The sequence below is a fragment of the Ceratotherium simum genome, chromosome 9 (assembly GCF_057802395.1).
Source record: "Ceratotherium simum simum isolate JZ-2026a chromosome 9, ASM5780239v1, whole genome shotgun sequence".
Taxonomy (NCBI): Eukaryota; Metazoa; Chordata; class Mammalia; order Perissodactyla; family Rhinocerotidae; genus Ceratotherium; species Ceratotherium simum.
In genome coordinates, this window is record NC_141908.1 from 46,677,761 (window position 1) to 46,821,939 (window position 144,179).

Below are 144,179 nucleotides of genomic sequence, written 5' to 3' on the forward strand. Positions count from 1 at the left end.
GCAGAGAGAGACAGAGAGAGAGAGAGAGAGAGAGAGAGAGAGAGAAATTCCTTGTTTCTGTACAACAATTTAATTCATCTTAAACCTCCTCCCTCTCCGCTTAGGTCATGTATTACTTAGACAGTTATTGTACAGAGTGGTTAAATATTAAGGCTCTGAAACAGACCTGGTTTGGAGTACTGGCCTTGTCAATTACAAGTTCTGTGCCATATAAAAGTTCTTGCAACACTTCTAAGCTTGACATTTTTCATCTATAAAAGAATTATCATTGCTTCATGAGTTGTTGTGAACGCTGTGTTCATGCATGATAAATAGTCAGCACAAAGCTGAGCATAACAGTCTGCTCAATGAACGGTAGCTATTTCCAATATCTGTAAAAACCATTTTAAAATGCATTATATTTATTAAAGAAGCAGAAAGAAAATTTTTAAAGAAAGCAGAGATTGACAAATGGTAGTATACCAATAAGTTTAATTTCAGTATTTATCTTTCATAAAGCAAATTTATAATAATACTGAGATATAGCTAGTAAACAAAGTTAAACTGAGACATATCTAGTTAAACTTTGATAAGAAGAGTGCTTTTTACATTTTGTCAATGTATAAGAGGTCTTTGGTAAGCTTACTAACACTTATTTTACAAAATTAAGTGAATCCAAAGGAAGCACAAGAGTTTCCAGTTTTGAATTTTGAGCCTGAACTAATAAGCTTTAATGTAAGTCTCGTTTAAAAAAGTTCTTATTATACAAAGTTGCCAATGTGAGTTATCAAAGAAAAAATAACCAAAGTTTAGTGTGGTTAACAAGTTGTTTTTACTGTTTTCTATAGTACCTAAAAAGTAGAATATATTTTAAAGACTTTGTTAAAAATAATTGTTTACACAGTTTTTGGAAAGTTAGCGGCAAACACGGTTTACAAGTAAAAGAAAATTTTCAAGCTAAAATCAGTTTGTGGTTTTTGTGGAACTTAAGACAAGCAAGTTAAGATTTAGTTTAAATCTCTGAAGCAGTTTCCACATTAAAGCATCTCCAAGAAATAGAAAACTGAGAAACAGATAAAGCACCAGCTGTCACCATGTCACCAAGTCAACACTGAGTCCTCACGTGTCCCCATCAATTGATGGAGAACAGGAGGAGAAAGGGAAGGAACACTTATAGAAAGAAACAGAACCCTGAAATTACGTTTGCTTAGGGGATCCCCCAAAGGCATCTTGGTCAGGTTAATACATTTCCGAGGAGCAGAAATAGATTATAATAGTTAAGGCTAAAGATCATGCATTCAAACAAAATACAATTACTGATATTTAAGTGATATTGAATGCTATATAACTTATTTAAAGCTTGTCATTTAAGTCAACAGTATACATATTTTCCTTTTGAATCCTTTAGGACTTTGTAGGCATATTGAAATCAACCTTCATACAAATGGAATAAATATCAGAATCTCAAACTACATGGATGTAAGTGACTGCATTTTTATGAATATGTCAAAAAACAACTATTTGTGCCTATCTTTTTTTTTTTTTTTTTTTAGATTTTTTTTTTTTTATTTATTTTATCTTTTTGCCCCCAAAGCCCCAGTAGATAGTTGCATGTCATAGCTGCACACCCTTCTAGTTGCTGTATGTGGGACTCGGCCTCAGGATGGACAGAGAAGTGGTGCCTTGATGCGCACCCGGGATCCGAACCCGGGCCGCCAGCATCGCAGCGCGCGCACTTAACCACCAAGCCACAGGGCCGGCCCATGTGCCTATCTTTTAAAAATAATTTCAATAGTGAAAATTAATGTTTAGGATTTTAAAGTTTTTCAAACATAAAACAATTTCCAGAGTAATTATGTATGTGATGAAATAAAAACAACAAAAATACTTGGAAAGGTAAATAAGAAAGTGAAAACTAACTTGCATACACTAATGTTGTAAAACATCACCAACAATAAACTTACACTTTGATCTCCTAATTCAGAGTCCTCACAGTTTCAGTGATCATCTTCTTTCTCTAAGTTATGAAGAGTCATAAAGTACACTGAAAAGTACTTCAAAGTGGCCAGTTTCCCAACCAGGGATCAAGACACTGTGAAAATCCCTAGACATAATGGTAGCCCTTGACTCTTCTGATTCATATTTATGACATGCATTTGCTAGATCTTACGTACTCAATGTTACATTATGGATAAATGGTAAAAATACATCAGTTTTATGATAACGTCAGACTTGAGTCTATTAACACATACTCTATCACATCATTTTAGTAAATGTATGCATTTAAAAAAAATGTAAATGAGGAAAATGTAGGCTATACTGTATTTCCCTTTATGCCTCTTGTTCTGCAAACGAATTCTGTTGAAGAGCTGGAGATTAGGTGGAACTAGCCAGAGAGATGAGAAACCAGGGATCCAAGAACAATGAAACAACATTAGTTCCTAATACCAAAAATAAAAGAAAACAAAAACAAAAACAGGGCTCCAATCTTTTTCAAACGTGGTTTGAATCAGCTCAAGAGTCTCTGTGACGGGTCTCAAAGGCATTTTCTGAGAACCGCTCTTCCACTTCCTCTAACTGGCATCTGTTAGGCAAGTTTATGATTTAATGGCTTGTAGCATTCTGCTATTTTTTTCTAACACCATCCCGCATTAAGTACTTGTTTATTTGTAACTAAGCCCTATTAGTGGTGACTTGCATCCCATCAAGCTAAAGTAAATATAAACTACACAAGGAAGCCCCTTTGGCTACTAATCTCTACCACCACCTTCCCCATCTTCATTTTGCTACTAATCTCTACGACAACCTTCTGCATCTTCCAGAGGAAGCACACACCATATAAGCCATATGGAGAAAACAAGCATTGGATTATGAAATGGCAATTTCAACCCACGTTAACTCTGCAATAATATTAAGAGGTTGTCTTGTTTAGACTGAATGTAAAAGAGTAAAAAGAGAATTTGACATGGAGTATTGTGAACACAAGCTTATCTTCCATGGGTTGTAAACAATCAATTATTAAGTGAGATTTTTACTTTCTCCGATCTTTGCTTTTATTTCTGATTTAAAGTTTTAATAATTTGGGGATATGTGAAGAAGGTGAACGGTGGTAAGTGGGATTAGATCTGGCTTTGAATAGTCGACTTTCCCTCAGCTTTGTCAAAATAGGCTCCTTCTTTGGTAGATTGAATTTCCCTGTCACCATCTATCATATGAATATCTGATGTATTTTGGTCATTTTGCCTCAAACGGTAACTTTTATAAGCACGCTGAATGATGGTTGCTGAGACTGCCTCTTGTTTTCGTTTCAGAGTAGTTGTAATTGGCTCATATGTGATCTTAAAAGGGTTGGCTAACAGAAACCCTGATTCCATCTCTGAAAGAAATTTCTCCATCCTCTCATCTTTACCCATAACTCGCTTTGTTAAAGCAAGTAAGATGTCAAGGCAATGAATTCTGTCCCCAACAGCCATGGGAAGATCCATGGCAACGAGCTGGCCCTTGTTTGGTTTTGCCATGAAAAGAGGAGGATCAAGAGCGGCTGCCAAATCTGAAAGCTTGCTAGAGTCTATGTACTGGGTCATGTCGGGATCAAACCTCTTCCATACCTGAAAGAACTTCCTAAAATCATCTTCACTCAACGTCTTGGCTTTTTTTTTAGAAGCAATATTTAAAAACTCCATGACAGCAACAATGTACATGTTTACAATGATCAGCCACGATATGAGGATATAACTGACAAAGTAAATAATTCCAACTAAGGGGTTACCACAATCTCCTCTAACCTGGGTCCCGGGGTTAATTTTATCAGGATCACAGTCAGACCATTTACTGTTGAAAATTGCATTGAGCATCCCATCCCAACCAGCAAATATTGTAACTTGGAAAAGACAGAGCATACTGCTGCCAAAGCTTTCAAAGTTAGACACATCATTAATTCCAGCTTCCTTTTTAACATAGGCAAAATTGTACATTCCAAAGATGGCATAGACAAACATGACCAGGAAGATGAGAAGACTAATGTTCAACAATGCTGGCAGAGACAGCATCAAAGGAAGCAGCAGATCATTGAACACCTTTGGTCCTTTCCCAGGACGCAGGATGTGGATGATCCGTGAGAGAAGTATCAGTTGCACAAGGGAAGGAGGCACAAGGTAGTGTCCTACCATCAGAGGCAGAAATAGTCCTTGGTGTAGGAAAAGATAAAGCAGGTAATAAAATTATTCAAATACGGTTGTACTTAGAGGAATATAAATTATTTACAGTTCATTTTTTTCTATAGATTAAGATCATTTATTAATCCTTCCCATATAACAGTTAGCACATTGAAAATTGGGGTTAACCAAATACTAATCATGGAAATGCTCAAAGTATCCAGTAAAATTTGGAAGAGAATTCTTTGTATCATTATCTTAAGAGTATTATAGATCAAGTACTTCTGGAATCACAGATGGCACGAATCCATAATATAAAACAGTAGTCATATTTTTTTCTGATTGCAGTTGGATCAAGGAATTTAGTTCAATCCAACCTTTATTGGATACCTAATAAAGGTGTCATGCAAATATGCAAAGAGGAAGGACATGACTTCTGTCCTCAAAGATGTTATAATCTAGAGAGTAGAGGTAGACATTTAAACTACTTATAATGCTAGGCAGAAAGACCTAGTTGATAAATATAATTACAAAAATGTCTGGCATTCAGTGATTCACAGATTATAATTTAACTAATTTATTTCATAAATAGTATTTGGGCCCTTAGAAGCTTTAAATGTGAATTGAATAAATGAGTCTTTGCCTAGAACTTTTTTCTGGCAGTGGTGGGTGGATGAAGGAACTATGGGAATGAGAGATATAATTATAAAACAAGATGAAATTATAATTACCATCAAAAGCATAAAGCATGTTCTCTGGAAGTACTGGAGAGAGTGTGGTTCATCTTGAGTGGAGAAGGTGGGAGGGGAGAATCTCACGAACCTTCTAAATGAAATAGTATGTTTGCTGAATCTGGAAGGATCATGTCTCGCCTTTCCAGTAAACTTGGTCACTGTCAATGATGGCATTCTCCCTCACATTCTCTCTTGTCTATATCCTCATCTCCACAGTGATTTAGTGAACCTTCTACTCTTACGCAAATTTTTATTTCTCTTCAATCTTCCAAACTCTTCCATTATGCAGGAGGTATCCCCATTTAATGGTAAACAATGTTACATATCCTCATTACTAAATTTTCTTCACCTCTTTTCTTATCTAAAATCTAACTCTATCTTGAGGACATTATTTCCCTTGCAACACTCTCAAGTGCAGAGAGCTCATTCTTCCCCACTCCATGTTTCTCAGGGTAAAAGGATGGAATAAACAAGCATCTTTCTTTCTTTCCAGTGTGATTTCAGACACTCTTCCTTCCCAACAGTTTCATGAAGAAAAAAATGAAATTTCTGACACAGTGGATCATGCCATTCAACTATAGCATCTCCTACCATTCCTTGGCCGTATGATTTATTTATTCCCCCTCATTCATATTCATTGGGGACTTTAGTACTTGGCTCACTGCCACCCCTTCCACTCCAGCACCTACCATCAACAACCTATTCAAAGACCAGTCTATTAGTCTTTCATCATTTTACTTTAGTCATAGACTTCTATGGCTGTATTCCAAACCTTCTGAGTTCTCAAATTCAAACAGCTTTCTCTTTGACTGCAGTTTCCTCTCCTTCCAGATCTCTGATTCAGCAACTCTCACTTCAATCTCATAGGGCTCTTTAATTCCATATTCCTCTGTTTTCTTCCTATGAGCCCCTTCTGTCTTTCAGTCAAGCCTCTTGTACTTGTCTATCAATAGTTGTACTGCTTCTACTACCAAGTGAATGAGTGAATTTTCTGGAAGCACAACTGGGCAGTTTATCTACATTTTTCACTACTGACTACATAGAATAGTACTTGACAATAAACACTTAAATATTGTCCCTACTCTCATGGAGCTTATATTCTAGTTTGTGTCTTATGGGAGGCAGACAATAAACAAACTCTTCTCTGCCTAAAATACTTTTATCATAGATTCCTTCTTGGCTACCTCCTATCTAATAGTTCTGTTTAGATTTTTGCTTCTTGCATGAAGTTTTCTCTGACCTGTACTTACTGATCAGGTGCTGCTCACTTTGCTGTGCTGCTATAGCACCACGTGCTTCTTCTCTATCACAACCTTAATAGCACAACACTAAAATGTACTGCTTAATTATCTGTATCCCTTAACAGATTATATACTATGTGCGTACAGGAATTATGCCTACCTTGTTTACTACTGCATTCTTTGCATATAGCATATCTATTCACAGAGGATAATTAAATATATTTGTTAAATAAAAGACTGAGATCTCCACAGTATGAGAAAACTAGAGACAAATTCATTAAAGCCTAAAACTCTAGTGTTGCGAAAGTTGTAAACAGTTTTAGAGATTAGAGGAAAAGGAACAATAGTGAGCTTGAAAGGTTGTATCATCCTAAGACATAAAGATCCTGCTAGTGTCATCCTAGAAAAATAATGTATGTGATATACTGAAGGGGTAGTTAAGCATTTACCTGGTGGTCTGTGAAATTAACTCTATGTATTAATTCAAGAAGTGTTTTTTAATAGCTTATATCTGTTAGTCATGTATACATGTATTAATGAAAAATGTAAGGCATTCCTGCTGGAAATAAAAAGGGTGTCTACCTGTTTTGCTTATTAAGAGACTATATCTCAGAAGAAATTTACTATAAGAGCTTGTCTGAGTTAATACTACTACAAACGAAAATCTGACTAAACAAAATCTTACCTGTAATAGAGAAAATGACCACCATAAAATCAAAAATGTTCCATCCTATGGTGAAATAGTTAAAGGGGAAAGAGATGAGCTTCAGTACACATTCTCCAGTGTACAGCATAACAAAAACTGAATTAATCCAGTAGAGAGCAGTGTCCATTTTTGGATTCTGTTCGTCACTTTGTATCATAATGGTTATCGCTTGGAAACAGATAAGAACCATAATGACGATATTAAAAACTTGATTTGTTACCAAGTCAAAGATGAATCCTTGGAACTTATTCTATGGGTAAAGAAAGAAGGTATAATAGTCTTATTAATAATATACACACACACATATAGTCTTTAGATTTACAATTTCCCTCCCAGCATAAACAGGAGAATAAGTGAGGGCCTAAGTTTATACCAAACTATAATTATAGCATATAGTCAAAAACAAACAAAAAGACAATCAAAAGCTTTGTCAATTTTTAAAATTTTGTCAAAAGCATTTGTTAAGAGTTTTAAAAACACATTTTCATTTAAAAAACAGAATACATAAAGGAAACTATTTTAGAAGCTTCAAAAAAAATCCAGATGTTTTCTTACTCCTGGGCGAGGTACTGGTTTTTGAGAGTCCTCATACATCAGCTTCCTTAGTGCACGGTATTGTTTCTTCTGTTTTACAGTTATAAAGATATTTGAGCCTCCCTGGTAAAGAAGAAGATATTAAAATCACATTTAATTCAAATTTTACCTAATATTAACATGCATTTTGGAAAGCTTGGCAATTATTGATTTAATCCTTTAAAAAAGGCTTAACTGCAATGAACTAAATCATGTTTAAACATGTCTGACTTTCTGCACAAAAATCCATATAAAACACATATAGAACACATCCTGGTGATGACTGATATTCAATTATCCTTTGGTGCACTTTCCTGTGGGTAGACAACTCTATTTTAACTTTCCGTCTATTGAGGCCTAACTTTTATTAGACAGAGACAAAGGAGAAACAGCAAGGGATAACTGGAAAGGTTTACTAAGAAAGGCTGAACTCGAAAGCTAAAGGTAAAGTTGGTTAGTACCTTTTAATAAGCAGGAAAAAAAATTGGTCATATATGTGTTTTTATATGTTCATGTATTACTTAATTTTCTAAATACTATCAGAAGATATTTTTTACTATTATGCCAAAAGCACCTTGTGCTTACTTCTTCATAGAACCCTCTAGAGCTTATTCGTCTTTGTGCTTCTAGTGCTAATTTCAGCATCTTATACGAAATACATAAAGCGAATAAGAGGTGAACATTTAATGATGTGTTAATCCAGAAATTAGGAATTATTACTGCCCTAAGTCACGACCTCGTCATTTAAAGTTTAAATTTAAACTTTAAATTCCAGTTTAAAGTTTTTTTAAATTCCGTCATTTAAATTCCAGTTTCACCAACTGGAAACCAAGAAGCAGATCCTGGATGTTATCCCATTGGGTTGAAGTCCTCAGGAAACTGAAGCATCCAATCAAATGCACATTTGATCACTGATCTCTCCAATCTCATCTGATTAGTGGAGACTCAGAGTGGTTTGTTTACCAGAATCTGCACATGGCTGAACTTTGATGACATGACTAAGGATGGAATTTCCAAATTAAACTATTCTTTTCTTTGATTTTTTAGAAGGCTTTCCTACTCCTAATAGAAAGTAGGATTTATATGATTAAAATAAGTGGATTTATATGACTTTGGAGGTATCCTCATTTGTAGAAGCCCTGAAGTGAGTCTTTCTGTGGAGATGGCACCAAACAGAGGTTGTTCAATTCTGCTTCTGAATCCTGTCTTATTCCTTTCAAGCACTGCTATTGAGGCCATCCAATTAGGGTTTATGGCTCTCTCTACCTCTAGCAGAAGAAGCTGCTCCAACTGACAAAGATGTCTATGCTGTTTATGACTCTGAAGGCTTTGAATCATCAGAGAGTAAAAATGTGTGGTTTAGTTTTCTTGAACTTCTTCACATATTTGTGCAGATGCACAACATTATTTGTTTTTCAGCCTGTCGTTATTTACCAACATATATTCAGAAACACTTGTAATTTTTAACCTTTAAACTTGGCTGTGTCTATTTGAATATAGAAAACAATGTAAAGATGAACATTTTAGCAATATTCATCAATATGCGGGAACATCAATCATTTTTTAGATAAGTTCCAAATAAAAATGACATTAAGCTGGGGGCCGGCCCGTAGCTGTTAGGTTCGCATGCTCTGCTTCGGTGGCCTGGGGTTCACAGGTTCAGTTCCAGGGCTGGGACTGATACACTGCTTGTCAAGCCATGCTGTGGCAGCGTCCCATATAAAGTAGAGGAAGATGGGCATGGATGTTAGCTCAGGGCCAATCTTCCTCAGCAAAAAGAGAAGGATTGGCAACGGATGTTAGCTCAGGGCTAATCTTTCTCACCAAAAAAAAATGACATTAAGATAAACCCAAAACCAATTATTTGAAGCAGGACATTTTTATAAATGTATTTGATTTTCTTAGGCATCAATGAACAAAGAATATTTATACTTATCTTTATTTTATGCTTGTTGAAATTAGCAATAATAACACCAATCAGCATACTCAGAGGAAGAAATAATCCAATGATAATAAAGTTGATAAAGTAGCAATACATGAAGATGTTGCCTTCAAAATTAGGCTGCATATTTACCTAAGAGTTAAGTTAAAAAATAAGCAAAATAAGGCAGACAATTGAGGATTTTTAGGGCAGTGAAAATACTCTGTATGATATTATAATGATGGATATACATCATTATACATTTGTCCAAATCCATAGAATGTACAACACTGAGTGAACCCTAAGGTAAACTATGGACTTGGGGTGATTATGATGTGTCAATGTAGGTTCATCTCTGGTAAAAAATGTACCATTTTGCTGAGTGATGTTAATAATGGTGAGGCTATGCATGTGTGGGGGCAGGGAGGACATGGGAAATCTCTGTATTTCCCTCTCAATTTTGTAGTAAACTTAAAACTGCTCTAAAAAAATAGAGTCTTTGAAAATAAAAATAAATTAAAAAGTGAAAAAATAAGCAAAATATTGATACTGACTTTTTAAAATATAAGATTTAGAAAATCATTTACAACAAGAAAATCCATCAATGCTACTTGAGGTAATGTTTCCTATTTGCTTTTTGGTGAAGAGATATCATTGCTTTATTTGGATTTTAAAGTTTATTGCATTGGTTTAACTATTGTTATGAAGTCTGATAATCCTTCATATGGGCCTATTGGACCTCAACCATTATATATAACCCTGGAAAGTTTTCATTGTCCGTGAAATACTCAAACTGAAATGTATTTAATTTCTGTCTAGCATGAGCATTTGTTTTTACCAAGTTAAATTATTCAGTTATTGCTGGTGCCCTGTTCCTGAATTGCAAAAATGACTTTGCTTGAACCTTAACAGTGGCTTTAAGATTATATTGTACTTACACCAATAGAATCAACTGCTGAATTCATAATAGTGATCCATCCATTAAATGTTGCCTGTAAAAATGGTATGTATTTAATTCTTATGGAAATCTTATGCTTCCTAGCAAATAAAAATTAAAACTCAGTCTGTTATTAATACAGCAAAACATTTGATTAGTAAAGCCGACCATACTTCAATATATTGTGTAATTGAGATCTTTATCATTTTCATTAATTACATTTATGTTGTCTGTTAACAACTATTTAAATCTACTTAGCTTAATTGTAGTTAATAACCTAAAATATTTTAAGGTAGTATAAATAGAAAGAGAGAGAAAGGTAGGTAGATAGATAAACGGCAAATACGTACTGCCCGAGTGTCATAGTTACATGGCTACTGCTATCTATGTGCATTTCTAGGGGAGGTAAGACAGAGATGATTCACCTCCTCACATCTGCTACATGTTGGGTGACTGAGTAGCCACTCCCCAAAGCAGTAAGTAGAAACAAAACAGTAGTAACCTGAGTTGGACCAAAAATTGTGCCCCTATTACCTGATTAGTGATGGTAGAAATAGGTTTGGCCACTGCCATTTCCTCTGTCAGTACTACCTTCATCTCCACTTCCTTCCCTCAACAGAGCAGGGGCTGTATTTCACTTTTGTCTTTCCAAATGAGCCTAGTATAGTATGTCCCATAATATGTATCTACTAATTAATCATTGCTAAAATAATTTATAACCAACTCTATTAATTGTCCACATTTTGTCCTTTATGTTGACCTACAATGTGGATGAACATATAATTGATAAAAAAAAATCAAAAGTGTACTTACTACTTGAAGCAGTGAAAGGAAACCGTTTCCAACATTATCAAAGTTTAGTTTTGCATTCTCCCATGGCATGGATTCATTAAACACAAGGCTTTCACATTGGCTCTTATTCATGACTTCAGATACAGGAAACCTTTCTCCACTTGTTGGGTCAATGCATTCATAGAATGTGCCAGCAAATAAGTGTACTCCTACGATGCTAAAAGCCAGCCAGATCATAAGGCAGACCAGAAACACATTCAAAGCAGGTAACGTTGTTTTTATCAAAGCTCTCACAACCACCTGGCATAAAAAATAAATACGTAAACTTCAGGTAAGAAATGTGAAACTATTTTAATTAAATTGGAAATACTAATTAATGTAATGTCATATTGAAATAACTAAAAATGGCCATCTCTAAGGAGCCAGTATTTGAATAACCTAAATAACAAATTTCAATTAAAAAATACACATTAAAAATCCAGATATTCTCAAAATTTTTGAACGAAAAAATCATTAAAAGGCAACAGAGCTAATTAGTGTAAATACTAGAATAAATAATTATCTCACTAACTTAACACATGTTTGTCAGCTTCCTATATTGTGCTGGAAATGGGCAAGACAGCTGAACCTAGGTGTATGTATGTGATTATCCAGAAAGCATATAAAATGAGAGCAAAATATGCCTAGACCTAGGTCTTGGGGATTCTAACTTTAGGGAGGATTAGCCTACAAAGGAGACAGTGGAGAAAGAAGAGGAAGACCAAGAGATTGTAGATCAATGAAGTCAAGGCAAGAAACTTTCAAGAAACACTGAATGGGCAGCTGTACCTCACAAAATCACAGACCTCCTCACTCAACACTGCTGTGTCACTGGTGAGCCACTCCAGAGTGGGAAGTTTGGGAAATGAATCCACCACCTAAACTTGAAGAACAGCGATAGTCTATAATCACCGTCTCAATTTCCTCAACTCCCTTCACACTTTAATATTATAATCAGAATTTTATTCTCATTACCCCTGTAAAGCTGTTATGGTAAATGTAAACTAGTTGCTTTATGCAGTAGGATATTTTCAATCTCTGCTATTTCATTATCTTTCCTTTAGCATTTACACTTTTGACTCCCTTCCCTCAACCTCGCTGCCGCTTCTTTTTTCCTGAGGCACCATTGATTCTCTTGTCTACCATTCTAACCTTTCCTTCCCTCAGCCGTTACTGGATACATATCCTTTTACCTGTGCTTTTTTGCTTATATTCCTTACTTTTCTGTCCTTAAATTAATATTTTGACTTGTAATTGTGCTTTCAATAACACTTGATTTTATTTCTAAGACTAAGTCACAGATCCCGTATTGACATTTTAGATATTTTGAGAGGTGCACTAAATGCCTCTGATGAAAAAAATGCTCTGCCTACTAGAAAATACACATACATAAGAAGAAAAGCAGTGGATGTGGTTGACACAAATATTTCAGTAGTAAGAGCACCCAAGGCCTGAAGCTTATTAAATACACAAAACATTAATTTTCTAATCGTGTAGCTTCCTTATATACTCAATGATATATTTCCAGAGATCATTCAACTATAGAACTTTCAGAGGTTGAGATGAAGCTTAAGATCTGGATCTGACCTTGATCTAACCATGGCTACTATTTACCAGTCCTTGAATTGTCCATGGCTACTATCTCATTGCCATTCAAATGAATGAATGTACGGCATCAAATGATACAGTGCTTAATTTCTGACAAACAGGGGCAGTTTCTCTAGCAAATATCTTCCTACTTTTCTCTAAATTGGGGGCAGGCGATTTACTAATTTGGGCAGCACTCTCCTCCCCTCCTCCCCCACCTATATAAATTTATTAAGAAAAATAACCCTGATATTATCCCATAATGTTTTCTACAATAAAGAAGAATTTATTTTAGTTACATTCATTATCTAGTTTGTATGTATGTATGTCTCCCAGCTTTTTTAAGGTGTAATTGACAAAAATTGTATATATTTAAGGTGTACAATGTGATGATTTGATATATGTATACATTGTGAAATGAATACCAGACTCAAGCTAATTAACACATCTATCACCTCACGTAGTTACCTTTTTTTTTTTTTTTGGTGGTGAAAACACTTAAGATCTACTCTCTTAGGAAATTTCAAGAACATAATACTGTACCATTAGCTATAGTCACTATGCTGTACATTAGATCCCTAGAACTTATTCATCTTATAAATGAAAGTTTGTACCCTTTGACCAACATCTCCCAATCCCCCCGCACCAGCCCCTGTGTTTTGAGTTAATAAGCCATGTGTAGTTTATAGCCCTAGAATATTCTATGAAATTTTCCTATCACTGAAATGTATTTGTTTTGGAAATTGGGCTGTCTCATCATTTTAACTTCAATCTTACAGACCTCTTCAACCACTTTCTCCTTTTCAGCTTATTTTACTCCTTATTCTGGTTTAAAAGTGAACCAGTGGGGATATCACCCCTAACCTTGGGGACCTCCATGATGCTGTTAATAAAATGTTTCATAGAGATTGGGAGTCAAGATGGCGGCGTAGGCAGACTCTGAACTCACCTCCTCCCGTGGACACAGCCAATTTACAACTACTCGTGGAAAAATTACCCCTGAGACAGAACTGAAAACTGGATAAGAGGAACTCCTGCAACAACGGACAATCCTAACTGGGGTAGAAGAGGCAGAGACTCCCTTCTGGAGAGAAAAACGCCGCCTTCACAAGCCGCCAGCTTCACGGCCGCCTGGAGCAGCTCACAGGTACGCAGCCTCCCTGGAGGCGCGGGGCCCTGAGCCGGGGAGCGCCCCCGCTGTGGGCATTTTGTGGACCCAGGACAATTGAGACCAGCAGCATAATATCTGACTGTGCCTGCTACTAAAGCATTGGGTAGCACCCCCAGAAAACCCGGTTCACAAAGAAACTAAAACTGGCTCTTAAAGGGCCCGCGCACAAACTCACCCGTTCCAGAAAGCATCCTAAAATCACCAGAAAGAAAGGTGCACAGTGCTTCGGTGACAAGAGACTCACCTAATAGGCCCTGAGTGCATCTCGGTGAGGGGTGAGACCTCTCCAGGGACTGGGACATTGGCGGCAGCCATTGTTGTGGCCTGGTGTGAGCGTGCTGACACAGACGCCATTGGAGTTCTCCCAGAGACCTGCTAGCCCAGGGTCTGCTCCACCCGCTAGAGCACCGATTTAATCCAGCTCAGCCAGGGCAGGCAGCCCACCCTAGAGACTAGCCCCACCCAACAACAAGCCCTCAGGCAACATGTGGGCCTGCATAGATTGGTGACTGGATTCTCTGCAGCCTGGCAACTGAGCTGACTTGAGCGGGGCAGGGTGTGCACAAGGAGCGGGTGGAGAGTGTGGGGCGGTGGCAGAGTGTGTGGGGCTCCCACCGTGGAGAGACTGGGTCCACTTGGGGAGGTCGGGGCGCTCACACGGGGCAGGACTGTGTTGACTGTGTGTGTGGACTTGTGGGCGGCAGGGCTTCTCAGCCACAGAAGACTTGTACTTCTCAAAGACCCACATAGGAGGTTTGCTCCACCTTCCAAAACCTGAAACAATTGGGTGCTCCTGTGCCTGAGGCCAGCCCCACCCAGCTGCAATCCTCAGAGAGCTGACAAGAGACCTAATAGGCTAGAGGCTTACAGCAATTGTAAGGCCCTGAGCCTAACAACCTGCCAGGGTGGGGGCCTACTCACTTAAAAGAAATACTGCAACACAAATGTGGTATTAGAACTTGCAGCCAACTGTGCTGGGGCTTCCCACACCTGATAAAGAGACTGAAGGGCCCACAACAACTACAAGCAGCTGAGTATTACAACAGCTGGCCAGGAGCATAACTCAGCCTCCCTGGGCGCCTATAGGGAGAGCTAACAGGCCACAATAGAGGGACACACGTAGCCCACATAGGGGCCACCCCTGGAACATTGAGAACTGAGGGAAGCACACTGGAAGCCTCCTAAGCCATCACTTACATAAGGTCACCTATCCAAGAGCAGGAGACGTAGCTGACCTACCTAATAGGTAGACACAAGCACAGGGAAAGAGGCAAAATGAAGAGGCAAAAGAATACATTCCAAGTAAGGGAACAGGACAAAACCCCAGAAAAGGAACTTACTGAAACAGAAATGAGCAACCTACCCGACAGAGAGTTCAAACTAAGAGTGTTAAGGATGCTCACTGATCTGGGGAGAAGAATAGATGGACTCAGTGAGAATGTCAACAAAGAAATGGAAGATATAAAAAAGAACCAATCAGAAATGAAGAATACAATACTGGAAATGAAAAACTCATTAGAGGGACTCAAAAGCAGAGTAGAGGATACAGAAGAACGGATCTGTGAGCTGGAAGAAAGACTAGAAGAAATTACCCAAGGTGAACAGGTAAAAGAGAAAAGAATTAAAAAGAGTGAGGACAGTCTAAGGGACCTCTGGGACAACATCAAGCGCACTAACATCCGTGTTATAGGTGTCCCGGAAGGAGAAGAGCGAGACAAGGGGCAGAGAATCTATTTCAAGAAATAATAGATGAAAACTTCCCTAACCTAAGGAAGGAAACAGACATCCAAGTACAGGAGGCACAGAGAGCCCCAAACAAGATAAACCCAAAGAGGCCCACACCAAGACATATCATAATCAAAATGTCCAGAATTAAAGATAAAGAGAGAATCCTAAAAGCCGCAAGAGAATGTCAAGTTACATACAAAGGAAACCCCATAAGGCTATCAGCTGACTTCTCAGCAGAAACCTTACAGGCTAGAAGAGAATGGCATGATATATTTAAAGTGCTAAAAGGAAAAAACTTACAGCCAAGAATACTCTACCCAGCAAGGTTATCGTTCAAAATGGAAGGAGAGATCAAAATTTTCCCAGATAAGCAAAAATTAAAGGAGTTTGTCACCAAGAAACCAGTGTTACAAGAAATGTTAAAGGGACTGATTTAAGGGGAAAAGAGAAGACCACAAATAGGAAAAATTATCTATTTCCACGATTAGAAAGTAATGGATACAAATGCACAAAAAAGAGGTTGGATATGATATCAAAAACATAAAAGGAGGGAGGAGGGTAGTTAAAGAGTACAGCTTTCAGACAGAGGTCAAACTAAAGTGACCATCAATTCTGTATAGAAGAAGTAAGGAACAGAGAAGGACTACTAAAACACTGAGGAAAAAAAAAGTTAATAAATGGCAGTAAGTACATACTTATCAATAGCTACTTTAAACGTCAATGGACTAAATGCTCCAATTAAAAGGCATAGGGTGGCTGACTGGATAAAAAAACAAGACCCATATATATGCTGCATACAAGAGACACACTTCAGACCTAAAGACACTCACAAACTGAAAGTGAAGGGATGGAAAAAGATACTCCACGCAAATGGCAATGAAAAGAAAGCTGGGGTAGCAGTACTCATATCACACAAAATAGACTTTAAAACAAAAACTGTAAAACGAGACAAAGAAGGGCATTACATAATGATCAAGGGAACAATCCAACAAGAGGATATAACACTTGTAAATATCTACGCACCCAATGTAGGTGCACCTAAATATATAAAGCAATTATTAACAGACATAAAAACAGAAATAGTAACACAATAATAGTAGGGGACTTTAACACTCCACTTACACCAACGGATAGATCATCCAAACCGAAGATCAATAAGGAAACATTGGCCTTAAACGACACACTAGAACAGATGGACCTAGTAGATATATACAGAGCATTCCATCCAAAAACCGAAGAATACACGTTCTTTTCAAATGCACATGGAACGTTCTCCAGGATTGATCACATATTAGGCCACAAAACAAGTCTCCATAAATTTAAGAAGATTGAAATAATACCAAGCATATTTTCTGACCACAAAGGTATGAAACTAGAAATCAACTATAGGAAGAAAATCAGAAAAGCCACAAATACATGGAGATTAAACAAAATGCTACTGAACAACGACTGGGTTAACGAAGAAATCAAAGAAGAAATCAAAAAATACCTGGAGACAAACGAAAATGAAAATACGACATGCCAGAATTTATGGGATACAGCAAAAGCGGTTCTAAGAGGGAAGTTTATAGCGATACAGGCCTATCTCAACAAACAAGAAAAATCTCAAATAAACAATCTAACAATGCACCTAAAGGAACTGGAAAAAGAAGAACAAACAAAGCCCAAAATCAGTAGAAGAAGGGAAATAATAAAAATCAGAGCAGAAATAAATGAAATAGAGACCAAAAAAACAATAGAAAAAATTAATAAAACCAAGAGCTGGTACTTTGAAAAGATCAACAAAATAGACAAACCTTTAGCTAGACTCACCAAGAAAAAAAGAGAGAAGGCACAAATAAGTAAAATCAGAAATGAAAGAGGAGAGGTTACAACAGACACCTCAGAAATACAAAAGATTATAAGAGAATACTATGAAAAACTATATGCCAACCAATTCGACAATCTGGAAGAAATGGATAAATTCTTAGAATCATACAACTTCCAAAACTGGATCAAGAAGAAGTAGAGAATTTGAATAGACCAATCACCAGTAAGGAGATCGAAACAGTAATCAAAAACCTCCCCAAAAATAAAAGTCCAGGACCAGACGGCTTCCCTGGTGAATTCTACCAAACATTCAAAGAAGACTTAATACCTATCCTTCTCAAACTCTTCCAAAAAATTGAGGAGGGGGGGAAGCTCCCTAACTCATTCTACGAAGCTGACATTACCCTGATACCAAAACCAGACAAGGACAACACAAAAACAGAAAATTACAGGCCAATATCACTGATGAACATCGATGCGAAAATCCTCAACAAAATACTAGCAATCGCATACAACAATACGTTAAAAAGATTATACACCACGATCAAGTGGGATTTATTCCAGGGATGCAGGGATGGTTTAACATTCGCAAATCAATCAACGTAATACACCACATTAATAAAATGAAGAACAAAAATCACATGATCATCTCAATAGATGCAGAGAAAGCATTTGACAAGATCCAGCATCCATTTATGATAAAAACTCTGAATAAAATGGGTATAGAAGGAAAGTACCTCAACATAATAAAGACCATATATGAGAAACCCACAGCTAATATCATCCTCAATGGTGAAAAACTGAAAGCTATCCCTCTAAGAACAGGAACCAGACAAGGATGCCCACTGTCACCACTCCTATTTAACATAGTATTGGAAGTCCTAGCCAGAGCAATCAGGCAAGAGAAAGAAATAAAAAGGATCCAAATTGGAAAGGAAGAAGTGAAACTGTCACTATTTGCAGATGACATGATTTTATATATAGAAAACCCTAAAGAATCCACCAGAAAACTTTTAGAAGTAATAAACGAATATGGTAAAGTTGCAGGATACAAAATCAACATGCAAAAATCAGTTGCATTTCTGTACACTAACAACCAAGTAGCAGAAAGAGAAATTAAGAATACCATCCCATTTACAATTGCAACAAAAAGAATAAAATACCTAGGAATAAACTTAACCAAAGAGGTGAAAGATCTGTACACTGAAAACTATAAAACATTTCTGAAAAAAATTGAAGAAGACACAAAGAAATGGAAAGATATTCCGTGCTCTTGGATTGGAAGAATTAACATAGTTAAGATGTCCATACTTCCTAAAGCCATCTATAGATTCAATGCAATCCCTATCAAAGTTCCAACAACATTTTTCACAGAAATAGAACAAAGAATCCTAAAATTTATATGGAACAACAAAAGACCCCGAATAGCTAAAGGAATCCTGAGAAAAAGAACAAAGCTGGAGGTATCACACTCCTGATTTCAAAATATACTACAAAGCTATAGTAACCAAAACAGCATGGTACTGGCACAAAAACAGACACACAGATCAATGGAATAGAACCGAAAGCCCAGAAATAAACCCACACATCTATGGACAGCTAATCTTTGACAAAGGAGCCAAGAACATACAATGGGGAAAAGAAAGTCTCTTCAACAAATGGTGTTGGGAAAACTGGATAGCCATATGCAAAAAAATGAAAGTAGACTCTTACCTTACACCATACACAAAAATTAACTCCAAATGGATTAAAGACTTGAATGTAAGACCTGAAACTGTGAAAGTTCTAGAAGAAAACATAGGCAGTACGCTCTTCGACATCAGTCTTAGCAACATCTTTTCAAACACCACATCTGACCGGGCAAGAGAAACAATAGAAAAAATAAACAAATGGGACTACATCAAACTAAAAGCTTCTGCACAGCAAAGGAAACCATCAACAAAACGAAAAGACAACCTAACAATTGTGAGAAGATATTTGCAAACCATACATCTGTTAAGGGCTTAAGCTCCAAAATATATAAAGAACTCATGCATCTCAACAACAAAGAAACTACCAACCCAATTAAAAAATGGGCAAAAGACCTGAACAGACATTTCTCCAAAGAAGATATACAGATGGCCAACAGACACATGAAAAGATGTTCAAAATCACTAACTATCAGGGAAATGCAAATCAAAACTACAATGAGATATCACCTCACGCCCGTCAGAATGGCTATAATTAACAAGACAGGAAACAACATGTGTTGGAGAGGTTGTGGAGAGAAGGGAACTCTCATACACTGCTGGTGGGAGTGCAAACTGGTGCAGCCACTATGGAAAACAGTATGGAGATTCCTCAAAAATCAACGATAGAACTACCATATGATCTAGCTATTCCACTGTTGGGTATTTATCCAAAGAACTTGAAAACACCAAATTGCAAAGGTACATGCGCCCCTGTGTTCATTGCAAGCTTATTCACCATAGGCAAGACTTGAAGCAACCTAAGTGCCCATCAAGGGACGAATGGATAAAGAAGCTGTGGTATATATACACAATGGAATACTACTCAGCCATAAGAAACGATGAAATCCAGCCATTTGTGACAACATGGATGGACATTGAGGGCATGATGCAAAGTGAAATAAGTCAGAGGGAGAAGGTCAAATACCGTATGATTTCCTTCATTAAGTAGTAGATAATAACAACAATAAACAAACACATAGGGACAGAGATTGGATTGGTGGTTACCAGAGGGGAAGGGGGGAGGGAGGAGGGTGAAAGGGATAATTGGGTACATATGTGTGGTGATGGGTTGTAATTAGTATTTTGGTGGTGAACATGATGTAATCTATGCAGAAATAGAAGTACAATGATGTACACCTGAAATTTTTACAATGTTATAAACCAATGTTACTGCAATAAACAAAAAATTAAAAAAAAAAAAATGTTTCATTAATTATAATATAAATTACAAGTAATATTTTAGACCTTTGTCTTCTAGGTGTATGATGACTGGAATTTTGCTGTTTTTGCTACATAACCAAAATACTTCTTCCCCAACACCAGCAAATCAAATGCATCTGGGGAATAGATTGATCAGGCCTGAATCCTGTTATAATGAGTCAACCACAGATTCATATGAATTACAAAAGTATTATTATCAATCACGTACTTGCATATATAGTAAAATATAATTAATGTACTTAATACATGGACTTATGTATGTATATATGTATACATACATATGATATAAAGGTGATACTATTAAAATTTCTGAAATATGTTTTTTGGTAAGATACATGTTTTAAATTACTTATATTTCTGTTTGGATTTATAATAATCACTCAAATTTTGAGATAAAAACAAGTATCCAGGGCCAGCCCCATGGCTTAGCGGTTAAGTGTGCACACTCCGCTACTGGCGGCCTGGGGTTCGGATCCGGGCGCACACCAACGCACCACTTCTCCGGCCATGCTGAGGCCGTGTCCCACATACAGCAACTAGAAGGATGTGCAACTATGACATACAACTATCTACTGGGGCTTTGGGGAGAAAAAAGGAGTAGGATTGGCAATAGATGTTAACTCAGAGCTGGTCTTCCTCAGCAAAAAGAGGAGGATTAGCATGGATGTTAGCTCAGGGCTGATCTTCCTCACACACCCAAAAAAAAAACAAGTATCCATTTTTTAACCCAGTGGAAAGAATTTAAGTGTTATGGTTTCTTAATGAATGGCCATTTAAATGTAACATACCATGTATAAATTGTAAAAATAATACAGTTTAAACAAACAAATTTCTTATTGGATTCTACCTACATTGAATATGTTATATTCCATAATATTAATCGAATAGGCAGGTTAATGTTAAATAACCTGTGTAAATGAAAAATGTAAGAAAACATAAGTGGATAATTATGAAGTAAAAGAGAAAATTAGACTATTTCTGCAGATAATTGATCGCTGCATATCCACATAATTATAATATTTGTGGTGGTCATAGACTCTGCTTTTTGTTAGATTGAGTCGTATGGGATTTCTGTTATAGGCCCCAAAAATTGAACATGGTTACTTTGTGTGGATCAACCTATTAGTTTCCCTCACATTGTTCAGAAGAGGCTTTAACATGAGACTGAGTGTAAGAATTCATAATTTGTGATGTATGACTTTAAAAAAAAAGTAAATTTATTTTAAAATTCAAACTTTTACTTCATTCAGTAAACGACTACTTAATGTGTACAATGTTCTTATAATTTTAAAAGTTAGCTAACTGATCAGTTTCATTTTCTGTCAGTTATATTTTAACACTGAGATAATTTCATTAATACTCATACATATCCATGTGGGTTAAAATGGTATTACTTCTTGAAACTATATTACCTCTCTCAACTATTAGGTTATTTTTGCTTATCTTTATTGATTTTCATATCTTATAAGCAACAAAGACCTAAAATGTCATTAAGATAGCTAATATATCTTTCTTCTATATTTTTATGTAGTAGAATACAGGATTTTGTATTAATTTTGTTAAAGGTACAAATAAGAAGACTACAAAGCTTTTAATTTGTGGAAATTTAGTAATCCTAAATAAAAACACATAGATTCATTTAGAAACTTTTCTCTTACCTTCATTCGTTCAAACTGAGATAGAACTCTGAGTGCCCGAAGGAATTTAATGGAAATAAGTGGTTTTAGTTCTTCCCGAGATTTGCCTATTAAGCTAAGACAAAACACCTAGACATATTAAAAAAAAGAGTGGATAGGATTTAATTTTATTCAGAACAGTTTGTAAAATGAACTTTGCATTTATTACAAAAAAGATGCACAATCAAAGCCTACCAAGAATTACGCAAAAGATTTAATATATATTTCAATATATCTTAACAATGACTTACAGAAAGGTATAAGAAAATCATTTTGTGTTCAAATCACTTAAAAAAACATAAAACAAAAATATTTTCTGGTAATAGGAATATATGTTATTGAAATAAGCAAACATTTGTATATTTAACAGTCTTTATGATGGAGGATTAATATTTATATCCATTTTTAATTCCAAATTAGATTAAGAATCAGTTTCATGATTATTTGCAATATAGTAATAGTATACAATGTATTCATTAAAACAAAATTTTGAATATATTATATATGCATCTATATATAAATATAGTTAAGACAATATACATAGTGGGATTTCAGAGGAGAGGCATCAAGGAGAATATTAATATTGTTAAGTCCAAGTACAAATTATGAAAATGTATGGGAAGCTACTAAGATTCTTTTTTAAAGTAAACATATATGCATAAAAATGATTCAAGGTTAATAAAGGTTAATGCAGATTGAGCATGGTGGTAGAGTTATGATTAACTTTTATTGTATCTTCATATTTTCTATATTTTCAAGGCAACATAAATAAAAAATTTATTCTCTTTATTCTATACTAAAGAGATGGTCTTGAAGTGGGCTGTGAGGGAAGGGTATCAATTATGTAAGCATGGAGGGATGTGGACACATACGAGCAATGGCCAGGAAACAGGAAAGTGGGCTGCAGGTATAGCGTGGTTTAGTCAGAGTAGAAGATTAATTTGCAAGAATTAATTTAGAAGACAGAGGTCAAATATTGTATGTCATTATTTATAGACTGAGAAACTTCAATCATTGCTTATTGAATAGGGAGCCATTTGTTCATTCAACAAAAATTATTGAGGCCCTACCATGTGACAGAGATTGTTCTAGGCACAGGGCATAAGAAGGGAAACAAACCAAGAAAAAATTCTGCCCTAATGGAGCTTATCTTTTAAGACAGACAATAGGCAAAATCAATCAACAAATTATGTAACATTAATAGGGGCAATGGAGATGAGGAAAGCAGAGAAAGGCAAGGGGAGTACTGGAGTGGTTGCAGTTTTGAATAGGGTAGTGCGGAAAGACCTAACTTCCACGGTTTCATTTAAGCAGACATAAATGAGGTGAGCCAGGCAAAGTTCCAGGTGGAAGGAAGAATAAGTGCAAAGGCACTAAGATGGAAGTAATCTTGGTATGTTTGAGGAGTTTCAAGAAGCCATTGCTTGTGTATAGGCAAAGTTCCAGGTGGAAGGAAGAATAAGTGCAAAGGCACTAAGATGGAAGTAATCTTGGTATGTTTGAGGAGTTTCAAGAAGCCATTGCTTGTGTATAGACCAGGATGGGGGAAAGGGAGAGCAGTAGGGGATAAGACTGGATCATGTAGAGAACTGGTAGGCCTTTGATTGCAAAGACTAGCTTTTACTCTGAGTGAGATGGGGTGTTTACCAGGGAGTTTCAAGAAGAGAGGTGACTTGAGCTGATTTCTATTTTACAACAGTAACTCTGGTTGCTATGTGGAGAAGAGAGTGAAGATGTGCAGTGGTGGAGGCAGGGACCTCAGTTTGGAATCTAGTGCAGTGATCCAAATGAGACTTTTTGGTAGCTTGGCTCAGTGTGGTGCTGGTGAAGGTTATGATAAGTGGTCTAATTTTAAATATACGATTTAAAAGTCAAGCCAACAGAATCTAAATATTTTAGGATGCTGATATTTTCAACTTATTGTGCAATAAGCCTATTCTGTTAGCAGTTGGATCATAGGTGACATAGAATAATCCAGAATGAAGCGTTGAACTTTTAAAATTTTAGAATGAGAAAGCAAGGATAAATATTGAACATTACAAATGAAGAAATATGGGATGTTGGTGAATAAAAATGCATAGAGAGAGGAAAAAGGAAGATATAAGTAAATGGAAGAGTGAGAGTAAAGAAGGAAGGGCAAACCAAATAACCTTTTAAATTTTTCTTTAAAATACGTACAATAACAACCATGAAGTCTAGCTTGTACCAGCCACTACTGAAATAGGCTTTAAAACCATACGCCATCCACTTTAGAAGCATTTCCAGAATGAAGATGTAGGTGAAGATCATGTCAGCATATTCTAATAAGATTTTAATAGTCTTTCTCTGATCGATATATATATCTTCAAAAGCCTGTGGGTGAAAAGTTTAAGGATTAGTGTACACATAATTTCTAAAAAATCTTTTGGGATAGAGGGGAATGAAATGCCATTTCTAGTAAGCAGATGATGAGCAAAGTTATAGATTGTAGTCTCAAGGGCTGGGTTACTTTGCTTGGATTTAGTCACATAATCCATAACTACATTTTTCTGATGCCATGCCTGTAGCAGACATCATTAATTAATCCCAGAACTTCTTCTTATAAAGACTGAACTTGGCCTCATAACTGTTCTAAATAGTGATCCAAAAGCCTCTCTCAAATCAGTTAACCAAACTTAATGTAAGAGACCGAACCTTTAGTCAATCTGACATGGTTCTTATCTCTAATTCTATGCAGCCAACTCACAGACACATGCCAAGTGCTAATAAAGGAGCAAAGATTAAAAAAAAATGTCTTCAGAAATCCATAGTTCTGTTACAAGTAAAAGTCACAAAGCTTGTTCCACTGTGGAAATAATCAGGCAAACCAGTGGAAATACAAGAATACAAAATAAACTATAATCATTTCTCCAAAGCTTTTCAGTTTTAATAGGCCAACTTTAATCTTACTGTGGAAGCTACAAAATCTGATAATGTCATTCAAAGGAATTTCATGGTGCTTTTATTTTAGCACTGAAAGAAGTACAAATAACCTCTGGCAGACTTGTCTCAAAGTACATTCAAGGTCAAAAAGCAAACAAGGATTAAAATAATCTTATGTAAAGAATGGTGTGATTCTTGTAAACCTACTGTTAAATAAAAGTAGATCAATATAAAATAACAATACAGTTACTGACTTTTTTTTTTTTTGCCTCCCCAAAGCCCCAGTACATAGTTCTATATTCTAAGTCCTTCTAGTTCTTCTATGAGATCTGCCGCCACAGCGTGGCTACTGACAGACAAGTGGTGTGGTTCCACGCCTGGGAACTGAACCTGGGCCGCTGAAGCAGAGCGTGCTGAACTTTAACCACTAGGCCATCAGGGCTGGCCCGAGTTACTGACTTTTATTTGAGCCAATTATGGACTAAAATTATATATAAGCAAATTATAAATATCATCTGAAGTTATTTTAAAGGACTGTATTATATGTATTTATTTATTGAATAGGTACATAATGAAAAATAAAGAGACAGACAAAAGTCTCCACTTCAATTTAAAAAAATTTAAAAACAGGCAAAACTAATCTATGGCAGTTGAAGTCCACTTACTGTTTACCCACGTGGAGTGGGGAAGTAACTGTGAGGGGTCAGAGTATGGTTCTGGAGTCCTGGTAATGTTCTATTTCTCAAGCCAAGTGACAGTTACACTGGTGCATTCACTTTGTGAAGATCTTTTACGCGATATACTTATCATTTGTACAGTTTTCAGTATGTGTGCTAAATGTCAATATAAAGTTTACTTAAAAAAATATATGCAGTGCAAAGTCTGGTTCCCAACCATGGTTCCATCTTCTCTGTTCTGTGCATCTCACAATTAACTATTTCTTATGTATCCTTCTTTGACCTTCTTCAATTAAAAACAAGCAAACAATATGCAATCTGTTCTTCTTTCTTTCCTACATAAAATGTAGCATGCCATATATTTTATTCTAGATCTTCCTTTTTTCACTTATTACCATATCCTGCAATATCAGCATGCATACAGCTTCTGTAATTTTTAAATAGCTGCACAGTATCCCATTGGATGATTGTACCATCATGTATTTAAACAGTTACCTATTATGGATTATTTTTGCTTTTCAATCTTTTGCTATTACACAAAATTCTTCAGTGAACAGCCTTCTAAATTCATTTAATAAACGTTCAGATATTTGTAGGATAATTTCCCAGAATTAAGATTGTTGGGTCAATGGGTAAATATATTTATGGTTCAAAGGTCCTTAAAAGTATATGCAACACTTCTCTTTCCTTATTGAATAGGTACCAAAGTACTAGCACAATACAACAGTTTTGTATGTGCATACTATTAAACTTTGTTTCACATATAAGAAGAAGAGGTATCTATTAGCATTCTTTTTTCCCATTAGTCATTCATATATTTTGAAATTGTATTATTTATTTAATAGTGAACGAGGCATACAGACTTAAGAAACTGTAATGTATATCTTCCAAAAGTAGAATCACAGAATATGAACTTTGGTGTTTTAATAAGTATTCTGGAGAAAACTAATTTGGCATGGTGACTTTATGAATTAACACACTTCAGATACATTTTTTCCTGTAAAAATTTCACATACTCTCTCTTACCAGAGCACCTGTGCTGAGCAGAGTGACAAAGCCAATGAAACATTTAAAAAAACTGTTTTCTACTATCTTGCAGCAGGTTTTCCTTATGTTCTGCCAAATTTTTCCTTTCTTAGATTCTCTACTGATTTGACCAGGTGAAGATCTTCGTCCATAACCTGTCAAGAATGAAACCATTAAGAACAAAAATCTTGAAAACTCATGAAAATGTAAACGTCTCAAACTTTCTCTCATATGCTTTTGTAATTATTTATTTATAGAATCTAATATAGGTGGTCTCTCACTTATAAACATTTGATTTTTATCCTTGCTGTAGTGACTGCTGCCATAGTTTGTGAGTTTGGTAAGAGTAGGAGGAAAGAAACTGTGAAAGGCAGAGGTGACTTAGAACATCCACTAACCCTGCAGGACAGACTCTAAAAATAGAATTTATCCTCTACTCCTACAAAAAAAATACACACACATATAACATCTTCTGAATATTACAGTTTGGTAAAATGCCTGAAAATTCATTCTCTGAAGATTCACATGGCATAATGTGTTCCCATTTACATACATAAATATTTATGAAATGTTAAGAGGTATAATATCAGGTAAATCAACTAAATTGATTTCAGTTCTTAGGTGGCAGGAGAATGAAAATTTTGATTGAGACTAGCTAAGAAGCTAACCTGGATTATGGAGTACTTTGTGGGTACGGTACACGTGCATGGGGTTGAACCCTACCTTCTGGTCAAGAGTGTTAACATAAGGAAAACCAGAGGCTTGAAAAAAGAGTGATTAACGGGTGAGAAAATGAATAAACGGAGGTGGGTGGAATTTAAAGTCACATTTCATTTTAGAATTTTACCTCGTGTCAATTTATACGTCTATAGGAAATATTTCCGCTCTTGTCTTAGATGATACAAGTCCTAAAACTCAAGCTACTGAGAGCAGATTCTCATTTTGAATACAAGAATTTGAGTATTTAACAATTACCATTTTGATGATTTCCAGCGGTTTCAAATGTTTAGAACCTGTAGTCATTTGTTAATCTTGCTTAGAAACTAATCTGAATTGAATGTCATCAAGAGGTATATGTTACGTATCTAATGAGTCAGCCAATCGACTGAAGCCTTATACATTTCTTAATATTCATGTGGAATATAAAAATATATGACCATTACATAATTTGTTTTCCTATGAAAGTTATAGGATGTTTTCATGTGAGTGTTTTAAATATTGACTCTATTCTATGAGGCCTAAAAACACACACACACGCACACGTGCACACAGACATATACACTAATTTACCTTTTTACCAATCCCATGAGGTAAATTTTTTTACATATTAAGAAATGAGTCAGAAAGAGGGTAAGTAAAAGCTAGTAAATTATGGACTTGGATTTGAACTCAGGCTGTGGGATTCCAGAGCCAATGTCCTTAACTACCGCATTCAACTCACTGGGAAATAAGCCCTTTTCCTCTTTTCCAAATCTTGACTTTTTTCTTGATATTTGTTGTAAGTTTCTATCGGGATTCACACAGGCACGTGTGCACGTGTGTGTTCACACACATTTGTGTGTGTGTATTCCTTAGCCAAATTAATAAACTCTCTAAAATTAAAAGTATATCCAATAGTATTATTTAGGTTAAGAGAAATTTAGTCTAATTTCAATATAATGATCAAAGGACCTTCTTATTTTCTTACCGTTTTTAAGATGCTTTGGTTTTTCACATTCATAGACCATTTCTTCTTCTTCAGAGAGAGCAATATCTACTGTACTGCATTCAGATGAGCTAGATTGCTTCACCTTCTGAAAAGTAAAGTCCCACCAAAAATGTGGTGATTAAAGTTTCATTTACTCACTGAAGTTAAAGTTTATTTCATTTTTAGAAATAAGAAAAATTGTCTACAGACAGACTACTATCCGGTTTAAAAGACTTTAGGTCAATTTCATGACTGATATTAAGATGCATACATATCTTTGAGTTGGTTTTTAAGAAATTGTTTTTAAAAAAATAATTTAAGCTAATATAATTTTTAGATTAAAAGTAACATTTAGTTAATTACACTGTTCTCATAAAAGATGTATAGGCTAGCTCCATTTTCCAAAAGGATTTGAGTTTCAACACTTTCTTGAAGTTATTTCCAAGGTTCCCATATATGTTATTTCACTTAGATGAGTAGCACCAGAATAGATCACCCCTTGATGCTAAAGATGGGCAGACAAGATTGCACTTAGTTTTTATCTTAAAATCCAGTCCAAACATCCTTGTGTATGTCGTCATAGGACAGGATTGGTGTGAGGTTATCCCGAAGGGAAACGAAGGAATGGCACAAGGAATAGGGTCAAGAATAGAATTGGGAAAGTGACACCTGCCCTATGGAAAGAGGCTAGTTGCAGGGATTGACATTCTTTCCCACTCTGCTCTTGATTGATGTTCAAGACTGGCTAGGATAAGGTAGTCATGACATTGTACATGTGGTAATACTGCAAGTGACATGCATGGCTGTTTTTTGAAATGATTTTCTCGTAATGCTTTATTTTGCCTTATTTAAAAATGAATATGCAACATGTTAGCCTTTAAAGTGAACAAGATCCTAAAGTTAATAGCATATAAAATTATTTTCTAATTTAAAAAATTAAGACAAGTGTGCTAAACATTTGGAAAAAAATCAGTCTTATTTCTTAAAAATTAAGGAAAGATCTAGAGAAAGTAGAGTATATAAAAAAGGAAATTATAAATATTTTGTCATACCTCTTGGTCTTATGCACAACAAGTGTCAAGGAAATATAATTAGGAAGCTCTGTTTGCTTTAGACCTTACATGGTCAATTGTCAGTAAGACACTATGGTGCTCAATTAAAAAAATATATATCCAGCAGGGTATTACTTTTAAATAAACAAATCATTTTTATTATTGAAATTCCACTTATATTTTCTTTATTTCTGATGAAATAAGGGCTATAGTTACTGGAGAGAGCAGCTGCCAAGAAGAAAGAGATCTGGGAGACAAGATGGTGCCAGAGACTTTGGGGACTTAGAAAGAGACATTCTCTGCCCCTCCCCAGTGCCTGTGAGTGATCTGAGATGATTCCCTAGTGAGGGCCAATGCAAGAAGCCCACGGTGCAGATGTGATCTCTGTAGATGCAGCCTTCTATTAAATTACGCCTTCTAATAAGACATTATGCTGCTTGCAAATGAAGACAAGAAGACTGTATCCAGTAGGGTATACATTTTAGAAGCTAAGTGAACAGCAATATCTACCCTTCTTTGAATGTGTCCCTTTTTTTTCTGTCCAGGAATTTATAAAGCTACAAACTATTCACAATTCAAACTAGTGGTTTGTCTTTATTCTTTTAGTCCAACTTAATTATATATGCTATAATATATGTTTCAGAAACTGAACTGACAAGAATCTTAGAATTTTAGCAAGTAAGTATGTATCTTAGCACTATTACAGTCCAATCTCACATTTTAACGATGATAAAGCCCAGAAGAGTTTAGTGATTTCTCCCATAATATACATTGCTTTTGAAATCTTAGGTTTCTTCAGTATGCTTTTCATCACCCCACACTGCCTGCTTATTAATTTATAAAATCCTATAATTATATTATCTAATGTTTACTAAGTGTTCATACTGGGGATTTTTCAACACACTATTAAACTTTTTTTTTTTAATACTTCTATCCTCCTTAAGAAGTAGATACAATTTTATTTACAGATGAGGAAATTGAAGCTTAGAAAGTTTAAGTCACTTGATCAGGAGCATAAAATCAGGAGCAAGGAGTGCTATAGTTGGGACTGAATGAGTAAGTAATCTAACCTGGAACTTCAGCGCTGATTCACTTTCTTATCAACAATACCATACAACCACAATAAGCAATCAGGATATTGAAACATCTTACCTCTTTGCTGCTTCCATCACCTGACTTGCTCTGAACCTCCTTATTATCCAGATTTTCTATATCAGATTCTCCTGAAGCAATTGGTACAGTTTCTGAGGCACTGGGACTGGGGATAAGTGATTGATTCTCATTTTCGGTCATTGTGTTTTTCTCTGTGCCACTGCTTTTTTCCTTCTCCTTGAGGAAATCTTGGGTGTTGCTCAATTCAGAAAGAGTATGGTCAGAAATATTCTCTTTAACATATATATCATTTACATTGTCCATTGTCTCCTTTAGAACATTTTGTTTTTGGCATAATATTCTAGAAAGCACATAGTTTATTCCTTTCTTAATCCTTGCCACTGCATGCTGGAGATTTTTTGCTTCATCGTTCTCTTCAGTTGTTGCAGTCTTGTATGAACTAAATGAGCTCACCAATGCCAGAAAGAGGTAAAGTATCTAAATGAGGATGTAAATGAGGTTAAATGTATTTCATTTTTTTGTTTCCTTTTAAACAATAAAAAATCCTTTAAAAATGCTGCCCCGAGATTTGAAAACAGCATATGAACTACAATGCTATTTAGGCTATTCAGTTCTTACTCATCTACAATGGGTCAGGTGCTGTGCTAGGGTTTGTATAGCCAGAACTCATGTTAAGGTCACAACATTATATGAAATATTATTTGTTTCTCTTTTACAGATGAAAAAGGCAAGGCTTACAGATGCCAAATATTAAAGGTCACACAGGTTGAACTCAAGTCTTTCTTGTTCCAAAGCTTGTTTTCTTTCACTGAGCCAGGCCATCTACCCCAAGGTGAGAAAATGAATTGTTACTCCAGGTGGCTGACTTCACTACAGCCCTATCCCAGGAATCATCCCATGTAATGATTGACATCTTCATGGGTTCTGCAAACACATGAGGAATCTCATGGGGAGACAGCTATCCCTGGTTCTGAAGCTTACATCTAATTTTCTTTGTGACATGTAAATACAGAGTTTGGGCAAGTTAATTGACACTCTGTGATAATAAATTTGGTCACCTAAGAAAGAGATGAGTGATGGAAGAATCAGTCCTAATATCTGCAAGTTATTTTTAACTCAAAGATAGTGTATATTTTGACCTTTACTGTCACTGAGAAATATGATCAAGGCATGTTCAGTTTCAGAGAATCAGATTTTTATCTTGTTTGTAGTTATAGGGTAAAGATTATAACTTTGGATTCTAGTGTAGGAGATTCATATTGATTACTCTCTTAGACTTAAAATAGTAATTTGAGCATTTTGCCTATTCTGGCAGTTTTTTCCCCTCTCTTCAGATATTTGAGATTTTGAAGATTTAATTTACTTTATGCTTTACATATCATTTTTAAAAGGAAAAGTTCAAATGGCATACATTGTGTTTAAGAATATATATGTATATAACTTACGTAACTAACAGTTTCCTGCCTATGTTTCTGATTTCTTCACATATTAAGATCTACTCTTAAAAATAATTATACTGACAATTTATGTGTACATAAAATAAAATAATTAAGTATGTGAAGATCTCCAAACATTTGTTAAAATTTGTCAGAATTTCAGGTCTATGTGAAGAAATGAAGTTCTCAAACTCTCTGATAGTTACTGTCTTTCTCATGCACATGCACACATAAAACAATATGAAGTGCCCACTAAATAATGTTCAGTTCTAATGGATTATTTTTACTTCTTTATACCTAGATCTTTATATCTCTTAGGAATAGAGAAAGCTCAAACAAGACTCACTCATATGGAAAAATATTGTTGCAGATAATGAAGTCATCAAATAGATAATCTTAATCATAACCGTATTTTGGGTGTAGTAATAAAATGCAGTGTTCAAGATGGCTCAACACTGGAAATTTCTTAGAAATGAGATCATCTGAACAACTGACATATATTTTCTATAACCTACAATGATAATCTCAAAGGATAAAAAATAAAAACTGAAAAGACAATGATCAGATGCCAATACCCCCAGAGATTAGTTTGATTGTTCTCCCACTAGTGTCTCATTTTGACAATAAGGTTTACTTATAGATAATCTGGGTGGGGGATCCTTGGCCCTTGTAGGAACTATGCTATTAGCACCTCTACCATTCTTAAAGAACAATGAGTTTAGGATGCAAAAGGGCAAGACCAAATATAATTTAAGGTAGTTGGTTATTTCTTTTCCCTCCTTTGTTTGGTTAAGTATGAGGCACAGTGAGAAATTAGAAAGGGTGTTAGGTAAGAATTTCATGATTGTAAGCTTCATATGAATAGGAACCACGTTTTCTCTTACCTAGACAACTAGCACAGCGCTAGGCACAAAGTAGGTGATAAATAAATATTATTGAAAAAATTAATTAATTGTAGAATGAAGGAAAGAATAGATTTTGTGCGAGGATTTGGACAACGAAAGATTATGATACAACAACTGTATTGTTAAGAGCTTACAATCTAAGATTTCTTATATCTTACATATATGTACACACACACACTCACACACATATACATGCATACATACACATAGAGGAAGAATATATAGTATGAACGTTATATGGTATTAGTAAGAATGTTAGAAGGCTGAAATGAAGTTCAAAATTCTCTGGAACTGTGACATAAAGAATTCTGTAATACTGTAAAATGCTACTGCTTTGTTCAAGTGTGCTCTGAATAGCCTAGTCTCCTAAAGGATTAGAAAGGGAAAACAGGACGCGAAAATGACCAAAGCTATAGAGGATTGATTACCTCTTCTAATTTGAGCATTAATGAAGAAGAAAGGGGAAACACAAAGATTATATTGTATAAACTTAGAGCAACTTTCTTGCAGTCACAGTGTTGTAATGAGATTCAAAACACATATTTATTGCTTTTGTGTTAAGAGATAAAAAGTCATATAACGTATATAAAAGAAAACATTTAAATGTCTCCCCTGAAATTTGCTCTCCCTTACCTCAAAGATGTCTACCTATTGGGTGAGAACTGAGCTACTCGTCAAAATAAAGTAGTATGGAAGAGAAAGAAAATTCAAGATTTACCTAAGTAATTATTTTTCTCATTAGTAATCAAGGAATTTAACATATATTAAAGTTCTTCTATTTTAGGATTGTTCTAATTATATCTTAACATACATTTAATTTGGGAATATATAAGTATATATGGAATAACATACATATTTATGATAAAATTTTTAATTTTTAAAAAGCAAGTAGATTTTATATTAAGTTTTCTTTTCACGTTTCTATCCCTCATTGTTTGGTTTATGTAACCATAACCAGATACCACAGTTCACCTGGTGGTAACCACTTAAACTTCAGATAAAACACCTGGAGGTTTTGCCTAACTGAAACTTCTTAATAATGTTACATAATTAACAAAATTCTGTAGATGTGGGAGTTATAATTTTACGGAGTTTAAAAGAAGTAAAACAAACATTTATGAATATTTATGGAGTGCTACTTAATTTTATTTAAATTACAATAACCCTATAAGGCACGTATTATGTTCATTCTCCTCTTAGATATTGTCAGGTTTAAAGATGCTGTGTAATATGCACAAAGTCACTTAATTAGTAAATAATAGAACTGGAATTTGCACCTATGTTTGCTTGAATCTGAGCTCTATGTTTCTTACAACTCAGCAAGGCATAGAACTTTTTAAAAGCCACTTCAGATACTTGCTTTTGTACATGATGATTTTTTTAAGGTTTCCACTTAAGGCTGTTAATTGCAATTTTATTGGATGAATAAGATAAAATTAAATTAAAAAATGTAGAATACCTTCCTTTTACACCAATGCTATAGTTTTGATGTGAAATTACAATGCTGTAATGTAATGAGTTGGAAGTATGAGGGAGAAAAGATCTACAACCTTACAAATTCTCTCCTTGCATTTTTTCTCTTGTACTTACTCTAGTGTTATTATCATGATGCCCCACGGCTGGATCACTGTTGAGGCGACTTAAGCTTAAAAGATTTAGTGAGCCAAGCAATATGACGGCCAATCAATTGGAAATGGAGGTTCATGTAACTCCACTTTATCCTGAAATCTCTTTGCTAACTGACTTGAAGTTTCTGATCATTAGGAATAAGAAAAATGAGAAACAGAGTGGAGTTCAAAAACAAAGACAAAGAAATGCTATTATATAATTGCCTCAGCATGTCTCTTTCTTTGCTTTTGAACTATGTGTATGTGTGTGTGTCTGTGTGTGTGTTTGTTTGTGTGTGTTGTTTACCTCAACAGCCATCAGCTATGGCGCTTCCTTTTGGGAATAGAAACTCACATTTCATTTGGGAAATTGCCCTTATCCCATTATTAGTCATATGATACAGGTTTGGATTGATGCCATCTCCAGCTCCAGAGGAGGGCTCTGAGTGGCTTAGCATAATAATATATGTTAACATATTCCACACCCTGGGCAATAAGTAATAAATGTAATTCCACACCCTGGGCAATAGAGATTGCTTCAGAAATGGACACATGACTCAGAGCCAATGCAATAATAGGAGAAATTTGCTGTGGCCTCTAAGAAAGAAATAGGAATTATCTCTTCTGTTCAATTTGATATGATATGAAAACGTGAAGCTTTAGACTGCAGCAGCCATCTTGGTAAAACAGAGGCTACCTGCCAGCAAGGGGCACACAGATCTGAGACATATAAAGACTTGTCTCTAATGATCCTGCTTGAATATCTTTGTCACACCACACTGAAGTGAGACCTCTGATATTTTGAGTTATGTATGCTGACACATATGCTCTTTTTTGTGTCAGCCAGTTAGAACAGTGTTTTATGTCACTGGGAGCTGAAAGCATGCTAACAGCCACAAAGGCAGAGGATATTGAAGTATTTTTACACGTTGGGCACTGTTCTAGGCTTTGATGATATAGAGAAGAGGCATGATCCTTTCCTTCATGGAGCTTACAGTTTAACAGGAAGATAGACAAGTACATCAACAATTAAACACAATACCAATGTGATAAGTGTAGGAGAGGGGTATGCCCCCGGCAAATAGAAGCAATGAGGAAGGGCACTGATACAATGGAGCCTAACCTGTGATTTTTTTTTTTTCAGTCTTTTGGGAAATGTGCTTGATGCCTATGACTTACGAGTAAAAAGCAACTATTGAGTCTCTTTTTTTCCTGTAAGAACAGTTTTCTTTTATAAGCAATTCTTTTTTCTTAGAAGAAGTGAAAGCTTTTTACTCATTGTAAAAGCTTTTTACTCATGTAACGCCGCTTCGATTATTGGAAATTTAAGAGTGAAAGCTTTCCCTCTTAGTTAATGCATAATAGTTTTATAGACCAGTGGTTTTCAAACTTTGCTGCACAGTTTAATCAAATGAAGATTTTTAAAATATCCTGATGACCAGACTATGTCCATATACCAATAAAATCAGAATTTCTGGGAATAGATCCAAGACATTAATATATTTTTATTAATCCCCCAGGCAATTCCAATGTGCAGCCAAGTTTGACAACCAGTATTATATTTAAGTGCTTCTTAAAATTTAATGTGCATACAAATCACCTGGGGATATTGTTAAAATGTAGATTCTGCTTCCATAGGTCTGGGATGGAGTCTGAGAGTCTGTGTTGATAACTATCTCCCATATGATGCCAACGCTAGCCTGAGTAGCAAGGTTATAAACCAGTGCTATCCAAAGAAATATGATGCATGTCACATATGCAATTTTCCAGTAGCCACATTAAAAGCATAAACAAAAACAGGTGAAGTTAATTTTACTAATATATTTTATTTAACTAAATGTATCAAAAATACTATCACTTTAAAATGCGTTCAATATAAAATTATTAATGAAATAATTTACATTCTTTCTTTGGGTAAGACTTCAAATCCAGCGGGTATTTTACACTTATAGCACATCTCAAATTGGATCCCTCATATTTCAACTGATCAATAGCCACATGTGGCTAGAGGCCACCATATTGGACAGCACAGTTAGAGACTACTGAATCCCATAAATCCACATCGGGAAAATACCAGACTATATTACACCAATTTTTGAAAGAAAATTTAAAAGCACGGATTACTTACCAATAAGTTTCCAATTAAAATGACCATCATGTAAAAAGGAATACAACTGAATTGGCCTGCTACCTTAAAACAATCCCATAAAGTCTCTATCCACTCTCCACAGAGAATCCGGAACACATTCAGGTAGGAGTGGAAGAAGTCATGCATATGCCAGTGTGGGAGTTGACAGTCTTTGTCTATGTTGCAGACACATTCTTTGTAACTCAAACCAAACAGCTTCAGGCCGACCACAGCGGAAAAGAACATGAATGTGACCAACAGCAGGACCAAGTCTTTCAGGGCCACCAATGAGTTACCAAGAGTCAGCATCAGCATGTTAAATGTTGTCCAGAATTTCCCCAACTTGAAAATTCGCAACTCATAGAGCAATGTAAAAAACAAGAATAAGAAAAAACAACAAAAAACCTGGTCACTATTCATTATGATGTACATTTAAAATTTTTATCAGCATTATACACATACACATATATAGTCTCTAATGTAATATTCAGTTTTGAGCATTATTATACTAACAACTGAAAATTCATTATATGTACAAAAAATTCTTAGTACATCATACATATTCTGTAGTTTTTTACACTAAATCCATACATATCCTCTTCTATTGATCTGTCAATTCCCATTCAATAGTATGCTATTATAATTACTCTAGTTTTATGTTTTAATATCTGGTAGGGCAACTATCCATTCTTTGTTTTGCTTTTCAAAATACATTGGATACTTTCCCACATTCTGACACATAGATGATATTGAAAATGTCTGTCAGTTTCCACTGAATTCCGTGGAAGGGTCATTGTGTATTTCCCTTTTAAAGTAACTTATAAAAGACCAAACACCACATTCTAGATTTAGTCTGAATGCTCCTCTTCTTTTCACTGGATTTGTTATTTCTATTGATATAGCACAAGATTACCTTAACATTTTTGGCCACCATATCTCAGTGAACTTAGTCATCTAAAACCCACATATCATTTTTATATGTGCTATACCTTTCTCAACTTTTTCTAATATATTAAAAAACAAGCTTTCTGAACTCAAGAATAGGACTTTACATTTATCCATGTAAAACTTAATCATCTTAGATTCAGATCATTACTAGCCTTTCAGATATTTTATCTTTTATACTATCTTTTATCACACTTTCCATATTTCCCAGTCTTGTTTCATCCATAAATTTGATAACTACATCTTGTATATATTTCTCTTATTCATTAAAAAAGTTTATGGATGAAGATTTAAGGCAGGGTTCTGAAGGATTATTTACATAAGATCAAATCTATTGAACTGTTCTTGATTCCTGCTACATTCCTTCAACTTGTTACCAGAATGTGACAATATATTATTTATCAAATATTTAATGTTTCCATAAATACCACTCTAATAACATTATTTCTTTGCCTAGTTTTCTGATGTTTATCACCACCCTACATTGCAGACATGTACTGATTCTGACTTAATAATATTCATAATAATATTCTGATGGCCTGACTGTCCCTTTATAAAGTTTTCTACTCTACATTTAGAAATACTCACCTGATTCCAGTTCCTCAGTCACACATTGGCATTCAGAGGCAGGGTCTCTTCATTATCCTGCCTCTCAAAACTGACCCAGTAACCATGGCCATGCTTCCTAGAACTATATCTCAAATTTGCTGCATATGCGGCTATTTCCTTCAATGCATGGTCAAAGAACAGCACTGATGACTGCCTACTCTTTCCTGGGGGCACTTTCTCAGCTCTCTCTATATGAATTAATTCATTTAATACTCCCAATATCCCAAAGGGATAGGTATTACTATTCCTCCCATTTTATGTCTGAGGAAACTGAGATAAATTTTCATCAAATAAGATTTAGGTCTTCGATTCTACTTACCACCCTGAGTGATCGAAAAAGAGCCATTCCATGAATATTCATTAGATAAAGTTCTGCTAAACCATGAAACACAATTAGGCTATCATAAATGTTCCATCCTACTTGGAAATACCCATATGGATGCATGGCAATAATTTTAAAAATCATTTCTGCTGTGAAAATTCCAATAAAAACCTAAATAAAAAAAACACATGGATGAGAATATGATTCCAAAAGCTCTCTCAGAACCCTCATACACAGAGAGTGCCACATTCTTCACAGTTCCTCCGACAAGGTCTGATTAGTTCTGGAGTCTGTAGTACAAGGACAGACTCTTACATGTTATATAACAATCTAATGTCAAACTCTATATACAGAATCCTCAATTATTTTAATAAAAGCTATGCTGGAAGAAAATAAAAGAATATTTGAGGGTGAAATCTCTTCATTTTGAAGTCCTTTTTGGGATCTGGATTACATATTTAATATATTAATATTAGTAATTAATATTTAATTTTTTAAACTATAAAAAAACTTTTTTTTTAAAGTACATATATGATCCAGAGAAAAAAGCAAAGTAAACCTATGAAAATTGTCTTTTGAAAACTACAAAACTAGCAGAAATAACTAAATTACTGTTTTGGTATCAAGTAAATGCGTAATTCAAAACTGGTAGCAGTTTGGCTCCTTATATTAGTACCAAGCAACTAAACAACAACAGCAATAAAAGCAAATCAAGTTAAACAATATACATTTGCTTGAACATAACTTGTTTATAAACTCACAGAAATCTGTTTTTTCTTTTGCATTGTATGTGAAAAAAGGATAGGTGAATCTCAGAAATACCTTGCCAAAATGATAAGCTCCAATGTAAGGCAAAGACAGGTGGTTAGAGAGACAGGGTGAGGGGCAGTTGTAGTCGGGATTCAGAATTCAGGTATCAGTGAAGAACTTATGTCTGTTATTTCACCTCTGCCCTACTCTGATCTAGGGGCTATGGTACTCAGAGAGGGTATATTTGGGAAGGGAGAGGAAATAAATAATTTCCACTTAACCGGACTGCCAAGAAGCTGGCTAGGAATCCCAAATTTAAATAGCAGAATTTTATACTCTAGCTATAAACCTATTCAGTGGTAAGAACATTTACAAAGCAGGGCCTGGGGCAGTGGGGCAGAGACACAGGGACACAATACTTCATTCAATACTCATATAATGCATTTGAAACATATTGGAGTTATAAAATAAAATAATGGAGATAGTGATGACTAAAGAAAAGTTGAAATTGCAAATAAAAATAACGTACAATGATAGCCTTACCAAATTTCCAATGCTGAGAATACTGATGGTTTCTTCACTCATTGGATAATGTTCCAAGGCCAAAAAATACATGTTTAGAATTATGCATATGGTAAGAATAAGATCAGTAAATGGGTTCATTATAATCATATGGACAAACTCTTTCAATTTTAACCAACAGGGAGAACAATTCCAGATCAAAAAAGCTTTAGCAAATTTATACCAACACAATAAGCATCTCTTCCTGGATTTTTTAAGTTCTGAAAGAACAGAAAAGTTAAACATTACAAAATTGGTTTTTTAAGTTCTAACTAATAGAAAATTTTGAGCTTTGCATGCAAAGAGAGGTTTGAAACCAGACTTCTGATTTGGAACTAGCAAATAGAAATATTTCATACTAATAAAAAACAGAGCAAAGTAAATTTCCTCTATTTTTTTCATGCTTGCTGAGTTAGACAAATGAAAACTAGACAAACTGTGTATTAGAAGCAAAATATAGGAGTATCCCTCAAGAAAATAAATATGGAATAGTTGAGAGTATTATGATTTATAATTTCTAGATCTACAAGCTTTATAAGATAATGCCTTTCAACATTGCCCATATAATGAGTTACTGGTTAGATGTAAAAAAGCAGAGACAAATAGAGAATTAATATGTTAATGTTATATGTATGCCAACCTCTATTTTTAGTCATGTTAACACTTCTACATCATTTTCAACATTAAAGAAAATTCCTTGGCACTCTTTGATGACCCTTTCCAATGTTCAAAACACTATGCTTATGGAATTTTTATGCATTGTTCATCTTAATATTCTCATGTTATTCCTTAAATTTTAGTTAATATCATCTAAAATTCTGAAGAAATTGTACAATTTCTTTAAAAGTGAATCTTATGAATAGTACCTTCCACAGTGCCTAAATATTTTTTACTGTACCTTCTTTATGTCTGATAGTAGCATCATCCAACATATCCAAAGAAGTGATCATAGAAGGTGGTGATCTTTTCTTCATTTCTATTTGTATGGTCTTGGTCTAGAAATAAATTTGATGAGTCTAATACTGGCTTCTTCCCTTTGTAGATCCAAGACTGTAACTATAAGAACGTTTATAACCTTCTTAAAAATGCTGATTCTTACCTCCAGGAGCCTTTCTGGGTTCCATCATTTGCTACTCTTTACACTATAGGCAGTATTAAACTAATTTGGGATTGTTTGGAAAATGAATGTGTATAACTTGCAACTCAGCAAAATAATTTTATACTATGAGGTCAACTGTAAAGGAGCAAAGGCTGAGAATATTAGTGGAATGACCCATATTTGACAAAGAATTCAATGTATAGTTTAGGATTATTGTAAAATATCCAGTTGGCAAACATGCTACCGAATAATAACAGTATTTCTCTAACACCTTAAATTTTTTCCTTGAGGATATCTTAATTTTATAACTTTGTAAACTATTTTGTAAATTATTTTGATTTTCATAAAATCAAAATAATTTAGTTTTGTGATGATGAAATAAGTTTTGAAGAATATCTACTAACAGAATGGATTTAAAAGGGTTGCTTTGGTTAGAACATATATGATAATTCCATAAAAGAATCACTTCACTCCGTCTCTCATGTCTCTTGAGTAATGGTTTTAAGACACCCTCTATCTTGCTGATGTGGTTACACAGAGTTAAAAGGAATCCTCACATTGGAAAGACCCTCAAAACTCCTAGGCATTGATGTAGATGTTAAAAGTTATATACATTCATAATTATCACAAGTATAGCCCCAGATGTTTCTAGTGACCATGTGTAAAATACGTATTTAAATTTACAGTCTAAGAAACTGACAATGGGTTGATGATATTACAACATAGATTTTCTAACAGTTTTTACATTTGGCAACACACAAAGAATCATAATATTTGTGTATTTGTTAACTTGGTAAGTAGGTGAGGCTAAATAGGTGAAATTATAGTAAGTAAATTTCAATAGGTGAGGCTGCTCTTGAGTAGAGTTAACTGGCAGGGGGCTGCTCCTGCCCTAACACTGAGAGAATTGGTGGTTGAGGCTCACTGATAACCCCTACCCAGCACACTCTGGGTGGTAAGTTCTGCTGCAGTCTATCTGAAATGGCACAATTGATATTAAGGGAATCATATTCATCTCATTCAGTATCAGTCAAATCCCCACTAATTTCACAAATACAGAGGCTAGAGGAGGTGAAAACCAACTATACTACACACTGAGTTCCATTAGGAAAATGACAGATTCTGCAGGTCTACAGACCTCCATTCCCTCACTTTTTTTCAATTGAAAAAGGAAGCTAAAAACTCAGGATGTGAGGTTAATTTATTTATTTAAACCATGTTTATTACAGAAAGTATTTTTTAGCTGATCTGTAAGGTTACATAAAGTATGTTATAATTTACACAATTCCAAATTTCCATGAGTTAAAAACCAACAGAAATACAATTTTTCTGTTATTAAGATCTGACAGGGATTTCCTAGGTGTATCTTTATAAAGATGATACTTTGTGATATAGTGAATAGTATCCTCCACTATATTCTTAATATAGGAGAATTACTTCTTATAGTGCTGTTTCTGATAATGACAATGTTTGATGAAATCACACCGAAGAGCAATACAGTAAAGATAATTGTCTGTGTGTGGGATGTGAGGGGGGTGGAGAGGTAAAGAAATAATGTTATTGTTGATATAGTCAATGCTCAATTCTCTGCTAATATGGCTTGAATTACGGATATATTTTAGAATATAAATTAAATGAACCACATATCAGTGTAGTAATGTATTTATCTTGATTGAGCTTCTCAAAAATATTGAATGCATTCCCACAAGTTGTCCAACTACTAAGAATATAGCTATTTTACAATGCAAATTGAGTGGATCATAACTCAATAACTTTCCTTTTTGGAAGTTTAAGAGCTAATAAGGGCATATGCCTGAACTTTAGACAATCCAATTGTAAAATTAGACTGGAAAAAGGGGCGGGGATTCTTTTTCTCAGGACAGGTTTAAATTTTCCTTGGAGAAGAGGTATGAATAAGGAAGAACCCAGTCATATTTCTAGCATTTAGCAATGAATATCGGAAGTATTCATCTTGGACTCAGACTTGCTGTCTCTACTGCAGCCACACTGCCCTTTTTAATCCTCTGACTCACTCTGTTCCTTCTCCCTATATAGCATGGACTCATTCTTCAGATATCAGCTCAAATGTCATTTCCTCATAAAAACCTTTCCTGACTCAGAGAAATCCTTTATTACAGGCTCTCAGAGCAGCAGGTTTCTCTCTTTTACAGCATTTGCCACAGTTTCATTTAATTTTTTTTTAGTAGAGAATAATACAACCACCAGGTACCCAATATCTAGCTTCAACAATTACTAACATTATACTCTTCGTTTCACATGCATTACTCACCCTACTTTTTTTCCTGAAATATATTAAATCAAATTTCAGACGTCATATAAGTATCACAATAAGCTTTTAAAAAAACAATCACAACACCATGATCACAATCAGCAAAATTAGTAATTACTTCATATTATTCAATATCCAGACCATGTCAATTTTCTTTCACTGATTAAAAACATCCTATTACAGTTGACTTGTTCTGATCAAAATATAAAAAAATCCACGTTGTATTTAGTTCTCAAATCTATTGATCATCTAGTAATTTTGAATTTCTTTTTCCTATGTGATTTATTTGTTGAAGATATTGGGTCTCTTATACTGTAGAATTTTCTACATTCTTGATATGGCATATTGTGTATTTTTAGTTTAATTTAATGTGTTGTCTCTCTCCTATACATTAGTCTCTGAAAAAAGATGGCTAGAGCTAGAGTATTATTAGACTTAGCTTAGATTTTGGCAAGAATATATTGTACGTGGTCTTTTGTGTTTCCTATTTCATAACATCAGGAAATACATAATGCTTGGTGATCATAGAGTTATAATTTTGTGTTTATGAAAATTTTATAGTCTACCTCTCCATTAGACCATTAGCTTCATGAAGATAGATACTATATTTGTATTTATTAAATCTTTTTTAATCTCCAATGCTTAGTACAAGGCATATCATATAGTAGATTGTTAATTATGTTTTATTTAATTAGATAAACCATAAGGATGTAAGTTTAGATGGACAAATATTTTTGAAAATATTTGTATTCCTACAGCTGTATATATCTGATTCTCTTCCTAAGCTTTTGCCAGTAACTGACAATTCATAGGAAATTTTCACCCACAAACTGTGTAACTGATGGAATAATATTGTTTCAGCATTGAGCCTCCAGAACAATAAAGTGGTGAAAAATGGGTTCTCTGGCTGTTGAGAAATCAGATAACCAATAAATATAGATCAAAATCTGCAACTGGAACTCCTCAATTAGGATTAAATTTGAGAATTCATGAAGATGCTTATCATATGTCTGGCACATAGTTGACACTCAATAAATATTATATACTATTATTATTATTATCATTGTCATTATTATTTTAATTATCCCTGAAAGGGGATATAGTCACAGACTTAAGAATGTTATGTTGATGGAGTATCCTGTGCCTTCTTGTATTTGTCTTTCTGTATTCCCTATAATTAGCTATTAACATTTTTCTAGTTGGTTAGTATATTCTAAGCACTGCCAAGTGCTTTATAAGCATTTATTTCATTTGAATCTCACAACAACCTATGAGACAGATACTACAATTATATACAGATGAAGAAGCTGAAGTTTAGAGAGGTTAAAGACTTGGCAAATATCACACATCTATTAAGTGGCTAAAATGAATTGAAATCTGTATTTATCTGACTGCAAAACTGTGCTTTTAGTCAATACGATCTATTGCTTTTCTATAATGTGAGAATATGAAATATCTAAGCAATCTCCCAGTAATTCCAAAACACTGGAATTAGAATCTGACTAGTCTTAAATCATATCAATCACCTAAAGGGTCCTCAGTACGTCCCATTTTAAATTCTTCTCTCTCCGGTGTTTTCTTATGTATCAATGAAAAAGGAAAAGAAAATAAATCTCGTGAAAATGACCCTCACTTTCACTTCCCAGAAAACTTTTGCATGACAAAATGTTCTAGTACTCTTCCAGAAAAAGAAATCCTTTATAATTTAGAGATTTTGATTAAAATCAGAAAGGCTTTATGTGATCCAGAGCTGTCAAATGAATGGCGATATTGGGAAATTGGGAAATAATGTAAATTCTTCATAAGGAGAGTTAATAAGGCATCTCATCTTAGGATAAGAGAAGTATTGTGCTCTTGGGTACATTTGTGTGTAGCCCTTTAAACCTGAAATGCCACTTCAAAACAAATTACACATTCAACATGTCATTCAAACTCTAATTATTCAATCTGAAGGATTCCAAACTTCTTTCTTGGGATAAAAAGCTTTTGTAAGTTGTTTTTCTGTGACTTCCTCATGGGTGACATAATGGCTATACTCAATAGCCTCTTTTTATACACGTTTTCTTCATATGGTCTATAATTGCTTCTTGTTTCAATGGTATCTATGTTACGGACCTCGGACACAAGTATCTATCAATAACTTGTCATTTGGTATGATCCCACATCATGTCATTCAGGCCCCACTTTTTGGTAGAATGACTTTTCTAGAGCTTCTTCATTGATGATGACTTAATGAAAGAGCTATATATGTAGAGGAGTTAACATTTTCCCCTTTTTGACCTAGAAGGTACCTTTAGTATTAATGAACCTCTTAGCCAACCTTACTACATATTCTGCTTAGTGCCAGAATGTATCTTGGCCCTTTACTTTTCCCCATCTCTTTTTATCCTCCTTATATGAGAGAGTCCTGGGTATAGCTCCTTTCTATTCTTTGTTTGCTCCCTCAGTCTGTCCTTGTTCATCTGCTAGAAAATGTAGTTTGAGTTTTTTTTTCCCAGTGTAGACAATCTTTATTAGCGGGTGTTAAGAGTGCAAAATAGTAACAAATCCAGAGGGATGGAAAAAGAGGCAGGCCACGGCTCCCCTCCCTCAAGTGAGGGCCCTGTAAACAGGCCAGTGGGGCAGGAACACTTGACTTGACTATGGCCACTTTGGGCCCATCACTCTCCAAAGAACAAGCTCCCAGGCAGGAGGGCTCCTCACAACATGGGGAAGGCGGGGCAGGGAAGGGAGCAATGCCCAGGAAGAGTCATGGACAACGTCCCACCCCAAGCCACTTGGCTCCTGCCCACTGCACACCTTGACAGCTCTGGGTAGTGGTGTTAGGATACTGGGCTAAACCTATCCCTCTCCAAACTGAGGAAGAGACGTGAGATTGCCAAGTCCTGTGGAATATAAGAAAGTGACTTCTGGTTGCTTCCTGGTCCTGTTCTTCCTTTTAGCACACTTAACAGCACAATTTAGATTTTTAATGATAATTTTCTACAATTTCTTTAATGCTACTTCTGTCAACACTTTTAGATTCATAGAGCAAATCTCTTGTTATGAGGCTAAAAATCTGAAAATAAATTCAAACACAACGCTTAAGTAATTGAAAATTAGTTAAAACCTTATTAAGTTTTACTAATCATGGATTTAAGTATTCGATGGATAAAATAATTTCCTATATCATGATGCACAGTGCATTTCCTCTTGAAGGAGCTAGAAAGCCAATGAAGTGAATTTTTTTCTCTTTTTACAACTTCAGTACTGTACTTTTATCCATGCTTTTAGTACTTCATGATTTCTAAACTATCACCTTTGAGTTGAATGCTAAAATTTTCCAAAGTTAATTCTGATGTGGTGTCTGAAGCAAGTTTGAATTAAGAAACTATACCTGCATTAAGAAAAGTCAAATTTGAAAAAGATATAATATATCCATAGTTTATAGCAGTAGTAACACACCTTTAGGAACAAAAAAATTGTATATACTAAAGAAATCTTTAAAGATGTTGGTCACTCTTACCACAGTTCACTCAGGAAAGAATGTTATGTAGCAAAAGTGCTCTTATTAAAATCACTTTTCATCTTATCATGTACCACACACAGATATGGAGCATCTAGTAGAAGGCAATATACTCCAAGACCTTGAGAAGATAACTCAAACTCTGTGATTCTAAGAAATATTTAAAAAAAAATTATACCTCAGCTGCTTCATTTTCTTCTTGAAATTCTTTTAAAGTCTGCTGAAATGGTTCAAACTTCTTAGCCTTTTCAGCTTCTTCGTAGGACATAGCGAGTGCGCCCAAGAACAAACTTGTCATATAAAAGGCAAACCAAAAACTTATCACAACAAAAAATATCATGTAGACCTTCCCAGAAGCATAAAGGATCTACGAAGAGTTGGAAAATAAGACAAAAGAGGAAAACGTTATTTGTCTTCCTGTAATCTCCTATTTTAAAATGAAAAATGAAATTTTGTTATGACAATAATTTAATTATAAGTGGAATGTAATCACAAGACAGTTTAAGTTCTGTCTCTACTTGGAAAAATAAGCAAAAAACTCTTCAACTTTAGATACACATGTAAGATATAAAATATATGGTACAAAACCAAAGGAAGAATTTAGTAATTTAATTGATTTAGAGTATTTGACTTTTATATCTTCGTTAATATAAAAAACATATTGAAAAGAAAAAATTTTGATCTCTCAATAAAGAAAGCTAGGCAGTCTGAATATGGAAGATTATGTCCTTAGCAGTAGACTCTTTAAATATGTGAAGTTTAATGAAGTCAGAGAATGAATGTTTGGAGATCACTTTCTTCTGATCATTACTTTATGGAAAGATCACAACAAGGTACAGTCAGGTCTATTCAAAGGAGTGGGGAACAGGAATATTCCTATCTGTCAGAATACCTGCTTTGGTGAAGAACTTTTAGGCAAATTACATGCAAAAGTCATATAGTTCACTTGTATGAAGTCACTTAACGAATAGAAAAATACAAAATTTTAGATTTCCAATCTGAGCATTGAGTTGATTTTATTTCATTTTTAATTTTTGTTTATTTATTTATTTATATTTATTTACTTTTATTACCTAAGATAGGTCAAAAAATTTAAAAATTTAGAAAATTATGAGTAGACATTATCAATCCAAAATACAGTCCACTGATTTATTCTCATTGATTAAAAGTAAATGAATGAAATTCAAGAAAAAAAATGGGAATAGTTTTAATTTTTAAGCATCCATTTGAATTAATAGATTACTATTATTTACAGAAAATATTGTGTTGATATAACAGTTAAGAATGTTTACAGATTAACAGGAATTTCTAATATTCAACCAGAAATAATTTCTTATTATTCTATAGTATATTTGTCTTTATTTATTTATTTATTTTTTGGTGAGGAAGATTGGTCCTGACCTAACACCTGTTGCCAATCCTCCTCTTTTTTTGCTGAGGAAGATTTCCCCTGAGCTAACATCTGTTGCCAATCTTCCTCTTTTTCTTGAGGAAGATTGTCCCTGAGCTAACATCTGCCTATCTTCCCCTTTTTGCTTGAGGAAGATTGTCCCTGAGCTAACATCTGTGCCAATCTTCTTCTATTTTGTATGTGCGTTGCCACCACAGCATGGCTTTTGATGAGTGGTGCAGGTCTGCTCCCAGGATCCGAACTTGCAAACCCCAGGCCACCAAAGTGGAGCTCGCTGAACTTAACCACTATGCCACCGGGCTGGCCCCAGTATATTTGTCTTTAAAAGTATTTTTAATAAACCCCATTAGTCCAGTGAGTCAGCTATTTAGGATTTGGTTAAATATTTTTCCCACTGAACTAGCTGTCATGTACAGTAGTACATTCAGGAGTCAGTAACAGATATTATGTAGTATACTGCAGGCCATCTACATTAATAAATACCTTATGAGGGCTGGCCCGGTGGAGTAGAGGTTAAGTTCACACGCTTTGCTTCAGCGGCCTGGGGTTCGCAGGTTCGGATCCCAGGCGCAGACCGATGCACCACTTCTTAAGCCGTGCTGTGGCTGCATCCCATATAAAGTAGAGGAAGATGAGCATGAATGTTAGCCCAGGGCCAGTCTTCCTCAGCGAAAAGAGGAGGATTGGCAACGGATGTTATCTCAGGGCTAATCTTCCTCAGTAAATAAATAAATACTTTATGTTTATTGTCTCATTAATTTTGTGCAACACCTTTATGTGATATTTACTATACTATTATTTCCAATATGCAGAAGAGAAATGAAAATTAGATAGGCAAAATGATTTCCTAAAGATTTCACTGCTATGGGAGAATGCCTGAATCCACAACTTTTGTTCTTTCCACCATATGAAGCTGGTGGAGGATAAAAGTATACACTCTTATTAGGATGGAAAAGTGCACAAATTCTATTATATTTTAGTATAAAATTGGGGCCAATTATAGCCCCCATATGATAGGTTTGTTATGAAAATCAAATGAAATAATGCATGCAAAGATCTTCGCCCATGGCAAATAGGCAATACACATTAACTATTGTTAAGCATAACTCCATTCCATGAAGATTGACACTTGGTTTTCTTCATTTTTGTACACATAGTGCATCAAACAGTACTTGGATCAAATAAATATTTGTTGAATGAATGAAGAATTATATTCTCCAAAACATGAGCTGTATTCTTTAGGAATAATTGCTGAACTTCCCTAGCCATAGTCAGTTTAGTTTAGGGCAATGCTCACAGTATAAATTCAGTCCAAATCAAAGCAAACGTTATCCACCCTAGTTACTAAAAACTTAGAGTTCAATAATGATGAAGGTCCTGTATGGACTCCAACACCAGGCACTCCCAAACTGATTGCTCACTTCACTGGTAGTGGGAAAGGATTTCCTCTAAGCCAATGCTACCAAGAAAATTAGCTAACATACTTTGAGGGCTGTAAATAAAGGCAAGACATTTACTATTATATAAAGTGACATAATCCATAAATATTCACTTAGATTTTTTGTTTATTAAAATTTCATTAAGCATTTCTATGTGCTAGATGCTAAGAACACAAAAATTAGAATAAGACAAATACTTCTTCTTAGGTAGTAGATCTCCTAGTGGGAGGAAGAGCTGAACAAACAAGTAAAATAACCACTGTCAGAGGCAAGTATAGGGTACTGTGGAGTTCCGGTAGAGGATATGCCTAACTTTGAAAAGAGGGCTTGAGGAAAAGCTCAAAGAAGAAATTTGGCTTATGAATTTGAGGTGTGAGACTGAAGACAGAAAGAAATTTGAATTTAGGTGGAAGGTACAACATATACTGAAACAAGAAATTATGGGAAAAGCTCATTTAGGAAACAGCAAGTCTTTTTTAGGCTCAAATAAAGCAGAGAGTATATATTGGGATATTGTTAGGAAATAAATCTGGAGAGTATCTCCCAGTTCTTACGGAAATTTCATCCCATAGGAATTTGGAAACCACTGAAGGATTTTTAGAAGGAGGATTACAAGATAAGATTATTTTAGAAATAAGAAGTTCCTAGTGTTGTGGAGGAGGAAAAAGTTTGGGAAATAATATGAATATTAATCTTACAAAATTAGAAAAATATAGTTTGCATAAAGAAAAAATGTCACTTCTAATATTTTCATGTACTTCTTTTACTAGAAATATAACTGTACTACATGTATGTTTAGTTCACTTGATTTCCATTTAATAATATATCATGTACATTTGTGCCAAAAATATATTATATAATCTTATCATTATTAATGGCCTGTACACACACACACCATAATTTATCTATCCAATTATAAAAAGTATGATGTATGTGTTCAAAAAAGTATGCTCTCCTTCAACTATAAATACTTCTGGAGTTTAAAGTAATTTATTTATTTCATCTAATATCTTTTGATATTAACTATGCTGCTAAAATAACATTGCATATTCTGTGGTAAAACTCTTAAAAGAAAAACTGAATCTCCATTTTAATGAGTATTACATCTTTCTGAGAAACTATGGCCCACAAATCATCAGTTATGAAGAGAGACTCTCAGAATTTGGATTTCAAATCTCATAAAAGCAAGTCTTCTGTTATTATAACTGGACCATGATTGAATTTTAAAGGGGAATGAGAAGAAATAGAAGAATTGAAAAGAAATAGTACATTGTAGGCATTCCATAAATAATTGCTTAATACATGGTAATCTCATAGGTTCAAATTTTTTGACTAAATAATTAGTACCTAGAAATGCTCTCTACTTAGTTAATATCACTTGTATGATATCACAGAGCAGGACAGTGATCTCGGGCAGATACATGTGTTGTAACTTTGGGGAGGTTACCCAACTGCTCTGACCTTAGTGTCTTCATATAAAAAGCAGATATATATATATATGTATGTATTGACCTTGTAGGATTGTTTCAAAGACTAAATGAGCTATCATACATAAGAGCACAGACTTGGGCACAGTGTTAGCATTTGGTTTGACATTCAACAACTCTGGTTCTCTTTTCTTCTGTCCTCAAATTCTTCTTCAGGTAAAAATTTAATAAACTACATTACATTTGACCATCATTTTAGAAGGGAAGAGCATGGCACCACTCTTAACGTGCAGTGCGGATTCTCTCTGTTCTCACCTGGTGATAAAGTGCTTCAGGGTAATCCTGTGTCATTAACCGAAACAGAGCAAAGAAGGCCCAGCCAAAACTGTCAAAATTTGTGTATCCAGAATCAGGATTTATGCCAGCTTTTACACACACATACCCTTCAGGACACTGACTAAAGAAGACAAAGAAAGGAAAAACCGCTCACTCTTAGATGACGGTAAGATTATGTCCAAATCATAAATATAGAACACCTGCCCCTGAATAATAACAGTCTCCCTTTTCCACAGGGAGTAACTGGTCTCCTCCCAAACAATTCCCAGTAAAAAAGCTGCAAATAACTTAGATTTTATATTGATATAAGCGAAGAGTTGTTAATTAAGCTAACAGAAAAAATGGCCTCACAAATGGCTTTTGCCAAGCCTTTGTTCAAGATTTCTTTACTACCCAATATCAAAGTGAAAGAACAACTGATGGAAAATAACACTGATAAAAATAGAACCGCAGTAGTTGAGGGTTTAATTTTCAAATGATCTCACCTCAAACCCTGAGATCCCATTATTTAAGAGTGAGAAAACATTTATCACATCAATAATTTACAAGCAGTACTTGCATTTTGGTAGAAAGATCTGATTAAATATTTATTTCATCTCCTTTCATGGAGTCTTCATACTTTTATCTATTGGGGGCTCGGGTGTTGTGGTTGATTATTACAGTAGCAGTAAATTACGCTTCCCTCTATCCACACCCTTGTGTAGCTCCCTCCGACATTATTCTGGCTTTGGCCATGAGACTTGTTTCAGACATTTGTTAGTGGTTAACAAATGTGATACAAACAGAGGTTTAAAAAGTACTTGTGCATTGAGGTTGCTAAATTGCTGACCCACAGAATCTGAGCGAATGAATTTTTGTCCTTGTCTTAAGGCACTAACTTTTGGGATATTTTACCATGCAGCAAAGTATGATGGCTACAGGTGCAACATTACGTGACTTTCTCTTCTGCCTTGAAATATATCAATCTGATTCTGATTATCCCCATGACCAGATAATTTCCAAGCATTTGAGGTCATATTTGAGTTTGGGATGTCCACAAAAAGGGTGAGCTAGAGTGGGATGGCGTAGACACAATGAGATGGATTCACAATTTGGACGTGAAAATAGAACGGAATCTCAGCAGTAGCTGGGCAAACAGTTGAGCAAGTGACAAAATGGCCAAATCACCTGAATACAACTAAACTACATTACTCATGCTCCTCTCTCACCATGTGCCTTTTGTCAGTCTGGGCCCCAGAGCCTATGAAAGAGCTGAGCCTACAGATGGGTGTCAAGTCATCCCAGCTGAGGAAAGTAACATAAGGAATTACGTGAGTCATAGTACTGCTGAGAAGCACTCTATTTCTATTTTCTGATATCTTCATCTGAAATTATAAGACAATAATACTTAAGAGTTTCATCATCTCACTGAAGAATTATTTATAAGTACCATTTTTGAGAACAATAAGCTTTTTGTTAACGTAAATTATAACCATAAAAGATATACAAGCCATAGATAAGTGAAATAGCATATCTTTACTAGTTCTTTTCTTCAAAGGCTTCTGGCCAAAGAAAAGACTATATTGTTTTGCTTTATAATCCTCACCAGCTCTGGGGCACACTGAATACAGACAATAAGATCCTTGTTCAAGTCCCAGCTCTGCCATTACTAACTTCTTGATCTTGAATAAATCATTTAGCTAGTGTGTCTATCACTTTTTACTGTGAAACTGGATTAACAGTATTCTATATTGTACACTTCTCACCATAGTTTTGATGATAAAATGAGATAATGCAATCAAATGGGAATCATCATAAGGCAATAATCATTCAATAAATACTATTGATTGGTGATACTGACTTGATAGAACATTAACACCACTTACCCAGCATCTGTTCTGTTGCCACAAAGGAGAGCATACCTTTCTCCTTCTAAATAATAAAAGTTTTCTGTTTCTGAAAAATAAGAAAGAAATGATATTCTTTACCTAATCTTGAGTAAACAGCATATCTGAAATTATTTAAATCTGTACAGATGAGCAATCCCTCTCTACAGTGAGAAGGAAGGAGCAGATAGCCCAGCCTTTTTTATCTAGGAGGCTATCCAACGTCTGATGCACAGGCCAAAAGAACTCTGGCAATTCACCTAGTTCACTGCCCCAAAGGCAACAAAGCTCAGCATAGAAAGAGGAGAATCCCTTTCAAAATTAGAATTCAGGAAAATGAATATAATCAGCCAGGTGTGACCAGACTTCAAAGGAGAAATTCCCAAGACTAATCTGTTTGAAAGCTGAAATCCTCTTCTTCCAGGGTTTTTCCCTAATGATCTTCCTGAGCAGAAGACCAGATTTTTCTGTCTCTGGGTTTAATTTCCATTCTCTTTCCACTTTGAAGCTTATTTTTCTCCGTGGAGCATCCAGTGCCAATTACTTGCCCTGATATCATCTAATTTCCATCACAACCCAAGCTAATCAGAGTCATAGCCCATAGAATTTATCCAGGCATCCTTACCTGTTGTCAATCAAAATGCAGATTGTGTATTTATAGCTATCAGTCACCAGAGTTGGCAACATACATGCAAAAACATTGGTTTTTTAAGTTTTGAATTCAAATCACAGAGATCAAACCCATGAGATCAGTCCTGAGGGTGTGTGTGTGTATATATATACACATATACAAAGCATACATATATATACACATACAAATACATATATGCAAAATATATATATAGCTACAAAATTGAATGCTCCAATCTCAAATAATGTCACTTTAATTTGTCACCTAAAATAATTTTAGGAGAATTTTTAAGTCATATATAGGAACCACTGATCAAACCTTTTGAATGGCAGTCAAAAACCAAATGAAATTTGACATTAGTAGAACTGGGCAGTCCCAAGTCCTTTCTAAATACAAGGACTATGACATAGAAATTGGGTCAAATAATGTTTTACAAATATGATATTTTCAGCAATTTCTAGCATGTTATTTGAGGACATGGAATGGCTAGAATTGGTAATCTTTAAAAAGTGATTTCTTTAGAATATAGTATTGTAATTTAACAAAGATGAAAAGAACCTGACTCTGTTTTCTTAGCAATAACCAGTGAAGTAGCAAAATTTGTTTGTTTTTAAAATAACTAGCATATTTTGTTACAACATCAAAGAAACCAAAGGGAGGTATTTCAGTTGGAATCTAAGATCTAACATCCCCCTCCTGGTGTCCTCACCACAGAATTAGGACCATGAAATAGACACATATAATAAGGAAACATTTCACATACTCATATAGTAACAATTTTGTATTACTTGCATCATAATCATATTATGAGTAAACCAATGAGTAAAATTTAAGATATGTTTTAGAACTTATTAAATACAAAGTATAAATAAAATTAATGTAGAAGGACTACATAAGATTCAGCAACACTTCATTTTTATTAGTTGAAAAATATGCTTTTATGCTCAACATCACTAGTCATTAGGGAAATGCAAATTAAAACCAAGATGAGATATCGCCTCATGCCTGTTAGAATGGCCATCATCAAAAAGACAAGTGATAACAAATGCTGGTGTGGATGTGGAGAAAAGAGAACCCTTATGCACTACTGATGGGATTGTAAATTGGTACAACCACTATGTAAAACAGTATGGAGGATCCTCAAAAAATTAAAAACAGAACTACCACATGATCTGGCAATTCCACTTCTGGGAATATATCCAAATGTAACAAAAACACTATCAAAAAATATCTGTACTCCCATGTTTATAGCAGCATTATTTACAATAGCCAAGACATGGTAACACCTGACTGTCCATTGATGGATGAATGAGTAAAGAAATTGTGGCACATGTATATAACGGAATATTATTCAGCCACAAGAAATGAGGATGTCCTACCATTTGTGACAACATGGATGGACCTTGAAGGCATCATGCTAAGTGAAATGAGTCAGACAGAGAAAGATAAATACTGTATGATTTCACTTATATGTGGAATCTAAAAAACAAAAAAACCCAAACTCATAGAAAAAGAGATTAGACTTGTGGTTACCTGAGGTGAGGGTAAGGGGGTGGGGGAATTGGAGGAAGGTGGTCAAAAGGTACAAACTTCCAGTTACAAGATAAATGAGACTAGGGAGGTAATGTACAAAATGATGACTACAGCTAACACTGCTGTATGATATATAGGAAAGCGAAGAGAGTAAATCTTAAAAGTTCTCATCACAAGGAGAATATTTGTTTTCCTTTATTCTTCTTTCTTTTCCTTTTATTGTATCTATATGGGAAGAAGAATGTTAGTTGAACCTACTGTGATAATCATTTCACAATATATGTAAATCAAACCATCATGCTGTACAGCTTAAAAATATATATATGCTTTTATTTTTTTCGAAATACTGTCAGAAAGGATCTGATAATTTTAGTATGAGATAAAAATCCAACAAAAGAGTATGGCCTGGTGAAAAAGGAATGGGTTTTAAAGCCAGATTGAGCTTGGTTAGAATGCTAGTTTTACCACTGAGTAGTTCCAGTATGCTGGGACATTCACTGACTTTCTCTGAACTTCCGTTTCTTCGTTTGTCACAGGGGTTGTTTATGTCTCCTCTGCAGGATTATAGTGAAGATATGGGATCAGGCATGCGAGTTACTTGTGCACAACAGGTAAGCAGTACTTACTTGGCATTATTTCTATTAGCCTAAATATTTTCATTATTTACCAAAGTATAACTCAAAGCATTTAAAATGATCAGCAGTAACTGAAATCCAACAACAGTAAGAATTTCTATGACAGGGCTGGCCCCGTGGCTTAGCGGTTAAGTGCGTGCGCTCCACTGCTGGTGGCCCGGGTTCGGATCCCGGGCGCCCACCGACGCACCGCTTCTCCGGCCATGCTGAGGCCGCGTCCCACATACAGCAACTAGAAGGATGTGCAGCTATGACATACAACTATCTACTGGGGCTTTGGGGGGAAAATAAATAAATAAAATCTTTAAAAAAAAAAAAAGAATTTCTATGATGTAGGCCATTTTTTGATTTATAGGGTCACCCCAAAATTTCTAATGAGTAAACTTAAATTCATATTTTAAATAACTTTATGGAAGAAAGGTAGTTTCATGAGGATTCTACTCTGATGAAACTGCAAATAAGACTTTGGTCATATTTATTTATTTTTTAAAGGATAAAATTTGCAAAATTCAGCAATTCCAAACTTAAGTTTTGCTAATTTAACTGTCTGAAGATTGGAACTTTGCGATCCTGATAAATGAAACTGATCCAAATGAGTACTCGAGCATAGTTACAGCACTTACACGAAGTTTGTTCTGACGTGGAATTTGTTCTGCAGTTGCATGGTCAACATTTCAGTGAAGACTGCTCTACTGTTAAGAAAAATTCTAATCTTTTGACACGTTAATCTTACCTCGAATATAATATGGGTTACCAGTTCTGTTGTGCAGGGGTTCAGTTTCATTTTCTCGGGGCCATCGCAAACATTTATGCTTCAGGTTACCCATGAAGAGCCCCATCCCAATTAGAGAAAACACGCTCAGAAAAAACAGAGTTAGGATAATGACTCCAGTAAGTTTCTTCAAGCAATGGATGAGGATCCCTACAAAAGACTTCAGACCTGAAAAGAGATTTGTTTTGGTAAAATAAAATATCTTAGTAAAGCAGCATTAGCAAACTTCTCCCATGGCAAACGTATACTCCGTTGAAATCAATAGCTTTGTGTTTTATAATCAAATTCATCATTATCTAGGTCTAATAAATAAAATGAATAAAAATCCAAACTTTGAGGTTTCTGTATTATTTCTAATTTATTACACCTGAAAAAATAATTTAGACACAATATTTTAAAATTAGCTGTTTGTCTGTTCCTCTTTACTACACAAAGAACAGGCTTTCTCTCTTAGTTACTGCTTTTCATACCAATCACCATTGTTTATAAGAATAAGTAGGGCCGGTCCATGGCTTAGAGGTTAAGTGTGTGCGCTCTGCTACTGGCGGCGGGTTCTGATCCTCAGCACACACTGTTGCACCGCTTCTCCGGCCATGCTGAGGCCGCATCCCACATACAGAAACTAGAAGGATGTGCAACTATGACATACAACTATCTACTGGGACTTTGGGGGAGGAAAAAAAAAAGAAAAAGGAGGGGGATTGGCAATAGATGTTAGCTCAGAGCCGGTCTTCCTCAGCAAAAAGAGGAGGATTAGCATGGATGTTAGCTCAGGGCTGATCTTCCTCACAAATAAATAAATAAATAAAACTGTTAAAAAAAAAAAAGCATGAGTAAAGCAATAGCATTGTAGATCAAAATGGGTTGAAATGTTGAAACAAGAATTAGTTTGAAATAGCAGTATTCTACACAATCTTTCATTAACTTTTTAAGAATTAATTTTTGGAGCTGATAAAGTAAAACATGAAACAGTTTTAATGATTAGGAATGAGACTAACACACAACTGTGATATATGTAGGCTGTATTTATATCAGAATACTTATTAATCGAGAATTCAACCTTAAAGCTGCCTTTATTTTAGAACATTCATTTTTCTAATTATTAAATAATACATGCTCAATTCTGAAAACATAGAAAACAGGAAGAAACATAAATAACATAATTATACTTCATAGATGAAAATACTATTATTTCCCTTCCTCCCTTCCTCCTTTCCTTCCTTTCTTCCTTCTTCTCTTTTTCCCTTGCTCTCTTGTTATTTGTTGGTCTGTCTACCTTTAGGATTCTAATAACTGCTCAGCTCAACAATGGAAGAGAATATATTAGCTCTGTGATGCCGAGCAAGTTATCAACATTTCTATGCCTCCATTTTATTATCTTTAAAATGAGGATAACAATGCCTATTTCATATACTATTGTGAGAAGTGAAAATCCATTTTTTTTAAATGACCTCCACAGATGATTGGATTTCTTGAGTGCATTAGAATAGAATTGAAATAAAGTCATTCTTGTGGTTAAAGAAATGTGATATCTAGATTAAGTATATGATTTTAATTGCTAACATACTGGAATACACATTTATAGCCTACTTTTGCCACTTGGAATTAGACTATTTGTTTTTGCTATATGCAGTCTTTTTTAAGTGCTACATTAGAAATGGAATTTCTGTATTAAAATATATGACCATATTTAAGTATTGACATATATGTTCAAATTGTTTTCAAGAGATGTTGAACCAATGTATAAACCAAAGGCTATAAATAAATAGTCAAGCCTTCACTAAAACTGGGACATCTGAAAAAAATATTGCCAATTTATTAGAGGAAATATGGGATCACTTTACTTTGATGTAATTTCTGTGATTATCATAATGAACTTTTAAAATATGTATATTTGCACTATGTACTTTTTATTTGGTAACTGTCATGAGTCCTCTGTATATTTTTGTACTGAAAAAATGTTTTTCATATTGTTTTGTTAGAATTATTTTTAAGAGTAATAATTCTTAAATAAGAATATGTGTGTGTGTGTGTGTGTGTGTGTGTGTGTGTGTAGTTTCTTGTGGAGCTTCACTTCATTGGTGACAATTTGTTTGAAAGTAAAACAAGTCACCATCAAATTTTACAGAATAAAATTTATTAATAATTTTTACTGTTATCTGCAATTTGCAATTTTGCTTTACTGGTATAACTTTCTCCTTCTTTTTACTTTTAAACTTTCATTTTGTTTCAGCTTAGGTATATCTCTTGTGGAGTTTAATTTACTTCTCATTTAATATTAAAGTCTCTACATCTTGACAGAAAAATTTAACTGAATTGTATTTATTTTCATAAATTGGCTTTCTAGTTGGATTGGCCTTTACCATTTTGTTTTTTGATTTTTATATTCCCTAAATGATTTACTATCCTATCCTTCCTAAGTAAACTAATTTCTTTCTTTTTTCCTCTAGCATTTTAGATAAAATATATCTATTTTGAGAACCTGTATCAAACTTCAGTTCTTATGTTGAACAAACATGTATTCTCTACATCAAAAATAAAACTGCATCTACTATAGTCTCACCATATAAGATAAGGAAATAACCATATTTACTTTCTTATATTTCTCTTTTCCCACTTCTCAGTTTTTGTTAATATGTTAGGACTTTTGATCTAGTTATAATTGTTGAATTTTACATATTTTGCATTGTATATTATCTTTCATGATTTATAGGAAAGGTGAGATTCAAATCCTTACAAAGACTTGTGAGGAAACAGAAATTCATGCAAGTAGGGAGTGGAGGGGACTCAGATGACTATGCCTGACTTAAAGGGGCCGCTGCTCCTCAGCTACAGCTGGTAGGCGCCCTCCAGGAATGCGGGGGGATCGATGCTGACAATTCACCCAAGTTAATTTAGAATTTAATGTTAAAATCACCAGATTTTTATAATGTTGGTGTCTATTTCAAAGTTTTCTAAAACACAAACAAAACATGTCTCTAGCTCAAGAATGATCCACAGATGTCCATGTTATAAATTCTGATTTATAATATTTGCATTCTGTTTTGCAACCCACTAACGACAGTAATTTGGAATTCATTCTCTGTTGAAATGATTTCAGAGTTCACTGTAATTACTGTTGGTACTAAATCTTCCCATTGTTGAATATTTTGTTTTCATACTTTCGTTTTTCAGCAGATATTCAGGAAAGATATACCTGTGAAATTTCAGAACTCTTGCATGGCTGGAGATATCTCTCTGTTGACTTCACATATGAATGACAGACAGGTGTAGAATTCTGGTGTCACAACCTTGCTGCCTACACTTCCCCCACGCAACTCATGTTTAATATTACCAAGAGGCCTAAGGATCTTAATATTATGTTTATTATTACCAAGAGGGCTAAGGATAACCTTTCCAAAAGCTCTTTTTCTTTGCATTTTTGCTTACTGGGTTTTTATAATATTTTTATCCTTTAATACTTTAAATTTACAAAATTTTATAATATGTGTAAGTGTATCTTTTAGTTTTTTATCTAGTATAAGCTGAGCCTTTTCCACTTGTGACTATGGTCTTTCTCAAGTTAAGGGATTTCAAAAAAATTTTTTAGTGTATTTTTTAATAATTTGTCTTTTACATTTATTCTGGTCTCTTTTTTAGGATCACCAATTATCCCTAAGATGGAACTTAGGTTTCTCTCTTTCGTGAATCCATCCCATTTTTGGTTCTACTGTAGTAATATAGAACTCTAGTTATTTTTTACACAAGTGGTTTCATTTTACTATGACATAATACTATACAGATAATACTATATTTTACTGCTTCTATTACCATTGAATATTCAGCAAGGGTATTATAATTTTTATCACTTTTTTGTCCTAAAGGTATTTTTGTCTATTTTATTACCTCATTTTCATCTTCCGCTTGAGAGAGTCTAGGTTCTTCTATTGGGACTACAAAACAGATGATTTTTTATGCTTGCGTCTATTCTTTAGAACATTATTTTTAAAGGAAAAAAAACAGGATTATTTTCATTTTCCTAAATAATATGTTTCTCTTTCTGGACTGCAAACTATTGTCATACACTCTATATTGCTAGTATGTGTCTTGATTCTTTTCCCCCTTGAAAAAAAGAGCAGTTCCTACCAGCCTGTGTGCTCCCAACTCCAGTGAGTATATTTTTCTTGTATTAACTTGGATTTACCTGATTTCTTCTATAATCTTACCTCTGATCCTAAGATCAAGATACAGGTGATGCAAGTTTATGTTCTAGTAATTTCAGGAGAGTAGTAAGGGAGTTAGGACTCCGGAAATTCTTACCAGGGTTACTCTCACTGCTGGTTTCTTCACTGGGTTTGGTGATGCTGCCATGCTATAGACCATTTTTACTAAACAGTTTTACTGAGATATAATTCATAAACTATACAGTTCACCTGTTTAATGTGTACAGGTCAACGTTTTAGTATATCCACAGGTATATGCATCCGTCACCGCACTCCCCAGTCTTCTTGCTGTTTTGCCCAGCCTGGACTCCAAGGACACATTGTGCATGTGTCTCGCCTTCTTCATGGCGTTCCAGTGGAAAAAATTTGCCTGCAGATATTATTTTTGGTATTATCATACCTCCCCCTGGGTTTATTGATCTGACTATTCCATGATACTTCTGACTCATAGCAGCCAAAAAAACTCTGAGTAGAGTTGTTCCGATCTGATTATTTTTATATATTCTGAACAACAAATTAGAAGGTATTTGTGGGATTCTCTAGGCCATATCCAGGAATGGGAGCTGTAAATCAGTCCTCAGCATCTTCTATCAATGTGGTCACAGCTATACCTTATTTAGCAGAACCTCCTTGAACTTTGTGGCATGTGGAATGCACCCTATCCAAGTGCACAGAGCAAAAGAGAATTTCTCTTATTTTATATTATTTTGTTCATTTCAACTGGTTTTTCAATGCAACGAGGAAAAGAAGGCAGATTAGATTTCTGTCTAGACTGGTGTTTCACTCAGAAGTCTAAGGACAATTTTATAAGTTCATATTTAAGTAAGAATAAATAAATAAGAAAAAATAGAAAAATAATTTATTTTGCTTGATCTCTACACTTTGTGATCTCTACACCCATCTCAAATAATTAACAGTCAAATGTGATATTTGTTTCTGGCCTTTCCTGGAGTGAAATAAATTTAAAGATCAGATAATTCATTGATTTCAAAGCTGAAACATTGTTCAATTTAATATTTCTCCAAGGAATAACAGGGGAGTTCAAATGAATATACGGGAGTATACAAAGCACAATGAAGAAAAGGAATTCAATGCCATTTCTTACCTTGGTTTAAAGGAATAATTTTCAAAATTCTCAAATTTCTTGTAATTCTAAATAGTAGAATGAAGTTTAGAGGTGAGTATCTTGTTATATGTCTGTGGAATTAAATTACAATTATTTAGAAGTCATATTGAGTCTATGCTACTTATCTTTAGCTTTTTACACTCTTTGAAACTTATTTTTTAAACCATATATCCAAACGTTTCCCTTTCTTTCGATATTCCATTTTGCAAACAGTTTAATTATTGATCGGAAGATAAAGATTGCTTTACAAAGTGCAAGGTAGCCAGGTGAATATTAATCCACAAAAAAATTATGAGAGTTTATAGAATTTTGACACTGTGAGTACTCTTAATTCCATATCAAAAACTTTATATTGTGTTCATAAATATTTTGTTATCTAATTAATGAAAAGATAGTTAAAAATAAGAAAATTCATAGTTTTTTAAAGGAATGAGCTTCATTTTAAGTATTTAAACATCTGATGATGATGATGGTAATCATGATGATGAGGAAAATGAGGATGATGGGGATGATGATGATAATGGTGATGGTAAGGATGATGATGATGATGATGATGATAATGGTGATGGTGATAATAGAAGAAGGAGGGGTGTATAGTGGTTAAGGGCACAGACTCAGTAGCCATGTTGCCTGTGTAGAAATCCAGGCTCCACTATTTTCTAGCTGTGTGACATGGAAAAATTGCTTAATCTTTCTTGCCTCAGTTTCCTCAAAAGTAAAATGGGAATAATAATACTTTGCAATTCTGAGGCTTTTTGTGGGGATTGAATAAGTTAATATATGTAAAGTGCATAGAAGAACACGTGTCACACACTAAGTGCTATCTAAGTATTAGCTAAGTGTTTGCTAATAGCAACAGCAACAGCAGAAATAATGTTAATAATAGTAGAAGTAGTAATGATAATAATTTCAATGATATTAGCTACTATTTTTTGATTGCCTACAACATGACAGACACTGATTATGATCTTTATAAAGGTTATATCTTTTTCAAAAAATTGACCCAAAATCTATAATAGAATATCGTTTTAAATTATTATTAGTAGTAGTATTTTTGGTGAGGAAGATTGTCCCTGAACTAACATCTGTTGCCAATCTTCCTCTTTTTGCTTGAGGAAGATTGTCACTGAGCTAACATCTTTGCAATCTTCCTCTATTTTGTATGTGGGGTGCTGCCATAGCATGGCTTGATGAGCAGTGTGTAGGTTCATGCCCAGGATCCAAACCAGTGAACGTTGGGCTGCTGAAGCGGACTGCATGAACCACTATGCCACTGGGCTGGCCCTATTTTAAATTATTTTAACAGGAGTTTGATGCCGGTGATCATTTCCTTAGCCATAAAACAGAGTACACTAAATAGAAGCATTGGAAAAATAAACACACATGTAAATCATTAGAAGTTAATATAACACTCTAGAAAATGTTTGTGCGTTTGTTTACAATATCTTATTCTGGGGGCCGGCCCTGTGGCGTAGCGGTTAAGTGCGCGCGCTCCGCTGCTGGAGGCCTGGGGTTCAGATCCTGGGCGCGCACCAATGCACCACTTGTCAGGCCATGCTGTGGTGGTGTCCCATATTAAGTCGAGAAAGATAGGCACAGATGTTAGCCCAGGGCCCGTCTTCCCCAGCAAAAAGAGGATTGGCGTGGATGTTAGCTTATGGCTGATCTTCCTCACAAATAAAAAAATTAAAAAAAATTAAAAAAATCTTATTCTGATATCTAGTATATTTACCAGTCTTAAGCGATGCAGGTAAATAAAATGTAGATTGGAGACAGAATCGAATATGCTTGGATCCTCTCCTAAGTCTCCAGCAGATTTTCTGTTCACTGAAACAATCACTTGAAATGTAAAAACTCAACCTCTATCGTTTTTGCTTCAGATAGTAAACAGAGGTAATATCCCATTCCCTTCATCCTTTCATTTTTATTGCATGTTCTGAGGACAGTTGGAGCTGCCTGAGAGAACTCACTGTGATTATGATTTATGAAATACTCTTTATTCACAGAATTTTTGTAGGCAGAAAACTCTGTCAACCTCAATGTTTCTTTATGAAAAGCATTTGCTTAGCAAGGTATTAAGATGTTTGCAACTTAAAGAATACTCACTCAAATAAAGTTACACTGAAATCAAGCCAGTTCCAGGGATCACCAAAGAAATAAAAAGGTCCTGCCCAGATGCCTCTTCCAATGAGTTTTACAAGTATTTCAAATGTGTAAATGCCAAGCAAAGTATTCCTGCAGAAAAATTTTCATATATACATTACAAGTGAGAATAATACATTGTTAGCTCTGAAATACTATGTCTATGATAACTATCTTACAACCAATCAACCAAGCAGAGAATAATCAAAAAAGCATGTGCCCCTTGAACCATAGGATAGGGCTTTAGATAAGGCTTCTAGAATGTGCTATGTCTTATGGCATTAACCATGAAATATGACTATCAATTTTTTCAACAAGTCCTAGCTCAGGGTTATAGTCTTCATATATATCTTTAGGTAAATGATGAAAATATCAAATATTAAATTTATTCCACATTGGAAATCACACAATAGCTAACTGAATTGTAAAGGAGTACGAAAGAACTAATTTTATTATATGCATATACAAGGATTTTTATGGTGAATCAGTATTATATTTATCTTCCAAAGTCAACTAGTTTTAAGAGTAAAATCAAAGACTGAGAGGTAGCATCAAGAAAGCCTTCTTCCCTAGAAAATCTAATGAGTCTGTCCATCATTGTAGTCGAATGCAAGTCAAATACATCTTTCAGGAAAGAGAGGAGAAGTAGAACAGAAAGTTAGAAAAAGAAATGACTTTCTTAAAGAATGGAAAGGAATGAGTTATTTGAGTTTGAAGCAAATCAGGTAGGGATTGCAATAGTAAAGAAAATCTGAGGCACTGAAATATTATATTAATTATTAGTAATTAACTTTAAAATAAAACCTCATTTGTATGATAACGTAGACAGAAACATACAGCTAAAGACTCAAATGTTTATATCATGTTAACCTAACATGTTGGGAAATAGAGACATTTAAAATCCAATTAAGAATAATGAAAGGTAGAAAAACGTTAAAATTGATTAATTGACATATATGTATATTTGTTTTTATGTGGAAAACTCATTAATTGTGGTATGTGTATAAATATTATATTATGTGCAATGAACATTATATATAAAATATAAGTATTAAATTGTACACTGTTATAATATGTAGTATATAATGTGCTGTAATACAATGTGTTAAATATAAAATAATATATGAGATTATGTATAATAAAGTTATGTAACTTACTGTAATGCTGGCCACCATTTTGGCAAATCAGTCATGGTCATAAATATGCAGTCAATCAGGACACTGATTAAAATTAAAAGTCGGAAAAAGGTAGGTTACAGTCAAGGAATAATGGATAATAAATAATACTGGAAATTATGTTTCTATAATCTGTTTATATGTATATACACATATGAGATAAAATAGTTTCTTAAGTGTCAAAAAATATACACTATTCATATTGAAAATCAATGAGGATTAAGATTTGTTAATATTTACTACTGCTGTGTGTACTAGAAAATGTATTTTAAACGTATTTTCAAATATGGAATACATTGCAAATATAATCTAGATTTCAATATGACCTAAAATGAAATATCAATTCAAAAGAGAAAAAGACTGCAGCAATGTTTGAGTAGAATAGTTGCATTTCATATTAGTGCAGCCTACAGCCAATAGCAAAGGATATGGATGTACCAAAATCTTAATAGTTGTTCCTCTAATTGTACTGAAAGGAGACAATGTGCACCAGGTAGCACTGAATCTGAAGATTGTTCTCTTTTTATTTAATACCATGAAAGTCTGGAAGAGAAAAAAAGAACATCAAGTGAAATTAGAACTAAGAACTATAATCTCATCAATTATGCAACATATTGCCAATGATCATTTCAGTCATGAATTTAACACTTCTACCTTTCTTATATTTTGATATTCTTTTACAGACTAAATCAAATGGAAAGGTTTTTTTAAAAACTCTTTTCATTGATATTTAGGCTTACCTACTACTTTTTTTTTTTTGCCTATGTTCTACCTAAAAATGCCATTTGCCACACACCATTCCTCAAGTCTTCTTGCAGAGCTAATGTAGTAGGAAGAAAATCATATCCTGATGGCTCATGGGATGCATTTAAATGCACTAGAATTCAATGAATGTAAAAAAGGTTAAATTTATTTCAAAGCAAATAAAGTATGTGATTACAATAGTAAAAATGACCCAGTGCACTGAAATATTACATTAATCATTAGTAATTATCTATGATATAAAACCCCACCAGTATGTTATTATTGACGTAAACATATCTAAAACAAAAACGAATATGTTGGGGTATAGAAGCATTAAAACCAAAAATAATGGAAAATCAGATATATCCTAAAAATGAGTCATATGTATGTATATGTGTATATATGTATATGTGTGTATCTATAATATATATAAATACACGCAGTCAAAGTGCATATGTGTGTGTGTGTATATAACACACACACACATATACACCTTTACTGTATACACATTTTCATTTAGAAAGTTCATTTATTGTGGTGTGTGCATAAATATATTATAAATAGTGAATATTATATAATTATAATATAACAGTATATGATATATAATATATAATGCAATGTGATACAACATATTATACTAAAATATGTATTAAATACAACCTATTATATACTGTAGTATTATATAATATATAATTATACAGAGGTTTATATGGTTACTATACATTGGTATTTATATTTATGTACATGTACAATATATTAATGAATGCAAATACATATTCATCAATATTTTATGAATACATGTTCTAAATGGAAAACAGATGGTGCTATAATTCTTCTCAATAAAACATTTTTCCAATATACAATTTGTGGACATTTTGGCCTTTATTGTAGTTATTTTCCCTCTTTCCATTTTAAATGCAAAGAGAAAATAAAAAGGGCCAAAGAAAATAAATCTGATTATTTAAAATATACTTTCCGTGTATTTTCCAGAACAATCTCAAACTTCACACGAGATGTATGTGCAACCAACCAGCTTATACGTCATTGTGAAGAAATGAGTAATTCCAGATATAATAATTTTCCAGTTAATGCTTACATACTGAAATTGTTTATTTAATTTTAGAATTGTTTATTTGTATGCCGTCTTTAACAGAATAAACTGAATATGATTCAAAATGTTAATAACCTTGTGTCATCATTAATAACTACTTTTATACTAAGCTATTCTTGCAGTTTGGGGTTTGTTTTATTTTTTAAAATTCTTGGTTTTGTCTTCAGCAACAAATCTAGATTTGCCTACCACGTCTGTATACACTGCAAAGAACTCAGAACTCTGCTATATTAGAGTTACCTCTAAAGTTACTGTGTTACATCAATTAGCATGACTTAAGCATAGCAAAAACCGAAAGCAGAGATAACTGAGAAGAGGACGTATGTTTTCACTAAAATGTCCTCAAGATTTTACAGAGGTTTTATAGCTAATGTTATGTAAGGCCCGTGGAGGCTACCAGAGATACTGGAGTCTTTTTGTTAATATATACATTTACACTGTAAAATGCCAATACACCTCCAGGATACAAAGCATTCAAGAGAGTTGTGGTTATACAAAATGATCACTTCGCCTTCCGTCCAGAGACCGTGGTTCAATTCCATTTCACCCATTTGTTAATATTACTGAATGCTCTAGAAGAATATCAAATTACACTTGTCCACAACAAAGCTAATTCTCATCTCCCCCAAACTTGATCTTTTTTTTAATAGTTATTTCATTTTTGTCAGTAGTACCACCATTCCTCCAGGCTGGAAACCTCGGCATTATTAGTCAGGCTTCACATCCTGCTATTTCTTCTTGGTTTGTTTGTTACCTCTCTCTCTCCTCTGAGACATTACTATAACAGAGGCCTCTTGACTTCAGGCCTGGATTACTCTCTCTTATTTCATTTTCTGACCCTATCTCTTCCATGCGATAGTAATTTAGAAATCTCCAGATTAACCTTCTTAAACATTGCATTCATCGCATCAGTCTTTTGGCCACCACGTTAAATCCACGTTTACACCTCCATTATCTCATCTTATTTTTCCCAACTTGCAACGCAGTTACAAGGGTTCTAGTTCTATCATCGCCCTGTCTCTTCCCTATTCCAGAGTTAATCTCTGCTCTCCCCTGTTCATAGAAGATCTTCCCTTTGCCTTGTTAAAATTTGAAGTGTTCTCCAAGCTATAACTCAAATTCTATTTCCTTAATGAAGATTCTTCAAGCTTTGTCAGTCCACACAGACTTCTGCCTTTTCTAAAAATAATTATTCTTATTTTTATCATTTTGCACTTGTTCATGGATTGTTCAAATATTTATTAGGTTCCTCAAGTCATTCTGGGGTTAAGACAGGATGTATGAATGAATAAAAACGACAAATAAAATATAGTTTGGCTTTATTTTCCTAACTACTGAGTAAGCTCATCAAGTTAAACATTGGAAATTGTTGTATATATTATAGAAATTTTATATTATAGTTACTTTTAAATTGATAACCTTAAGTAGCCAATCATCATACTCCCATAAAACAAATCATTTACATTAAGGCATAGCAGTACAGCCTACTACAAAGTAAAGTAACCCCAAACAAACTAACCAACCAGGCAAGCAATGAGTTTTGATAAAAATCTCTAATATACGTGAAGTTTCTTATGTAGTTTAGTATAACTTAAAATTACCTCCTAATTTACTCTTCATTCACTTTTTTCATCCTATCTCAATTACATTTTTTACATGTCCAGAAAATAACATAATAAAAATGTAGTCACAGTAAATTCAATTAATCCTTACATTTTTATTCTTGTAGTATGGGTCCACATCTTCCAATGGCTCTGACACCATTCCGCGAGGAAGATTTCCATAAACAGATGGAAGCTCTTTTCCAACTTCCAAGTCAGTGTTTGGCTTTAAATCTTCTTTGTGTTTCTCACTGTGCTTTTTAGCAATATGCTGTTTCATAAGTTCGAGAGACTCTCTGGTGAAGGGAACGAGGCCCTTAGGTTCTGGGGAAGCCATTTCCAATTTTGCACCCGAAAGAAATGTATTTGCTTCAGTTCTACATAAAATTTGAGTATATAAAGAAAAATTTTAAATTACAAAAGACTAGGCTATGAATAAAAGAGAACAGCAAGCTAAATACATGCATTCAAAGAATATTCCTGAGCTTTGCAGAAATCTGAGTTGTTCAACTTTTGCTATAATATTAGACTTAATTTGCAATTTCATGAGTAACTCATTCTGCTTCATTTACTCATCCATTGAATCCTCTTCCTTTTCCTGAGATCTGCCTTTCAGTTTCTCCCTTGTAATGAAAGAATTCTAAAGTCATCAGAGATTTTTGGGGGCCAAATCCAATTATTTCACTCTCAGCTGTGTTTAGCCATTGAGTGGACTTTTCTCCCCTAAACTTAGTCTTCAATGGTTCTGTGTCCCACTCTTCTGTATCTCTTCTTACAGCTGTGATTACTTCCCTTGACTTAGCTCTTCCTCTCAAATTTAACTTGGATATCCCTTAAAGTTCTGCCTTCCCGCTCTGTTATATCCAACTTTTTGGTGAATGTATAGGCAAACACAGTGTTTTAATTACTGTATATGGATATTTCCCAAGTACATTTCCCAAAATACTCTCTTCCCTCAGTCATCTGTATGGCAATCACACGATTGACAGCAATTTAACAAGTCAAAACAAAATTCATTGTTTTTCACCATGACTATAATCACTCTTAACCTTCTAGCCATTGTAAAAACAAAAACACAAGTACTAACTCATCACTTTGAAAACTGCTCTTGAATCTTTCTCTTTGTCATCAATTCCTCTGAACAAAATGATTTTCTTACAATTAATTTCCATTATGCGCTAAAATATTACCCATTGTTCATGTATCTACATCAAAGTAAGTCACCTTTGAAATTCTATATCTGGATTTCTGTAGTAGCCTTTACAGGATTCTCTTGATTCTAGTCTTTGCCTATTTCAAGTTATCCCACAGGCCACACGAATTTGTCAAAATTAAATATAATTTCATGCATCAATTCTTCATTCATGAACCTTGTTCCTTCCTCTCATATAAAAATAGATTCTTTTGCTGATTTTCTCCAGCTCAATTCCTGTCGAAACCGACTCTTCAAGTGATTTGACTCAGTGACAACTGACTGATAATTGTTTATTCATTTCCCTTAACCCTCTTTATAATTTTATTATTGCGATTAAAGATAAGAAATTTTGTACTTGATATTGCGGCATTTTGTACGTGTATATTTTGTCTATTATGGTGCTGGCCTTAGCTGAATTCCTTGTCTAACATTTTCCTAAGACAGAAATCACACACATACACACACACACACATATATTTTACTCCAGAGTTTTCTACTGTTGAGTGAAATTGAGTTGTTTAATAGTTTAATCAATTACTTGTCTATTAATGAAAAGTAAGAAAAGATAAGTTAATTAATCTTAATGGAGTACCAATCATTGCAAGAATCACGCTCCAACCGCTAGGTTGAATAAATGGTGGGTAGGAGATATTTTAAATATACAAATGGCAATCTCATAGACATTCAAGAGAGGATACATAGTTTATTTCTGTGTCCTGGGTAATAAATTTGGAAAATCAAATACTGGAAGGACTCCTTATGCCTTTCATAGGATCATAGTTTTTCTGGCTTTTCATTTCTACTGCATTCCATCTAAAGAATGACTTCCTTTGCTTACTTCTAAGACTGCACATAAACCAAAACGCCATCCCAGCCTCAACTTTATTTGATCTTTCAGTTTAAATTCCCACCATATGTCTATAACCTCTATCTCAAAAAAATGTAAATAAAAAGATTCTCTAATTGTTCTAGCCCAGCCTATGGATTCATTTCCCCTTGGCTCAGTCATTTGTGACCGGAGAGAGGGACACTTTCACAATAGCAATGGCTGCTTATGCCCAAATCCCTCCAAAGATTTTGCAGAGATGGGGTGTGAAGCAATCTTAAATAGAGAAATATGGAATAAGAAGATTATTATATATCTACTTGAAGCTCTCTTTCCAGACTAATGGTACAAAAACTAACAATTGGTCATCTTAAAATGTACTTACTTTCCAAATATCTTGCCCACTGTCATGTGCAAAACCAACCCTTATTAAAAGTTTGTTAAGAATTATTTATATAGGGGCCGGCCTGGTGGTGCAAGCGGTTGGGTGTGCACACTCCGCTGCAGCGGCCCAGGGTTAGCCAGTTCGGATCCCGGGTGCACACTGATGCACTGCTTGTCAAGCCATGCTGTGGTGGCATCCCATGTAAAGTGGAGGAAGATGGGCATGGATGTTAGCCCAGGGCCAGTCTTCCTCGGCAAAAAAAAAAAAAAAAAAAAAGGAGGATTGGCAGATGTTAGCTCAGTGCCAATCTTCCTCACAAGAAAAAAGAAAAAGAATTAGTTATATATACCATATGCACATACAAACACATATACATTAATACCTCACATATCAAACTTTATTGAGGGGAGTCAAAATGCTTTCAATATGTGTAATTTATAAATACAAGCTACAGATAACTGAAGTTTACACTTACATATGAAATCTTCTTCTTTTAAAATATTTAATGAGCTTTCAAAATTGTATTCCTTACACAGAGTTCCTTGAATATATATTAAATAGTTTCTTAATGACTCATGGTTATAGGGTAGTATAAACAAATAAAATCACGAACTTTGGAATTAGATAGACCCACATTCAAATCCTAAATGCTGTTAACTAATGTTCTGAGAGGTCTCAGTCAAATTACCTAATATTCTTAAACCTGTCATTCATAAAACTGGGATTCCTCTTCAGGTTAAAAAAGGATAAAATAAAATAATATGGATAAAAATGCCTGGCACATAGTAGGTAGGATTGGCACATAATAGGTAGGAAGTAAATATGAAGTTTTAATTGTGATAATATTTTTAAATCTTAGAATGATGGGTCAAATCTAATAAAATCTAATAAAATAATATATAGTAGGAGTTCATGTAAGGTTTTGAAATTTGAGCCAAAACAATCCATCTGCACAAGTGCAGAAAAAAAGAGATATGTTTTTGCAGCAGAGAAAACTGCCAAGGAGTTTTACTTAACAGTAATTGCAATATGTCAATACTGATTTCTGACTGCCAAGAAAGCTAATATAATCTGTGTTTGTATTGAAAGAAGATGGAGGAGGCAGTCTTTCTCTATTCTGCTATAATCCATAACCGTACCCAAAAGACATGTATGTAAACTGGAGGGTCTTCAAATAGGATCAGAATGTTGATTAGACTCAAATCACACCATCTACAGACCAGTTAAAAGAATCAAGGATGTATTTGTTGGAGTAGAAAAGACTGAAGTAGAACATTATCGTTTCCAAGTATATGAATTATTCTCATGTGGAAGAGAAGTTAGACTTATATATTATTAAAAAAAAAAAAAAGATGAACTAGGATCAGGGAGCTGAAACCAGAATAGAATGGCTGAAGATAATACAGCACTTTCTAAACAGCTGTCAAAAGACAGAATAAGTTGATATGGACATTAATCCTTTCCTGTAACTAGCAACGTGGAAGCATGGACATGTTGACAGCTGGGTAGAATGATTTAAATGGGTCCAAATATTGATTGGTTGCAACCTTGTAATTTCAGAACTTTCCAATCTTAAAATTTTTGGATTGAATTTTCACAGAGTATCGCACGACCTAAAAGTCTAGGCTAAATATTAGCTAAACTAAACCAATGCAGCATTGAATTAAGAAAATCAAAAGCATTTTTACATCTATCTTTTCAGATTACAATAAAAGTATTTCTTATATCTTACATTTTTAGGGATCAATTCTAATTACTAACAAACATCATTAAGCTTACGTATGTAAAAATATTATCTTTAAAAGTAGTTACTAAAGGACATCGCAAACTCATTACAAAAGTGCTGCCGTTAATGAAAATATTCTTGGATACCTTCCATTGAAACTTTAAAATTCAATTTTCCAGCAAGTTTTCTTAGTGCATAACCCCAAAATAATCTTGCTGTTTTTTTTAATCACCTCATAGCACAATAATCTTTGATTCTTCATTTTGCCACCTACTAGCTATGAGACCACAATAACACAGCCTGAGTCATACTTTCCTCATATATAAACTTTGGAATCCCTCAAGATTAAAACAGATCATATACAGAAAGCCTAGACCATAGTACTGACTTTGTTAGCACAAATTCTTTCTCCCAATCCAGTCAGTTATCCCAGAAGACTTCTTTAGTGATGAATTTGATGTTGAAGGAAACTACTCTAGGTTGTTGACTAGGTGGATGAATGGATAGTGGGCATTGTCTTCTATGGTATGACAAAGAAATGCAAGCACTTATCAAATGGAACTAGCTTGCCTCTGATTTCTAGATGGCTGAGTGCAGATTATAAATTATTAATCATTAAATCATAATTCAATAAAAGCATTTCTGTGGGGAATTTATATAATATGGTTCAGGCACTATGCTTTCCGGTGAGTGATCTTAATACAGTGCTAAAGACTGAAAAATATAGAAAGATTAATAGTTAATTTGTCCATTAGAATGCCTTTCTAAAAAACTGAATAGCTAAAGTAAGTTTTTGGCAAGAACTGTTATGAAAGTCAAAGTCATACTCTAACAAGTTCCAGTTATACTATTATTTTATATTGTTGATTAAAGTGCAAGCCATTTCTCTTGGATATCAGTTGAAAGTAGCAGAACCAGTATCAGTATGGGGAAAAGAGGTGCATTCTTATAGAAAAAATATTCTTCGTAAAACAAATTTCAAGCATTTGAGCATGAGCCAATATTTATCATAATCACGGCAATTATAAATATGGTCACCCTTACCGAGTGACTATCATTTGCAAGGCACTGGATTAGATGTTTCTAATTCTATTATCTCGGATTCTCACATATCATCCTTGTTATCACCATTTTACAAATGAAGAAAGAGAAATTGATGAGTTTCATGACTTGTCCATCATCATATAGCTAGTTAAGTGGTGAAAATAGATGCTAGCCACGTTTGTCTAAATTCGGGTACCTTTAAACTACACCAAAAAGTGCTTATAAGATTTAAATTTTTTACACAACTGTAAATAATTGATACCTCAATATGGGCTACTTCAGAGATATCCAAAACCAATGAGCCTCCTGGGATAACTTAACCACCAACTTGCATCACTGAGTAGCTGACAAGTAGATGTCAGGTGGGATTGTCTGGAAATTTTCTCTATGCAAATGTTATCAAAGTCAAATATTTCGTAAAATTTTATAAACTAGAAGGTGAGTAAGCATAGTGGACATTAATTTGGAAGGGAGGAGGTGCTGCCTAGCATGGTGATCATCTACATAGATTGAGAGAATTTGTTATTATAGGAATCATGGTGGGATACCTCCTGCAACAGCAGTGGAAAGGACCAGATAATTCAGATAATGACTTTTCCAGGATCTCATGGATCTAAGAAGTGACCACACGACCTTCGCCAAGCTAAACAAATGCATTAGCTCAAGATTTCTCATTTGGATTTAATGACACAAAATAAGAGCGGCAGTGGCGAACCCATTTTTGCAAGGAAAGCAGAAGCTTCCGCAGCAACTTTCAGCAGTTTGGGGAGTGATAGTAGCAATAGAGCCAGTAGCAGTGCCCAGTGCTATATTTTTTGGTGATCTGAGCTGAGGTATTGTTGATGCCCACTGGACCTTTTCTGCCATACAATATTGGCTGTGATCCTGGCTGCAACTTAGTTCACCCTCTCCTTTCCCTTCCCCTAATTTTTTTCTATGGATGCCCAGATTTAGGATTACTAAGAGGTGAGTTTTAGTCTATCACTTGGTTTCATTTCCCCAAGGCTGATTTGTTACTTTCATTAACCATAATTTGAAGCATTATTATAACCATAGAATCTACATTTAAAAAATTAGTAATTTATTTCAAATCAGAGTGGAAAGATAGAAGTTATTCAATAATTGATACAAGGAAGTTTGTGGAAACTGCTTGTTTTTTCAGTACTTTCGCCATTAGGGTGAGTGTTCTTTTCTGTCAGTGATTTTACATCAAATTTAGACCCCATTTTCCATAAAGCTTTTGGAGTGTGAGAGAGAGCACAAATGCATCTGCTTTTACTTTTCCTTTACGGGCATTTGAAGTTTGGGAATTCTCTGATTTCTATTTATGCTGATGGTGTGAGTTTTGTATAGTTTTAATTGTTTTCCTTTTTGTACTGTAATGTTTATGGAGCATATAAGGGGAGGTTCAGAATTGGGCAATTCTCCTTATCCTTGGCTCCATACACTTCCTATATCCAACAAATTTTAGATAGGTCAATGACTTATAGGCAAAATAAAATTAAAATTCGAAAACCAAACAGTAAAACTTATAAAAGAAAGCATAAATGAATTAATTTATAATAATTTAAAATGAAAATCCTAGTTTAATGAAGCAAAGTGCTGGTTATGATGTGAGAAAATAAGCATTCATAAACTTTTTTTGGTAGTGTACATTGGTACAACTTTTCTAGATGGAAATCTGGCACTAGTTCTCTAAATTAAAATGTATACACCTTACTCTAGCAATTTGAGCAATAAGAACTTACCCCACGGGAACACCTCAAACCAATTTCTGTGCACAAGAATAGCTAAGAACAGAAACTGTCAACATGTATCTCAGGTGCAGCTGCTAAAAAAATATATATATAGTACATCCTTACAAGGAATGACTATTAATTTTTTGTGCTTCTGCAATCATATGGATTTTTTAAAGTACACGCATGTAGATTTATTTTAAAATAGAAATAGGCGTTAGCTAGGAAACGATGTGCTTCTTAATATCCTTATAAATTTTAAAAAAACAATTAGTAGTTGATTCCTAACCTTGTACATAGATCACGGGTTCTGACAGTGAGGTCTATAAGATCTGGATTGTATGGCTGACTGTCATACCACAGAGAGAATATGGATTATAGGAGAATACCAGTTTAGAGATTAGGGGAGGGAGAGATAATGTTTTGTATTTTTTAGGTTTGAGGTGCATCTGAAATATCCCAAAGTAAAAATTCAGAGATTAATTAGAAATATGGATCTGGAGCTTAATAAAGACAATTAAACTGTATATGTATGTGTATATGTTTTATATATATACAAAAGTATATGTATATATATGAGAGTGTATATATATATGTATATACATATTGTATATGGTTATCTAGTTATATGGATATATAAATGGCTGAAATCAAGGGAGTGAAAAAGATCATGTGTATTTGCAAAATGTGTGCAATTCTTTATAGAATGATTTCAAGGACAGCCCATTGGAAAGCATATACCTATCATTTAGCACTGGTGATGAAAAAAATAATTTAGAAAGCAAATAATTTTATATATAACTACTAGTAAATGTTTTAAATCACATAGGTCAAATATTAATAAAGAATATCATAGTCAAAATATTGAAAGCACTTAAAGAAAAATACTATATTATATTAGGAAACAATGATAAGAATGATCATTGGCTTCTCGTCACAAAAAACCCAGAAACCAGAAGACAATGTAACAATATCTTTAGAGTGTTGAAAGAAAAAAACAAAGGAAAGCTAGAACTCCACATAGAGCAAAAATACACTTCCAGAATGAAGACAAAATAAAGATATTTTCTGATGGAAATTTAGATCTTAAAAAAGGAATGAAGAGAAAGAGAAATGATAAATATGTGGGAAAATATTAAAAAAATAAAGCATAATTACCAAAACCTGGAAGTAGCCGAGGTGTCTAATAAGAGAATAGATAGAAAAATAAAAACTGTGGCATATTTATGTAATAGAACACAATTCAGCAACAAAAATGAACAAACTACTGATACACATAAAAATGACTGAGTCCAAAAACATTACGCTGAGTGAAAGAAGCCTTACACCAAAGATTACAGACTAGATGATCCACTTTATATGAAGTGCTAGAACAGATAAAACTAATCTCTAGGAGTGGAGTAGGAACTGACTGGGAGGAATGAATTGACTGGGAGGAAATTTCTGGAGTGGCGGTAATGTTCAATACCCTGTCAGGGGTTTGGAGCACCCAGATGTGTACATTTGTGAAAAACAATAGACTGGTATTCGTAACGCTTGTGCATTCTACTTTGTTTTACCTTATAAAAGCACATATACAACCACTGAATTCTAGTTAACTATATAAATTATGAAGTATTTATGGGTGAGGCTTACTGGTGTTTGCAACTTATTTTGAAAGACATCAAAAAATAAGAAGAATTGATGGATGATTTGAAGAATGCATGGATATGTGATAAAGTAAATGTTATAAAATGACAGTTGAAGGCTCTAGGTGTTGAGTGTATGAGGGTTCATGTACAGTTCTGTGAACTTCTCTATATGGTTGCAAGATTTTATAATAAATATTTGAATAAAAGTTTGGAGCTAGATTGGATTAAAATCTGGGCTTTAGCACTTTCTAAGCATGACCTTGAACAAGGCACTTAAGCTCTCCATGACTCAGTTTCCTCAGTTACAAAATGACACTAATAAGAGCACTTATCTCATGGAATAATATAAGCACTGAATGAGTTAATAAATATAAAGCCTGCCGGGTAGTACACACTCAGTAAATACTAGCTGTTACTATGTTTAATCCTTTAAAGCACTGTATTATTATCTTTGACCATCTTTTTAATTGAAATTACTGCCTTATTTCCTTGAATTTATAAAGAGAATAATGGAGAATATAATTTAATTTCTTACTGATAAATCAAAGTAATAATAATATTCAATGATAATAATCAACGTAATATTGTGACATCCTTAAATAATTTCTAAAACTCAAAGAGTTTTGCTTTTTACATTTTCTTCTGCTTTACTTAATTGTATCTCTTTTATCATCAGACTTTTAGATTTTATTCTTGCTGTTTTCAAGTTACTTGCTTCTATCTCCTTCCTCTTCAAACAATTGCCTCTAACTTGCGAGGCAGGGTATAACACCACAATAATAGGCCATGAGTAGCAACCCAAGATCTCCGATGAAAAAAAAAAAATCAACTATACTCTAAAAATTTTGGCTCTTCATAAACCTCCCTCCTCCCTATCTGCAAGTCCCATTATTTTCTTATCCTGAGATAGAGCTGGAAGGGTTGTGACTGATGAATGATGACTCCTAGGTAAATAAGGCAGAACATACTTGTCTTTAGATTCCCAGATTCTAATCAAGTTTACAAGAAGCTGATGATATTTTTTTTATTTTAAGTATAATTCGAAATATGTCACAATTGTTACCTGATGACTGAAAGTCCCAAGGGTAGAACTCTTTCTAGGTGGGAGGACTGATCGAAAAGCAGCCAGCTGGACAGACCTAACATTGGATAGAAAACAGCCATGTACTCCTGTGAACACACAAGCTCTAGTCTCCAAAACTGGCTCAGGCCACTCTATGTACCTCATAACCAATTTATATTGTTGGATTCTGCTTGTATTCGCATCTCTTTACTCTACTGTGGCTATCACTGTCTACATTCCAGCTCTTTTTCTTGCTCCTGAGACTGTTTTACTCTTCCCTGACTTAAATGACTTGATTTATGGCTCTTGTCTTTACATTCTCTGCAATTGTTTTCTGCCCAGAGCTCAGCTAGTTTTGGCTAAGGCTCCTCAATGTGTGTGCCTGACCTAGGATTGACCTAATCTGGGTCCCAGTTCTGGGCTGTTTGGTGACTTCAGATTTCCTGATTGCTCAGCTCTATCCTTCCTTAGTTCCCTTGTCCTAACCACTTCAGACACCTTGGAGCACATTACTGGAATGTGCTATCTGACAGAAAGAGTTGGAAACAAGTAAGTCTCTCCAAAACATAATCATATGTACTTATTTTTATTTATAATTCTATATTTTAACATTTTAATTTCAGATATATTTTAAAAAGTGAGCTACAATTTCTCTTTAAAAAATCATTCTTGTAGTTTGATATGTCATTTGGGTAGTAAGTTTAACCATGGTGTTTGCTTTGGACATTCATTTATTTAGCAATTATTTCTGGAATGTATACTTGCTAAGTGCCAAGCACTGTGCCAGGCAGTAATGCTGGAAATATTAATAAAATATAACCACTGAATTTAAGGACAATGGGAGACAGACTTGTAAACAAATAAGAACCAAGACATCTTGATCATCTCTTGGTCATCTTGGTCATCTTAGTTTCAGAAACTTGGTCATCTCAGTTTCAAGAGCATCAGAGACTGAAATTAAAATCCTCTCCAACACTGGTGGACATGGATTCTACAGAGTGTTTGTCAAATTTTTCAATAATCTGAAAACAATTAATGTCTCTCTTCTCGAGGGAGGGAGCAGTCTAGGACATATACAATAGTATTAGAAGTCCATAACCAGTGTCAGATAACAAAGTCTCCCCATCTGCATCTGGTTGCAAATTTACTAAGAACAATGAACAGAAGGAAAGCTTAGTGGCAGTTGAAACACCAGGAAGGGATGCAGATCACTGATGACAGGATCCCAATGAGGGTCTCCTGCCTCACTAACAAATGCCACTATGACAGTGATAAAGGCAATAGAAAGTGAGGTTGCCAGGAACACAAAAGTAAAACTGATTCTCCCTTAAATATTCCTACTAGAACCTTCTAAGACAACAAAGGATTTGGTTCCCTACCAGTGAATCTGGGAAAGTGGTCTAACCCAACATTCTAAGGCACTCAATGTCCCCAATTTCTCCAGATGATCTCAAAACTTCTACTGTTTTATGAAATTGGCCTTTAGAATTTCTGAACTGTCCCTTGTTACTCCAACAAAATGAGCAAGTTGTAAAGGAGCCAAGATCTTTCTAGAATTGTATTTCTGGTGAACCCAGTCTGTCAGAGCCTTGACCAAAAATTCCTGGCCAGTGGCCATGTTGGGGCTCAACAAGTGAAAGAAAAGTACCCTTTGCCCCTTCTCAGAGGAATGGAAGGGGGATCTGTCATGTAACCAGATTCTGTAACTTGCCTTCAGTTCTGAAGTCCTTGATGTAACTGGCTCCCCTGAGATGCAAGACCCGATCTCAATTTCTGGTTTAAAAAATCCAGAACTGGAACTCTCCCTGGAGCTCTTGGGGACCATTCACAACCACCTGACCTCCCTGAGCATCCTCTTAATTTTTAGTGAGACTGTTGTATTTCCTTGAACCTTCATTGTTGCCCAGCTTCTGACCAGTGGAACTAAGCTCATAGATCCACAAACTATGCCCTAAATCTGTGACCAGGTGAAAGAGTTCTGAACCAGTTATTATATAAGGCCAGCTATAAACCTCTAGCACCTAGTCTGGCTCCAGGTTAGCTTGAGATGGGTACAAGAACTTCAACAATGTACCAGACTCTGGGAGGCTGACTAGATATGACAGTGTTAAATTTGCAGTTCATGAATCCTATGGCCTCTGAGAGGATAGAGAAGGTGAGAGGATGGTCGCTTCTGATCAACACCCTGGTACTGAGTGTTGTAGGGAAAGAAAATCCTCTTGGAGCATTTGATTTGAATTATACCAGCTCCTGACTGCATATTAGAAATCTCCTGGTGATAATATTGAAAATCTAGGAGCCAGTAGCCCAACACAGACAGATAATTTTCAGAGTATCTTGAGCCCCTTGAGATGAACCTAATGCAGCCTGCAAGACAGAAAGATTCCTTTGGCTGATAGCCAAGCTTCATCCAACCACCTTTATAAAGCAAGTAGAGACACCATTACACTTTCTTTGGTTGTTTTTTTCTTGTCTGATATCCTAAGTATGAGAGACGAAGCATATACTGGAATTGCCGAGGCAATACCTGCTTTAGAACATCACTTCTCCAGAAGAGCAACGTTCTTTTCACCTCTTTGGGCACCTTCTCTCCCTCAACTCTAGAATTTTCCTCATTCTCTGGGTGCCTGTTTGGCAATGACCTTACCAGATGTTGCCGTTCTGCCACAGAGGTCCTGGTGCAAAAAAGTTCTAAAGTTTGAAATCAAAGAAACGCAACTGGGACATCCACCTTATCCTGTTGCTCCCAGTTTCCTTCGAGATAATGAGTCTATATTTTTCCTTCCACTCTTTCGTCTTATTTCCAACCCATCCAATCTCATATTTAAGTAGTGTGACCAGAAGTCATGGGTTCTGGGGACAGTTTGGGTTTATGCCTGTTGTTCAGCACTAATTATTAATGGCATTCTCTTTCCTTTTCAAAAGCATCCTGAGTTGCCTGACAGGATGATGAATGATACGGTCACCCAACCAGTGAGCCAGTGTTTGGCCTCTCTGTAGCTTAATTCCCAGGGAAGAGGTTGTATGAATAGCATTCTGTATCAGCAATTGCAGCTGCATCTTCTTGGTGATAATGGAGGACAGGGAAGAAAGAGGATGTCAGAAGTCAATGTTTTTCCTCTCTCCTTCTCCCACACCCTATTGCTTCCCCTGTCCTTCAGTTTGATTCCCAGAGCAGAGCCTCCCAGTGATGCAGTCAGGCTGTGGAGAAAGATTTTGCACATGTAGGAGGTGACTGCCTAGGATAGTCACAGCCTCCTCGCTTTCATTTTTTCCCACCTTAGGGAACTGAAACCTCAGTATCTAAACAATCAACCTCTATGCTTTCTGGGAAGCTGGAGTTGATCCTAGAGATGAGAAACAGATGATAGATTTACTTTGCCAAAGAGAATTACAAAATGCTCCACTTTATACCAGCTAATATATATTTATTTATTCTCCTAATGTATTTACCAAAAAGATTTAGGGTAGTTTACAAGAATATAGGCCATAGAGCAAGATAAGGTAAATTAAGAAAAATGAAGCAAAAAAAAAAATAGGACAATGGATCTGTAGAGTAAAGATAATATCCCAAATGCCAATTTCACTCTGACATGGCATAGGAAATAAAGGGCAAAATGACTTCTCACTTAGTTTCTAAACTATTTTGAAACAATTATGCTCTCTATCAGACATCGACAACGCATTAAGGCTATTGCACCAATGTCATTAAGATAAAAAAACAGAAACAAAAAAAATGTAGTGATAGTAATAACAAGGCTGATACACAAGTTAACTTGGGACTAGAAGGTGCTGGACGCATAAGTGAAGGAGACAGAGTTAACGTGATCATTAAATGGACTCTATATTGTTGAGAACATAGGAACTACACCTGCTTTAGTGAAGGGACCAATTTAGATTGACATTTTTGTTCACTGGGGCCACTTGACTGCACTTCATAGATACATTACGGCTGATATTTCATCTTTCCCACAATCTGTGATGACTCACAGCTGAATTCTCAGATGCAGAGCTTTTTCCCCTAGAGCTATCATCTTTTTTTCTCTAGGGTTTAGAACTCATATGATATTAGAGGCATTGCTTTTTTTCTTGTTGAGGATATGAAAATATAATCATTGTCTTTCAGGAAGCAGAAGGCTATGAGAAAAGATGACAAACTCAGGAAATTCTGAGAGATATGGATGAGATTAAAACAATCATTAACTTTAACAGTAAAGCTCTAGAGACGTAATTGAGAGTCTTCTCAACAGATTCGACTTTTGGCAGGCTGGGATACGAAGCAATGGGCACCCTCACACAATTCAGGTGAAAGTGTAAATCAGTGTATTTTTTTCCTGAGGTACTGCTTGGCAACAGTTTCTAAAATAAAGGTTGCATGTACTCTTGGACCCATCAAGTGAACTGCCCTGAATATTCTTGCTGAAGTTTGAGAAGTCAGGTTTGCAAAGACGTTAATCACAACATACTTTCAATTTCAAAGACTGGAAAAAATCAAAGTGTCCACCCTAAGTACCATAAATTCCAGTATTTCGCTAGCGTGGAACACTAGTAATAATGGGGAATGAGACAGATGATAGATCTGTGTTCATATGGAAAGATTCCCCAAATAAATTATTTAGTGAAAAATGTAATGGTGAGAATGGCTTGCACTGTTTACCTTTGAATAAAATATTTTATAAGTATTATATACATAACGTTATATATGCTGGCACATGCATAATGTTTTGCCTGTGGAAGGAAGTAAACTGCTGTATCTATGTAGAGAGACTGAAGAGGAGTCAGAGGATGCTGCTGCTTTCTGGTTAATATTTCTATACTATTTGAACATAATTTACCATGTATATGTATTACTGAAATCCAGAAATGGGAACTTTACACACTGAAGGCTCGGGAGTAAAGGACAGATATACCAGAATGGTACCAATTCACCCGGAATTTTGCAGCTGTCTGTTCCCCTTGACTTCAACCTATTTGGTTTTCTGCTTTGGCATTATTTTTCCACTTGAGCTGCTTACTTCCTGTTTAGCTTTGATTATCTGGCTCCTACACTTTTACTTCTCCCTGGCAGACAGTTTATCTCACCTGGCTTAATTGACTTTTTCTCGTTTGTCCCTGGACCTAGATTCTGCCTGGAGCTGTGTTCTACTCTCAGGTCAGCCTATTTGGGCTTCAATACATCCACTTAATTCTGGACTCAACTCCCTCACTCTGACAATTTCAGCCAACACATTCCTGTAATATGTTATCTCGCAGAGGAAAATTGTAAATAAGTAACTTTCTCAAAAACATAAGTAAGCGTTGCCATTTTGTTTTGATTATATTTCTTAAGAATTTTAATCCAGGCATTCTTCTGGATTCAAAAACTAGAAACACAGCATTGTAAATAAACAAGCACCAGCAAAAATTCAAAGGGACGCATCCCATCTCTTCTCTTTTGAGAACTGAACTCTCTCCAAAATCTGGTAAACATGGATCCTAGTGATAGTTCATTAAAATAATTAGGAGCTGAGGTTTCTGCAAGTGTCTTCTTTCCAGGGAGGAGGAGTGCAGGTCACACACATTCAGAGAGGTACAACTTATACTGAAGAGAAGAAATCTGGACAAAGTGTCATATGACAAAGGCTTAGCATCTGGTCTCAAATTCGCTTACAAGAATGAGCCCAAGGAAAGCCCAGTGGGTGTCTGAATGCCTTGAGGGGACACAGGACAGTATGTCTCTGTGGGGGATGGAGTCTCACCAGGAAAAGCCATTATGACCGGTGAGGCAATGAGGGCAGGGAAGGGTTCCAGGACCATGAAGGAAAGCTGCCTCGGTTTTAAGTATGCCCACTTGAGCTTCTCTATGGCACCCTCATGGTTCACTAGCAGGGGCCCTTGTTTCTATGGATATAAGAACAATTTCCAAGATGTGGCTGTCCAGCCCACCAAAACAAGCATGTTGGGAAAAGGCTAGAATCTTTCCAGAACTAACTGTTCTTGTGACCCTAGTGAGTCAGACCCCTGACCAGAAGAATCTGGCCAGAGGCCATTTAAGACCTCAAGAAGGAGGAATGTATTCTTGCCCCTGCTACAGTAATATGAAGGAGAGCTTGTTATGAGTGTAACTTCTATACTCATCAGCAATGGTGAGACCTTAGATGCCACTTGGTCTGTGGAATACAAAATTTAAAAAACATTCCAGAACTGGCACATTCACTGGAACCCTGGAGGCTTCTTAGAACTGGCTATTTACCTCTCCTCCTGATCACTCTGAAAGAGTTGGTCTGCTTTCCCAGGATCTACTCCAACCCCGCAAAACTACTCTAGCCTTTCAAATGTGGAAGCCAACATATAGATACGCAATCCCTTCTCAAACTGGAGGGCAACTAGAGAGGAGCCTTGAAACATATTAGGGCGAGACTAGATATGGATCTGAGCCAAAGTTATAGCCTGTAATCAGGTGCTTAGACCGTGCAGCCTCTGCAAGAATTCAGAGAATGAGAGGCTGGTGGACCAGGACACTCACTCTGGCCTTTAAAGCAGAAGGGAAGGAATATTCCACTGAACACCACATATTCAGCCAGGGATTATGGCCCTCAAACCGGCATCCTCTGATGTTCTAGTTTAAAACTAGATGCCCTGTCCTAATCTCAGACTTTTAAAATCAGAAGTTCCCTGAGTGGGGCCCTAGCTTCAGCATTTTTGTCAAGCTCTTGTTTGACGCTGATACAGTCAGTCTGGCACCCGGCTGCCACCACAAGCAAATCTGTCCACAGAGCAGGTTATCCTCAGCCAGCAACAGGCTGAGTCCACCCAGTCAGGAATACTGTGCATACAACAGGAATATCTGTTTTCCAGACAAATGGGGGATCCCCCACCAGGATGGAGCATAACCAGAATAAGCCTGGTTTATAAATAGCAACGATTGAACAAATACATGGAAATCATGATCCCAGCTGGGCCAAGAGATACGGATCAGCTGAAAAACATCCCTTGAAGCCCTGGGATGAGAACTTTCTCTTCAGCCTTAAAAGTTCCCTCTTTCAGTGTTGCAGAGGTGAGACCTTGCTTGCCTGGCCTTGGTTAAGCTACACTAATAGAAGAGAAGGGGACCAACTCAGGGAAAAATGAGATCTGTCTGTACAAGTTGGTGTCATATGATGGTGAGTGACTGTGCATTGCTGATAGCTAGTCAGGGTGGGCAGGGGTTACAGATATCCCCTCACGACTGTTGGATCCTGATATTGGTTAGTGGAAATAATGGGTCCAGATCCCAGAAATCAGGAATATCTCTTTTATGCTAATGCTCCCACCATAAACTTTCAATAGAGAGTCTATGGTGGTAGGTGTAAGGTTGTGGCTCAGTCTCTGACTACGCCAGTTGTGGTACAGATCCTGTCATAATGAGATCTAAGGCTGGGGCATATTAGGATTCTTCATCCCTAAGTAAGGGATTGAGCAAAATCCTGTTATTTCCATTCCAGTATGCTTTAGATCTGTGTTCATCCTACCTGGACAAAATTAATGGGAGTGTATATCATTACCCTCCCAGAGCCTCTCCCACAAGAGGCTGTGAGACAGAATGCCCAGTTCTGGCAGCAGGTCCTGGGGCCTGCCCATGTCATCTGGGATCCATTGGTCCCTTTTCCTGAGCCTACGTCCAATTTTAGGCTTTTCTCTTACTGTTTTAAACACATCGACGGGAAAGAAGGAGCTCACAGTACCTCTGACCTGAGTTCAGGCTTTTAGTGAATCTCAGCAGTCAAGAGAAGAGTGTTTATCTCTAAACTTTGATTTCTCCTTTATTAATTAAGGGACCAAATAAATTCAGCAATATCCAATATACTTGACGGTTTTATCCCAAGGAAGTAAGACCACATATCTAAAACAAAATTTAAAGCTACAAAGAGAAAGAGGGTAAAGTATATTTTGAGAATATTCAAAGGCGTTTAAATATAAATGGTTAGCCAAAGCATACAATTTTTCAAAGATGGAGGCTCACAGGTTAGAATATACTTTAAACTGTACAGGTGGCAAGACATCATGACCTGGATTTGAATTTCATTTCCTCTAGTGCATTCTAGCAAGGGTTGTCATAGCCCCTTTTATTCTTATATTGAACTAGACTTAAAGTGAGAGCTAGAATAGTGAAGTGGATAAAAACAGAACAATTCCTTATACAAGCAACAGTTACACATGATATTACCTTCACTTAACCCTTCATGTAATCTGTGATTTAGTCCTTACAGGATATGTAAAATTTTTGTGTCATTTACATAAAAGAAAAATAAAGCTTAATCAAAAGTTAAATAACTTGCTTCGTTTTCACAAAAATGGAAATCAAGTTTTATCATTCTAAATCCCAATATCTTCTTCATTGGACTTCCAGCTCATCATTGATTAGCCAGGTAACCTCATCAAATGACTCCTATGGGCCTCATCTTCTTTATTTGTAAAACTAGCAGCCAGATTATAAAAATTTTAACTATGGCTGGTCAACGCAGATATGGTGCCCAGAACTCTGTTTATTACAGGTCCCAGCTTCCTTCTATTTTGCCATAAACTACTCTCCTGAACGATAGCCAGGAAGAAAAATGTCCACAAAAAGCACCCGCCAAACTCCTCCACATTTCAAGAGATTTTTCTTGCCAGTATCCAAACCTGACTCCAACATTTTCATTAATGAAGGGAGCCCATCATTCCACATGTATTCATCATTTATCCTACTTTGATGGATATCCTACGTATTGGAGGCAACATATAACCAGAGTCACAATGAACACATCATCACGTCTAAAAGAAAACCTCCAGAAGGTATGCATTTTACAGAGCTAAACAATGCAAAAACAAAAACAAAAAACCTGTTGATCCAAACAATCCCAGAATGCCTATACATTTCAACTGGGCACATCATTTCCCATCACATCTGTGCCTCTAATTTTACACTGCCGATGCTTACATGAAAAGCACCAACTTTGAAATCACTAAGTTACTTAGAATAAAAGATGAGATTCCTTAGAAGTATACTCCATCCTGCATGAGCTTTTATTCTTTTTGGTCTATCATAGTGTCCTGAAACCTAAAAGTCATTGTCATATAGGATTTCTAGACATTTTACACTAACAGAGCATCTTGGCTTCAGAAGCTTACCTGCTGCGATGAGAAAAACCACCACAGGTACAGTGCAGAACACACACCCACAAACCACTGCTGCTCTTGAAGTAGCTCTCTTGATTGATGTCTAGAATCTCAGTCTCCTGCTGGGGACGGTAAGGGTGTCTATGGAGTGGGGCTGGCAAGGGTGGGTGGGAAAGGCTGGCAGCAGATGGTGGCTATCCCCATCCTGGGACTGGGCACACAGCAAGAAAAAGGCACTTACTTGCTACCGTGTAACCGGTCTCCACCAGCACCTGAGGGAACTCGGAGAAGCTGGACTCCTTAGAGCCCTTTTCTCCTTCTGGGTTTCTCTTTCTTCCCGGATCTCTCTGGTTTCCTGAGCTCTGGTTGCTTAGGAGGTGTTGCTAGGCTGGCGTCTGCCCTCACCAACTGATGCCACCCAGGCCACCACGGCTCCGCTGTAAACGGGCCGCACTGAATTGCCAGCTGGAAACCAAGTCTCTGGGGCGGCCTCCCAGCCACTGACCCAGAGACCCCTCCTGCCCAGACGCGCAGTGGAGCCGCGCCCGCCGCCTGGAAGCTGTTTTTGTGTCCTCCCCACTCCTCCCTCCCCTCTCCCACGCCGCCTTCTCCCCCGCCCTCATCCCTGGCCCAGTGTGCGGCCTGAGCATCCAGACCGGGCGTGGGCGGGGTGATGCTGACAGAGACCTGCAGGCACCGCTGCAGCCGCAGGAACAGCAGCTGCTGCCGAGCCGCCTCCACCAGCTGCCTGCAGGGGAAGGGAGGGGGCGAGAGGAGCAGAATTGGGGAGGAGGGGGAGCCGGGAGAGGACTCTGATGGCATGAAGGAATGGAGAGAAGTGGGGGGGGGGGCGGGGGAGGGCAGGATGTGAATAGGAGGGAGAGGAGGGAGAGAGGAAGAGAGGAAGGCAGAAAACTCAGGTGTTTACCTTCAGTTTCTTTCTCTCTCCCCTTTCCTAACTGCCCCAGTAGAGCTTGTCAGGGGCAGTTGTCAGCCTGCAGCATTCAAATCCGGACATTGCTGTAGCGGGGTGTGTGCGTGTGTGTGTGTGTGTGTGTGTGTGTGTGTGCGCGCGCGCGCATCTGTTTAGGAAAGAATGGATTGGAGCACCTATAACCTTCTCACCCTAGATTTCTTTCCCACTCTGGTGATTTGAGACACAAGGGACAGAGGAAAAATTATGCGTATTTTGGAAAAGTGGTGCGCTGGTGCGCAATCATGTAGTTTGGGGGTGAAGGGAACAGGTGGTGGACCTTTTTTCCCAAAAAGAGTTTGGAAAAATTTTGCTACACCATAGAACTTTCATTTTATAACCCTATGTTGTTCAAAAATCTTGAAGTTTCCTTAAAAATAGATTCCTACTACACACCAAGAAAAGATAACAAAAATGGGGAAAAAGGAAAAGAAATCATGTATATTTATAAGAGGCTCAAATTTTATATTCCAAGGCATAGGGCAAAGGAGTAAAGTGGAACCAAGCTAACGCTGGTTCTGTGCAAACCATGTTAGGGACAGCGCGTTTCACCCCTGATTCACAGAAAAGGCCTTGTCACATGTATTCTGTTCATTTGTTTAAGTTATACGTTTGTTACGAAAAATTTCAAACATATACAAAAATCTAAAGAAAGTATAGCAAACTTCTGTGTACTCATCACACAGCTTCAACATGTGGCAGCTCAGTTGTCAACATGTAGCCAATCTTGTTTTGTCTATACTCGCCCTGCCACCTTGGATTAACTTAAAAGTAGTCCAGACATCATATCATTTTCTCCAAAAATGTATCACCATATGTCTCTGAATGATAAAGACTTTAAAAGAATAAAACCCAATACCATTATCATACTTAAAAATTTACAATAATTACTTTATAGCATCGAACATCCACTTGATTTCTTTTCTTTCTTTTTTTTTTGAGGAAGATTGGCCCTGAGCTAACATCTGTTGCCAATATTCCTCTTTTTTTCCTCCCCAAAGCCCCAGTACATAGTTGTGTATCATAGTCGTAGAGTTGTAGCTCTTCTATGTGGGACCCCGCCTCAGCATGGCTTGATGAGCAGCGAGTAGGTCAAGGCCCAGGATCCAAACTGGCGAACCCCAGGCCGCCAAAGCAGAACGTGTGAACTTACCCACCGTGCCACAGGCCAGCCCTGACTTGATTTCGTTTTAGTAGACAATGTATGGATTACCGGCTTCTCTTCTCTGCATTTTGTGGTGACAATACAAGTGAATTTTCTAATGCATAGAACTTTTCCTTGTAGCAACCCAACTTATGCATCCCTTCTCACCCAGTAAAATTCTAGGTATCTTTCAGTACATTCAAACATCATATAAACTTAACAAACTTAATGTCAAATATTTTAAAGCTTAAATAAGATACGTGACATAAACTGCTCTGTATAATGTGTAATGAACAGAAACTAATCCCAAGATGTTGTGCAAACCGATAATAGAAACAAGAGGAAAATAGAAGGGAAACCAACGATATTGGCTTTATCTTCTGAGTCAGACAACTTTTTTTTGTTGTTGTTGTTCTGTAGCAAATATTTTGCCATTACTATTAGATAATATTACTAAGTCGATCTGACTAATTTGGGCAATTATGATGCTGCTAATAATGAGCTGATGAGATCCTTTAAGTTGCTCATCAGGCAGAAGTGTGTGTGGTGGGAAGGTCAGTTGCTGTTTGTTTTCCACACTTCTGCATTAAGAACCTTATAATCATGTATTCTAAGCCGTGTTTCCTAAGTATGTATTCAGAAGGTAGAAGTTCTAGATCCACATGCCCTACCTTGCTCTATCATGCTACCCTTGAACCTGATAGGCTCCTGGGGAAATTATTTTCCTTGCAACCTGCTTAAGTGGACGCTGTTTATTCTAACCTCAAGGATGTTACTCTCAGGAGTGTGGATGGTCCTAGTGTTTTTAATCTCACTCCACATCACCACATCCAGGATTGGTAAAACCTTAAACAATTCTCCCAAAATACAAACAAATCAAAACTCTTCCTTTGAGGATATGTCATCTAGCTGTCTCATCCTTTTCTTCTTCTAATCTAGCATTCATCTTCTGACTTTATGGATACTCTTATTTATTAAGGATTTACTTTCTGATTGACAGTATTCTCTTTCGTTCAGACTCTTACTATTATTCTTAACAACCTTTTTCATCCATTTGGATGCCAACAACCATTTGGATGAAACATCCAATGGCCTAGCTTCTGATTTCCTTCCTCATAGATGATCTTTTTCTCCACTTTACCTCAGCTATTAATTCCCACACTCACACTTTGAATCTTATCATAGCTAGCAACTGCTTTGTTTTTCTCTATAACACTCATCTGGCATACTAAATATCAATTGCTTATTTGTTTATTTTCTGTCTTGTTCCACCAAAATACATGCTGCATAATAATGGGGACTTGTTTATCCCCTGCTATAAGGTAATGGTGAGAGCAGAGGTTGTAATATAGTGAGTACCCAGTAAATGCCCCAATCCACTAAGTGCTTCCCAGAAGAATGTGGTGATTCACCATAGAAATAGATCATAGAGCACACGTAACATGAAGAATATGAGAATTGTTTGTTGACTTGCTTTTATTCTGCTAAATCTCTGGTACTTATATACTTTAATGCTTCTGTAATATATAGGTGTGAAAATTTCTCCTGGCTGCAGAATCTTGATACAAAACACAGGCCTACCTAAAAAGAAATGGTAAAAACAAGAAAGTTCAATTTTGTCTATGGGGAATGCCAGGGCACTCAGAGAAATAAAGCATTCAGCATCACAATGTTACTTCCCTTTCCCTTATTCTGGTACAATACGGAATAAACATTGGTTTGAAATTGTTGTCAAAATCCAGGCCTGGATGTTTTTTAGGATGAATATAATATAAATCATATTGTAGAAACATGTCTATCTGAATAGTTTGAATTTTATGATTCTTAAGACTTCATATTTTCTTTAGCAAATGCCAGTTAACTTTCCTTGTGTCCTCTGTAACATCACAGGCAAATATCTATACTCATTTTTGTTTTAGTCTGTTAGGGCTGCTATTGAAGCCAAATACATAAGGGTTACTGTAAATATGTGATAAGAACATGATTACTCTTCAACCTTGTGCCCAACAAAGACACAGATGAAAAGAAGTTAATCTTGTTAATTTGCTGTTTTCTTGTTTAACCTGAGGGGTGAATCAAGGGTCACAAGGATTTAAGAGCTTGTTTTGCAGAAGAAAATGAATGCCTTTAAGGAAGTTACAACCACCAGATAACCAGCCACCAGCTGCCCACTGCTGCCCAGGAGTCTGGTTGCCCAAGGGCTTATCTGGAGTGAAAGGAACATGGATTTCCCCTTTGTTTCTCCGAAGCTCCTCCTCCCAAGCCCCCTAACTCTCTATAAAGACCCTCTGCTTTCTTCTTTTGTTAAGATGGATTTGAGAGACCCTATCCTCCCCCTTCTCCTTTTGGCCAATTCAAATAAATCTTTCTCTGTCTCCAAGCACCAGTGTCTCAATGATTGGCTTACTGCACACTGGGCACAGGAACTTGAGATTAAGAGGTTCTGTATCACTATAACAAAATACCACAAACTTGGTGCTTTATAAACAACAAAAATTTATTTCCCAGTTTTGGAGGCTGGAAGTCTGAGATAAGAGTGCCTGCATAGTCACATTCTGGTGAGACCCCTCTTCTGGGTTGCAGACTGTAGATTTCTCTTTGTATCCTCATCACATGGTGAATTGCTGAAAGAGGAAGCAAGCTCTCTCATGATTCTTAGAAGGGAACTAAATCCACTCATGAGGGCTTCACCCTTATGATCTCAACTAATCCTAATCACTTCCTAAAGGCCCCATCTCCTAATACAATCACATTGAAGAGTAGGGTTTCAACACATGAATTTGGGAGGGAACACAAACATTCCATCTATAATACTTTCATTTCAGTTTTTATCATCCTCACATACCTACATAAAGACGGTGCTGCAAAACCAGAATCAGTTCCTTATCATTATTTTTATGTGTATAGCATCCTACTTGTGATTCTGATTATTTATAAGCTTGAGTTCCTTAGAACTGTTCCAAGAAAACCTTGCCACAGTGTTCAACTGTGTCCCAAGTTCCAGAACTATAAGAATTTGGACAGTGAATAAAACTGTAAAGAGTTAACAGTCACAAAGGAACAAAATAAATAGCTTGCTTCTTAGAGATTCTCAGAAATGAAAGAACAGACTATAGATGGTAAGAGCCAACTGGGCTCCTCTACTAAAACGTGGGCAAAAACCCTTTTAGAATATTAATTATCAGTTGATAAATTTCTAAACTTGTTCCAATTTCTCAGATCCCCTGCGATATATATATATATATATATATATAAACACATTGCTCCAGTTTGACGCTTTCCAAAAATCTTCCAAATATAGGCATAGTCAATAAAGAATATCAGCAAAAAGTCAAATTATATATTGGAAACCAGCAGAGAAAAAAATGTCAAACATACATTTGGAAAACACACACATACAGTATAAAATGAACGGTTTTTTGCACATATTTATTTCATAGTTTGCCTTAATCCCAAGAATCATATTACAAAAATCACAGACACATCTGGAGTTCTTGTTCAAAATGTTCCTGATCACAATACATTCCATTTTGCAATTTTGTATCCAATAATCATCTATCAATGAAGTAATTCCTAGCTAGGCTTGGCAGAAGCCCAGAATATTTTCAAGTGAAAACATAAAATAGAAAACAAACATAATTACAAAAATGCAATTTGTTGTCATTTATCTGGAAATCCATTATAATTTGTGTGCATATATGTGAAATAGTTGAATATATGCATGTCAATGTAAAAGTCAGATTTGACTGCTGTAACAAAAACCTAAAATAACTGTGGCTTAAACATGGCAGAAGTTTATTTTTCTCAAACCTAGTAATCAAGGTATAAGCAGTCCAGGGCTACAAAATATCAGCAATCAGGCTCTTTTAATTTTGTTGATTTGCCATCCCTAGTGCATTATACCCTCATTTGCATGATTCAAGATGGTTCACCAACACTTTTGTATTCCAGGGGCGGTGTAAAATGGGAATATATGAAATGGAATTCATGCCCATTCCACTAAAGGTTACAATCCAGAAGTTTTATTTTATGTATTCTTGAGTTCATATCATGTTGGCTAGAGCTTAACTCCATAGGCACGTTTGTTGGAAGGAAGGGTGGGGAGTGTCATACTTATTCTGGCATCTATTCAGTGAGCTAAAAGTTGAGGTTTCTACTAATGTAGAGAAAGGTACGAATAAATATTGGGGATGACCAGCAACTTCTGCCGTGCCATGTCTGCATCTGCAATTGGCAAATTAGAAAACAGCAAATTAGAAAAAATGTCATAACTTCTAAAGATTTAAGAACATACAAAAGCATAACCAAATTTATCAATAAACATTTCTCCCTACCTGAATTAGAATTATCAAGCAAGAAATTTGATTGACTGAATTGAAGATTGAAGAGCAACCAACTGAACAGTAATAGTGATAGATTCTAGTTTGTTTCCTCAAGTGTACTAGATTTCATTGGTTTGATAATAAGATGGCAGCTCTAAAAGTTTTCTCACTTTTCCTCTCCCAAATTTTTCAAGACAAGGAGTGCAAAAACTCCTTGCTAACTAGCTCTTCAGCAAAACTATGAAACATTTGTAACATCAAAACACAATATATGAAGTGGAATGTAGATGGAAAAATTAAAATAAATGATTTAGTAAAGTGGAGCAAAGAAAGTCTGACCTAATTGCCTGTGAGGAGTGATATTCATGAGAGTCAAGCTACTCCTTTCTGCAGATAGCTAGAAAATCTCAGAAACTGAAGAAACCTGGTCATCTTGCAACTGAGTATGTTTGGGTCTGAAAACAGGAAGTTGTTTGAAAATCTTTAGGCCACCTGAAGTCTAACTCTAGCCCATGCTGCTAACTGCCCTCTTCCTCAACTCACGGTGGGAAGTACATTCTCTAGAAAATTTGGATTGTGGATGCTTGAAATCAGGAATATTAATAGAATGTTACACAGAGGAGAATGAAGAGAAGTGCTGGACTGAGAAGAGGAACATTAATAAAAGTTTGTATTCTAAATAATAAGCTTTCATTTTTGCCCCAGGTTCTTTCCCTTAATCAGCACCCGGAATTCTGGTAGTCACATTTTTTATTTCAGAATGGAGATTCTAGGATCTTCCTCTGGTTAAAACCTGACCTTTCCCACAGAATAGACTTATTGATATTGGTATTTTGGTGTCTTCAGCAAAAAAGTTAACTGATTACTGGGTAGTCCTAGAATAAAGTCTTCTAGTCCACAAGATTTACTTCCCCGAATCTCAAACACATGCATAAATGCACTGAGTATCCACTTGGGTACTTAGTGATCGCTAAACAAGAATCACTGGACATATGTGGAATGCCTTTAGCATAGCAGAAGGGAACTGAAACAAATCTATTGAAAGAAGTAACTCTATGGAGGTAGAGCTAGAGCAAGGCACAGGAGAAAATTGAAAGACAGTATAATTAGTGTGGGAAATGAATGATATATCCATGGAACAAGGATAGGATGCCCTATGTTAAAGGAATACTACATGAAAGAGCCCTTGGAATCTTTATCTATGATAGATTATGATGATGACAGAGTTTGGATAATAAAATTATGGAAACCACCAAGATGTACAAAGAGATGGACAAGAGGATATTAAAGATAAAATTTAAATAAATAAATAAATAAATAAATACCAAAGGTTCAAGCTTCAGTTGACAGGAATTCCAGATAGAGAGAACAAAGAACAAGTGAGAGTGAATGGTCAAATAAATAATATAAGAAAATTTCTCAGGATTGAAGGACCGGAGTCTCCCAAGTGAATGGGCCCACAGAGGATCATTCAGTTTAAAAGAAAGTCGTTCCTCAACCAAATCATCATGAAATATTAGAATCTTTGGATAAAGATAAGATTTTAAAGCTCTCAGACAGATAAAAAAAAAAATTGTGTTAAAAACAAGGGAGGGTCAGCGTACCTATTACCCAAATCTTGCGTTAATGTCATTCTCCAATAAAATCAACCAGGACTCCTTTGGGAAATGGCTGATTCCAGGACTGCAGTAGGAAATATACCAGGTGAGTCTAGAGCATCCTGTAGTGCCAGAAAGTAAGGAAGTGCTCAAAAAAAACCTCACATTAATGGAGGTATGTCAAAGCAAAGGGACATGGGAGCCAACTGAAAGAGCTACTAATGACCAAAGCTGGAACAATTTGAGCAACAAAATAAATAAAGTAGTGTTGGATTATAACCCAAAGTATAAAATATCCATGAGTCCATATTGATATAAATAAATGATTGAATAAATTAATAAATGTAGGAGAAGAGACAAATCTCCCATGCAGAAGAATTCTAAATAATTTATGCAGATACTCCACACTAAAGAAGAGGGAGCATAACTCCTCACTCCTTAAGTGTGGGCTGTGCGTAGAGACGTCCTTCCAAACTGTACAGTATGGAAATGGGGAAAAAGAGTAACTTTACAGTGTAGAGACCTGACAAACACTACCCCAGCCAGGTGATCAAGGTCAACATCAACAGTCATAAATCGTGTTGATAGTATGCGCTTTGATATGACTTGATGAAAATGGCCTGTTACCTCTGTGATCTTACTCCCAAAACCCACATCCCCAGGCTAAGAGTAAAACATCAGGCAATTCCAATAGAGGAACAAACTGCAATATCCCTGACCTTTACTCTTGAAAACTGTTAAGGACATCAAAATAAGAAAAAGTCTAAGAAACTGTCACATCCAAAAGGAGCCTAAGAATACAACAGCTAAATGTAAATATGGTATGCTGGATGGGATACTGGAACAGAAAAAAGGACATTAGATTAAAAACTAAAGAAATGTGAATTAACTGTGGACTTTAGCTAATAATTATGTATCAATATTGGTTCACTAATTGTAACAAATGTACCTTACTAATGTAAGAAGTTAATAATAGGGGAAATTGTGTGTGTGTGCAGCAGGGAGGAGGGTATACGGGAACTCTGTATTATCTTCTCAATTTTTTTTGTAAATCTAAAACTGCTTTAAAAAAATAAAGTCTATTATTTAGGATGAAAGTATGATGAGAAACAGGATATTCCCATAGTTTCAAAGAATCTAGTCACAAAGTTGCTATTAATTACAAAGGGGAAAATAGCAACTTTACCAGCGGAGTATCCTGGCAGAGACCAACATAATAAAGTGATCATGGTTAACATCAGTAATAATAAGACATGCAGACATCACATTCCTTTTGATATAATGCACTGAGAAGGCATCAATACCACTTCCGTGGTATTTTGCCAAATATGCATAAACTTAATTTAATCAGGAAAACACATAAGACAAACCCCAAATGAGGGATATTCTACAAAATAACTGGTCAATACTCTTCAAAGGTGTCAAAGTCATCAAAGGCAAAGAAAGACCAAGGAACTGTGATAGATTATAGGAGACTAAGGAGATATGACAGTAGATATAATGAGGAATTCTCTATTAGCTCCTGAACCAGAAAAATGACGTGAGTGAAAACTTGTGAATTCTAATAAAGTCTGTAGAATAAAAACAACAACAAACAGGGATTGGGCTGTAATAGTATAGGATTTATCAGTAGCATCAATGGAATACAGAAGGCGATGGAGTGGTATGTTCAAATTTCTGGAGAAAAATGATCTCCAATCTAGTATTCTACACACAGCTGAGCCATCAGTCAATGTAAGAGAAGAATATAAATAATTTTTAGATATAGAGCTTCTCAAGAATTTATTTTCCTTGTACTTAATTTCCTATGTATTCTTATGTAAAAAGTTACTGGAAAATGTGATCTATCCAAAGAGAGAGGAATACAGAAATGTTTCTGGCATCCAATAAACAGGATTTCATACATGAGAAATGGAAAGAGGTATTTTCTAATGACGTGAATGAATGTGCCATAAGGAGAGACGCACAGCAGGCTCCAAGAGCGCCCAGTCTAGACTGGAAGTGGAGGTACCCGTGGCATTTTATAAATTTTGAAGAGTGTAAGAGTATTTGACCAACAATTTATAAAATAAGACATTTAAAAAGTTATTCAAGTAATAACTTTAGGAAAAGCAAAAACATATATGTAAGGGAATACGATTACAGTACTCTCCTTGACTTAGCAGAATCGTATTATGAAAGCAACCAATGTGGGTTTAATCAGTGTCATATAGCCTCTTTGGCAGGAAGTTTGCATGGAAAGGGAGTGAAAGAGAAGGAAAATGCTCACTTTCCATAGTAGAAATGTGACAATATCTAAAGTTGATCAATCAAAAGAAAGCAGTATCCATATATTATTTGTAAATTTATGTAGAAATTTATTGTAGAAAATTACAGATGAAACAGCTAAAATGATTTAAAGATTTAAAGAGTTGCCTATTGGGAAGAAAAGTCAAGATGAGAGGATTTTGATATAAGCCTTTTAGGACTATTTAGCTTTTTAAATTATACCTATGTTTTACCTTAATAAAACATAAAAATAAATTAAAATAAAATTAATACATAATTTCCCAGGAAGTTATCACACCAACATGAAGATATAAACAATGTCCCACCTCTCCCCCTGATTTGCTGCTTTGTCTCTTTATTCCACCTGAAGAAAAAACAGACTTGGAGTGATAGATTTCACAGAACAACTATTCAACAACTATTTGGAGATGACTCTCCAAAGCGATGGTATCCCCGTCTTTTCACCTCACCAGAAATGAGAGAAATTTCCAGAAAACCACCAAATCTTAAATTGACTCTTCTCTTGTCAAGTGAATATTGCATTTAAAGCCATAGCCTGAGAAACTCACCTCCACATCCTTCCAAACTCTACTCCCACATTTACCAAAGCTGGTCTGCAGACACTATCTTGTAACCTCCTCTTTGTTGGCAATTATCTCCCAGAAGTAATTTCATCCCTTGCTGAAACAGAATGTAATTGCCTTTCAGGACCTCCACCCACCACTGCCCCTAACATTATAACTGATGGAAGGAAGAAATCTTGAATGAACCGACAGTTAACTTGGAAAAAATGGTCCAGGAGGGTTCACATCCCACCAACACTGTCTCAGTTTGCACAACAAACATCAGGAAAGGTAAATAGCTAATCATCCATGTCCAGCATTCTGAAATGTTTATATATGGCAAAGAAATCAGGTTTTCTTTCCTTCAGCCTGTTATAAAAAACAGAAAGTGGGGCAAGCCCAGTGGCATAGTGGTCAAGTTCCCTCACTCCCCCCTGGAGGCCAGGGTTCACAGGTTTAGATCCCAGGCGCAGACCTACACACTGCTTAGCAAGCCATGCTGTGGCAGGCGTCCCACATATAAAATAGAGGAAGATGGGCACACATGTTAGCTCAGGGACAACGTTCCTCAGCAAAAAGAGGAGGATTGGCAACAGATATTCGCTCAGGGCTAATCTTCCTCATCAGAACAAAAATACAAAAAACCCCAGAAAGAATTAGCTATCATTTCTTTGTGAGTAAGCATCTTCTCCAACACTATCGCAAGCCATTTTGCCTCTTGCTTCATTTTCCCTTCAACTGTTTATCCTTCGTTTTTTAAATCCTTAGGGAATCCTTTGCTGCCTTTCACCAGTTAGCTACCCTAGCTATGGGTTTTCCTATTCCTTCTGTAATTAAATTATTAACTATGTCACTATTTGTCAAATTTATATCTTATTCCAGAATATAACACCCAAGGAGTCATAGAATGTATTGTTCTTACCACTATGTCTCAGTACGAGCTCTGGAGATTTAAGAATGGTTGCATATGTTATTTGTAAAACAAGATAATAATGTACCTATGTTCAAAGTCATTGAGATGATTAAATGATGCAATGAATATAAGACTCTTTGACATAGTAATTACTTAATAAATGTTATATTTTGTTGTTATTGGACTTTTTATTACAGATTATTAAGGAACAGTCAGAACAGTAACAGAACAACAATGCAATTTCCAAACATCTCCTTTAGAGTAAAATAAATATAGACAAATTAAAGGAAATATTGCCCCATTGTAATTAAACAGATGTCCTAGGAACTGTGACTGCTTAATATAAAGTACAATGAAGATTTGGGACAAGATGGACAAAGGTGAAAAATATGTTATGCATGATGAGTAGGAAAGAAAAGTAGGATTCCAAAATGTGCTAATGTATTTAATCATTCAAGTTATACCCTACTAGGTCTCTCTTTGCATAGTTCTGGTCTTGGTACAAGTAAAGGTATATAAGAATATTAAAACATAGTACTGAAGATAATCCGCTTATATTAAGTCCTTAATTAGTATTTGTTGATAAATTAGTTTATAATCAGTGTCTTTAGATATTTTCCACAAAATGTAACATATTGTTTAACAGAAACAATTTTCTATGTAGGGGGCGGATTTGGCAAAAATATTTGGAGAAGGCCTGGGTGAAACCAGGAAGAAATTTGAAGTTCTGTGGCGTTGCAGGACTTCTTGATCTGATTATTCAACAACTGTCTTTACTTATCCAACCCTTTTTCCCAAGGTGACCAAAATTGAGGCTTTTGTACTCTTTCCTAAGATTTACTTCTCTCCTCTCTTCCTGACTCTTTTGGGACCTTGCTCAGTTTTCATCTCATTTTCTTTATCTTCATAATTCTCCCAATCGACTAACCTATAGATATGCTACACAATCTATTTACAGAGAAGATACAAATGCACAAACCTAGAAAGTTTTGCACTTAGTTTCATAAGGTTCGTGAACCAGTCTGAAGCTCATTTATTCATCTTAAAGTGGACAGTGCAGTGAAACAAACTGCTGGTCTTCTGTGGGCTACCATCCTCTCTTTGTTTTCTCTGCCACCTTCTTAAAAGAATAGCTTATACTTATACAATTGTTCTTACATTCTACTCTGGAATTGGCTTTAGGCCTTTCTCTCCCACTGAAATGCTCTTGCCAGAGTCACCAATAAGAACATCTCCCATGCAGAAGAATTCTAAATAATTCATGAAGATACTCCACACTAAAGAAGAGGGAGCATAACTCCTCACTCCTTAAGTGTGGGCCGTGCGTAGAGACGTCCTTCCAAACTGTACAGTATGGAAATGGGGAAAAAGAGTAACTTCACAGTGTAGAAACCTGACAAACACTACTCAAGCCGGGTGATCAAGGTCAACATCAACAGTCATAAATTGTGTTGATAGTATGCTCTTTGATATGACTTGATGAAAATGGCCTGTTACCTCTGTGATCTTACTCCCAAAACCCACATCACCAGGCTAAGAGTAAAACACCATGTCTTATAATTCAGTAATTTCATTTTGTTACAATTATTTTCCCTCTCTGGAAAATTATGATATTATGTTAGGATACTGGGAAGTGGGCAAGCCCTGTCTAAAGATATGGCAAATATTTGCTAAATGCCAGAATCGATGGACCCTTTTCAATGTGAATTTATCTAACACCTCTGTTGTATTATTATTTCCTTCTTGAAACTATTTTTTTCTTTGTGTTTGCTGACACCACAATTTTCTGATTCAATTTCTCTGGCCCATCATCTCAAGAGATCTGGTTTTATTCTATCTCTTTCTCTAGTCCACTGCTATCCAAAAGAACTTTCTGCAGTGATGGAAATGTTTCATATCTCCCTGTCTAATACAGTAGTTATTAGCCATATGTAACTTTTGAGCCTTTAAAATATAGCTAGAGAAATTGAGGAACTGCACTAAAATATTTCATTTTATTGTAATTGATTTAAATTCAAATAGGGACATGTGGCTAGTGGCTACCATACTGGACAGTGTAGCACTAGAAAACTGTGTGATCTTGAAGAAGACATTTTTCTTCTTAGTTGCTTTATTTGTAAAAATAAAGGGATCAGGAACAGTTGATTTCCATGATTCTTTCTACCTTCTGACTCTAAAATTTTGATTTTGTTCCTTCACATGAAAAAATCATGATTTCCTGAAAACAAAAACCCCAAATATTTTCCTTTTTATAATTTGAAGTAGCTAGAATACTGGAGAAGAGAATTAGCACTCAGTTGGTTATTGGCACTTATTCAGAGCACATTTGCACAAAGGAAGTAGAATGCCACTCAAGAAATTATAGTTTAGTTGCTAAGAGAATAGATCTTAAAAGTTCTCATCAAGAAAAAGAAATTGTAACCATACGTAGTGATGAATGTTAACTAGACGTATTGTGGTGATCATTTCGCAATATATACATATATTCAATCATTATGCTGTACACTTGAAACTAATATAATGTTGTGTGTCAATTATATTGCAATAAAAAAAGAAATTATAGTTTGATAATTTGATAAGAGGCATATGTATTGGCTACTTTGGTTTTAATTAAATTAGGAAGCATTGATTTAAATAAGGTAACATAGAACCAATGATAGGTTTAATAATTATCCCATTTTAAATGCCTATGAACTGAGTACATGATTTCTTAAGGAATTTCCTCAACGTATTTTTCCAGAGCCTGCACACAGTGGGCATTGAGTAAATGTGGCTGATTGAAAAACGTTTCAAATTAAGTTTTTCCTTTAGATACATTATATTTTAAATAGGAAAATATCCTACTGCCCCCTGGTGTTCAAATTAAGCCTTATATGTTACACATTCTACCTCCCTCCACCCTGCATCCAGCGTAGTTTTAGTAGATTTTTCTTATTGGAGGTAGAGTGTTGTGCAAAATTTTGGTTCAGATAGATCTGTTTCCATTTCAGCTGTGCTTTGGTGAGATTAATAATTATATCTGATATGTTTGAGTTGATTCAATTAGTATATCTGAAATAATTACTGTCTAAAATCTTAATTTCAGAGTCTGTGTCTGTTCTCTCTCTCTCATCCTCCTTCCTTTCCTTGCTCCTTTCCTCCTCTATTCCTCTCATTAATTACTCAGTTTATATATACATTTACACACATTTGCAAGGATGCACACTCATTTAGCTTGCCTTTTGCCCCTCCTGTTCAAATTAACTGTAAGCAACAGCAAATCTCAGATATTAGACATTCAGAGCTGACAATTATCTCTAGATAGCGTCTAGTTCAACTCTCTCATTATAGAAGATGTATCTCATAAGGGACATTTAAGATCACAGAGTGTCAATGATAGAGTGTTAGATGTCCTGCCCACCACTCAGGCCTTTTCCTTCTTAATTCCCCAAAGGCAAGTAGAAAGGGAGTTTTCATTGTTAATTTTATACACAAAAATTTGTAGGATACCTACTATGTGCCAGATATCATGTTAGGCACAAGGCAGATCCCTTCTTGCCCTGTTGAAAATTATAGTCTAATAGAGGATACAGATAAATAAATAGGACTTACAGTACAATGTGATAAATGCATTAAAAGAACAAATAGTAGATATTATGCAGGATCAAGAAAAATTGTTCTGAATCTAGATAGCAGGGATCAAAAAAACTTCTCATCAGAAATCATAGCTAAGACCAATGCAGCAATTTCAACAACCCCATAACAGTCAGTTTGGTTGTAGTTACAAGAAATTTGGCCAAAAGGTATAAGAGCAAGGAGGTTATATTTCTAGAAGCCATATTTGTCTAGAAATAGGGATTGATGTGTAAAGAGAAAACAAAAACAAACTTAGAACCCATTCTCTTCCTGATTAAATACCTGAGCCTCCCATAACCCAGGCAGAGGGAAAGGTTAGAAAAGAACAGAGAGAAACAAGTAAGCTGGCAGGAAGGACATTAGAAAGTTTTAAAATCACTTCAGTAAAAAATAATAGCACTAAAGTGCTTCACAGAAAGAATCACATTTGAAATTCTAGGCAGACCATAGGGAATTTATATGAAATCAGTGCTCAAACCTTATTTTAATAAGATGATTTGTTTCAAGAACTCAGAATGCAAGGAAATTTTTGCTACATTTTGGGGGAGGATAGTTGTACAAAAGTGACCACTTACATTGGAATCTAGGAAAAAAGAACAACATTTTGAGGGTCATAATTAGTTGCAAGTTCCAGATCTTGTTTTAGAAAAACATTTGTTTTAGAGAATTATATTTTGTTTTTTAATGACAATTGAGAATTTGTCTTCTGAGACATCTACAATTGCAGATTTTTAAATTTATACAAATGCTATAATTGCGACTAAAAGAACTTTCTGCATATAATCGATTGCAATTGCTTTTTGGCTTCCACCCTCAAAGTCATTAAGAATAAATGTCAGTATTTATAATGGCACAAAAGTTAGTCTTGCTACAATGATAATGATTTTCAATAGTCCAAGAGCAGGAAAGAAAAACTAAAACTGCTTTTAGAGAGTGAAGATAATGTAAGAAATTTATTACTGCTTTGGCAATTTTCTGAGTCTTGGGGACCTTGAGACTAAAGAAGATTGTGATTATCTGAGAACTCACAACTGTATCTGAAACAAGATGGCTTCATTTTACTTGAAATCAGTTACTTAAAAAATATTACTTATATTTGAAAATTTTGATAACATCATATACAATACATTCTTCAGCTCAAACTCAAACTTATGGTAGGTATTCATTTCATGGAGGATTAATTATTTATTGAAGTCAGAGGCATAATGGAGTATGTGAATAATGCAGTATATTGTACTCTCCAATAATTCGTTTGCTTGTAAATAGCCTAGATCTCTTTTTAGCAGGGCTCCTAATCCTCACCCAGTTCCTTCATTCCCTGTCCAACTAAGATCGAATTATTCTTTACTTATTTAGAAACTTCAAAGAATCCTGAGTTGTTTACCTGGGTCCCAGTTATTTGAGGCCAACTCAGCCTATGTTCCTCTGACATTCAACACAACTGAACAATGATGCTTCTACTTAAATAATTCTAGACTTTCTCATGTGTAGGGAAGTAACCAGAACATAATGTATAGACCCCTGACTCCAGAAAAATGCAGAATACCAACTTATTTCAATTAAAAACATCCCCAATTCTGCAGGTTTGAAATCTCATTAAAACGATCATTCAGAGTATTCTTGAAGAGGATATGAATTTATTAAAAGGCAGCACACAGGAGCAAAGGCATTGAAGATATGGAGCTTTGCCTTCACAATTGTCATTACAGCCAGCATTCATTGAGCATATGGCATATGCTGAGGTAAAGGCTCATAGAGAAGTAAGATTATCATCCCAACATAAGTAGTGAGTCCAGGTAGACTTATTCCAGGGTCCATGTTCTTAACCCTTAGTGGGTAATCTCTTAACCTTTAGATTCTAACTCAACTCATAGTCCCCAAACTTCAGTTTGCATAAAAATAGCTTGAAGAACTTATGGCAAATCTAGTAGATACGGAGTGAGGTCTAAGGATCTACATTTTAACCGCAGTCCGGATCAAAAGTTTAGACATAATAAAGTACTGTGCTATAGTGGTTTGGCAGTGATTATGAATATAATAATGAGTTATTTTGTACATCTGAACATCAGTTGGAGGAGCCAGCTTCTTCACTCAGTACCCTTCATCCCCCACGAGCTGCCTCCACGCATCACTCACTGCCCAGCCCAGCACCAGCTACGCTCCCTCCTAGGACTGCTCTGTTTACTCAAGAAAAGTGGAGCTGGCTTCTTCCAAATATTCACTTTTCCTAATGTAACTGCTTTGGCTAAGCATTGGCATCCTCTTAGAATATTATGTCAAGGGTTGGAAGAACATAATACTCTTCACAGGCCCACTGGGATTGCTGAGTGGAGAGCGTTGAAAAGCAACTCTTTCCAAGCTTTACTAAGAGCTGTAAGTGACAAGTTAAATTCTAATCCATCTTCTAAACACAATTAAACGGAGATGTTAAAAGGAATGGAAGGATGGAAGTAGCCATCTCTTATGGTAATAACATAATGTCCAGTTTCATTATAACTTGGATGTAAAAGAGAAGTGTTAAATAACTTGTAAAACCACTTAGCATATTGGTCATTTTTCTTCCTTATTTCTAACTACTCATTCTCCACTTTCGTCCTTTTCTAAATGTATTTCTAAATTTTTTTACAGTGAATATTATTTATAACCCAATAAACAGGATCCAGTTTTAGTCATCACATCAAATTTTATAAAGTCTGAGAAGTGCATAGTGAACTGAAGAAATGTCAACACAACAAATGAGTGTCGTCTAAGAAGTGCTATAAAAATATGAAACAAAAATGTGTTTGAGTAAAATTATTAGTTTTGATAAAGCTTGCAATTGGTATTGGTCTTGTTAATATATTCTGAATTTCAGTGTATGATTTGTTTTTTGAATGATAAATTACTTGAGGATATTAACCTGGCATGCTCTGCCAGGATGCGTCCCAGATCTTAAAAATGTAGTAGTGCAGAATTTGCAAAACATCAGGGAGTTAATCTAACAGAATTCTTGAGTGTCAAGTTGAAAACTAGCAAATAATTTTATTCATTAAAAAGGTAAATCTAGACGTATGGAATATATTACTAGAGTTTAACAGGCAGTCCGGGTCTATATGAGTATATCTGGCACCACTTATTGCTACTGGAGATCTTCTCAAACTCATCTGTGTTTCCTAAACTAATTCTTTGGTTGCTGTCAATCTACCAACTTTATATGGACCTTGTCCCAACTATTACAGCAAAACCCAATGCTAAATTTTGTGATGCGTGCCCCTCCCCCCACTTCTGACTCGAAAGTTCCATGAAGCAGGTGGAGGGATTTGGCTTCCTGACTGGAGCTGAATCAGGTAAGACTCCTGGAAGTGAAGGCAGATTAATCCTCCATGGGGAAAACTTTGACCAAGGAGGCATAGAAGTTCTGAGGGAACCAGAGCAAATTCTCTCTCACCATCCTCCTGGTTTGGACTATTTGAGATGTAGTAGTTCCACACCGCTTCTGTGAAAACATCCAGCAAGATAAAGCAAAAACTCATCCTTGTTACAAAGCTGTGGCTGCCTCAGTAATGCATTCCTGTATATCTGTTCTCTCTTTTTTAGAAATCAGAATCTGAAGCAAAGGCTATTTCCTTATGCTTTATTGGTAATTGCCATCTCTTGGACCTCTGCTCCCATGGTGTTGCAATCACCGATAAAAATCAGGCACATAGGCTTTTTCTTCAGATTCTATTTCCTGTGAAATCCTATCTAAGGCAAGTGGCTGGCTGGGTAATGTTTAATAACATAATTTCAGTCCTAATGGAAGCTTCAATGGGTATAGGAGTTTGTTCAGTTCCCGCTCGAGGGAGCATGGGAAGCCATATAGAAATATACTTCACCAGAGAAGTTTAAGTTAGGGACTTAGAAATTGTTCTAATAGGGAGAGTTGTATGCCCAACACTGTTTACTCAAGGCTGCCTGAGTATTGCTAGAAGAAGATTTGTAATTGTGGTAGACAGGCACCCCAATTTAAGACTAGAAAGACTTCTGAAAGGCAAGGGAAAGGAAAACATGATATAAAAAATGAAGTTGAAAAATCAAGAAGCAAAAGAGACAAATGGTTCAGAATTCAGCTGAGAGAAGGAACCCTGGTTGCAAAAGGGAGTCTAGAATAAACCACCTTACTAATGTCACACCAGCTTTACTTTCTTGCAGATACATCAATTTGATCATGGTATATCATCCTTTTTATATATTATCAGATTTGATTTACTAATATTTTGTTTAGGGCTTTTGCATCCATGATCATGAGAAACATAGGCATACAATTTATCTTTCTTATTCTTGTGAGATATTGGATCTGTGGTTATGCTGACCTCATAAAAGAATTCAAGTAGTTTTTCTATTTTCTGAGTTTGTATATATGTCTAGAAAAGTTCACATGGGAAACCATGGCTTTAATGCTTTAGTCAGCTTCCTAAATAGGTATAGAACTGTTCACATTTTCCATTTCTTCCTATGCTAAATTTGGAAAATTATATTTTTAAGAAATTTGTCCATTTCATCTAAATGTTTAACTTATTGGAATAGAGTTGTCTATTATACTCTCTCTCATCTTTGTATACTTGTTGAATATGTAATGATGTCCCATTTCTAAATTCTTGATTTGGTAATTTCCTTCTTATCAGTTTTTTTAGTTTTTTTTTTCAATTTTCTTAGTCTTTAAACAACTAAATTTGGTTTTATTGCATCCTCTATTTTTTTTTTGTTTTCTATTTCATTGTTTGTGTATCTTACTTTTTTTATTTATTTTCTTCTCTTTTATTTTGGTTTTATTTACTGATATTTTCCTATCTTCTTTAGATGGATTCTTCACTTATTAATGTAGGCTTTCTTCTTTTCCACAATATGCATTTAAGTCTATGAATTTTACTTAGCAGTGCTTTAGCTGCATTCTATAAGTTTCTGTTTGTTTTGTTTTCATTTAGCTTAAAATATTATCTTATTTCCTTGACAATTTGTCCAATGGGCTATTTAGAAGTGTGTTATTTTAATTGCTAAAGAGTTAGAGATTGTTTTTTGTTGTTGTTGTTATTTATTTATTTTTTTTTATTTACTACTAGCTTAATTCCATTGTGGTCAGATTAGGATTCTGGATGATTTTTAAACCTTGGGCTTTATGGTCCAAGACATGGTCTATTTTATTAAATGTTCCAGGTACCCTTGGGGGAAAAAGTGTATTTTGTTGTTTATGGGTAGAATGTTCTATATGTTGGTTAGTCATTTTTGTTAACGATGTTGTTCTAATATTTTATTTGCCTCCAACTTTTCGCTGCCTTCTTTTATGAGTTATTGAAAGAGATATGGAAAATATCCTACTATGATTGTGGATTTGTTTTTTATTCATATAATTTTGCCCACATTTGCTGTCTATATTTTAAAACTATATTTTGGGCATACAAAGCTATAATATTGTGGTATCTTCCCGGTATGTTGAACTTTTTATTATTATCAAACGTCATCTTTATTTCTAGTGATTCTTCTTGCTTTAAAGTATTTTTCTATGATTTTGGTAAAGCTACACGTTCTTTCTTTTGGTTAATATTGCATGACATATCCTTTTGTGTCCTTATATTTTCAACGTTTCTTATATTTAATGTATGTTTACTATAATCAGAAAATAGTTAGGTCTGTTTTCATTGAGAGTGAAAACCTTCATCTCTTAATGTTATCACTGGTATATTTGGATCTAGATCTATCAGCTTACTCTTTTTTTCCATTTTTCCCTTTTGTTGTTGTTTCTTTTTTCTTCTTTCTTAACTTATTATTAATTAATCAAATGTATTTTTTAATATTTCTATTTTCCTTTATGTCAACTTAACTATAGATCGTATTGTTATTTTGGGAGTAAGAGGCATGAATTTCCTAGAGATTACACAATGAATCCTTGAAATATTGAGCCTACCTTAAATTAATACTTTACTCTTTCAAGGTAGTTCAAATGGATACATAAATTATGGTATATTCAAATTACTGCTACATACAACAATTTGGGTGAATTTCAAAATCATAATATTCAGCTAAAGAAGATATATACAAAAGAGCACACACTTTAGGATTCTATTTTTATAAAATATTGCAATCGGCAAAACTAATTAGGGCGATAAAAGTCAGGATAGTGGTTTCTTTTGGGGGAGGTGAGAGAGAGAGGGCACAGAGGGAATTTCTTGGGTGCTGGATATTTTCTATACTTTTATCTGTATGTTGGTTGCATGGTTGTGCTATATGTGTGTTATGAAAATTCTTTGAGGTGTACACTTACGTACGTACTGATATATATTGATATATGTGTTATATTAATATATATTAACCTTTAATATATGTAAAATAAAAATCTAGTTTTAATAATACTTCTCTGGTCTAACTTCTGTAAGTTGTCCAGACCGGAGAATCACTCCCTCTGTGCTCACAGCACATTGCTCATGTATCTTTCTGAGCTCTCATATAGGTATATTGAAATGTCCCAGTTTACTCAACAGATTCATAATTAAATCATTCATTCTTCAAGGACGGCTCTGTGAAATGCAAGGGCATGGGTCCCTAAGCGATCTTAGTAATCCATCTTGTAATCAACCTTGATTTCAGAAAAAAAAAATTATAAGGAATGTTCTCTTCAGCTCTGCCCTTAGGATTGCTGTGGTGATCCTAGAGATAGGGATTGGCAAAACAGCCCACCAGGGACTTGGAGTGTCTTTTGTCAAAAAGATGAAGCTTACCTGCTTGTATCTAGTTCCTCAAATCTGTCTGCTTCCTTTTTCTTAGTTTTATAATCCTGCCACAATTCTCTTTTTCTTCATTCTTCATTTACTTTACCAAGTAATGAGGATGTGTGCTAGGTGAGTTATTAAGACAGATTTTTTTCTTAAAGAAAGATTCCTTCGTGTCTTGGTTCAACTTGTATTGATCTTCCATAATAGTGGCTCCTTGACTTGTCACTCAGAGTAGAAGTTTCTTCTCTTTGAACTCATAGTCAGATGACATATACCTTTCTTGTTTAAAGAGTTGTTATAAATTCTGCATATTAATCTAAGTTACTGTGCTACCTCTAGTATAATGAGGGCATTTTCTGTTGAAATATTGTCTACCAATGCTTGACCCTGCAGACCTTCACACAATTGATGGCATTTTGTGCTTCTTTAATGGTTTCTATCTCTCTTCTATAACAAGAGCTTATTGTTCTTTTAACCCAAATTCCTTTTCTCTTCTTTTTTGCACAGAATAACCTCCAAATTTCTTCAGTCTCTGGCAGAAGAGACATACTATCTTCAAATTTTATAGCAGCAGCCAATTCTCCAGCCAGAACCAGCAGGGTAATGCAATGGCTTTAAATTCATCCAGGCATGTCTAATATTGACCATTTCTTTCCAGCCAAGAAAACTCCTACTGCTTTAGAAATTAGGTTTCCATACAGATTGGGTTGAAAATATTGTTTAGTTTGCAATTTTACAGAAAAGTTTCCCTGTCTTTCTCTATGTAATGAGAACAAATAAAAAAGAAAAAAAAATTGCACAGAACATTTTATATCTTCTGTATTGATAAATGACCTTTCCCCCCAAATCACAGCTCAAATCTGGTCAACTTGCATGCGTTTTAATAGTAAATTTCAATGTCATGTGTTCAAAATTAATCAGTACTTTTGGCATGATGATTTTAATTCTAGGTAAACTCTGCTTTCATTTTGAGGACAGATTTTTCAAAGAGTCAAAAATAAATCCAACACAACTTCTAGCCCCCTGTAGTCTTCCCAAGAATACAGCCACTATCTATTCAACTAGTTACTCAAGCCAGAAACTTAGTAGTTATCCACGGCACTTTCTTCTCCTTGATCCTCACACCTATTCCATCATTATTAGTGGAACTTGTTGATACACTCTTAAACAGTTTTTAAATCCATATACTCATCCACATTTACAGTATCACTACCCTATTCCTAGCCACTATCAGCTCTTACCAGTACTAATGCAATGGCCTCCTACTGGGCCATCCACATATCCTCTTCTATTCCAAGCAGTCTCTGTTTGAAGAAAAATCCTTTCACAATATAAAACTGATTATGTCAACTCATTTCTCCTAAAGACAAAGACCAAAATCGTTATTAAGACTTACATGGCCCTACATGGTCTGACAACTTTCTACCTCTCCAGTCTCCTTTCACTCCAAGCACCACCTCACTGAATGCACCCCAGCCACACTCTTTCCTTCATTTCCTAAAACAGGCTATGCTACCTCCCTTAATCACCTTTCAGATCCCAGGGAAAGCTTTGATGACCATCCTGGGTAGATCAAACTCCTCTACTTCTACAATTATAGAAATTGCAACATTAACAATTTAACATTTATATGTCTGATTATTCAATCAATGTTTGCCGTTTCCCTAAACAAAAACTAAACGCAGACAGGAAACTTGTTTTTGCTTCATGGCTATCACAAGCACCTAGCACAGGATATGACACGTGGTTTTAGTTCATTAGTAATTTGTTGAAGGAATGGATGAAAAAAATGATCTGGCAACCTTAAAATAAATAAAAGCAATTTTAGTCTCTACTATATTCTCTTAAAGATTCTAAAGGCTCAGTATCATGCTAAGCATGTTCTTAAAAATCATTTCTCTATTTTTTTTCACTTTCAATATTTCTTATGCCTCTGGTCATCTCTGTTTTGTTTCTCTCTTTCCTTTATTTTCTCCCAGGAGAAATCCTGTGCTCTAGACAAAGCAAATCCCACTAGCCCCTCTTCTTCTCCAGCTTTCCCTTTGTTCATTATTAGGATAAGTATGGGGCTCTTTGGTTAGGAGATAATCCTTAGAGAAACAAGTGAGGACTGGAAAATAATAATGATTAACATCTACTGGGGGCTTCTTAATGTGTCAGGCACTGGTTTTAGCGCTTTACATGGATTGGCTTATTTAAACTTCAAAAAACCGTTAGGTAAGGACTAAAACAATTCTCATTTTATTGAGGAAAAATATGAGGCACAAAGGAGTTAGTAATTTGTCAAAATCAGAAGGATGATAAATGGTTGAGCCCCTGTCTGAACCTAGAAAGTCTGAGTCCACTGTCTATGATCTTCCTCACTAAGCAGTACGCCACTGTCTCCCTAAAGCAACAAAATAATTCTCAGTGGTGGTGAGCCTTGAAAAGCCTGTGAAAATACACGCATTTATATTTTTTTGTGCTTGTCACTGCCCCCACTGCACCCAGTGTCTAGCACAAACTCTAGAAGATGGCCAAGAAAATATCAGTACAATGAACTAATGAATGAAAGAATTGATTAATCAATGAATCACTCCATCAAGTAGTATCATTTAAGGGGTTGAAGCAGCAAAGTGATCACTAAGCAGCATGCATTAAGAACAATAATCTGTAGGATGGCCTGTAGGGGCAGCCTTGAAAAAACCCTTGTAACTAGACACTTATAATAATTTACGTATGAAGTGCTGGCGCTTGGACTAGAATATTCAAGAAACTGGTCAGATACCTTTTACAAAATTCCTTAAATGTGAAATTCTGTCTCTATTTTTCCTCCGACTTCCATTTACACATCTGTAGAAGGACAGATAAGGCAGATAATGGGAAAGGGAAGGCAATGTAATCTATAAATTGTTTAAATATCTTACGATCCAGATTAAAAAATTACTCTCCAAAAAAGGCCGACTTCTGCCTTCACAGAACTTATTTCCCAGTTAATATCTCATAGGAATTACGTTAACCTCTTTCATTATAGTTTTAGTGATAAGGAAGGAACTTAAACTCTTTCCAAAAGGATCTTTCTCTTTTTTTTCTTTTCTATTACTTTCTTTCTTTTTCCTAGACCACATTAAATTTAGACTTATTTCTGAATGCTACTGTAGTAGATAGAATAACATCCTCCCCTCCCTCTTGCTAAAGATGTCCTTATCCCAACTCTCAGAACCTGTCAATATGTTACCTTACCCAGCAAACGGGACTTTGCAGATCTGATTAAGTTAGGGATCTTGTGACAAGGAGACTATCTTGGATTATCTGACTGGATCCAGTGTAATCACACAGGTCCTTATAAGATGGATTCAGGGACATCAGAGTCAGAGAGAGTTTTGAAGATGGAGAAAGGAGAATGCAGGAGGCATCTAGAAGCTGGAAAAGGAAAGAAAACAGATTCTTTTCTCGAGCCTCCAGAAAGAATGCAGCCCCTCTGAGACCTCAATTTTAGGACTTTTGACCTCCATACTATAAGATAATGAATTTGTGTTGTTTTAAGCCACTATATTTGTGGTAGTTTGCTACAACAGCAGTAGGAATCTAATACTCCTATGTTACGCCCATAACTTTAATTTTGTTTTAAGGTTGGCAAAGGAGCAAAGAACTAGTATTGATTCACCTCAAAGGGTCAATTGTTTTGCTATTGCTGAGGACAGAAACAATTAAAGCAATTCTTGGAACATTCTAAAGTTAAAGAAATCCAGTTTTATTTTGTTTTATTTTCAGAGATGCTTTAAGTGGCTTCAACATACCTTAGTTTTTCCAAACTGGATTACCCCTGGAGGAGTAAGAGATTGATAGTGGGAGAAGAGAAAAGAGGCAATGTTGATGTAAATACATGTACACATTGATTTACATAGGTTCTTAATTTATAAAGTACCATTTTTTTTTATTCCATTGTCTAAGATTATCGGAAGAAACAAACAACAGCTCCTGAGATTTAATGATATATCCAAGCATATATCAGTTTGATATACAAACTTTACTACATAAAGGCATTCTGAAATTATATTGTTCAAAACAAATTTTTCTAGCAAATTAGAAGCGAATGCTTACATTTTCCTTTGTGTTAGTTACTCCCCTTTATCCATATTCTAAACTATAATGTACAGTTCAAATTGTATGTTTTCCACTACAGTATAGTCTTTCATTAATCTACTGATAATCTAAAACTTAATTTCTCCTTTGTATCCAATTATAGATTTTTATCTTTTCCCACTTGTGGTACATCTAATCCATCTAGGTGCTGGTCAGAACTTTTCCAAGGCTGATTGAATATATGTTTAACTAATAGTGGAAAGACTTCATATCTTAGTATAATCTTATATTCAGATACAACAGACTGGGAAAAAACCCCTGTGCTCGTTATATATTATTACTGATGCTATGTAGATAAACCAAGAATAGTTCCAAAGTATGGTGCTAGTTAAATGATGTGTGATTATCAAGTTTTAGTCTTCAAAGTAATTTAAGAAAAAAACCTTCTACTTGCCAGACATCCCTCTCACCTCTGTTACACTTACTCAGGGAGAATTCTCACAACCCAAAGTTTTGCTTTCCCAGTAGCTGCAGAGTGCAAACTGACAGGCTGTGATCTCACTAGATGATGCCAAGAGAATCTGTTATTTCTGCCTGATTGCGTGAAAGCATAGTTTTGATGAGTGTCCCGAGTCTAGGTTTTGGCAAGACCTCTAAAATCTAGAATCTAAAAGAAAGAGCCATTTAAAATGTTGCAAACAAATGAATTTTTTTCTCCTCATTTCAGTAACTTATTGGCCTGTCACCATTTTTTCAGTTAAAGAATATATCTCTGTGCCTGAATTAAATTCTTCCTACATAAGGATGAACACTAGAACTCCATGAAAACAGAGAATTGGTAACTCCTTTCTTTTATGTACTTGTTCTCACATCAATCATCACTTTGTTGTTGAACTTCATCACGTCAGTTTATTTAAGTGCTGACTACCACTTACCTTTGTAATTAATTCCATAGTTTTTTGCAATTTCACATTGTCGCATTAGGTTCGGTTCCAGCTTGTTTCATGATCAGACTGTAATTTGTCAGTCTTCCATTAACTTCATTATAGGCAATCATCTAAGAAGTTCTCTTAAAGAGTTGTCAAACGCAGGGAAATTCAGCAGATTTTAGAATTACTCTGCCTTTGGGTATACTCTAGGCAGATGATAACATTCCAGAAACAATCTGGACTTGCTCTCAAGTAGCCCCAGGCATGTATTGTCATTTCTATGGTTCGTATAGTCAGGAGGTTTGAGTGACCCTAATTAATCACTCTTTCCATCTTTGGGAACTTAACCAATCGAAGTCAGACAAAGAGTCAGTAAGTATTAAAATAGGCTCAGAATTTTTACTAGTAACGCTGGATTGAAGAGTATAGCAGGCTCTTTCCACCTTTATTTTGAGCCTAGAAGTTGAGACCCTCCAGTCTCTGACCTGTCCGTCACGTTGCAGGTGGACAAGCGGGCCTGAAAGAAGCCCTGCTTTTTCAGCTTATTCCATGGAATGTACAAGAGCAAGTAGATGCTGAGCCTGGACACAGTTCTCTCCAAAAGGACAGGACAGAGCTGGGTCCAGGCTGCCTACGTTGTAATCCTTGGGTCCTTACCTCATGATTATGTAATTCAGGAAACGATAGACTGTTGATCAGAATGCTCACTTCTACCGTGGGGAGAGCTCAATACTGGAGCAAGGTGGGAAAGGAGGATGGGATGAAGTGTTCCTTCCTGGGAAATGGAGTGGAAGTGCCTTTATAGCAAAATGGACATGGAGAAACAGCTCCCTGCACGCAGGAAAAATACTCTCATGTTCCGGGTATGTGACACACTGACTTCCAAGTATTTCTATGGAGCTGTTTAGAACTTGGACTCAGCAGACATGACTTTAAATCCTAAACTGCCATCTTTCAATTAGAACATTGGATAAATATTTTAAGTGTCTAAACCCCAGCTTCTTCATCTGGAAAAGGACAATGATATCAGTACCTACTTCACAGGGTTGATGTGGATATTAAATAAGAAATTACAAGTAAAACGCTATATAAGGTGCCAGACCTATAAAAAGGCCCCACCAAAATGATAGTTATAATAGTAATTATAATTAGTATTATTTTATTATCATTATTATTATTCTCAATATCTTCTTTGTGAATATCTTTGTTTTGAACTGGACTTGCTTATATATTCACATGTAGATCAACAGTGCCTATTCACTTAATGAAATCAGTATTTAACTCTAACCCGTGGTCAGCAAACATAGCCCACAGGCCAAATTCATCCTCAAATTCCTCTTTTTTTTTTTTATTAACAAATTCGTATTGGAACACAGCCACACTTACTCATTTACATATTGTTTATGTCTGTTGCTCTGCCTTGAGCAACAAGGGCAGAGTTGAGTAGTTGGGGCAGACACCAGACACCATCCAGCTCACAGGGCCTAGGATCATTACTTTGTGGCCCTATACAGAGAAAGTTTTGCAATTACTCCTAACCTCTGCAGGAATACGTGAAACATCGAAATGGGCCCGACTTGGGAGGTAAGAAACACTTACGGCAATTCTTAGTTAGACGGAGTACCGATACACTTTGAAAAAGGTAGTGGTTAAAAACGTTAAATTGCTTCTGATTTGGGTTTATGAGGCAGTCAGACTTTGAAAACTTTGCAGGAATGACTGAAATAATATTGTGTTTGGTCCCTCCAACCAGACACAAATAGGTGTGCTTTTGTTTTATACTATTGTTTCTTAATAAAATGTTTTTAAGCAAATTAGTCTTCATCTTTACTAATTCTCTTTCCTCATTTGAGATTGTCATGCATTTTCTAATAGCTTAAGGTAAATACTAACTCCTTTATTTTTCATCTTCTTTATTAATAACGAAGTATTGTGAGGGTACAATTTTTTCTCAATCTTGTTTTTACTTGTATCCTCTAGGTTCTGTTATAATGTATTCTGCTTTTCATTGTTTTTGGTTTATAATTTTATTTTTCTGTTTCCTTTGATTCAAGAGTTGAGTGGCTTCTTAATTCCCAAATAATTATGATACATTTTAAATACCTTTTTCTAGTTTTATGATATTATGACAATGTGATATATAAACACATTACTTCTTGGATTTAAGATATTCGTTTTAGCTAAGTGCATGATTAATTTTTCTAAGTGTTCCATAGATACACAATAAAGATTATTCTCTATCTGGTGAAGTTAAGCCCCCATCTTCATATATAGCCATAGTTATGTAATCAAATATACTGATTGCATTATTCATAGCTTCTATGTCTTTGCTTGTTTTTGTCTACTATTTCAATCCAATTCCAAAATGGGTGTATTTAAATCTTCCACTTGCCTAAAAGAAATAAACAAAAGCAGAATATGACCTCATTTATGCAAATGTAAAATTATCCTTAGATGTGTGTGAACTTTCTCATTCCCAAGTGTTACTGCCACCCTGACTTCCATCACCATCCTATTCTTATTTCCACTAGATCAGAGTTTATATCATCTCAAACCTTTCTATTTTTAAAGCTGATATATGAATGAGTACTTCTATTGATTGGCCCTGTAAATGTTTGGCAAATTCCTTAGATCTAAGAATGGTTTCTCTTGCATGGCTGTTTTTTAGGGCAGTGACTAAGAAAAACATAGCAATATCCTTTTTACTGTACCTATCAGTGTCCAGCCTTACACTAGCTTCCTAATCTGAGTCTTGCCCATGACAATTTTTATTTCCAAGATGCAATCCCACTATAGGACACGAGGTGGGGCTAAAATCTCTCTTAATACTTCCCATAAGGCACACTGATCTGGGTTTTCTTCAAATCACCTTTGATGTAGGTTATTTTTTACTGTGCCATCTTCTTGATCCTCATATACAAACTACAATCCAGAGTGCTTTTTTTCTTTTTTGCACAGTAGTCTTTAACATTTCTTTAAAAAATTAGAAAAGAGACAGAAATGCACCACATTTCTGTGTGTTAACTGCATTATAGAGTTTGTTCTATATAAACCAAAAGATAAAAGAAGAAAAGCTGTGTGGCTATAGAGAAAACAATCTTGAAATGCAAAGGAAGGAAAATTTTCATAAGTCATGGAAAGCACTAGCTTAATAGCTTGCTTCTCTATGTTTCTCAGAAGAGAGAATATAAACCAGAACAACTGTTTTGTTTAGATTGGTTGTAAAACAAGGCAAAAAAAGAAATATGACACTTCGAAATCTATCACATAAAACCAAACATGAAAGAAATGAAACTTTTAAATTAAATTTAAGTATCTAGATATATAGAAAGTCCAAGTGTTTTGACAAGTACAGCAGGTTTTATGTTGGTGAGGTTGGTTATTTTTTTTTTAAGCTGGTTGTTTACAGTTGACTAATCCAATTGTTCTCTGAGGGAAGAAATTTAGGAGGTACAATTGCAATAGTTGTAAAAGACACTCTACTAGGCCCTATTATTGTAATCTAGTAAATCATATCTTTTTTTTTTGGATGAGGAAGATTGCCCCTGAGCTAACATCTGTGCCAATCTTCCTCTATTTTGTATGTGGGACGCTGCCACAGCACAACTTGATGAGCAGTGTGTAGGTCCGTGCCTGGGATCTTAACTGGTGAAGCCCAGGCTGCTGAAGTGGAGCAGGAGAACTTAACCACTATGCCCCTGGGCCAGCCCCCATAACTCATATCTTTCGAATTGAAATTTTGATAGGTTTAGATGCTTGGTGTAAAATGATTTTTGAAAGATGAGCAGTGGGTGTGGCTTGATTAATAAAAATATTAGTAAGCAAAATTAGGAAGTGACTGAAGACATACTCCAGGTATAATTGACTTAAGTGTCTAAGACTTAAGGACAAAGCCCTCATTCACCTAGAATATCCACTCCAGAAATACGGAGTCTGTATCCAGTGAGCTGAGATTAAAGTCTTGGGCATATTACTGCTCACCTACCTCTATACGGCTACTGGTAGAACTGAGTTTTCATATCAGAAATCATAGAATTATCTTTACAAAATATTAAATTTTACAAATTCATCTGCAATCCACTCATTCTCCCCATTATTGCTCCTTCCAGGAGTCTTGACACTCTCCTTTGGTGGTCTCAGGAGTCTTTTCAACATAATTATTTCTCAAGAAAAGGAAATTTTGCTTTGATCATTAAGAGGCATACATGATTCTGCCATATTTACTAAATGGCTCTTGAAGTATTTTGTTGCTGGATGAAGGTAGAAGATATGCATATTGGTTTGAGGGGAGTTATCTTCAGAAATCTTTTTGTAAACCACTCTTGTTGAGAACTTCTCCTTTTTGGGATCTATTCAGGTTTTCAAGAAACTATTCAAAAACTTTTACATAGGGGGCTAGACAAATCTTCTTATAGTCTCTGATTCTATATTTGATATCAGATTCAGTTTTGTTCTCCTCTTTTTTCCCTTCTTTAGCAGAAATGGTATCCAATTCGTGGTAGATGGGACTTATGGTTGGAACAGTAAATGGATCAAACTGATCTACTTTCTGTAAATCAATAGGGACAATAATGCAACCTGTTTTAGGATGAACACTGAAAGGACTTTTCAGTAAATGACTGATTCTTTTGCTAACATGACTATCCAGCCATGGAAAACAGTACTGGGGTATGATCTTCCACTCAAGCCAGGAGCCACATTTGTCATTTTTGATGTTATTCTGACATCTGCTGGCTACCCTCTTCAAATGCTGCCAGTGCTGAAGTGGACTGTGATGCTTTTGGAATCTTGGTGAAGTTTTTGGAAGCAACCATGAATTGTTTTAGGAACAAGGGCTAAAATCTTATCCCACCTTTCTTTATTTTCAAGAATATCTTGATCAACCAAGGCATATTCTTCAAAGTATTTTTTTTATTATGTTTATAGATTTCCTGACAAAAGGGTGAATTTTTTCACTGACGTGAACTTTCTTTTTGACATGTTGACCACCCTTTACAGGACTCAAATATTCAACTATCCCAGAGCGTACCGGGAACAATTTTCTTACTGATTCATCACAGGCTCAACAATGAACACCTCTCCTTCCAGAATATACCCAGAGATGATGCTTAAATCCAAAGTTCTCTTTCAACGCTTGGTGGACGATGCCTATGGACATCTTCATGGAGGTCTAGCACTTAGAACATATGCCTGCAGAACTACAACATCTCCTCACATCGTCATAGTCTGTCATGTCAACATCAAACACCAGTTCTCTTTCCTGAGCTTGGAAAGCTCCCAGCTTCACTGTATCGTGTTGATTGAGTCTCTGGGAATACACTGCGCCTATATCAATCTTGTATGGATTCATTTTCTGCATCTCCTTTTCCAGATCACTCTGGTTGTTGAAGGATTGGTAGTAAATGTAAATATCATCTTTCAATGTGAATGACAATTCCCGGTGTTGAAAGTAATACCTTATCACTCCGTCATAGTTGAGCCAGCGATAGTACTGGGCATGGGGAAAGAGCCTCTGGTAATAAAACTTAAGCAACTTGGACAGCTCACGCCTTCAAACTTCTCTGTAGAGCACGGAACTCAACCCAGGCTGGATTACCACAAGAATTGGCGGGAACAGCAGAGCTGGAGCCTCGGCCACCGCGCAGGCACTTTGTGGCCATGGCACATTGTCTGCAGGAGCCGACGGGAATTGTAGTTCCCACTTGGGGGGTTGGCTTGGTGGCCGGAGGTGCTCCCCTGCTCCCTTACTAGGTCCATTGCTCAGGTGGACAGGAGGCCGCGCCCATTCCAGGAAAAAGATCTGCGGAAAGATGAGCCCTTGAGCATGTTGAGAATCAACAGCCAGATGAAGAGGTGTGTAGGGCAAGTTGTGTGGGAAGGGGCGTGGAGCTTCCATGCCCTCTCCAGGCGCCGCCACTCTTCCCGAATCACCACATGTTCACCAACCCGGAAGCTCCCAGTATGATTTTTAATACACTGCAAGTTGTTTGCTGCAAAAACCTGTGTATCCCTGAGTAAGAGAAGGAGGTAGAAACAGGGAGGGAAGGATCAGGCTTATTTGCCCTCATTGCTTAGGTATAACTGCTACCAGAAGTCTGAGTTCCACAGAGTAGGAATTAGCTTTACATGGAGTTCAGAGTTTAATACTTATTAGTCTCCAAATCTCTATGGCCAAAAAGGTTTGGAAATATTCGAAAACAAGATATGATTTCTCTCTGGGTAAAAGGCCATTTGATTCTTTCAGAACTAGTAATCTAAATTTCAAAACAGTGAGTAAAAGATACCAGTCAATTGGTACTTGAAACTCCCATTCATTGCCTATGTAGCACAACGCAAAAGTTAGCATGTCTCACATTTTTTGGAGAGGATCTAGTTTAAGTATATTTTTCCCTATCCTAAGACCATAAATATATTCTCCTATATTTTCTTTTAAAATTTAAGGTTTGTTTTTTCATAAATAGGTCTTTATTAGTCTGAAATGAATTTTTTTTAGTCTAGTGAAAAAAGAACTTGCTGGGGAAGAAGGCCATGGAAGGGTTTGGGGACTGAAGGAAGATAGAATATATTAAAGTATCTATCCTGTCTTTCAAGAAGATAGAGATACTGGTAAATTAGAAAAAAAAAAAAAAGAAATGAAGGGAGAGGTAGTAACCAGAAAAAAAGTGAAGAATGTATGAATATAAAACCATCAAAGGAAATGTACCTGTCAAGGGCAGGGCAGGAAAGGAAAAATGAAAAACAAAAGTTATTATAAATAAAGAAATACAGAGAAGCTTGAAAAAATACTTGTATTAATCAGTTCTGGTTGTCATAACAAATTACCATAGACTGGGTGACTTAAACAACAGGGATTTATTTCTCACAATTCTGGAGGCTGGGAAGTCCAAGATCAAGATTTGGTTTCTGAGGAAGGGCTCTCTTTCTGGCTTGCAGAAGACTGCCTTCTCACTGTGTGCTCACGTGGTGGAGAGAGAGGAAGCCAGCTCTCTGGTGTCTCTTCTTATAAAGGCACTAATCCCATAATGAGGGTCATACTTTCATGACTTCATTGAAATCTAATTTATCTCCCAAAGGTTCTGTTTCCAGTTGCCATCACATTGGGGGTTCAATATATGAATTCTGGGAGGACACAATTCAGCCCATAGCATTCTACTCCTGGCTCTGCAGGGCAGGAGTTGTGGCCTCAAAACTCTGCCAGGTGGAGGTCATTTTCCCAAGGCTCTTCCAGGTGAGGATCCAACCCTGAAGGTCCTGGGTGACCCCAGACCCACAGCTTTAATCGGAGGCCATTGATAAGGCACAAACTATGATATGAAGAAGCCAATTGTTATGATGTTATCAATAGTAAGGGTTTACATCCAATGAAGGATACCATTGATAAATGCGTAAGCTATTGGTTAAATTTAAAATTAATAAGGGATTGTAAAACTAATAAGGGATTGTTATCTGTTAGAAATAACTTGTATTAACCAAGGAAGACTAAAATTCCAATGGGAAAGAAAATGGACCAATGACAGAGACAAAATACCATAGATCAGACTTCTGCACAGCTAAATAGCACAGAAGGAAACTCTCGTATTCATTATCATATAAATGGAAATTAAAACAGTGAGACATCACTTTACTCTTATCAGAAAAACTATCATTAAAAAGGATAAAAATATCAAGTCTTGGTGAATATGTATGGAGTGCTTTCACTCACTTGCAGGGGAAAGTAATTTTTTTAAATTAAATATTAATATGCCTATGATTCTATGATCCTATATATATATAGCTTACAGAAATTCTCAGAAACATCCATACATAGATGAGGACAAGAATATTGATTGTGGTATTTATGGTGACATAGCGTGTGGCAACCTTGTGCCATCACTAAGAGATGGGATGGATGTTTAGATGTGGTGAATGTTCACTAAGGTTCAATATGAAATATTAAGAATAAATGAACATGTTCCAACAACACTGAAAGACTTCTAATCAGAGGTTTGGATAAGAAAAGTAGAAAACAGAATGAGATTTACACCATATTGGTAAATGTGAAATATCCACAAAACACACTATATATTTTATAACGTTATGTTTAAGGGCATAGATCAAGCACATTAGCTATGGTATGAGGGGACTAAGAATAGTGATCATGAAAGGCAGGCAAAAATAAAATAAGAAAGAAGACAGGCAGAGATAGATGATGGCAATGTGCTTTTTAATTTAAAAGTATGATTAACTCAATTCTTTCAAACTGAGCTCCAATAGAAAAGGAAAAAACAAGGGAAAAAAAAAAAAGAAGGGCCTCCCCCGCTTCCTACCCCCAGGTATTTGATATTTGGTACTTGTTATTCTGAATGTTTTATCTAATACTTTATTTTTAAAAGGAACATACTGAAAATTTGAATTTATTGGGTCTGGTAGGGAGAAGGGAGTCCCCCCTGATATATTTCTAAATGTGAAATTCTTTTTCATTATTTATTCTTATACCAATTATTTACTGTTACTATTATTACTACACTACTACCACTATATCACTATGGTGCGTTGATATAGTGGTTAATTCTCATTTATGCTGCTTGTCATTCCATGTATACTTTCCATCTGAAGATTCATGTCTTCCAATCGTACTAGAATATTCTACTTCCTCAGTTGTCTTTCTTGTGGATTCCTATTAGAGATCAATTAGATCCTCTCACTAAATCTGTCATTTGACATCTGTCTCTGAACTTCTTTTTTGTGCTTTTACTTTTTATTTTGCTAACTCTTCTACGTTTAGTGTGCATTCTTTATAATAATAAGCAAATACTCGAATCCTTTCTTTGACCGTGTCCCTTTTCATCCTAAACCATCTCTTAACTTTTAAATTTCAATGATTACATTTTTAATACCTGATATTTGGAACTAGTTATTTTTCACATCACACTGCTCTTGAGTGTCATAGTTTCCTTTCTCCTATGCCTTTGAGAATCTGCTTTCTTATTTTAAGGTCGTCTTAGATTTATTGTTTTGTGTTATACCTGAAGTGACAGTCTCTTGAATTTTGATTTTTTAAGCTGTTGCTTTTAGCATTTTTTTCTCACTTGTTGTGGAATTTTGGTTTCTAGGCCTATCTATGATGGCATTTGTTTCCCCCACATCCCCACTCTGTGCTCATATTTCCCTTGTTTGTAGTTTTGGGTGTCTTGATCTTGCCCTTATAGTCCTGTATATATAACCAGATCTTATATTGTCAACTTAGCCTTTAATCTTCTGGAGATATTGGGGAAACCTCAGATCGCGTCATGGCCCAGCACGCAGCTTGGTACCTTCCTCAGTGGGAAGATTTCTCTATTTTTTCCCCACGTCCTTAGGTATGCCTCTTAATATGAGTCAATTCCTTGGAAAGAGTTACAGTTTTCTTTGCCCCCCTTTGCAGGCCTAGATTCAAATAGTGAGCCTGGATTCAGAGTCTACCTCTACGAGATATTTTTAATCTCTGCCGCTCCGCGTCTACTCTGCTGCAGCAGAAGGCAAAGCCCAATAGATCTGAAGTTTCAACTCTGTTTTCTGTTTTTCACATCTGATTCTATTTCTAGTTCCATAGATGTTTATCTTATTTTTGAGGATTGCTATACTTCAAAAAATTTTTCCTTTCCAGATTTTTTCTATAATTGATATTTGTTTAATGTACAGAAATTGTCTTAAAGAGTAAACTGGTCTCTTAGTCTTCTTTTTCATTAAAAACAAAACAAAAAGTAAATAACTCTTAAGACAAGAGATTCTTTCACAGTCATTTAAAGTAAATCATTTTCTTAAACAAAGTCTTAAAATGTATATTCTAGTCTCCACTCTAAAATCTTTCATGAGAGTGACATTTCAAAACTTATTTTCCTAAATTTGTGCAAATTACTTTTAATCTGCTGGTTGCTAGTCAAGATTTTTAAAGTTTAAAGTGACATAATTATAGCTTTTAGAAGAGTTAAGTCACTTTTTTGTCTTTTGATGACATATTAGCAAAACAAAATTGCAAATGATATCGCCTAATAGACAGATGCATTTTAATAGCTTAGTCAAACTTATTTTCATGGATTTGCTTTGTAAAAATAAAACCTGGGGGGGCCGGCCTGGTGGTGTAGTCGTTAAGTTCGCGCCCTCTGCTTCAGCGGCCCGGGGTTTGCAGGTTTGGATCCTGGGCCGGGATCTATGCACCATTTATCCAGCCATGTTGTGGCAGGCATCCCAGATATAAAGTAGAGGAAGATGGGCATGGATGTTAGCCCAGGGCCAATCTTCCTCAGCAAAAAGAGGACGATTGGCAACAGATGTTAGCTCAGGACTAATTTTCCTCACCAAAAAATCCCACAAAACAAACAAAAAACTTGGGGATTGAATGTGCTTTATCTGAGTCATTAATTTGGGCCAATCTCTTCATTGGAAAGTGCAATTTCACACCAACACTTGGCAAGATAAAATTTTTTAAAAGCGTTAAAAATAATGTAGTACTTATAACTTTTCATGAATATTTTGATCACAGAGGGATAAATCTATTTTAATATTAATCAGAAACATCTACTCAAATGTGTAGCAGCTACTCGTGGTGTGGGTTTTTACAACAATGCTGTAAAAATATTCATTTCTATGAATCATCTTTTTTAGATTTTTGTCATAAATGTATTTATCCAGTCATTTGTGTCTGACATGTTTAGAGACTACTAAGTACATAATTTTTCCAACAAAGAAGTTGCCAACTTTATCCTCATAAAAAGTAATAATGTTGAAATTAAAGACATTGAAAAGATATCATTTTAATCCCTATAAGGCACAATCAAAAGGAAAATTTGCATATTAAATTAAATCACATTTGACTGATTTTAGTCCTCTTTTAGTCTTTAGCAATTAGCTAGTTCTGACTTCATATGTCCTTTAATTCCAAATTCATTCACTTTATTAATTTAACAAGTTTATAATTACAAATATTCTAAGCCATCTTCAGTAGTCTTTAGCTTGGTGATTTAATCTACCATTATGCTAGAAGAACAGCCTAGTCATGAACTGGGTGCGTAGAAACAAACCTGACCAACGTTACGTGAATTAAGTATGAAAAGAACGTGGGCTCTGGAGTTGCAGAGACCTGAATTTGTATTCTGGCTTCACCACTTAATGCCTCTCTGACCTTAGGCAAGTTATTTAAGTCTCAGTTTCATCATCTGTGAAATGCTGGAAACAGCACATAACTCCCAGCTTTGTTGGAGAATAAAATGAGATAATGTAAAACCATTGGCCTAATATTTATCCCCTATCAGAGACTCTTTCAGTAATGCTTCTATCAGGTACGGGAGTTCTAAGTTATCTGTTTGATTCCTTAGAGCCAAAGTATCTAAACAAATTATTTTAAAAATATGCTATACTTTAATCAATAACCATTTTTTTGAGTACATACTATAAAGCTTGTATAGTCCTATTTGTTGGAAGTGCAAACGTGAGATTGAATTGTACTCTCGTGAGGAAGAACATTTATAATTAGAAAATTTTCTTAATTTCCAGTTAAAGGGCAGATGGGATTTAGTCATGGGAACAAGAACCAAGAACTATAAAATAATCCGAGACTAAAAGGCTATTATCCCTATTTCTTGCTCTCTGTCTCTGTTTGAGAGTCAGCTTCTTTATCTTTCTCCTTGCACATCAGATTTCTTTGTTCGAGTTGGTCATGGCAGCCCAGTGATAGCCACATAAGACTCTCTCGGTGCAGAGACTACATCTTCTAATCTTTCTGGGTAATGACTTCACATTCCTTGGAGACAATCCAGTTGACCCAGTTTTCGTTGACTGTCCATGTAGTGCAATTGGCTGTGGCAGGTGGCAAGATCGTGGAGTCTGTTGCTTGCTCAGAAAAAGCTGAGAGGATCTAAGGATCTATGGATGTGGTCTGTGCAGGCTGGAGTGGGTTAGTTTCTAGCTACTAGTAAATATTCTTAAGAAAGAAAAATATATTATTCAGAGAAAAGGAACTTTAAAAAAAGAGCTAGCATGGGCTGATTGAAATAAGATCAACCATGTCATATCTGACTTCATCTAAATTTTCCCACATCAAAATATCTTACTACAATACAGTTAGAAAGAGAAATATTTATGAGAGTTGAAGCAACTGTTACAGTAAGCCAAGAATTTCCTGGCGAGGATTTTTGATGTCTTGATAAAATGTTATAATTGTACAAAACCTTCTTTAGACACCTTTATAAATCACATTTATTTGTGAGCTCATTTGCTTCAATCACCTTGCTGATGTGAACAAGGACACAAAATATTTGGCTTCATTCTATTCCAGTGATACAAATTGTTCCCCAAACTCCAGCTAAATAGAATCTGTTGGTCTAAAAATTCAACAAGTGAGACTCTGTATGTATTTTTAAATATATGTTTATATAACAATATTTAAGAAAGGATTTATGGTAGCTGATTCAATATTGCATCACAAAATATTACTGTACTAGAAGAGTATTTCAAACAGCATGTCCTACTAAAAGTGGATAAAGGGCATCACTCTACATTACACAAAAAAATCAATATTATTATCTGGAATTTAGATCTAGGAAAAAAGAAGTTGTGACATCCAATTACAAATAGTAAGTCAGACAGAAATAGAAACATAATTTGGATTCTTAGCACCAATTAATTTTGTAGTGAGGACAATGAAATTTAACACATGGCAACCAACTTAGAGAGGAGAGCTTACTTAAGTTAAAAAAAAAGCATTTCTCAGACTGTGTGCCAATAAGGAGAATTAATAATATATGATTTACACGGCTGAAAATTATTCTTTTTCTTGAACACGATTACCTTTAGTAAAGTTCAGATCAACCAATACTGAATGCCCACCATATGTGAGTCCATACTAGGTTTTGGGGATAAAGAATCAATGAGTTACAATGCCTTCCTCACGGGATTTTCAGTGAGGATATTAGATGAGGAAGACATGAATACATATAATTATTAATTCACTGTTACTTTCAGAATGATAGAATCATGTATACAGTGCAAAAATAATATGAAGAAAGGTATGTTGAAACTACCAGTGTGTAAGCCACAGTGTGGTTCACTAATCTTATAGGTTCCAGACGTATGAAGACTGGAGATTTACCATAAATCCTAACATCACCTTGCTGCTCTGAAAAAAATCAACAACATATTTCTTTTCTATGGAGTGTCAAAGCTTTAATCCAAATGCTTAAGGTGTTAAATATTAAATCAACAATTAGTGGATAAAGGAGTTTTTTTTCTTCTTGTTTCATACAATGGACCTTTATTTATTTATTTATTTATTTATTTGTTTATTCTGTGAGGAAGATCAGCCCTGAGCTAACATCTATTGCCAATCCTCCTCCATTTGTTTTTTTCCCCAAAGCCCCAGTAGATAGTTATATGTCATAGTTGCACATCCTTCTAGCTGCTGTATGTGTGACGCGGCCTCAGCATGGCCAGAGAAGCAGTGCGTCGGTGCGCGCCGGGGATCCGAACCCAGGCCGCCAGTAGCGGAGCACACTCACTTAACTGCGGAGCCACGGGGCCGGCCCAGGACCTTTAGACAATAGACCAATAGACAATTAATTGCCTACTTCATGCCTTGTACATGGAATGAAGTCTGTTTCAACATGACTCCACTTGGGACCCCTGTTTGTGACAAATCTCAAACAGTGTTTCTGGCTTTCTTATCTCTTTCTTATCTCTTTTCATTCCGTAGCCCAAGTTTATTCTTGCCTATGACCTTGTATGGTCTTCTTCTTGTGACCTCCTGCTCTAGATATATTTCAAGGCTGTCCCTTATTAGTCTATTCACACCTGGCATTCATGATGTTCCCTTTGTTTTGTCCTGGTGACCTAAGCTCTGCCTAAAATTTTTTCCAGTAGATTCACGTCTGTCTACGTTATTATGTATCAATTGTGACATAATTTTTCATGCCTGGATTACCTGGCCCAGATTCTGTTCTTTTCTCCTTGCAGATTGCTATAAAAACTTTGGGATTATATTAAGGATATATGGTAGTTCTCCTGTATTGTTCAAAATCTGACTTATATTTGGTTATCACATCAAGGTTTTGAAAACTTTAAGCAACGGCTTTATTTATTTTTATTCTCATTGTATCTGCAGATCCCATCAAACTTACTCCCCTCCTTCTCCCAGTGCCAGTCTGAAACTTCTTGGTTAAGTCTGTGATTAGAAGCTTAACATGGAACATGCTCAGAAAATACTTCCAACAGTAGTGCAAGTGTGTGGTTTGGCAGAGGATGGAAGCCATAGAGTGAGTTCCTTAGTACCAGGCTCTCCTCTCATTGCGGTGTCATCTTCTGTGCTTGGATACTTGACTTGAACAACACAGGTATTATTTAGGAGAATAATTCCTTAAGAATCATTTGACACAACCTCAATTACGATTATATACATTAGTAATATTTTATTGACATTTCCATTGAGAGCACAAGTGAAATACAGGACAAAGACATAGATAGATGGGAGGCAGTGTTAGAGGGAAGTGAATGGAAGGATTTTAATGACACCACATACACTAATTACTGGGAGTGGCAGTTGGAGATCTCTGTCCTAATCTTAAATTTGCCACTGACTATAATTGGCAAACCATTGACTCTCCATGTTTTCAAAATTTTCTTTTGAAAATAAGAGAAATTGTTTGATACTTGAAGGTGCCTTTGCTCATCATGTGCAAATTTTGGCATGGGTGTTAGAGCTTCATTCTTTGCTTTAGATTATTTTTTATTGAAAATATAAATGTTTTTATTGCTTTAAAAATTCCACTGAAATGATAGCAATTTATAAATTATAAATTATAAAATGGAAAATTATAAAATGGAAAAAGTAAGATATAGAACGTCAGAAATATTGTAAACACTTTTGAGGTGTAGGGGTTACTTATTTTTATATATCCTTTTTTTGGTTTGTTTTTTTGGAGGTTTATTTTTTATTTATTTATTTATTTTTTAATTTTTTGTTTATTGCAGTAACATTGGTTTATAACATTGTATAAATTTCAGGTGTACTTCATTATATTTCTATTTTTGCGTGGATTACATCACGTTCTCATGTTTACCACCCAAATACTAATTACAACCCATCACCACACACATCTGCCTAATTATCCCTTTCACCCTCCTCCCTCCCCCATTCCCCTCTGGTAACCACCAATCCAATCTCTGTCTCTATGTGTTTGTTTGTTGTTGTTATTATCTACTACTTAATGAGTGAGATCATATGGTATTTGACCTTCTGCCTCTGACTTATTTCACTTTGCATAATACCCTCAATATCCATCCATGTTGTCACAAATGGCTGGATTTCATCATTTCTTATGGCTGAGTAGTATTCCATTGTGTATATATACCACATCTTCTTTATTCATTCGTCCCTTGATGGGCACTTAGGTTGCTTTAAATATCCTTTTTAATATGAGATATTAGTAAGAAGCATATAGTGCAAAAATATAGAATAGGCAAGTATAGACATTAGTGGCATTGAACATCCTAAGTTCTTGCATTTCATATTCTATCCATTCTCAGAGATATACTCTCTTCAAATTTTCAGTCATTCAGTGCTCTCAAGTTCTGAACTCCCTCACTTCTAGTCAAAGATTTACAAACCATGTACAGTAAGGCTTAAATACGTAATAGAAGTTGAATTTCTTACTCCTCTCAAGAACATTTGCATTTAAGCAGGGTCAAGGCTTTAGGCCAAACGACTGGTATTAAATGTGGAAATACCAAGAATCAGTCCATGGTTAAAGGAGTTTTCTTTTTCTTTTAAACAGCAGGACTTTCCAATGCATCTGAAATCAGGTATGGTAGACAATTAACTATTCTGTGCCAGGACAATGCTGTTCTTAAATTCATTATTTGTTCTTTTATATTTCAGAAAAATTTGTATGTGAATTATTCATAAAATAATTTTCTTAAATGCTGTATTTTTCATGTTATAGTTACAATGACATTTTAAAAATAGGACTAAATAAAAAATGCACAAAAATTTGAATTTCATTTTACCTGTTCTATCTGAACCTGAGACATATTGGACATATCAGTTTTTTTACTTATATGAATTTGTGTGCTAAAGGGGAGGGAAGAAACATTACTTTAAATCTGGGGAGTTAGAATATATTACACTGCTGAGTTGGGCTGTTTCTGGCCATGACAGGTTTGTGATTTTCAAAGGTCGTGTGGAAATCTGAGCCTAAGGAAATGGTCTTGCTAAAATGGTGTGAACACCCTCCAGAAAGGCAGAAAATGATGGAGAATAACAGAGCAATAGTTGCTGATCATTTTTAATACCTTTGTTGTAGATTTATTGGTCTTAGTTTCTATGGCTTGGCAGAATTAATTCCATTGGTGTTCCCTGTTAACATTTTTTCTTCTGTTTCTAGTGTATTATTTGTACACAACACCACAAGATAAGAGCTTGCAAATTAGGGTGTTAAAAAGCATAGAGAACTTAATTTGATTTACTTTTGAGATTTATTACCTTGAAAAAAGAGGCATAGGAGAGATATTTAAGAATGTTGTTGTACAACAAATTGAATGAGACTGAGAGTTGAGCTGTTAGAATATAAATTAATTGATTAATATGTAATCTTGTAAACAAACACTATGATGCTATCTATGTTCATCTCCCTTAAAAATAGATAATTTCTGCTTGAGAACTAAGCCTACAAATTAAAAATATAATAAAAGTCTTGTTCTGTCTTTTCATAGATATGAATAAATTTTGTTCCTAACATTTAAAAGAATATTTCACTTATAAGGGCTGAGCTGAGGCTCTGGCAGGCAGACGAATTAAACTCACATCACCGAGACAGAATGATCTTCCCATCCATTCATAATTGTAACATGCAATATTACTAGTCACTGTATATAGAGTATGGACTTCTAATTCAGGTTTTTGGAAGGCTCAATTTAACAATATTTTTGTTGGTTTACATGTGACTCTGTATATTTCATTTAAAAACGTATAAATTTGCCGTTACCCCATACTGAAAATCTTAGGTATAATTCATAAGAGTTAAAACTTAAAATGATGTATGCAAAAAGCAATGCAAATGAGTTTTAGGTTATTTTTCATTTGGATTTATGCTAAAGCACCTTGACCACACTTTAACTAGTGCTATATTGTTATTTTTAAAGCATGACTCGAATTTATTCTGTTTGAAAATAGGAAGACTTTCTGCTAAAATTTGAAACCAGTGAAAGTAGCAGAGACCATCTGGAAAAGTTGTCTTTTTACTGCTGGACTGCTATCTCACATAAAGAATATTAATTTGAAATGGTTATAAAACAGTGTGAAAACTATTACATTTATAAAACATCAAGCTTGATTCCTTTGTAAAAAGTCTCACCAGTTGCCTGTTTCCGAGATTTTAAATATAAATTATTCAATAGCTAGTTCTTTTTTGTACTTTTTAAGTGATTATGCACTGTAAATATGGGATAGTTTCAAAATAAAAAGTAAACTCACAGGAAACTATGGCTTCTAGCCAACATGGAGTGGAGTAAGAAGATTTACATTTTTTTGTGAAAACAACAAAGGTATGTGTATACTCTTCCATTATTGGATACCAGGCAATGCAGGAGAGCGATCCCTGAGCCCTGTGAGAGGGAAGAAAATGAGGCAAGTCCTATAATTGCTTTAGCTTACTGCCTGCCACTTTCCAAGATGCAGCATGGGGAGGGAAACTCAGGAAGGATCCTAGCAAACTTGCTGAGTTCAGGAGATGGAGCTTAGAGCCTAGGGAGCCTTGATATGTCACAAGGCAGAGTTCTGGAGAGACAGGAGCTACACAGAGAGACTACTCTGGAGATTTTCAGAGAGTCTAATTCAAGTGTTTAGCTGAGAAGAAACTACCCGAGGCCAGGAAAATAACCATCTGAAAGGAGCAAAGGGAGCAATCCAGAGATTATACAGGGCCTGGAAATGTTCGTCTTCCCACGATCCAAAAAACCTCATTATTTTGTGGGTCATTGGGTACTACCTCAGTAGTGGGGTATTGCTTCAATAGTAGGGAAAATTAGCCCTAGATTAAGCCTACTTTGGTTCCAGATAATAAATTTTAAAGTATGCTTTGAAAAAATCAAAGAGTTTCTAGGAGTTTCCCAGAAAAACAACCAAGAATATAGAGGGGAATACGAATATATAGAGCACTCAAAAAGGTAAAATTCATAATGTATGGCATCCAGTCAAAAGTTGCCAGGCGTGCGAAAGAGCAGAAAAATATGACTCATATGAAGAGAAAAAATAAGAGAATCATACCCAGAACTAACACATGATAGAATTTGTAACAAGCATATTAAAAAGGTTATTATAACTATATTCCATATGTTCAAGAAGTTGGAAAAAAATTGAGCAAGTTTGGTAGAAATATGGAATTTATAAAAAAAGTACCTAAGAAAACTTCTAGAAATGAAGATAAAAAATTTCTTAGATAAAATTTAAGTAGAAACTATCCAAAATGAAAACAAGAGGGGAAAGAAAATGACTTTAAAAAGTGAACAAATGAGCTAAGAGCTGTGGGACAAATTTAAGGGGCTTAAATATGCAATTAAATCTCAAAGGAGAGGAAGAGAGTAGAAAAAATACTTGAAGAAATAATGGTCAAAATTTTTCCAAATTTGATGAGAATTTTAAACCAAACAAATCCAAGAAGCTCAATGAAATCCAGGTACAAGAAAGCTTAACAAAATTATACCAAGACAACATTATACTCAGTGTCCAATATTGCTTTGGATTGTTAGGAAATCACCTGTTAGGATAGTTTGATGCCATCTTGGTCAAGGGAAAAAAAAATCTTTTAAATCCCGATCCTTGCATTGACCCTCAATTCAGTTGAGAAAGTTTTCAGGAAGACTGCTGGATAATGGGTAGTTCAAGGGTAAGGGGTCAATGGGGATTCCATATTATAAGGCATGATAGATGTTGAATCTTTTCTAAGGAGCTCTGTAGTCCTCCTAATAGAAAGACTTCCTTTCATTTCCTACTTCAAGAACTCTGATCTACGAATTACTTTCCCATTCTAAAGTCATCTACCTTCCTCCAGCTCTGGTTTTATCCTAAATTTTGAAATGGAAAATGTATTTTTGCAAGAACCTACTTCATCTGTCAGTCCTCCATGACCAACAGGATTCCTTAGAGTATATAAAGAGCACAAGAGTAGGGAATTATGGAGAAAATAAACATTAATTATTTGAAATATAATTCTGCTCAAGTGATTAAGATGAAGGTATCTGGCATAGATTTGGGTGCTGGTTTGTGGGCTCTAATCTTAGACCACTTTATATGGTCAAAAGGTCTTTTGGTAGATTTTTTTGATCTTTATCTCTTTTGTTATCTCTTTCTCTGTTCTAAATCTATCATCTATTGGTCCTCTCCTTGAAAGTGTCAGTAGAAAGTAAAGTTTATTTATATTTTGATAACAATATTTCTTTTGGTAACTGTGACTAGGATACCAATGCAGCAAAAAAGTAGAGGTGAGTGAAATATTTTTAGTATAATTGGCCAAAGTCTGAGTGAGCTACTATATTTGCCTAAGGAAATTGTGCTTAATAAAGAGCTGTTGGAAATTAGAGCTAATTACCATCATTTACATTTTCATAGTTAATAATCAAGGACAAAGGGATACAACTAATGATATTTTCATCTTTCTTATGGAGAAAGGTGTGATTTTTGGAAGATTAAATAAATATATAAATTAAATAGCTGAAGAACAGGATTTAATTTTCAGAACTTTGGCCTGGGATTCCGGAATTATTTGCTTTTAGAAAAAACGAATAATATGTTTGGTAGGAGAACTGATAACTTGATCAAAAAAGCCTTACATTTAATAAAAAAGGTAGGTAAGATCATATGTTCATTTCTAAATATTAACACAATTCAAATCAAAAATAAATTTTAAAAATAAAATTTAAGTGTTTCAAATCCAAGAGATTTCAACTAAGAAAAGGATAAGTATCCATGGCTACCTGCAGGGCTTTCTGATGAGTTCAGGTTTTAAATGTGCATTTATAAATGATGTAAGAAGTATTATATACCCATAATAAAGCAAAAATATTCTGCAAGAATAGAGTGAAAAGCTACAGATCAGAAAGAAGATGTTAAGAATTGGCGAATGCTTTTAAGCTATAAAAAAGCTGTAGACTGTAAAGAAGATGTTAAAAAGTGGTGCATGCTTTTAAGGCTATATTCAGAACAAGAACAAGGAAGAATTCCTATTTGGAACAAATGATATAATATTATCAAATAAGATAAAGAAAGAGAGAGAGAGAGAAGGAGAAAGAGAGAATACTCAACTACTATTTTTTGGTGAGAGATGGGTTGGTTATTTGTTTCCCTAGAAGGAATGTGTACAGTTTATTAAGATAATTACAAAATTATTAAGATACTTACATTGAAGAACACTGAAAAATATTAGACATTGGAGGTGTGAATGTAGTATCATTGTTGGTAATCTTTTAGACATAATAGCTATTGGGCAATATACTAGAAAATTGAATATTAGTGAATATTGACATTGTTTTTTAAAAAAGTAGACTGAAGACCTTGAGTTCAGTCCTTGGCAGTATATGTGAATAAGTTATTAACATTAACTATGTTTAAGTTATTTAGAACAAAAATTAATCTCTGGCTTTATTACAAATATTTCTCTGAAAGATATATTTCCTTTTATTAAAAAAATACTTCAATTTGGTTAATATCACTATAATAGTAAGTCAAAACATGATTTCTTGGTCTCTGTTGCAGTAGACTAACCTTATCTAAATAAGAGGGGTTAAGTACAAGTTTAATATGAGCCAAGATAGCATGACTTAAAAGTAACACAAAGAATTTCCAGCAACTTGATGGTAGCAGCAGCAAAGAATCAAACAGAAGAACAAAGATAGCAAAAGAAAAACCTCATGGATTACAACTTCATTAGAACTGGTTGACAGGGGATTTCACTTTTGGTTAGGATGTAAAAAGATATGGATAGCCTTCACTCCTGTAGCAACACAAAGAGAAACCTAGATAAAATAGAAAATCATACTTATCTATGGGACTATTGAAGAGCAATGGATGCAAGAAAGTCTTAATGAACGATTCCCAGAGAAAGGACTTCTCAGAGCAGTTCTGGGGCAATTGCTGGGTCTGGTTCAGGCACACAGGAGAAAGTCTGCCAAAACCCATAAGAAATTCTTACTAAGGAGAGGCCAGCTAAGCTATTCATCAAGGTAGGGGCAGGCAGGAATGATTGTAATCTTGAAGACACTCAAATGAGAGAATAGTTTGCTTGGCCCAGCAATTGTCTCTACTGCCCACCACATTTCCAGTTTTGCTGAGAGAAGCGCAGTGAAGGTAAGGCTGATAAGCAAGAGAACAAAATGAAACAAACCAAATCAAACAATCAGTCTAATGTTGAGCAGTCTAATATTGGAGTCCCTGAGGAGAGAAACACAAAACAGGGCAGAAAATGTGTAAAGAAGTAATGGTTTGGCAGGTTCCAAATTCCATGAAAGACATTAGTCCACAAATCTAAGATGTTCAGGAAATCCCAAACAAGATAATGTGAGAAAATCACACATAGGTACATCATAGTAATACTGCTGAAAATCCATGATAAATCCTAAAAGCATCCAGAGAAAAAAGTCACATGATGTACTAGGAAACAAAGTTAAATATGGTGGCTGACTTCACATTATTAACAAAGTACACCAGAAGTTATGGAATGACATCTTTAAAGTGGTTAAAAAAAACCAAAACCCAAAAAAATCCCCAAAAAACAAAAAGTGAAAAGGCAGCTATGAACCTAGATTTCTATATCCAGCATAAGTATCCTTCTAAAGGTGAAATAAAAACATTTTCAGATAAATGAAAGCCGATAGAACTCGAAGCCAACAGTTTTGCGTTATAAGAAATGCTAGAGGCAGTTCTTCAGTCTAAAAAGAAATAGTACAAATTGGAAAGGCAGATCTACAGGAAGAATTTAAGAACACTATAAATGGTAAATTAGTACATATAAAGGACTTTTTTTTTTCTAATTTCTTCAAAATACAACTGTTTTGTTGTGGGGTTTATAACACACACAGTGTGTTGTAAATTGCACCATAAGAGTAGTACAAAGGATAACAAGGGAGTAACATGGAAGATTACTTTTGTAACCATCACAGGTTATACCTAAATTGGTATAATATTAATTCAAGAAAGACTGTGATAAATTAAGGATACCATTTTAGTCCTTAGAGAACCACTAAAACATTAACACAGAAAGGTATATGTAAAAACAGTGGAAGAAGTAAAATGAAATGCCAAAAAAAATTTTTATGAAAATACTCCATTAATCCAAACAGGATCAAAAGAACAAAGAACAGAGGAGAAAATAGAAAACATACAGCAAGGTAGCCACCAAAATCAATCATATAATTACATTAAATTTATTTTTTATTTTATTTTTTTTGCTGGGAGAGATTCACCCTGATCTAACATCTGTTGCCAATCTTCCTCCCTTCTTTTTTGTTTTCCTCCCCAAAGCCCCAGTACCTAGTTGTATATTCTAGTTGTAAGTCCTTTTAGGTCTTCAGTGTGAGCTGCCATCACAGCATGGCTACTGACAGACGAGTGGTGTGGTTCCACGCCCGGGAACTGAACCCCAAGCCACCGAAGCAGAGCACGCCGATCTTTAACCACTAGGCCATCAGGCTCTACATTAAATTTAAATGGATTAAACACTCTAAAAAGTAGAGATTGACAGAATAGACTGAAGCAAAATAAAAATACAGTTCAACTATCTGATGTTCAAAGAGCTGCATTTCATTTTTATCATATTTGCTTTTTTATTTTGAAATAATTTCTCATATTTAGAATATATGAAAATAGTACAGAGAATTCCTGAATATCTTTTATCCAGATTCGCCAATTGTCCACACTTTGCCATACAAAAAACTCCATGAAGACGTTTAAATCCTCTTGAGTTATTAAGGCTCAGAGAAGTTTAAATGACTTCCCTAAGGCTTCACAGCTAGTGAGCATTGGTGCTGCAATATAAACTCAAGCAGTCTAAGGCCAAAACACACGTTCTTAAATATTACATTTTATTACTAGCTGTGTATATAAATGTAATTGGTAACTGCTGGTGTCAATATTCAATGAAAGTCCAGCTGGCTTCATAATCCCTTTTTACATCTCAATGTAAAATAATTAGTTGTCCATAAGTGGTTGGTCAAATGTCCATTGTGATGCTTTGTAGAGTAGTAAGCTTATCACAGGAGTTGTTCAAGGTTACAGCTAAATGACAGTATTTCAGGGATAGTATAGAGAGGGATCTTGCCTTGGGTAGATGATCAAATTCAATGGAAGAAAAGGCCCCCTCAAATTCTAAGAATCTAGTATATTATCTGCTGTTTTCTCACAATTTCAGTTCCCTGATTTGCCCCTTCCCTCCAGGCCAAAAAGTATATTACATCCTTTAAAAGTCATCTTTATTTATCAATGGATTTTCATTGTATTCATAATTGCCTAGGGAGTTAAGGTACTTTCTAGATATTAAGAAAAATCTTCATAATCTTAAATAGAAGGGGGGTCTTATGTCTCATTAAAACTTAACCTTCATTAAAATTATCAAGCTCCATTAAACTTAGTTAAGCCTCATTAAGTAAGGCTTAGTGTCTTTAGCCCTCTTAAACCAAGCTGAGAATAACTAAACTTTTAAAAATTCTTGCTATGCTTTTAGGCTCAAAAGACTAGATAAGACTGGTTAAGTCTCAAAAGCTAATTAACCTGAGATCATTTAACATCTTTTCTTCACGGTTGACAGAACACTTAGGTTGTTAAATCAATATGGATTCCATTAAATAGTTTTAAATATTGTTAAAATTTGTTAAGCATCATTAATCCAATTAGTCATCCTAAAGACAGTAAACACTTAAACTTTTGTTCAATTTTTAAGAAAAAATTCTTGTTTAGTTTGGACGAAACTCATTAAGTTTATGAGTAACTAACAATATTTCTTATCTTCTTTTAGAATTGTTAACTTAAGCTACCCTGATTTAGAGATGAAGACATTGAATCAGTGAAATTATGAGCATTTCCTTTACCAACCTATACAACCAATGTCATAGAGACTCATTTAAATTCTACTGTACTGTTTATGATTCAGACTCTCTATCTCTATCACCTATCTGTCTATCTATCTATCTATCTATCTATCTATCTATCTATCTAAATAATGAATGAATGGACAAATATGCCAGATATAGTAATTCTATGTATACAATTATTAGTTGCCAAACAGAAGAGCATGCACAGCAAAGGGCACTGGAAAGAACACACAGTTATTTTTTGGTTCACCATCTGCTGTTTAGTGGGCCATTAGACTATTTCTTTGTTTCAGTACCCTAAGAGTTAATATTTAAGAATGTCTCTACACTCTTCAGAAAGTTAAATATTCTTAATGATTTCCTTCTACCTTATTTCCTTTCAATTAAAGAAATGTATCAATCAGAAGAAAATACTCTAAAAGGGAAATGAAATGTTTGAAAATGATAAAAAGTAACATTTATTCATTCTTTTAACAAATATTTTTATTTAAGCATGTGACGCTGCTGCTCATGTCAACTTTATCATTCAGTGATCAGGTAATACCCAGGTCATGAAGGACAATTAACTTGAATTAATCACTTAATGCCCAGGGCTGGTCTTTACCAGGTTGCAGTAGCAATCTGAGAGCTGTGCAAAAGAAGGCATGTCTTTAATCCAAAACCCTACATTCTGATTCCCTTGTAACTTGCCAGATGCTTCATATAGCATCTTTTACATAGTTATTTTTATTGCTATTGGGCATGGCAGGTAATAAGGCCTGAATGACAAGGGTAACTTTTACTGTAGTCTTGGGTCTGCTGGGGAGCCCTTTCTTCATCCAGACTCTACGCTAAACTGGCTGGTAAATGGATCAGAAGAGTAGGCCCCAATATGGTGTGTGTTTTTTCCAGTTATCCTAAGAATCCAAACAAACACTGGCTTCTTTCCTCGTAGGGTGTGGTGTAAATTGCCTCTCACTTTAGAAGGAATATTCCAACATACCCCTTTTTCCTAGAAATTGCACAGATGTGCATGCTTGTGTCTTACTAAGGCACCTTGAGGGTTTGTCACATCCTGCCACCAGGTCCGGTTAGCATAATGTCATCAATATAAGGACCTGCCTAATATTCTGAGGATTAACAGGACAGTCAAGGTCCCTCTAGGTTGCATGATGACCAGGAGCAGAAGAGTTGACACATCCTGAAGTAAGACAGTCAAGGTGTTCTGCAGTTTCTGAGCATAAGGAAGTCTAAAGAAAGCAATACAGGTGTGTTGGGATATATTGCTTATATCCACTAAAAACTCTCTTTCTCCACCACAGTTGTGATGGGTAAAACTATCTGATTAAGTTTGCAATAATGTCCAATCATTCACTTTGCAGTGTCTGTCTAGCTTTTGTATCAGGCAAAAAGGTAAATTAATGGAGATGCAGTGGTAATTATCACTGCTAAATTTTCCAGGTATTTGATAATAGCATTAATTCTGCCAATCTCCTGGGATAAAGTATTGTCTTTGATTTACTATCTTGTTACAGCTGAGACATAATGGCTTCCACTTGACACACCTACCATAATGACCCTTGCCCTTCACAGGAACAAATCTAGGGATTCTTCCAGTTACTAAGTATATATTCTAGGACCAAGGAAATACATGTGGCCATGATTCTACTGGGCATCTTGTGAAATGACTCAGACCACATCTTCATCTTTTAACTGAGCTCCAAACCCACTCATTCTGACTAGTGAATCATAGTGGAGTTTTGGGTCTATAAAAATTAGCTTCATGGGGCTGGCCCAGTGGTGCAGCGGTTAAGTTCTGGCGTTCTGCTTCGGCGGCCTGGGGTTGGCCGGTTCGGATGCTGGGCGCAACCTACTCACCACTCATCAACCCATGCTGAGGCGGTGCCCCATGTAGAAGAGCTACAACTCTACAACTATGACACACAACTATGTACTGAGGCTTTGGGGAGAAAAAAGAAAAACGAGGAAGATTGGCAACAGATGTTAGCGCAAGGCCAATCTGCCTCAAAAAAAAAAAAGAAGAGCTCTCTGATCTTAAAAAAAAAAAAAAAAAAGAATTAGCTTCAGTCCAGTGCCAACCTCTAATAATTCCTGGAAGGCCTTGGTATTTCCCTTTTCCCAGACATGTTTCCCTTGCTAATATTCATCAGCAAGTTTCTGCAATTCTTTTGAGTAAAGGCTATCTTTTCCCGGAATAGGTCTTTTACTTCTCCATTTGGGCTACGATAGAATAAAAATCTCTTGTTATGGGCCTGGAGGCAATGAGAGGTGATGAGGTTGGGTGTTTATGAAAATCAGGCCTCCTTGGGGCAACTGCCTGAGGTGAAAGATTTTATGGACAGTAATGCTGGTTCTCTCAGATATGGATTGGGCTGCTTCTATAAGTAAGGAAGGTTTACAGTGATTTAGGGATTTCTTGGTCTTATCTGTTTTTACCAAAATGACCCTGTACCTTAGGTTTCAACATCTTCCACACTGTGCCTTGATTTAGTGAAGAGACCTGGGGTTCCACATTTAATTGGCAGTAAACTTTGTAACCCTTGCAATCAGGCTCAGTGTTGTCTGTCTTGTGGCTGTCGAAGATAAGGAAGCTTTTAAAGCTTTCGTGGAGATTTTATAATTCTTTTTCTCTTTTCCCATGTTCTGAGCTGCGCATTTAAGAACTTTCACTTATCATTTTCCTAAGTGCCGTCTAGGGTTTTCAGAAGTAGCCATACATGCCACGATCTTTGTAATCCCTATTGTGACATAACCACTAGTTGAACAGGTACTTGTTATTCAAATATCAATATAAATATACCAAAAATATATAGTATTTTCCCTCAGTATATATAATAGTTCAATCTTTCAGGAGAACTGTTTTTATAAATTAAATGGATCACTTAGGACCACAAAAATCTATGCTAAATCAAGTTTGGCCAAGTAGCAATGACCTTTGTCTTGCTACGAGAGCTGATCCTAAACTAAAACTCTCCTCACTAATTCAGCCTGTCTAAATAGGAACTTCACTCCATCAGCAGAGCCAAGTCTAAAGTACAGTTAACAGACATTTAATCAACTTCCTGATGTATAAACTGAGGAATTTGTGACATCATAACCATATTAAAATGGATCTCATATAGTCATGTGACATGTAAAATGACATGCTGATCCATGACTGATCTAATATGGTGATAGCTGTCAGTATTTTCTCCTATTTGTTTGAAGTCTTTTAAGCCCTGTGACAATCCTGAACTTGAAGCTGCTGAATACACAGGTGAGGAAATAAGCAAGGGTTGGGTGAAATAGCAACCATGTGTTCAGTGGAATTCATCTGAGCCTCAGGTCTGTGATCTGCTCTGCTTCTCGCTGAAATACCTGAAACACAGATTCAGTTTTCCTCCCAGCATTCTGGGTCATGAATTCTCTCCATTTTTCTTAATAACCACCACCAGCTGTTTGGCTCCTTGAGGACTCATGTTACAAAGTTACAATGTTTTAAGATTTCTCCTCTGTAAATTTCTGTAATAGATTCAGCCAGACTCCCCACATTGCCTAAATCCTGTTGAGTAATGTTAGACATGTACATCTTCAGTACCCTCCTTGTGATGACGGAATACAGTATGGTGCAATTACCTGATTATTTTTATAATTACAAAAGAAACTGTATTTGGTTCCACACTGTACAAGAAAAACTCCTCGGTGTTCTAGGTGCCATCTTTCACTCATTTATAGAAATCATCAATCTTAATATCAACTCACTCAAATTTTTCTTTTCTATCTCAGAATTTGAATGAATTAGCCATCAGGAATAACATCTAATAAAAGAAACATTATGTTATAAGTTGCTTCATCTAACAAAGGACAGGTCTATTGGAAGTAATAAAATTTTGTTATATAGAAATGCCTTTTTATAACACCCCCTACCATGCTATATTCAGGCTTAAACTAGATAGTCTCCTATGGAAGTAGAACTTAGAAAACTTGATTTAACTTACAACAAAGCATGATTTATAATTAGTATATCAATTATATGTAATCAATAATATGTAAATGTTTCCAAGCTATAAGGAGTATGTATACAATATGTCACATAAGCAGGGCGATTTCTTCACAAGATAAATATGCTTAGCAAATTATTTTCTCATAAAGCAAAGGTAAAATTAAGCTGAACCCTTACTGAAATATCAAAAATATGAATTAGTTGGGCCCAAATTAGTTTTTCCTGTAGCCTTAAAAACAGTATTTAATAGCTTTACAATCATGTGATATTTAATATCCATATATTTACATATAAATTACTCTTTAAGGTATCTTTAATATTTATATGGAAAGACTGCTGAAAAATGTAGTGAATGTTAAAAGCAGCAATAAAATGCATCTATTCTTTGAAAAAGTGTTTCTCCTAAGACTGCATCAATGAGTTCCACATTAAATTTTCTTAGTTTACGCTTCCAACAATAATTTTTCTAATGCTCTAATTTCATAAGCATAGCAAGCTGACTGCAAATCAAACCATGTTTATTCGCTTCTGGTCACTAACACTAAAACAAAAATTTTGGAGTAGGAATTTACCTGACAATTTTGCAGATGATGCATAAGGCAGAGTAGCAAAAAACCGTTAATTTTCCTTCACTATTATGGCTTTCATATTGAGAGCAAAAGCCAAGCATGTCTACGTTCAAACAAAAAGGATGTAAAAGAATAATCACCTTACAGCATGAAAAGTGCAGTTGATGGACAACTTAAACTGTGTGTGTCCCAATGTTTGGGCCAAGATCCTCTCTAACCATCTGGGAAGAATTGGAAGATTGTGGCACAACATCTGGTATTGTGAGTTGCATTGTGTCCCCCAAAAAGATACGTCTAAGTCAACACCTGGTGTCTGTGAATGTGATCTTTTTTAGATATAGAGTCATTGCAGATGGAATCAAGTTAAGATAAAGTCACACTGAATTAGAGTGGGCCCTAATCCCTTATGACTGGTGGTGCCCTTATAAGAGGAGAAAAGTCAGACAGAAGACACACACGGAGAATGCCATGCTATGATGACGGAAGCTGAGCTGAGAATGATACGTCAACAAGCCAAGGAGCGCCAAGAATTGCTGGCAACACCAGAAGCTAAAGAAAGGCATGGAACATCTTAGAGCCTTCAGAGAGAATATGGCTCTGCCAAAACCTTCTAGCCTCCAGAACTGTGAGAGAATAAATTTCTATCATTTTAAGCCTCCCAGTTAGTGATAATTTGTTATAGCATCCCTGAAACTAATAAACTTGTATTTCTATGAAAGGCACTGCTTTCCATTGAGACAAAGGAGGCCTTTATTAAAATATATATTTCTTGAAAAGACAATGAATTATTAGCAACCGTTAACATATCTTCCAGAAAACAGATTCTTTGAAGAAGTGAGACAACATCAGACACATTTTTGATGAGGATAAGGAAAGTTACAAAATACGGCTATTATCCAAAAAGGAGTGATACAATTGGGGCCTAACCATTTTATTCTCTATTTA

The 144,179-nt window shown here is 35.4% G+C and overlaps 1 protein-coding gene and 1 pseudogene across 1 annotated transcript; both read right to left on the minus strand.

The window, feature by feature from the left end:
* Window positions 1-435: 435 nt before the first annotated feature.
* SCN7A (sodium voltage-gated channel alpha subunit 7) lies at window positions 436-78,411 on the minus strand. The gene is made up of 25 exons (XM_004428232.3): window positions 78,368-78,411; window positions 68,874-69,138; window positions 65,736-65,848; window positions 65,288-65,377; window positions 64,095-64,223; window positions 61,968-62,059; window positions 56,622-56,828; window positions 53,090-53,159; window positions 51,204-51,345; window positions 46,790-46,978; window positions 40,616-40,712; window positions 39,700-39,938; window positions 38,404-38,577; window positions 36,531-36,887; window positions 30,494-30,931; window positions 28,290-28,395; window positions 26,603-26,757; window positions 24,177-24,350; window positions 21,981-22,088; window positions 11,059-11,337; window positions 10,247-10,300; window positions 9,324-9,461; window positions 7,370-7,474; window positions 6,794-7,064; window positions 436-4,165 (listed from the first exon to the last, which is right to left on the minus strand). Exons 2-25 carry the CDS (start codon window positions 69,096-69,098, stop codon window positions 3,099-3,101), a joined length of 5,019 nt encoding a protein of 1,672 aa, XP_004428289.2. The 5' UTR covers window positions 69,099-69,138; window positions 78,368-78,411; the 3' UTR covers window positions 436-3,098.
* Window positions 78,412-118,896: 40,485 nt separating this feature from the next.
* On the minus strand, window positions 118,897-120,495 carry LOC101403663 (DNA primase small subunit pseudogene; annotated as a pseudogene).
* Between the last annotated feature and the right edge of the window lie 23,684 nt (window positions 120,496-144,179).

Excerpts from the sequence above, each read along its gene's own strand:
- SCN7A (XM_004428232.3), bottom strand. The coding sequence starts at position 69,098 with ATGGCTTCCCCAGAACCTAAGGGCCTCGTTCCCTTCACCAGAGAGTCT. Across the intron at positions 10,301-11,058 it reads TCCTTTCACTGCTTCAAGTA|GCAACATTTAATGGATGGAT; the intron begins GTAAGTACACTT and ends CCATTTTTACAG. Across the intron at positions 7,475-9,323 it reads TCAACAAGCATAAAATAAAG|CAGGGAGGCTCAAATATCTT; the intron begins ATAAGTATAAAT and ends CTTCTTCTTTAC.